Source organism: Vanellus vanellus (assembly GCF_965231255.1).
Source record: "Vanellus vanellus genome assembly, chromosome: 3".
NCBI classification, from domain to species: Eukaryota; Metazoa; Chordata; class Aves; order Charadriiformes; family Charadriidae; genus Vanellus; species Vanellus vanellus.
In genome coordinates this window covers 8,286,522-8,419,539 of record NC_138907.1, presented here as the reverse complement: position 1 = coordinate 8,419,539, position 133,018 = coordinate 8,286,522, and the positions used below count along the sequence as shown (strand labels likewise).

Here is a 133,018-nt window from a genome sequence, read left to right as displayed (position 1 = left end):
AACCTCTCCATCTTGTGAAAGCACTCGTTGATGAATACCTGGTATCATACTGATGCTCTTGGTTCCATGGAAAATCATACAATTTGATATTACATAAAGCAATCACAGGCTGTACTGACTGCCATGTGGTTTTTAAAAAATGCGTTGTGGGGTTTTTTTAACCCAAACATTCCTTGGGCTAATCAAAATATTGAGAAGATAAAAACACTGAGGTACTTCAGCTGTCATTGCTCGGCCTGGCCTCTCCTCCTGCCCCTGTTGCTGTGATCCTGGCGGGCTGGCGGCTGCGTCCCCCGGCAGGCACGCCAGCAGCAGCGAGCACCAAACGAGGCGGTTAAGGAGGCAGGCTTGGGGAGACGGGCAGTGAAGAGGCAGAAGTGTCCTCCAGGTTTGCCAAAATCTGACCCTACCTAGTGGCTGTCAGTGGATCCCCGCTGTTGAAGAAAAGTGGAAACTTGGCATGTGAGTTCTGTATTTCAGAGCTTAATAGTACAAATCGACAGCCAGAGCGAGACTGAAGGCTCGTAATGCGAAACAGTCCAAGTGACAGCCCGGTGAAAAACACACACATGGATCTGCTGTTGAGCTCTGGGTAATGTAAGTTCTCCCTCGCCTTATGAAAAAGACTGAACCAAAAGACATCTTTAATCCAGATGAGATGGGCCCGTACTGGTGTGCGTTTCCTTGTGGGACGTTCAGTTTTATGCATTAAGCTGTTGTGCAAAGACAGTGAGGGACGAGCAATGCTACTATTAGCAGTGAGTGGACAGCAGCGAGAAACTGAAGCCTCTTCCCACTTGAAAAAGTCAGCGTAAAAGCGGCACTTGGGTACGGCGGTGCTGCCTGCGTGGCTGCACTGGAGGCAACCAGAGAGGAGAGTGCGTGCACGTGTGTGCTGTAGATACCAATTGAAATTCACAAACACTGTTAAATCAGCAGATGGCTTCATTGATGAATCCAGATGGCTGAATCGCAACCTTTTTAGAGGAGATGGACTTAAAAGCAAGGGGAAAAGCTCTCTTTTCCCAGCTGGGCGAACACTTGCTCCAGCAGCTACCATCTAGTCCCTGGAACATGAAGTTAGGGCTTGCTTGGGGGAGGAGATCCATCGGTAGCCTGAGGGGGAGGCTTCTCCCAGGATGTGGTTATGGGCACCCAGCAGGGAGGTAAATCCGCAAGGGGGTCGGACAGTGGTGCTGGAGTAACAAAGGTGTGTTCCTTTGATATCTCCTTCCCTGTGAAGGTTCACAGCTCACACCTCACCCCTCCACCCCCTGCTTTTACCTTCCATCTCTCTTCCCTCCAGCGATAAAGGCAGACTCAGCTCCTCCACACTCCCAGGCCCTCGCCAGTGCCAGGGGAAACACGCTGAGCCCAAGCTGTTTGAAACAGGGTTAAATTCACACATTTTAGGCAGCATTTGTGATATGACAAGCACTCCACATGGTCAGGCAGTGTAGCTCAGGTGACGTGTGAGGAGTCAGTAAGTCGTGGTAGTTCATCGTCTGATGTGATGCCTCTCTTGAGCCCCGCAGATCCTATGTTCCTTATTGCACAGCTTCAAAACAGAGTTGCAGATGTCTGTTGCAGCCTCCACCACATGGTAAGGACTGTCTCCTGGGGAGGTGTTTCAGGGATCTGTTGGCTCCAGTCATGGTCCTGTGAGATGAAAGGCCCCATGGTCTCCCTTACACCAGCCTGTCAACAAAAACAAACAACAGTTATCCACAGCCACTGTGCTACCTTCAGTGCTCAAGGCCAAGAAACTGTGTCTGGGGTTGAATTTCCACTGTCCTCACTGGCTTGTCCTGCTGGTGGTGTTCCTGTCTCCTGCCATGGCCATCATAGCTGCCCACCCCACGTGCTGTCCGCCGCACTGCCTAGGGCCAACCCCACTACACCTACACTTGGTGTTATGAGTCCTGAAAAACAAAATATTGCCTAACTGAGACACAGCACTTTACAGAGTCTGGGTGGTCTTGGTGACTTAAATGAATAATACATCGATTGTACCTGGTCAAGTGTGAAAAATCCTCATTTTGGATGAGTGCCACTAGGTGCCATCCTTCAAGGCCAGCGTGAGAATTGCTGGATAGGGAGAGGGGGAGAAAAAAAGTACAGTATGATATAATATAACACAACATAAGTCACTTATATGCTTTCTCTCAGAAGTGAGGAGGATGTAGATGTGGATCCACCACTGGGTTTTATGTCAGAGCATCGCGGCTCACTTGGGTCCTGCACCTTAGTTGTCCCAGTGGCTAAAAGATACTGGTGATTACCTGCTTGTCCACTTGACCCCTTTATTGTCAAGCTTGGTATTGCTCCAGGACTGTGGAGGCATCCTGTCTGTAAGAGCGGTAGCTTTTCAGAGCAGCATAGCTGGTAGAGCCCCATCTGCCCTCCTCAGCTCGCTCCTGCCTGCGCCCACTCCCAGGATGCTGTTGTTTTATCTTTAAGCCTGGGGGTTGCTTTAAAATTATCTGGGATGAAAACCTGGCTCCACTGAAGTCGTTGGCAAAGCTCCCATTGACTTCAGAGGAGCCAGGATTTCACCCTAAGACGCTTTGTAGATTATTGGTGAATGGAAAGCATACGTCTGGCTTCTTGAGGGTTATTATTGTTGGTGGTGACCTCTGCTCTGGCGGGCATTGAGCAAGCCTGGGTTGAGACAGATGGCTAAAGCTTTCCCTGCCTCTTCCCCTCCTTCCTCACAGAGGCTTTGCTTTACGGCTCATCATCTTGGATGCTGCTTATCAAGGAATACCTTTCCTTCGCCTGCCAGTGGAATTTAATGCCTGTTTGCCCACATTCCCCTTCCCCCAACACCAGCAGATCAGCAGATAGGAGACAGAATGGCTGATTAGCTTCTAGCTCCAACCTCTCTCTTAGCTATAAGCTGCAAATGCACACACGAGGGTCTTCTCTTAAAAAAAAAAAAAAAAAAAAAAGAAAAAAAGAAGAACCTTCTCCTGCAGGCAACCTAAGTCTTTCTGTGATGCATGGTTCCTTTATCTCAATAAATTACAACTTGAATAGTAACCACCATCTTTTTAAAAGAGCTGATTAGCTTAGAGTTCTCCATTTTCCTGTTTCTCCTAGACCAGTGCTTTCCTTCCCGTCTACATATTTTGCCACCAGCTGGGCCTAATGCCTGGGTCAAGATTTCTAAATTCTGCAGTGCCTTCTGTGACGGACTGGAAATTCAGTGGCCACTTTATTAAAAGTTGTAGCAAAAGTGGAAATGCATAACAAGCAGTCTGAATTACGGAATATGGAAATGGAGAAAACAGTCCAGGCCAGTTTCCCGCCTGTTATTTATTTTTTTTAAATACCAAATTCTGTTTATTTTACTCTGCCACATTTTCACTTTTCAATATGCTGCAGATTTTTGTACTGATGATGTGCAACTGCACTGTAGCATTTGCCAAGACGCGGCAGTATGGGACTGTGGGAATCAGCACACTGGGCAACATTTTTCAAAAGTGCCCAAAAAGCCTAAATTCCGCTGACTTTCATAAGAGCTTGCCACAAGGCAATTTTTGCCTCTTTAGAGAAATACAGTGAAACTAGCAAACGCCTTTCCTCTGAACAGTTTTATCACTGCAGAAGTGCCTGGGTTGGTTTAGCTGAGACGAGTGCTTCAAATGGAGTAAAGGCTCAGACACCTGATTGAGTTACCTCGGTTCAGTGAGTCGCAGCACATCAGGTGAAGCGAGCGCTTTCCTGGTGGTTTTTCTGGCTGTGGTGCCAGCCATGTGGCAGAGCTGGCCCCCTGGCCCAAAGCAGGGAGGCAGCCCTGCATTTTGGCAGCAGTGAGCCATTAAATTGGCTCATCCATTAAATTGGCTCATCCAAATTTATCATTAGATTTAAATTATTACATATAATAATGAATAATGTGGCAGCTCACCCTGTGCGTACCTACGCAGGCGGTCTGTGAGCGCATGGCAGTGGGTACTGCAGAGAAGGAGCTTTACACATACACATCTGGTGGGAGCTAAGAGCAGAGAAAGGAGGTGGCCCTGACCCAGCTGATGGGTGAAAAAGTTGTAAATCACCGTAAAGGGTTGTGTGACTGAAGGCTTGAATTGGCTGATCTCTTCCAACAAGTCTTGTCCTACCTTCAACAGTGTAGCAGATGAGCACCCTTTCTGATAGTTAAAAAAGAAATAAACAGAGCAATTCACACCTTCCACGCCTATGGTTTTCAAGCATTCATTTCCCCAGGGAAAATATCACATTACTGGTTTGCAATTGGCTTTTTTTCAAGACTACTTTTGTGATGCTGGAAATCAGAAAGTTAAAACAAAACAATCCTAAACCAAAAAAAAGAATCAGAAACCCAGCTGAGTGGCTGAAGGACAGCTCTGCAGCAGGGAAGGGAAAGGAGGATTTCACAGCAAATGCTGTGATGGTGGGTGAGATGAAGTGCTGACTGTCTCCTGAAAAAAAAGGTTTACCTGTCTCCATTGCAGGGAGGCTTTCATTCCCACAGAGAAGGTAAAGAAAATATAGCTCATTTCTTGATGGCTTCAGATGATAAGTGTCACCTGGCTTCACTTAGGTGATTTAACGCAGCTGGAGCACAGCCCGTACAAGGTGACTTAGACTCCTGCTAGTGCATTGCTGCAGGGGCACAGGTAAGGAGTATAGTTATGCCTCCTGGAGAGGGGCTTCAAGAAGTTTATTTTATTGTTCTTACTAAAATAGTTCCTGATAGCTGATGCTCTGTATTTCCTAATAACTTTCTGCAGTGCTTTGTCAAGTCAAAATTATGCCACATCAATGAAACACTTGGGTTTGAAAACTGCATGTTCCAATGCCTGCAATACTGGTGTGTTGAATCTACACTGAGGTTTCTCAGCTCAGTTTTGAGCCGGTGCTTTAGAAGCTAAATAGAATTAGTGATAAATATCCTCTTTTTTCCATAACGGAATCTCCAGCAAAAGTTTCCAGATAAATACTCCACACTATGTACCGAAGCAAGTGGAAAAAGGCCACAGTCCTGTCATTATAGACAGACTTTGTTCAACAAAGATGGCAGAAACATGGAGAGCAAAAGCAGTTTTTTCCCTGACAGTCACCTCTTTCTCTGAGACCCATTGGTACCCCAAATCTAAGCTTGATGTCAAATGCTGTATTCCCTGCAAAGATGTCTGAATGATCTGGAACAGTCTTTTAAAACATACACGTTTGCTGAGATGCAGGAAAAAAGCTCTTATGGGAAGTAAATCTCTCCTCTGTAGGGATTGTGACAAAGTTCTCCATGAAGGCATATCTGTGACATATGCTTATCCTTATATATGCTGTAAGGAAACAGTGGGAATAGGCTCATAGTTATTACTGCAGGTGAAGAAATCATTTAAACTAGCACGTATCACTTCTCAATATTTTTTACTAAGTTGCTGAGGTCTCAGATTCATTTGTGTTGGACTAAGGACAGGCAGTTGGACTAGATGTTCCTCCCACTACCGTTGAAGTGCAGGTTGGTTTATGTGTCCTCTCTTAGTGCAGCTTTTAACATAGTGGTGCCCATGTTTGTGATACCAGAGCACCTACAATGATAACCCTAATAGCGAACAGTGATAGAGTCCTGGAGAATGTCCCAGGCAGACAGGAATAATTTGAAATGTGCCTTTAAAGGAGGATCATACTACGTCAAATAAAGTAATGGGGAAAGAAAACAGAGGATCTGGGGCCTCTCATCTAACGTATTTAACTCTAAGAAAAACATTCTCTGCTACCCAACTTCAAGCACGCTGTCTGGCAAACAAATGTGTACATCGCTGGTGCTCCCAAGCGCACTTTCGATAGCAACCGCTTCACCTGCTGTCCGCGGTGCCATGGCCTCCGTGGATCTGGATGAGATGGGCAGAGCTGGAGAAAGGTGCTCAGAGAGCCTCTGCAGCAAGACCCGCGTCTGGTGTGTGCCAGCGAAGATGGGGGGGGAGAGCACCCACCAATGCCTGGGGAAAAGACATAAATGTCTTTCTTGGTCCTGCCGGAGGCAGAATTTTTGGAGAAATTGCTCTGGTGGGCTGGAGACACAGGGCTGGGCTGGCTACAGTGGGTTTACAGCAATGCTCAGCACCTGGAAGGGAGGGAGGAAGAGAAAGAGAGAGGAAGAAGAGTTTGAACGTGTAACACTGGTACACGTGACCGAGGAAATCACTAAAGATCAAAGTATGTGTTTATTCAAGGCAGCTGAGCTGTCTGTAGGAGATTTTTGCTCCTCCAGTACCCTGAAGAAAACAGCAAAGCGTGAAACAAAACAGCATGGAAAAAGCAATACCTGGAGCTCCACCTTGCTGCCTGGAGAGTTATTTGCTGCTAATCAACTGAGATTTTTCTGCTCTGCTTATTAATAACATCCCAGTGCAGAGAGAATAGTCTTCAGGAGGTGGTGCAACCCTACACAAATCCTCATGGGAGGCTTTAGGAAGACTGGTACAAAAAAGGGGCGAGTGCCACTGAATAACATCACAGACCAGATCAAGCTCAGACTTTACGTTTCCATTGTGCTGGCTATAACCATTGTTCATTTTATGCAGTTATATCACATAACAGTTTCTAAATTTCCAGTGCATTTTCTTATACATAACGTCATTCTCTCAAAACGTGGGCTATTGTTGCTATTGACGTTACTGGTGGTGGTTTTTTTTTTTTTCTGGATAATCCACCAGTCTGATCAAATGGCAGGGCATTCTGGCAAGCCTCTTGCAGTTTTAGTTTCAGAGTCGCCTCTTCACAAGGTTAAAAACTCTAGAGGCTGTTTCTAGCCCTAGATCCACAAAGCAGGTGGTTGATAAGATTATTGGCTCAAGAAAACAGAAAATTTGTGGTTGGGCCCACTATAAAAGGAAATTCTTTTCAATGATTTACAAATAAATGAACTTCAGCGCAGGCAGGATCAGACCCTTCTGTACGAAGAGTCTTTCTACTGTATATGGAGACACTGGAGAGATCTTTTTTAAACGAAACGGAATGAGAAATGGGGGGGGGAGGCAAATATAACCCTTTTTTGACTTCTGGCACTTAACCTCAAGTAGCATTTAAGGGAACCCTGGGGGAGTTTGTCTGTAAAATACTACAATTTACAAGTGGATTTAACTACAAGATGTTGCTTTTCAACCACAGACAGACAGGAAAAGATCCAATTGACACCTGCTTCAGACAACAAATGGGACACAAAAGATGAAACTACTTTCAAAGGGACTATTCGTTTGTCTCTTGTCATGGACTAAACCAGGGGGCCACTATTTCAGGATGGATTCTGCTCCCATTCCAGTCAATGGAAAAAAAAATCTATTTGTGTGAATAATGCAGAACCGGCCCTTGGCGAGGAAATGAGTTGGTTGTTGCTGAAGTTTTACTGACAATTCTGTAGTAAGTGAGGATATAGTACTTCTGAAATGCTCGATTTGCAAGCCAGATGTTTGAAATATGAATATTCACACTTGCAGAACTTTAAACAGACCGATGAAAGTTTACTGCAAAACAATTGGGAATACAAGAATTTTTTTAAGAATGCAAAGTACCACAGTGCTTTTTAAAAATAGGTTTTCATTTATTCGATTCAAGTCTAACTCAATTTAGAAAATTCTTCCTGTCTAAAGCAATTTCTGTGTGTGTGTGTAAGAACAGAGAAAAATTGCTGAAATTATGCTTTTTAGAAATTCAAACCAAACGAAAAAAAAAATTACTACTTCGTTGCCAGCGGTTTCATTAAAGGACATAATGAGATGCTGAAGCAAACACTCCAAATCATCAATACCCTTAAACAACCCCCTTCCACACGAACTGTTACAGTGCTCCCCTAAACATGTGCACGCCTAATAAACTCTTTGCACTTTCTGTTTCGGGCCCCGCAGCCGTGCTCCCCGGGTGCGGGTGAGGCCGTGAGCAGCTCGGCTGCAACCCAGCTCTGCCTGCCCAAAGGAAAAGAAAAAAAAAAAAAAAAAGCCTGACACGAACATTTTGGCAGCTCTTTGTTTCAAAGAGAACAGAACTTTGTCTACTGCTTGCTGTCCTTTGATTTTTCATGGATGTGGTGGTGGATGGGCTTTCCAAATCCTTGTCCCTGCCAAACAGCAAGCCAGATTTTCTCCTCAGATACCTGCCTCTAATTCCCTGGAATTGCACTGAGTTTGGTCCACACATAAGCTTTAGCTTGTGTATTTAATCACTGGGGGGTTGTGATAGTTAGAGCCAGGACTGTTATCCATTCTTCTGCTCTTCTGATAAACCTCACAATCACTTTTTTTTTTCCTTAAAGCCTTCAAACTTCAAGCAACAGAGTATATTAAATTAGTGGGATATTTTTTAAACTTGCATTTCTAACGCTGACATATACAGAGGAAATAATGAAGCCCAAGAGGCTCCAAAACAGAAGACAAACCCCAGTAGCTGCAGGTTTTAACTCCCAGCTCCTTAGCTCTGAGCACTTGCAGCCAGCAGTGCCGGCAAGCCTGCCTTCAAGAGGCCTAAAATCTCCATTTGAGAGTCTTCCCCATGCTGGTGTTTGCCACTGCAGAGTACCCACAGTTTGGAGGCCACTACCGCCAGATGAAGCTGCAGAAACTCGACTGTGTAGACAACCTAGGAGCGGCCAAACCCCACAATATATTGCGTGTAACAGTACCGGTTCCAACGCATACATGCAGAGAAGGTGATGGTGCACAGGGAGTGCTAACGCTAAATTTCTTGCCTTTTGTAACGAGTAACGCCAACAATATAAAAATTTCATTAACAAATAATTTTGTGTTAAATGCTAGTTTTTACCTTGCATTTACTGAAATGCTTTAGCTCTGATTTCTGCCCTTTTAAATCTCGATGGTTCCTTGAGGCTAAAGGACACAGGGTTTTTGTATCACCTTAACTCTTCTAATTTGAAACTGGGATACTTAAATATTGTGCTGCAAGTGCCCCCTCTCTGCAGGTAGAGACGATGCAAACATAAAGTATGTTCCAATCTGCAGGAATAAGCTATAGTAGTATAAAGCACCTTTTGCTGTTAACCTTACCTTCATTTGGGCTTTTGCTAATTCAACAGTTTCAATTAAAAAAAAATCATAGCCCTAACTGAAATAGATAGAAAAATCTATGTGTAAAATGGCTACGGGACATCAAAAGGCTGGAAGGAATGGTTGTTCCTGGCTAATACTACAATTTGAGGTATTAGGTCTTAAATAGATGAATTGGATGTGTGTGGAACTAAAAGCTGCTAATTGTTGGTGCATTAGATGACAAAAATGTTAGCAATGGTTAAGGGTGCTGAGCCTCACCCCTCCCAGGAATCCCAAACATATATGTTTGCCTGATAAACTAATTTAAACCGGACAGCATGTAGCATCTTGGGGGAAAATGAATGTGTAAATGTTTAAATAGTTCTGTTTTTTCTCCTTCTTGTGATCATCAAGGCTGCAATATCTTTTCAAATGAGCTAAGTATGGCAGCTTTAATTCCGTCCCTAGAAAACACATGTCAATCCTCTTGGAAGCAGTCAGACTACAAACAGTTCTGGTTCATGTACTGCAGTGGTTTTATCTATAATGGCATCTACTTATTGTAGACATCAGTACCAAGTAAAATAGTTGATATGATCGTTAAAGAAATAGAGGACTTGCAAGCATAACATGAAAAGAGATATGATACCTCTCCAGTCCACTAGCATTCTTTGACTGTTTCAGCAAAATAACAGACAAAGCTTACTTGGCCTTGCAGCAAGACTCTTACTATTAAATTATTAAATGAACTGAACAATCATGGTTGAAAGGGCAACATTCTACCACTGACTGAAAAGGATTTAAACAGTAAAAATAAAAAAAAAATATATTGCATGCACATAGGTGTGTATATATATTAATATAACATAACATAACACTCTTCAGTTTGGAGCAAAGCTCTGCATTGCCACATCTATTAATGATTTGGGGAAGAAACTGAGCAATGATGTGCTACATTTGGCAGACAACACAAACTGATAAATCTAAACAAAGCTGAAGGAAATAGGAACAAACTCCAAACAAATTCCAAATGGACAATGCAACCATGAAGAAATTCAGAGTAGAAAAATGTAGCAGAAATAATGTTGCAAAAATACTCACATGTATTGCTTGATGCTAAGGGAACCCTGCTAATCTGGGTGCCAGTCTGGACGATCGACTTGCTTGGGGACAAGCGCTCAGAAGAAAAAGCTGTGAAGGATGGGGAGAAAATAAAGCTGAAAATATTCTCTTGCTGTCATTTCAGTTAGTGTTTTCAGTGATAACTCTATATCAAAACTAGAAATCAGTAGATGAAAAATTCCAGAGGACAACCAGGGTCAAGGGAACTTTCCCATGTGAGAAGGCACCCAGAAGGACCAAAAGGACAGGAGGGAGCAGACATACCAGTGGACAGAATAATGTCTAGTTAAAATAGCAACTGGTTTACACAAAGGGAAATGACCTCTTCCATACTATTGGACAGAGAGAATGTGGCATCATTAAATGGCATGACTTCTAAAAGGAAACTGTAGAAATAAGTAGTGGGATTCAGACAAAAAAGTATTGAAATCAGAAGAACAAAGAGTTTCTCTGCAAATGCAAGCCTTTTTATGAGACCAAAATCTCTTCCACAGATAGCATAACATTAGCAAAATCAGTGGTCTTCCATCTCATTTTTAATGGGGACTGCTACCTTTTTTCGGTAGACATATAGATCCTATGAGGTTCCTGAGCCTAATGACAATACATTTGCTTTTCTTAGCTGCCTGTTGCTGCCCCACAGATTCATAAGCTACAGGCTGAAAATCTCTTTTCTAAAGGATTTCAACTCTTGGAGCTCAGGACACAGTCATCTCAAGACCAATTAAAAAAAACAACTAGTGATGGGAATGGAAAGATTGTCCATTGGACTTAATTATCTAGGGCAAGGAGAAAACATCCCTTTCATCCAGGGATTGTGTAATTGTCTAGTATGGGCTACAGTCTTGGCTTTAAAATGAGTGACAAAACTCATATTGAATTAAACGGAAGAAGGATTTGACCCATGAGGGTTCAGACATTTTGAAGCATCTGATCTGCCAATCACTGACAAAAAAAACCTGGGAAAAATAGTTCAGTACTTAGACAATACACTTGCAATGGTCTGGTAAGCCTCTCTCTCAAAAAAAAAAACCCAAACCAAACAAGAAACCTGGGCTGATTCTGCATGTCTCCACACTGTACACGTGCATTTATGAGAGAAGGTAAGTTTGCCTGTTGCCCAAGCGGGAGTCCAGGCCATACAGAGAAAATAAATTTTGTGTGCAATTTAGGGGGTTCCTTAGGCTCAGGAGTGTGTGTATTATTAAATAGAAGCAGAGTATAGGGAATCCAGAAATAGTCAGCACTTAAAAGACTGGTCAAGGCTATCACTACAAATAAAGAAATGAGTTATAGTCTTTGTTAGGCTGGCAAACTGGATTTTAAATTAAGTTTTAGCTGGAATGAGTTTCTAAAGTTATTTTTAGCCTCAACCATGTGAGAAGCACATGGCTCCATAAATACATTCCCCTCAAGAATAAGTTAACGGGGGTGGGGTGTGTGGAAGGAAACAACCTAAATGATTCATTTAAAGTTAATAACCAAGTTAAGAATTTTATGGCTTTGTTTTTGAAACATTTGTCGTTAAAGTGTGATTCTCTTTTGCAATAACATGCATGCATATACCAACAGTGCATGGGACAGTGGACTAATGAGAAAATTCAAATGGGCATCTATTAGCCTATCGCATCCCTGGGTCCCCCCTGTAGCCGAGTGAGAGGAGAATTATTCACAAGAGCATTTTGGTGCAGCTGTGGTAGGCTCTGTCTCCAAAATAACCCAGAAAGGAACCTGTCTTTTCCTCTGCTTATTCAGAGAGGGCTTTGGGAGAGAGAGTCATCCTGTGTGTAACCCTCCAGGAATCATTTTGGAAAACTGCACTAAGCGTGTTTGGCCTTGTGGTGGAAGAGGGACCCGAGAAAGGACTTGTGCGACAGCCCTGTTGTCTGTTTTCCCAGCTACATCAGCAGATCTTACAAAAAGACAATACTTTTCTCTACCCAGAGGAGAGAGGAGGTTTGTAGAGGTAAAGATGACAAAGAGCTTGTGCAATTAAACAGTAGAATTATGTTCTCAGTCTGCAAGCATTTCAGTTTGCTTTAGGTTAGCTTTAGGGGGGAAAAAAAGGTGTGGGGGGAGAGATAAATGGGTCTACAGGGCTTTTATATTCTGGTTCACTCCCTGACCCAAGAGGTCACAGAGTCACTTGGGTGCTGCAGCTCCTTAGGTCTGCAGGTTGATGAGCAAATTCAATCCTGGTAGGAGAGCAGACACACAGAACTTTGCTACTTCTGCAAGACAGGGGCATTTTGGGCATTTTGTTAAGTTGACATAGGCACCAAATTGCTGTTGCGATGGCAAATTTGGCTCCCAGTCTGGAGGGGGCTCTCTGAGGGGTCTCCAGGACCATCCATGGCCAACAGGGCCATGGAGTTACGGCAGCTGGACCTCCATGCTGATAAAGGTCCTGGTGGACTTAGCTGGCCCTTCCAGTTTGGGAGCGTTATTATTTATTTTTATAGTGCTGGATGGGAGGTGTAAAGGTTTTTCCTTTATTTTACACGACTGCTTTGTTACATTGGATTTACTCTAGTAGATGATCCACATAAAGGTTAAAATAAATGCAGTCGCTGTGAAATCCAGAAAAGGGACTTCATTAGCTGAAATGGCAATGAATTGTATTTTTTGGCATGCTGGAGTCTGGGTTTCACCTCCCTGCTGTATATGACCATGTGTGTATCTCTGACTATGGACTTGATTTTCTTAAACTCTACAGAGAAGTTCATCTTTGGTTACTTCTACTGTGGACTACTGGCTTTGCCTCTTTTCAACCTACAGATCAAAGACGCTATGTAAAAACAGTGCAATTATGACTAAAATAAACACTTTAAACTCTGTTACTGTGATTTCATCCAGATTTTTTTTTTTTCTAGGTTTGTATTAACGCTCATGTGACTCAATCAGCATTGGTAGCAATAAAATACACATGATAATCCCCTGCTGATCCATCATTTGTACCCAGAAGACTTAAGCGGTGCAGCTTGTATTTTATTTCCTATTTCTAGCCTCTGTCAAAAGTACATGCCCTTATGAAATGTACATGTGATACTTAGAAATCAAAAGAACAACTAATTAATTACATCCCACCTCCTCATATGGAAAATGGATCTAAACTAGCATCTAAAACACAATGTGTTTGCTTTAAATAGCCAAATGCGGAGGGACCAGAGAGATCTGTGGGGAATTTTTGGCACCATAAGAAGATTCTTTCAGCCCTCGAATCCCCCACCCTTGAATTCTGTGGTGGGTTAGTAGGGAAAGGATATAAAATTGTGGAATTTTTTTTAAAGGCTTTTCTCTTTGTTTTCTATTCTCCTTGGCTGCGCTCTTATATTTTAATACCGTATAATAGTAAGGAACAAGGAGGGTCATTCAAAAATATTTTTTAATCTTTATTAAAACCAGAACTGCCTTTTGCTGCTGCTGGACCACATTTACCTACAAAGTCCTAAAATGGCTGAAAGGACTGCAACCATAGCTTCTACTTAGGGGTTTTGAGGGGTGCCCACACAAGTCTGAAAGACTGCTGGCAGTGGAGAATACCAGTCTCTCGCTAAGTTTTTACATGGTGCTGACCACTTCAGTATCAAGGCATTTCCCAGGGGTCCAAAATTAGATACCAGCATTGCTCTTTTGCTTCTGAACAAAAAAGATGCTTTGCTTAGGCCTTTTGCCACTTAGCCCCTCTTTCATTAAGGCATATTTAACTTTAATTCACCATGATGGGCCAGTAGGATGAATGTGAGGGTTTTGGTGAATGAGGAGGGGATTGCTCATATATTAATAGCTATGAAGTGCCACAACAGCAAGAGACGGAGTGAGTGCTTGGTCTCAGCTGTGATGCGATTTAGTTCTTTTGCTTCCAAGAATACATGTACGTTTGAGCTCTTTATACGGCCATATACATGCTTGCACTTTCGGACCTAATTTTACCGTCTGCACCAGAAAAAGGAACTCTAAAGGCCTGAAGGAGGTTTCTGGAAGGAATAAGAAGGGTATGGGGAATATGAAGTTTTAGAACAGAAGGTTTAATGATTCAGAAGTATTAAGGCTGACCCACCCTATTCCAGTATGGAGGATGAAGTAGCTATATTTGCTTTTTCTTCCTCCTGCATGCTGTACAATCCCAACATCTATTACCATTTGCACAAATCAGCAGTAAAGCCTCAAATCTCTGGAATTAATGGATTTCTTCCACCTGTGGGGATTTCTAGTTCTTGCCCGGTTTGTAAAAGTTAGTGTGTTCCCCCCCAGCTTCCATGCGACGGGCAAGATCTCAAACTTCTATATAAAAGAAGTCAAACTCACTACTCATAGAGACTAATCAGATAATCCAAGTGCCTTGTCTAATCACACAGGCTCATCTACTAGGAACTGAATTGCTGACATGATCTCATATACCATGTGGAATGTAACACGGAATTATTAGGAATACTAGCATCAATTAGCGGTCATACTTAAAAACAAGTAAACAAGTCTTAAATAAACATGAACATTAGAAACAGGTAATTTTAAAAGTAGGAGAAATTAAATTTGTTTACACACAAAAAGCAGAGCAATATAAAAAGAATGGCAATTTGGCTTGTATAATGCATGAAGACATCTGGGCTTCTCCACTATTATCTTTGATCGTGAAAAAAAAATCAATTTCAGAAGACTAGAGAAAAAAATCATTAAAAGAAGCAAAATGCCATGTTAAAAATCACACGAATCATTCTCATTAGAGCATACGCACCCTACCTCACACTCTTCAATATAGTTACAATGGAATATTTTTTTTCCTCATAAACAATGGGGGAAAGACAACTTCAGTAAATCCTATGTACCTACTAAAATAAATGGATCAACAGCATCTCATCCTGAATTCTCTTGGTAAAAGCATCTAGCAGAAATTACAGCAACATCACAGATATGCAGACCAAGTATCTTAGACCAGTCAAAGTATCTATTATTGCTTGTTTTTATCTTTCTCTAAAGAGAAGCTATGTTTGACCTCTAAGGAAGGTCAACAACTTAATTATTGTACTCAAGACAAAGCTACTCTGTGCACAGGAAATGAAAGCTAAATGGAAGCACTTTGAAAAGAAAGACATTTTACTCTCTTAAATAAATGGGACCTGCATAATTCAATATTGTTTTCATCCTGACCAAGTCTTCTGGCTGGATGCTAAGTGATGTTCATCGGCTAAAGACAGGAAGCCCAGGAGCCTTCCTGCCTTTGGAACACAAGAGTTGTAGCAGGGCAAAGCAGCTTGGAAGACAGTAAAAGAAAAAAAGTCTGTATGGGGAGGGCTCTCACAGCCATACTTTGTTAGAAAACCAAATCCATTTGCTTGAGAAAACCAGCACCTTGAGATATTTTGATTAAAAAACCTCAATCGCTTCTTATGCTAGGACACTGGTTAGAAGAGGACAGCTCAGATCTTCTAGAAACCTGCAATTTGAAGAACAAGGACGAGGCAAGAGCAGTTAGGCTCTGTGACATGCCACCTTCTGAGAGAACACCTAACATTACAGTTTGTCCAAAAAGTCCAAAACAGAACAAAGAAAAAAGCTGCTTTGCCAGCTTGTACCTCAGTTTTTACTTTACTGCCATACATAGGAGCTATGAGAGGTTTGATTAATATTTGAGGTCCTTTCAGTAAAAATGCTGTGCCGTTATTTGGGTCTGACCTAACCGGTGCTAATCAGGACAGCAGGAATGACAGGCTGTTGCCTACGGAAAGCAAGGAAGGGTACAGCAGGAACATGAAGCATTATGGTTACATAGGGAATCCAGCTTCACCAAAAAGTGCAGAAAAGGGATGCTATTCACCGGTGTTGGAAAGGCATGAAACTTTAACTAGGGTGGTCTGGCAAAGGGTGTAAATCACCCGCCACAGGCCTTTTCCAGAGAGGAAAAAATGCCACTTCCAGTGAATAACGCAAAGACTGCAGCCCTGCTCTGAGGCAGGGAGTGACCGCTTTACCATCAATCAGATGAATGACCAGATTACACGAGCTTGGAGCGTTCCTAGTCAGATGAACACAGGCAAGCGTGTATGTGTGTGCTACCTCCTTCTAGAGCTTAACAATGCATTTTTCCAATATTTGTACCACAGTTTGTGCCCATAGGTCACAAGTTAGCACCTCCATATAAATGGCTTGATCGTTACCAGTGCAGAGTGTTGCAGCTTCTCCTATAGTTAACAAGAACCGTCAGCAAAGGGCATTGTAATAGCCAGGTTGCTTCTGCTGAGACTTGTTTATGGACCGAAGACCCAACCTCCCACCACCCATCATAGGATTGTAGCCTATTCCCACCCTACAGCACAGCCAGGAACCTCCACTCACTATCACCGCTAATCCACTCCCCACTCCATCCTACTCAGGCTTTGAAATACCTCTCTGGCGTTATAAGGAGGAGAGTGGGAAGTCCAAGACCTTAAGGAAATCCCTTCTAGCTCCCTATCTGTGGTATATCCCTGCCTGTGGGGCTGGCTAATGCTCACTTTTGGCAGCTTACCTGCTCAGTAATGACTCAACAGGATGATGTTTTCCAAGAGCACTGCAGTGATTTACAGCTCGTGTTGCATTTTTCCAAAGTCAGACAGAACTCAGGAGCCTGTATTAAAAATAATGCAAATGGCAGATCAATAAGGTAGGGGACCTGTGGAATAATCAATAGCAGTCATGTAATAAGAAGCTATCTTAATCCCTGCTCATAAGGAAAATTACTTTAGTTTGCACAGATAACCTTAATCCTGGCATTTCTTACCATCTGGCAGATTTTATCATATCTGACAAATTCTTTCTTATGTAAAACGAAGAACAATCTGAACTGCTCAATCTTGATGTGTTTATGAGCTCCACATCATAACGCAGAGTGATCCTTCCAATCCAACTTCACCATTTATCCAACAGATCTTTAGTGATATTCTGAACTCTCCGATTTCCACAGGGCCTTGTTTCTTCACTTATAATTGGCAGAGCTGCCCTAAAACTAGACACCGCATCAGGTAATTGGTGTGATAACTGGAAATGTTCAGAATTGCAGGATATTCACTGGAGATGATAAGGCATTTCAGAGGGAGAAGAATCAACTAAGTTTTGAGTTCAAAATCAGGTACTTTCTGCCTTTTTCCAACTATTGGGCTTATAAGGAAAAATTGTCCCAAGCAGACAGATTTTCAACAAAGTCTGCACAATGGCTGAGAACTAAATGGTCTGGCTAATGAGAATGACCGATTATATAGATTTAACACAAACAGATTTTAGAATGGTTGGGATTGCATTTAATCTGTCCGCATGTATGTATTGACAAAGCCCACAGCCTGTATCTTGGCCAAGGCTTTCACAGTCACTGCTTCCAGGATGTAAACCGTCATCTGTAGTCTTTGTTCTCAAATGTATACCCTTGTATTTTGCTGTTTTAAAACACACGTTCAAAGGAGTCTAGTTTACCAAGTGTTGCCGTTTGCCTCGCAGACTTCACCCATCTTGTTTATTTACCACTATGGCATATCTGCAAATTTTCCAGCTGCTAATTTATTTATTTTTTCTTTCAAACCCTTGATAACAATAATAAGTAGTTGGGGGCCAAGAACAAATCATTGCAGAACCTTGATAAAAATACCCTTCTGATACCCTTCAGTCCTGATATATCAGTTTACTCATTTAATGTGTGCTACATTTTGGGTAGTAACATTTTAAAACTACAATGTACAGTCATTTTTATTATCAAAACTATACTGACTGGTATCATTTATGTCACCATGTCTTTAACTAAGATGTTGACTATTTTGCACATCTGATTTTCTTGCAGTTGTCTCAGAACTGACATCAGGTTAACTGGCCTACATTTACTTGGGGAGGCTGGGAGAAGGGGATCACCTCTTTCATCTTTCTAAATAATGAAACATTTGTACACTTCTAGCTCTCTAGAATTTCCCTAGTGCCTTATGAAGTAAGAGGGTCCACAAGAGATGTTGATATAAAGTACAGACTGCTATAAGCAAGAGAAAAAAAATCTTGGCCTTGGGGCTTGGAAACAACTTTGTAACTCTTGGTTTCAACCAGATCAGTATGGAAACAGATAGTATTTGTTCCTGAGGATTTGATTCTGATGTAGTCAGCTTCCTTAAAACTACATAACTACATTCAGTTTCTGCAATTTACACGCATCTAAAATCTCCAGTGTCAAATTACTGAATTGCGCTGACTCCAGCAGCAGCATGATGTGGCATTACTAAGCACTGCCTGGTTTCCACCTGTTACAGTAAATTTCCTGCGTTTGCGTTAAACTATACTCAAGTTTACAAATATCAGCACAACTGGCCTGAACTGCAGGATTTTATTAGACCTCCTGAAGCAAGCAATTTTACCTGGTTTCGAGTTTCATTAGGAAAGCTTTGCCCCAGCTTCAACCATTTTTAAGGGTAACAGGGTATCACTGCACCTGTTAAAAATGGAGACAACCATTCATCCTTCAGGAGAACGTCACTGCATTGAGACATCACTAGGAGACTGCCTTTGACAGCAGACATGTTTTTCTATTTTTTTCTCAACCTAATTTGAAAGGGTCAGAAAGAGATGATCTTTGGCTTTTCCCTACCACAGTAAATGAATTGTCTCCTCCTTCACACTTCTGTGTTTTAAGGCTGTGAACGCACAAAGCCATTTTAATGGGACAGTAGAGTCGCACTGAAGTCACAGAGTGCTCTCTGAAAGCCTGACAGATAAACAGATGGCAAAGAAAGGGAATTCCTAGACACCAAGGAGCAGTAGTCAGAAGATACAGCTCTGAGGAACAGCCTGAAGTGTGCCCCGAAGTACAAGCAGCTATGCCCGCTTGACATTTTTGCTACGTACACTGAAGAGAAATTCATTTTACTGAAAATCCTGCCGGTCTTTGACACTAAACCCATCTGAAATCAGATCCATAACTCTGGAGGAAAAAGGGTACTTAAACATTGATACTGAATTAGGAGAAATTCAGCAAATTAGACCTCTTTGGTTAATGATCTGCCTTTAAGAGACTCCGCATAGATTCCCAGAAAACATACAGCAGATTCAGCCGTTTTCCCTCATTCTTCTGGGGGGAAAAAGAAAGACAAAGACATAGCTAGAGTTAAGAGATCCCTCATCTTTTTTTGTTAGGATACATCGTATCTGTTTGCTTGGGACATTATTTTCCTTTCATCAAGAAGTATGGTTTTCACAGACACACTGTTTACATGGGCACAGGGTCAATCTCTGCATTTTCTTCCACCCCCTCCTCGCAACAGAAAGAAAAGAAAATTGCATAATAACAGAATAGCTTTCACCACTACTTTTAGGGCTGATCCAATATCAGCAATTCTCTTTCAAGAATAACTCCCACTCTCAACACCACAGAGGTAGAACTGGTCTTTATTTTTCATTAAACATCCAGAGGGCCAGATACCCTGCTGGAGTGCATTAGGGTAGTGGCCACTGAGCTCAGATAGAAAAAACTCATTCTGCACCATGGTTTCTTTCAGTTCTTTTGGACTCTGAAGGTTGGTTTCCCCAGATGAAGCCTCAAATGCACCTGCAGAGACAGATTCCTAAGCTTGAGAGGCAGTACCAGCTCCACATCCTTCATTTTCACACCTGTTTCTTTCAACATTTATTCAGGAGGTCAGTCTTAAACTATTTGATGCCTTTTTGTAAATGAAGAGCACTCCTGTTCGGTGACTATTCCATGGCAATACAAAATTGACCAAAAGGTTTGTTCAACAAGAGTACGTGAGGAGTCCCAGTGGTTTAGAGAAGGATGGAGAGCTCCAGCTGTAGACTTTGCAATTTAAGGTTTACTATAAATATATCTATGCCCTGTAAAGTTCCTTCTATTCCTTATATGGTGTTTCAGGACATGTCCTACATCCAATTAATCTTTTTCATTGATGTTCCTCAAAATTGTAATGGAAAGATTGTGCTGAACAGTGACACAGTAGTTTAACCAGACTCCTCTGGTTCTTGACATTTCAGCAAAGACAACAGAAATTTGGGAGCACTTGCTATGATACACAGCAAGTGCATCCACCAGTGGCCAGGCAGGGATAGCCAGCCTCTCTTTCCAAAATGATAGCAGTGGAGTCCCAACTGTGCTTTCCCTCAGGTGTGTCATTCAGATTAGGAGGAGGGACCACCTGTAATAACTGCCTGGTTCAGCTAATTTTACTGTAATCACATCCCATGTCTTCTCTGACCTAAATGGGTGCAAGCTGTCAGCAAAAATATGCTGGCTGCCTCTTGCAGTATTAATTCTGCAAGCTTTACAGATATTATTTAAAAAAAAAAATGGAAACCTGTTAAGAAGAACATGTCTTTTTGTCTCCATTAATAACAAAGGGTGGAAATCAATGTTATCTTGATGCATTTTGTTGCCTTTTAGAGTTTCCTCCTGAACTATAAAAAGCCACTGAAAATCAATGTGTTTCATTGATACAGCACAGATAATAGAGAACTTTAAAAGCCTTTGCTTCTTGTGTGGAGAAGGTGGATAACTCTGTCCGTACACACATGGGCAAATGCATCAATTTCTGTCCGTAGCTTGTGTCTTCGGCTGCAGCAAACAAGTACTGCAATTTATACCAGACACTGGAGAATATGAATATTTTCTTTACTACTCAGCTCCAGGAAAGGATAATTACTATAAGCAAAACCAGATGAAAATCTGAGAATATTTTATGATCCACTTTCATTAAAAAAAATCTCTATTAGCCTTAGAACAATGGGCCCAAATTCACACTTGGGGTAACATCACTGACATCAGTAGAATACTACAATTAATTTGGCCCATGGGATCTACTTGAAAATATAACATACTGTCACAAGGATGACAGCCAAATTCTGTGGAGAAAATCTTTCTATACCGCCTAATTTGGCTTTAAAAAGACAGAACAGCTATACAAGCAGTAATCCAGTGGGCTGGATCTTCAAGTGCAACTCTGCTTACATCTGTACAATAAAGCTCAGCAATAACTACCTGCGAATCTGGCCAAATGCCTTTTCCAGACTAAATGGGAGATCACAGTATAAATATTATTTGGCACCAGAATGATGCTTACGTGACATTCAGAAAAACAAAGAGAAACATACTGAGAGGTAGAATTCAAGAGCAACCAGGTAGCCAAAGATCTAAATGAAACACTGATACCACTCGCTAATCCTTTCTTATCCTGTCTCCTCTCTCTCCCACCAAGCAGTCTCCTGAACCATATTAAGCTGCAGGGAGAATCAACAAGAAAAGCAGAAGGCTCTTTGGCTGTTTCTGTCGTCATTTATTTATTTTTAAACAGAAAATTCTTGTCTGTTTCAGTGATGACGTTTTAATGAATCCATCAATCACTGCAAACTCCAAACTAGAATCCTACATAAAAGAGACCTATTTGTAATACGTGACCTAAGCCCATACCTAACAAAATTAGTTCTCAGGGAGACAATGCAGGTCTTTCATTGCTGTCTCCATGGAATCGTAGATGATTAAGCCGGACAGGGCCTCGTGGGTCCTCAAATCCAATCCCCTACACCTAGCATCACTTTATCCCTGCGTTGTTCCCTTGAGTGCATTGTCTAATCCTTTGCTGACTGATTGCGACCCACCTTACAACTTCTCTTCCATGAGCAAGTTTTCATCGTGTGTTGCCTAAGCGAGCTCTTGGTCACCCTTACTGGTCTTCAGTTCCCCTGTATCAATTATTTTCAGGGAGTTTGGATCCATGCTGTCTCCTCTTCCCTTGATTATTTTAAGTCTTTCCAACATTGCCTTTTGCTTTCCTTGATTCCTCGCTCATTTGCTCTGTACATCTCAGTGCTGCAGGTTCTATTTCAAGGGCAGCCCAGCCAATGCTGCATCACACCTCTGCCACCATGTTAGGCTTCTCCAGGCACATTCATAGCCAAATCTTTGACTTTTTTTGCCACTGCCATATGCAGTAAATTCCCCAACTTCACTAAATCATGACTCAATTCTTTGCTTCCCTTTTGATGGCTAATAGACCTATTATGATTTGCTTTCGTTATCTTTGCACCATATCTCTCAGGTTAACGTTTCACAGTTCTCACTTTATGCCTCTGCTTTCTTACTGCAGCATTGCTTTTCTTTCTCACTTGTCCTGTACCTACAGCATCTGAGTTTACTTCTTATACCCAGATTGAGATGATTTCTTAACCAGTTGCATCAAGAGCATTCTCCATACCATCTCCTCTTCCCCAGGACTCTCCCCCTGTGACACCACTGAGATGCAAATACCTTAGATGATTTTTAAAATCAAATTTGACTTTGAGAAGATCCTGACTCCACATTCAAAACTGCTATGCTCTCCACTCTTCCCTGCCTGTTATTTTGGCTACTGGTGATTTAAACTTACGTAGACGACTTAAATGCATTCAGTGTGCTGCATCCATGGACAAGTCCATGGACAAATATCCCTACTGGCTTCAAAAGTATCAAAGAAAGCAGTCGCTGCTCCGTCGTGGTCATCAGCATCATTCCTGTTCTGAAAGCTACCACTGCCTAAACTTTGCTTCTATTTATGATCTTCTGTCTACTGTCTGTCTACAGAGATGCTTTTTATCTATGCCTTTGGTTAAGGCAAAGCAAACCAAGGTGATGAAGATTACTACTGCAATGTCTGCAGTCTCATGTGATGACTCAACAAGACTCAGATCAGGAGATCATTTCAAGCAGCAGTTTCTAAAGCAACTGGGCAATCCTGAACTCAATGATTTCTCTCCATTCTTTTCCACTTTCTTTTTTACCACTTGGTAAAGTGTTTTCACTGACTACATCTCCTGTCAGTACTGTCTGGCATGACTATGAAGCGGTTTTAAAACTTAGGTGGCCCCTTGATTTTCAAAGAACAGAAAGAGACCAGAACACTTATATTGTATACAATACAGAAATCAAAGCTTAGATGTTATCACATAGCTGACCTCCTTCTGTGCTCACCATGGATGGCATCACACAGTAAATCTGCAATTATAAAGTGAATGGCAATTTCAAAACTTTTAGAAAAAAAAAATCTTCTTATATTGGGACTAGCACAGAATGAATACTTTGCTGTCAGTGTGCCTTTCTTCTTTTGAGGTCCATTGTCCCTTACTATATTTGCTACCAAGATATTTTTCTTCCCATCTGTTAAAGCCCAGCATGAAAATCAGACAGGGCTCTTGTGCCTGTTTCTCCCTATTTTACACTTGAAAGCTGGCTTTACTCACTGTTGCCAGTTTTAGTCCTGGAAGGCCAAATGGAGACCACCCTCAGAGAAGAATCTGCTTTAGCTGTTTGCCTCTCAGTGATCAAACATGCCCAAATTTCCTTCACATAGCAAGTTCTGAGGAAATATATTGCTTTTTATTACCTTATCATTTTCCCTTGCGACTGGAAGAGTTCTGTGGAAAAACTACTGGAGTATCTGTGTCTTAAAGCATTGTTCTCTTTCCGTTTAAAGTTGTCCTTGACCTGTTTCTACAGTATCACTTGTCCTGAACAGAAGATAATCCTTGTTTCCATCGGCTTGCTTTGTTTTCTTTGCCACTGGTTCACATCTAACATACCTAGTTATGGAAGAACAAGGCATCTCTCTGCTTTTTGGCTCCACATTGCTCCTCCCTTGTTCTAAACAATCAAGGGACCTATCTGCTGTCATGGACATCCATGTCATCCTGGTGTGGTGGGACCTCGTCTTCTTTCTTGCTTCTCTGAAAATCAGTCTGTCTTTTCTTTCCCCCTCGTTTTCCCCTGTGGAGTCTCAATCCTGGCTGTCTCTACTGTCTTGTCATTTTGTCTTTGGGGGGTAGTTTCCCTTCCTTTCTTCTTTGCCTCTGAATTGTTTTCCTTCTCCACTTGAACAAATTTGTTGCTCAGCTTCATCTCTACTGCACTAGCTAATTTCATCCTCTCTCTTGCACTTGAGTAGGGTTCTCCCATGGATATCCCTTCCCACCTTTCTGTTCTCCAGGCCGTCTTCTTCAGAAGGTGTTGTGCTCTAGTATTGCTTCTGCTGTCTCCTCAGGATATTCCTCAATCACATTTTTTAATTACCACCTGAATTTTGAGTTACCTCCACTTGCCTCTTTAGCGCTTGCATTGTTTCCTCCATGACTGTGATCAAATTATGTTTCATACTTATGCATCTTCCGTCACGTGCCACACCACACTGATGTGCAACTGGGAACTTCTGCAACCATCCATCATCTTTGTGAAACCCTTCCTCTTTTATCTATTTCAAATTATTCTTCAAAAGAGCCTAACAGAGTTAGGTATCAAAATTCCACTGACACTTAGAAGGTGCTAAGTGCATACGTGTTAGAGAAACAGGAGACTATCACAAGCTGTTAAGCAATAAAAATCCCTGCAACATGATCTGCTGTGCTTGGACATTTTATTGAAATCCTGGATAGTCATTTGCAAAAAAGCTGACACGCAGGGTTTGGATTTAATCTTCACATTTCCACTCAAACTGTGGCATTGTCTGAACACAACAGCTTTGGGATCCTGGCAAAAGAGTAAAACTGTCCGAGCTGTTCCACTCTGGTTTGAATTATCTGTCTTTTTATTTATTTATTTTTAGCTTTGAAGTCTGTGTACTTTAAAAATCAATGAACATCATATTAACAAGCAGACACTAATTACATTTTAACAAACTGAAAAGGCTTGGCTACAAATCTTTGAAAAGATAAATTCACATTTTAAAAAGCTTCCTAATCCAACTGGCATCATAGTAGTAAGACTCTGACAAAGCCTGCACAGAACGGACACGTTAAAAGAATCTTTTTTCCAGAAATCTTTTTTCTATGATTTATAATTAGTCTTCATCATTGCACTGTCTCGTACGCTAGGTCTGGTAAACAGAGTACTCGTGGCTTTTACAGGATTAATGGAGAAGTTCTGAGATGTAGAAATTAAATGATCACTCAGATAATAACAACACTTAGCTCTTTTGTAGCTCTTCTCATCAGTTCAACTTAGTGTTTTACAAATAAATCAGGATCACTATCACAGTTTTACAGACGGATAAAAATGAGGCAAGGAACGCTAATGTGTCTCATCTGCAATTACTTAGCAGAGCAGAGACAGATCAGAAGTGGGTCTCTTGCATGCAGTTTAGACCTCTGGTCCATAGGTTAGAATGGTTTGCTGAGCAATTTTTAAAATACGGGTATTGGAGTGTGCAGTGGGAGTCAGAGAGTTTGTACCAGGGTGTTCTGCACACTGGGAAATGCCAAAAGCGTACATAGATGGTCCAGGAGCTATGAAAAATATCATGCCTCTTCTGACCACTCTGGCTGAGAGTAGCTGCATCCTTGGTGTCAGGGTTTTTTGAAAAGCAGCTCCCACATGAAAGCAGGATCCCCAGCAATGCGCAAAACAGTCTGTACAGTGCAGAGAGCCAAGTCATCACGAGGTTTGTGTGGTAACAACAAGGGGAGAGTAGGACACACAGAGGAAACTTGTGTCAGAGCAAGCTCCAGAAAACACACGGGGAAGCTATGCTTTTGAAATGTCCCCACTGATTTCATCACTTCTGTGCTATTCCAGAACAGCTGCTGGAGAGGTCACCAGATGAGGAACCCGCTTCAGACAAGAGGCTATCTGCAGCACAGCAAAAGCCAGCCTGTGCCGAGAAACACTTACCCACTGCAGTGCCATAGACCATATAGGGTCATATTGCACCCCAAAAGGCTTAGTTGTCCACTTTATGCTGTGCTCTGAACAGGTGAGATAGACCCGATGCTTGCTGGGCCAGGAGTGGAAACGGAGCTACCGAAGATAAGGGCAACAAACACGATGGTACTTCGTATTTCATGGCATGAGAGATCAGTTCTATGCTCCCGGAACTGGAGGATATATATACCTTGTCCCATTCGCAGGATAGTAGAGTCAGCTCATGTTTATAGCAAATTCTTTGAGACAATTTCAACCAGGGTGACAGAAAAGCAAGTTTCACCCATCGCATCTGGTACCATTACTCCATGTCACACATATCAAAATTTCTTTGTCTGTTACTGCAAGTACTTGACTTACTTGTGAGAATGGATTTTTCTAGACTTCTTACAGTGTCCTACTTTCACGGCTACATCTTCTGGTTGAGATGATTTGCCAGAAAGAAACTCATCTGCTGGAGTGACCTACAGGCCACGTCCTTCTGTACCTGCAAAGAAGAGGGTAGACTGTCATGCCTGTCCTGGAGCCACATCAGTTACACCTGGCAGAGCAGCACAGGCAGTTGTCACCACACCACAGCCACTCCCAGCAGTAGCATCCCAGCACTGATGCCCAATGAGGGCATCACAATCATCAGTGATGCTGTGCACGGTTGCCACTAGAATGATCTCCGAACAATTTTCAGCATCAGCACTGCTCTCTATGGATGGTGGCTCAAGCATTACTGCAAACGTGGTTAACCCTGCAGCACAAGCTGTTGAACTCAGGTATTCTGATAACATTTAACACTTGTTGGCCTTGGCACAGCATCTGGCAGGAGTGACTCTCCAAAAAGCAACTATGAAATGTAAGGTATCAGGGACATCTGCTATGGCACCCTATCTACCCTGCCTTCTTGTCATAAATAAATGAGTAACACATGGGGTGCAGTACCTCTCTTTGCCTACTTCACAGTCAATATTTTGATATTAAAGACCAAGTTTTCCACCTAACTGGTTAAAAAGATTTATCAACTGCTGTAACACTTGCACAAAAAAATTCTTTGCACACAACTGGATCTAGTCTAAGTCTCCAGGTCCACCACATCTCTCCAGATCCAGTGCATCTACATTACCCTTTTCATTTGATTAGCATGCGATATAAATGGATTTATCACTGTCGCTTGTCAGTGACATACTACATACATGGAAAGAAACACACTCACCTCTTAGGTAACTGCTGAGCAACCAGACTGATTCAGACCCCATACTCCTGTCCTGATGGTGCTGAATTATTATTTTGTGTGGTCACTTGGGTGGTGGTTCTGGGACCATCCTGACAGGTCTGAAGCTCTGTCTCAGTAATGGATAGAGTGAGATTCTCATTATCTTGTGACTGGTCTGCAGTGAGCACAAACAACACTGGATGTGCGAGTAAATGAGGGAAACGCCTAGATACTTTTTTTGAAGGCAACTGGAGGCTTGAATGTCCAGCTGCCAATATTGGAATGACATCTGCCATTTCTCAGCTGGTGGTGTGGTTTCTTTAAAATTTGGTCCTGATTTGTGTTTCAATTTGAAGAAGAATTAAACTTCATGCATAAATAGAAAGCAGACCATATATTAACGAATCTCTATTGGATTTCTGAGAAGGCTAGAAAGTACATAAACACCCTTCAGTGGAGATTGCTTTTCTTACATCATTATTTTGTTCCCTGTCTTAGCAGAACAGGGAAATATGTGATGCACCTTCAACCAAAATATTTAGGGGAAACAAAAAGAAAAAAAAAAAGAAAATTGAAATCCTACCTTAAATACATCCACTCCCATACATTGGTCCTCTGTGAAGAGCAGCAGCTGTGAAATAGTCCAGAGACATCAGCGTTCAAACCCCTCTGTAATAAATGCAGGCAGCTCACCTCACACTGACAGGCTGCTCTCATAGTTGCACTAGTTTTATACCAACGGTATTGACTTCAAAGCAAGATTTAACCTGATCTACACTTGCATGAATGATAGATCAAGCCCATTCTTGGTTCAACAGCTTGGGCAGTTCAGATTCGGTTCAGCTTAGAAACTTAGCACCATCAGCAGGAAACTTTTATTTGAAAAGGAAAGATTAAAATCTGTAGGAGCTGATGAGGATACCAGGAAAAGCAGGCAGAGAGAGGCAATGCCTAAAAAGCCAACTGTTATACGTCAAGTCCTCTGCAGCTGCCAGCGTGCTTTTCCCGAGGCTCAGAGGACAGAAACTAGCAGAACAGAGAGGACAATATAAAGAGGCAGGAGAAGTGGGTGGGAGAACCACCTTCACAAGTTAGATAAGATCAGGAAATGAAGGCTAAAAGATGAGGTGGGATAAAGGTACAGGAAAGGGCAAACAATTCAAACAGACAGTTCTCGAGTCTTCCCATAGCATGAGAGTCAATCAAGATTTTATGTAAGACAACAAGATGCTAGAATTGTAGCTTGCCAACAAAAAGTTAGTGTATTCATACTTACATTTCCATTGGATTAAAATACGACAACTTGAGCAATTTTTATTTATTGAAGGCAGTTCTTCTTCACAAGCTTCGAAAACAATTACAGAGAACTGTATCTCCCTAGAACAGGCATGCCCGAAGATGGAGTATATTCTAGGAAATTTGTGACCCTTATGCTAGATGTGCTAATTCCCTAATAAGTACTCCATCGTTTTTTTTAGCTAGCTAAAATAGAGTCTCCAAGTGCTGATCAATGCTAAATCTATTAAAATAGATGTAAATCTGGAAAACCTCCACTGAAATTGCACTGATGGAAAAGCCAGTGCCAGACCATAACTAAGCCTCATGGGGAAAATCTAAAAGTCCGAAGTTCCTGGGAGTTTTAGTGTTGCACCAGTGGAGCAGGGATTTCTCCCTAAATGTTCCCCAAGCCCTGGGATACTCAGCCTGTACTTTCTCTAATGTCTAAGGGATGGAAGAAATCAGAAAAGAGCATATAATAAATCAACTGACAGTCTCTGAAAAATAGCTGTCCTGTCTCCTTAATATGAGAGAGAGTAATGTTCTGAGGGCAGGAGGAATTCGGCTTTAGACAGAAAACATTCCCCTATAGGGGGACAAAAAGTGATCATTCTGTAGCTTAATCAATCTCAGGTCTCTCTTTGAGGCAAATAGTATGTTGCCTGCAACAGCACGTGTAATAATGTTTGCTGAAATATAAACTATGGCCGTATACCCCAAGATGGAAGGTCAGAAGTCAACTGAGGATCTGGCCGCAGATGTTCGGCAATAGAGATCAAAACGCAATATATCAAATGCAGTACTTTTCCTGGAGGAACAGGTTGCAGAAATTTCTCAACCATTCTCCTTCGCGGTAAGTGCACTCACCCTGCATGTAACAAAGCTGTATGTCACAAATTGCCAGGTCACTCAAAGACAAAGTTCACATTTTCTAATGTCGCTGTCCTGTGCTTGAGTATTTTAATATTCATACAGTGAGTTTGCTCTTATCCACGAACATCGCTCCCTTGAACCTCTGCAGTGTTTTTCAAGTCTGTCTACCAAAGTGAAGAATCATATGACACCATTTAGTCCTCCCCCAGCCCTTGATATATGTTTCGTAAAGCCGACATTTGATATTATGGAATGTGTTGTAATCAATTCTTAAAGTTATAGCACCACTGGATTTTTATTAACTTGCACAACAACAACAAAAATCCAACAAAAAATGGGCCCTCATAACGAATCAGCCTTGTTATATCCTGAAAGCTGCTTTAACAAGCAGGGAGTAATATAGGGTAATTGGTACTCCGCAATTTAATTGTTCTGTACTTAAATCTAATATTGCAGCTGTGGGTTAAGTTTACACCACAGCTTTCAAGAGAACATGAAAGTGTGGTACATCTGTGCAACAGAAAGCTAAACATCTCTCATCTGATGTGTTTACAATGACATTTGATAGCGTGGAATGGTTTGGAGTTCATTCTTAAAGCTGCAGAACCACTTTTCAACACTGCAAAAAAGGGAAAAAGCCTCCAGTCTCCTTCAAACAGCTCAGCGCACGTAAGCCTGACAATAATGCTGCCGCAGGCATTGCAGGGAAACTGCCTGCTGTAACAATTTCTTCAAGTATCTTTGAGCCTTTGTCATTCAGGCAGTGGAAAAGGGGACAAGGACATCTTTCCCCTCGGATGACATAATCAATTGTTTGAAAAACAAACCACTCAAAAAAGTCTGCAACTAGACAAGTAAAACAATCCCTGACATGCATAAAACCCACAAGAATATTTCAAGAAATGTGATCAAGCGGACAACTTTAGCACATTTAGAAGTGGCGGAATTTTCAATTTAACAGGTGGCAGAACTGCTTATGGTATCTTGAACTTCACATTCTGTATAACTAACAGCTTCAGCATTATGTACTTATTAGCGAATTTATTAAGCCCGTAAGTAGTTCAAGAAACTTAGGAATGGGCTCATAAATGTCATCTGCAGTTTGTGAACTGCAAGTATCTGACTGTTTTGATCAAGGTTTTTACAGGAAAGTTAAATGGTTATTAAAATTATTTACTACTGCTACATGAAAAGGGAGCAAGCCTGCCGAAGAACTTACGTTGCGATAAGATGTGAAAGGCTGTAGGTCAAATGTGTTAGCAAAAAAGCATTTCTGTTTACGTCTAAGCCTAAATTTTTATACATTACAAAGCTTATAGTGTATTTAAGTGGCTGATAAAGGGTCTGCGGAGGGGAGGAGGCGTTTTCCCTTTCCCATAATCTGCTGTCAGAAATATATGATCTGATCAGGCCACTTTTCTTGTTCTCAGCATTAGCCACCTTCTAACATTTTCTGTCCTTGGAGAAATGCATGATAGGGCAACGTAGTTAAAGAGGTCGCTTTCTGCTCATTCCTCTGTAGCAGTCCACACCAATGTCTTGATTTAGGCTCTTTAACAGACAAAAAGCCAATCTCACTGATGAAGCTCAGCTATATTACCATACTACACTGGAATACATTCAGTTTTTAAACTTTATTATTTCAGTCATAATTAAAACTATCTGAAGCCTCTTCATAAAAAGGGGCCATAACAAAGGCTATACATTAGCAACTCGATCAATGGATGCATTCATTCTGCATCAAAAATACCGTAAGAAGGACAGATCTCCTGGGGAGGCAAATCTGTATCAATATTTCAGTCTCTTGAATACAGAAATTTGATACAATAAAATGCAACACCCGAGCTTCCCCTCCTTTCAATTAACTGAGAAACAAAAATTGTCCTTAGAAGGGAAGAAATGCATTCTTATTTTTAAGTTTTCGGGTTTTCCCCCCTTTCATAGCATCATAATGTTCTCTTCATGTGTGGAAAACTTAATCTTCAAGTTCAAGCCTAGTTTCTTCATACAGTTCGGGATGAGATGACTTGGAATACCGGGAATATTTCAGATGTAGAAAATCACCCAATTCATCCAGAGCATTCAAAACCTGTAAGACCATTATACTGCATCAATTCTCTTGGAAAAGAAATGAAGTTCTAGTAACCTCTACTTTACAGCAGAACAAGAAGATCATAAAGGTATCAATTAAAGAAAGTTTAAAGGGCAAATGGGCAAATTTTGCTTTCATTGTCCTGTAGCGATGCAGTCATAGATGTACAACAGCATCTACGAGAACGGAATTTACTCCTTCAGTAGGTTATGGTTTATTAGTAAGTACATTAATTGAGCACAGATGAAAAAAAAAGACTTTTTTCCTAAAAGCACAGGGAGAGAATAATATAGATAAAAAGTTATCTTTGCTTATGCAAAAGGGATGTGAAGACATCGCTTCAATATTTCCCTATAGATCCCAAAGACTGGAGTCGCCACTGCATTTTCTTAGATGGGACTCAGCCCACCGTGCCTACCAGAGTCATCGTCTGAACAGTTTAAGATATTTTTAGGGCATTCCGTTACCTTCTTGTATTACTATCACAGGAATAATTAATAATGCATTAATATTGTAATGCAATTTGCTGAGCTGTGTCCCCAGCTCTCAGTAGATTCAAAAAGTAGCCAGGGAACTCTATACCATAGAGAAGCAGCTCAGTGTTTTGCAGCATCTGATGCACATTCAAAAGCAGCCAACCTTTTGGCATCAAAGAAGAAAGCATCAATTTTGAGCCTGTTTCTGTTAAGCCACTAACATGAGCTCAAGAACAGGAAGGAGTAATTTAGTAATGGTTTATGCAGAGAGATGGCTTCAAGGTCATTAAGGAAGTTATTCTTGGGAGCCTGCCCTTTCATGGATCTTTCCTCTTTTTAGTTCCAGGCCGAGATTCAAAACAAATTTTGCCAAAGGGAGAAGTTTTCATTGTTACCTGTTGTTACCCTTTTTTTAGGCATATTCACAAAGTGTTTGTCCTAAAAACTTTCCATCTGCAAGTAATTAAACTCAGGGCATTTCCACTGCCTCATACTGTAAGGACATTTAAAGAATGGCACAAGTACTACAGCAATGATCCCACTTTCAGAGGCAAAAATACAGCATGTTCAAGAATGATGGCTGGGGAGTGTTTCAGACCTTCCACTGGTACCAGGAAGCACCAATGTGCAGGTAGCAGGAAGTGAACACGCAATCACGGCCCAAAAACATGATGGGCTTGACATTTGGGGGTGAGGGAAGAGGACGAAAATCAAAGCAGCAACCTCAAGAGATTAATCTTCAGATCAACTTCATCGCCGACTGCTAGTTATGTAAGCCAAAATCTACACAATCAAACCGCCAAAGCTGACAATGACTGACACAAGTATGTAGCTATGCCCTGTTCTATGCAATATTATCTTTATGGTACTGTTAATAACTACTGCACCTTTAAGAGCAGCAGGAATTTTATATTACACACATGCAAGGCAGATTTTTCGATGTTGTTTGAGAGGGGTAGGCAAGTGGCATGGGAGCTGGTCAGCCATGCAGGGCTCCGGCCTCGAGCTCCATGTGAATCTCAGGATGCAAACAGGGAGATGGGGGCTCTCTGCAGGTGCTTGTCCGCATGGAGGACTGGCATCTTTAACTCAAATGCTCTCTGTGTTCACGGATCTTTTGTTTTGACCATCATACTTGTGCAAAGAGAGGAAAAAAAAGCCTGAAATTTACTTTTAAGCCTCTGTGTTTCATGCTTATTCTGAGAATGAAAGAACGTATATCAACCCAGGCCAAAAACACCTTCGGCAAGAAAGGGAGATGGAAAATTTCAAAGAGTTTATTTTAAACACATTTCTCACTGCATTGGAATGGAGCTTTATGATGGAAGTCTCAACATACTCTTAACAGTATTTCTGATATCAGAGAAAGATATAGAACTGAGACAGGCCAGACAGCACCAATTAAACTTCATTAGGTTCAAACAGTTCCAAATACTGTTTGCAATTTCCACCTGTACCCCCAAGGCTGTCCCATATACTTCTGCAATTCAAGAAACATGTGGAAATACGGAATGAAAATAAAGGTATGGAAAACTTGATTTTCAATTATTTCCATATCGTTGCAGGTTTCCTACTCTGATAGTTCTGACCTAGCATTTAACTTTTGTCTTGCTGTGCGCTTCATGTAGGTCTTTATTAGTGATGACAGATTTGGTCGCTATTAGAAATAGAAGAACATAACAAGTTAACTGTCCCATAATTTATATTTAAAAATAAAATATATAAGGCTAAAATGCCTTTAAAGATCAAGTGACAAGGCCAGAAAAACAAATGTAAAAATGAATTATTGAGATTCAAAGTAACAGACACACAGCTTCTCCCAACCTGCTTTGCATCTGAAGTTAATTTCAGCAGGACATCTGCTGTGCTTACCGTGTCTAACATCTCCCGTGTATGTGCAGCTGACACACAAAACCGAGCCCTGGATTCTGTGATAGGAGTAGCTGGAAATCCAACCACAACGACCCCGATATTTTTTTCTAACATGCGTCTTGCAAAAGCCCTAAGGAGAGAAGAAAAAAACCCAAAAGTAAATTATCTCCAATAAACTGACCACAGAGAGAAAACATTCAAGTATAATAAAACAATGGGTAAAATCCTGTCTTCAATTGAAGTAGATGGTAATATTCCCATTGAATTCAATACAAGCCAGAATTTTACCAGTAGGACTGAGATTCTTCGCTGCTTAACAACTCATGAAGCCAAGTGGGTGTCAAATACTAGAAGTGCAATGGCAGAGAGATCACTGTAAAATAGACATGATTCATTTATGTCAAGGAAAGGCTTTGAGTGCAAATCAAAATGTGCGGGCATTCACAGTCCGTAAGCACAGAAGAAGCTGGGCTTCTGGAAGGTATGAGAGCTGGGCTCCTGCACACCAACAGCAATAAAACAATCTATATGATCGTTTATTTGCTCTAGCAATTACTCTGCCAATTTAGGACCCTTTTGTGTGGTATGTACTAGACCTAGAGCATATAGCCACCATAAGCTACTTGCAAACATTCCCTACAGCTCAACCCTTACGTTATGCTACTACTGATTTCTAGTCTGCATGTCCGAGTCAGTGCACAAGTGCTGCTTGATAGGTACTGAATGGTAAAACATGCAAAGAGCATTCCAAGATCAGATGGGGAAAAAGAATATCCATCCAAAACAATTCATACATCAAAGGCAATATTTTTCATCAATAATTTTAATGAATACAAATTTAAAAAAAAATATAGCCAAATTCAAAATGTTATCAAAAGTATTATTCCAGAGCAAGTTAAAAAAAAGATAAGAGAAATTTTAAAAATTCTGAATACTGGAACAGCTCAAAAGTAAGTCAGGGGCCAAATTAAAAATAGAACACAAATAAACAGTGAATTCAACTAACAATGTATGTTTCTCTTCTGAAGTATCTACCACACGTAACTTCATTTTTCACAGTATATACCAAATAACCTATGAACTTGAATAGCGTTTGTTTTGCCAACAGTTTTTTTTTTTTTTTTACAGTACTTACCCTATCTTACCAGGCATATAAAGGAGTAAGGGGACAACAGGAGAATCATCATTGCCATAAATGATGAAACCCATTTCATGCAGTCTTCGTCTGAAGTATCTTGTGTTTTTCCCCAGCTGGCGCACTCTTTGGAGCCCTGAAATGAGTCAGTCAGGAGAACAGTCAGTGCAAAGATCATAACTGGAGTCTACTAACAGGCAAGAAACAGGGCTGTGGGTAACAGTTCAAAAACGTTTGGCTGAAATGTGTATGTTGCTATTTGATTCAGAAGAAAAACATGGAATGAGCTTTAGCAATGCAACTACATTGATTATTACGGCATTGGAGGACAGATGGGTGGTACTCCTGTACTTGTGAGTGCCTTCCCACCAGCAGAAACAGTATGTCTTCTGAGGAATAATTCCTTTTACTGTATTGCACTGAGTAAAGCCTACTGAGTGACACACACCTATAGAGAAGTAGTTGTGTGTCTCTGTGGATATAGGACATGTAAGCAGAGTATGTTCTCTCTCATCGTAATTCATCATAAAGGGAAACAACCAATGTCTACAGATGTTGATACAGATTTCAGCATATGCATATATTTTCTCATTAAAAATATCCCCCAGGGGTCCTCTTCTATGTCAGTTAGTTCTGTGCATACACATTTGGTTTTTTTTTTTATTCTCTGACTGTAATGAAGCTTAAAGTAGAAAATACTGCATTTTGGGTCAGCTCAAACTGATGCTTTTGTTGCAATATTTTAGACAGGAAAAGCATGGGATAAACTTTGATATTACACAAGGTCTGATCTTCTGCAGTTTGTTACCAACATTCAGCATAACTCCAGTTACTCTAATATGCATCTACATAAGTAATTCCTTGCTGAGTTCTGCTCAGTTACTCTGTCCTCTTATCTTGCTATTATTACCTCAGTATCATCATCTGACAACAGACTTTAGTCATCCAAGAATTTCAGACAAGTTTTGTTCTCTGCATTGTCCCTGGCCTCATTCAGTCATGAATCCACTGATATGTCCCCCAGCAAAACTGACAGGGGAGTTGAAAACAATTATTTTTAATGAAGGAAAAAGACAAAAAACAGCAGAGAAAAAACGTGCTTGAAAAGTCATCTCAGCCTTTTCTTTTGCAGTGTCACTAAGGAGGTGGTTTCTGACAAGTGCAGTTGCTTCCCCACCCATGGCATACAAAAGGGAAGAGCCACACTCAACATTACTGTAGGTAGGAGATATTGTATGTCCTTTCCCACTCCACCTGCACTATATTTCATCAGCCAGCTGATATATGCACCTCTCTCCCAATGCTGTAAGGTGCTGACAGGGATAATGCCACCTACCCCGTACCCACATGCTGCTCTTTCCCAGTGCCTCCCCAGTACCAGTCCTAGGTTCACACAGCCACACGACAAATCAAGCCAGGTCCATCATCTGCCTGACCTTGCCAAAAGTGCCAAACCAATGTCAAACAGATCGATCCTCTAAACCTAATCGCTGTGCAGCTGCTTGTGCCTGCCCAGCAGAGGTGGTGGGAACATGTGGTAAGAGTGCCGTTCATCAGCCCATACTTTCAATATCACTTACATTATGTCACCAGACATGAACACCGAAGCCTTCAGTCCAACTCATTTCCTCTTTTTCCCTTTGCTTTTAAGGTGCCTTTGCACAGATGCATTACGTTTTCACTCTCCACTTACTTTTTCATTTTACTTCACTTTTCATTTGCTTCGTTCTTCATTTACTACTTTCTGCCGTCACCCTTCTCTGACTGCATGCCTGTTTCCTAATTTCCCATCTTCCTCCTTGTAACCACAGTGGCCAGTTAGCCATTTGTAGCTGCTACATACCACCTTTGGCGGGTTTGTCGTCAGACCGCATTCTGCCCCACCACCCGCTATGGCTTTTCTTCCTATTCCCTCTTGGCTAAGGTAGGGATCACCACACCTACATAAACCTCTTTTCCCTTAATAGTTTCTGAGCGCATGTAGGTTTGAACAAGATCTACTGTTTCATCTGTTCTGTATCTTCCCGAGTCAAGGTTCTGTCAATGTTCTGGCTGGGAAATTTATAGGGAAACTGGGACTTGCTTCACAGTGATCAGTGTTTTGCTGAACAAATTAAAAGATCTCATAAAACCAGTGCATTTGTAACTTTATGCACAAAACTGCCCACGCAGACAACCTGTTAGTTACAGTTTCAGTCATTCAGTTTAAAGCATTCAGTGGAAGAGCTCTGCTGGGTTAGAAAAGGCCACAAATAGTTTAACCATCTCTCTAATGCTGCTAAAACAAAAACAGCTGTGCCAGAGCAAGGAAAACAAATGAAACACAAAAGCATCCTACTACAAAGCTTTCCAGTCACTAATAAAAACAATAGTCTGTGGTATTTCCAAAAATATTTTTGGTGTAGTAGATCTCAAAGAACCAGGAGGAAATATTGAGGAGGAGGAAGAGAAATGGGGGCAGGGCAGATGGCAAGGAGAGGGAGTTAGAGAAGAACCACAGAATAACGTGTCTGAAGTCCAAAGAGAGAAAGTTTTCCCTTGTTAAAATTCATAAAGATGTTATTAGCACCTCGCGAATGCCCAAATTACAAGGAGGAGGGTGGGGGAGTAACCTGAACTGGGGTCTCAGAACCACTCCTGCTTCTTGCTATCTTAGCAGCCCCTGAGCTAGTTTCCAAACTCTCCGTCTACAGCACTTGAAACTACTAGATTTTCAATTAGGGAAAGTTTTCATAAATGCAGATGTTCGTGGCGAGTGCAGTTTATGACTTGCTGCCTTCTTGCTATTCAGCTGTTTACCACAAAGCTGGAAACAAAGTGTCAGCCATGCGAGATTCCAGGCCCTTCGGTATTTATCAAACCATACGCGCATGGCCCAGAGTTGATCAGTTTGTCTCTACTTACTTTAGGTACCGGAAATTTAGACTCCAAAGCAAGAGGGGGAATCCAGCAAAGGAAACATTAGAGCTGAAAAAGAAGTTTCAGGCAATCCCCCAAAAGTCCAACACCTCCTCCTTTTCTAATCTTCCCTTGTTAAATCTATATCCTCAACCAGTTTGTGATGGGACGGATCCCCTTTCGAGACTCCCTATGGAACTCGCTTCAAGCCAGCCAGTGCTGATGCAAAAGAGCCACTTGAATGCTTTAGCAACATCCCAGAATAGTTATTTCATTTGCAGGGATGCATTAAAGAGCCAAATAAAAGATCAGAGCACTCACATATATCTGGAGGGAAAAAAAGCACATTAGGAGACGATTGCTACACACACTGTATTTGTGGGTGGGTGGCTGGGAGGAACCTATTTCTTTACCAAGTGTCAACACTTTCCTTTCTCATGTTAAGTTTTGTGGTCAAAGACCACATGCACACATCATATACACAGCCATCTTATATGCTGTCCTGATAAGAGCAATAAAAGCCTTACAGTTTGTAACTGTATTTCAACGCTCTTTTCCATTCCTTTATGGGACCCTCCAACGTCAGATAAGGAGGCTGATCTGAGCAAAATGTTTGTTTTGGTCTTATTGGCCCATTTTCCCCCCTACTTTGCAGATTAGATCAGTGTAAGAGTGATGAATTCAGCTTAGAATCAGATCTTAGTCCAAATTCACTGTGGTATGTTTAACCAAAGAGACTGCATTTAAAAACTATTTTCTTTGATTCTTGAGGCTGTCATCTCGCATCCTTTATTATTTATTGAATGAAAATCTGCAGAGTCAGACCCTTGAGCTAAAACAATATAGTTGCTTCTATTTGAGTGTAAGAATTTACCAGTGCGGCAATAATTAGAGGATCAGGTCCTCAGACAGTAAATATATTTATTCAAAAATTCTTAGTTTGCAAATTCTTGAGGATTTACAGCCTATGCACATAGCTTCTAGCACACCATGCAGATATCCAGATAGTTATATTCCATAAAAAATGTGAACCACACCACAGAATATGTTTGGAGAAAACAGCCTGGACAAGGAAAACTGACCCTTAGCTAATTAAAACTAAGCCCACTAACGCTCCAGAATTTTCAGCTAAGGTTAAGCACGACCTTATTAAGAGGTCTACGTTTTTTTATTAGCTGACTTAAGAAGGGACAGAAAAAGAGAAAACTGAACAATAAAGGATTCTTAAATCTCACAAGTTATCTTCATGCTGCTTGGAACATAGAGTGATACACAGCCAGCTTAGTGGGATTTTGTTGAAATACGGGATTAATTACCTGGATGGTACAACAAAAACAGATTTACTTGCAGCTGCAGTCCACCTATTGCTGGCAAATTTAGAGTTTACATTTGTTGCACCACTTTAAAAATATTTGGTGTACAGCAAAATTCTAAGGTGACGGCAATTCTGGGAAAAACACCGATTATATTTTTACATGACATGCATTATTGCATATTGCCAGTTTTAGCTCATTAATTTCTGCAGGCTTTTAGAAGGCTTTATAGCTCAAAATTAATATGGTTTAGTTTAAGGAAAAATACAAAGAGAAGGCAAGAGAGAGAGAAATGATAAAAGATACTGGCTTGCTCGTAATTTCTTTGAAGCAACAAGCTTTTTAAGAGAGCCACTTGGAGTAACAGACTTGTGGTAGATGCTTTGTCACGTGCCAGGCTATGGCTTCAGACCTGCTTTCAGTGAGGAGCTGCTCTGGAGTTTGACAGCAGGAAGGCACCCTGACTACATGTCTGAGGGCCTGATCTCAGGTGGGTGTTACCTGGCGCAGCTCCCACGCGCTTCAATAGAGCTTTGCTATTTATGCCAGCTGAGGACCTTATCCTGGCAGCGAAAGAGGCAGTAAAACTATCAGCACTCTGAAACAAAAGTTTGTTTTCCTCTTCCAGAGATGTCTGCTTTTCACTCCTGCAAGATTTTAATAAGCAGGGAAGCTGGCTGTGTTCAATTCCCGCACAAACATTCTACCTTTGAACTCTTCCTGTACGCTTCTACCCTTGGAAATTCTGACTCAGTATATTGAAAACAGGAATAAGCAACCTGTAGCCTTTCATATCAAGATCTCAGGTGTATTTTAATTGAAGGAGAGCTATTTTTCCTGAACCCGTTCCAGGAAAGATAATCCCACGCCGTACTTTTTTTTGGCATGTGGTGGACTCTTCAAGACACAAATCCACCTGCTTTAATCTTCACCAGCTGTTGTTTCATAGGGTCTTTCTAGATAATTAGTTACACAATCAAACTTTTACATACCGGTGTCAGTGTGTCTCTTCAATCTGCGTTCCTTGGATGGAGAACTCTACTCCCTGCTCTCCTCTACTAACAACTAGATAGTAAAAAGCAAACTTTCATAGGCTGAAAAAAAATTTGGAAAACAATAGCTCTTCCCCACTAAACTGTTGCAGATGGACATATTTTCTTTTTTTCCTCTGGTTCCATTATAAGAGTAACACACATGTACCTCCATATGCATTAAATCACAAATAGAATGCTATAAAACTGGGGTGCCTAAAGGATATACGTTCTTAGATAAAAAATCTTTATAAAAAATAACTTTGCTATGAATTGGGGAGAAGTGAAGACATTTTCTTCTACAATCTAATGCCAACTAGAGACCTAGTAATTTCAACTTAATTCGGCTGCTAAATAAGCCCTTAAGGACTTACTTAGTCAGTCCAATTTTAATTGTGAACTGCTGCAAAACACTTTCCAGAGCAGATTAAGGGAAGAAAAAGCGGCAATTTCAGCTGAAGCAGAAAGGAGAGAAATTGTACAAATTCTGTCATTTTTACTTTATTTCTCGAATGAGTCAGCTATGCCTACCCAGCACCTTATCTATACTCAGACATAGAATGTAAGCGTTCAGTGTCCCCCACAAAAGCAGGGACAGAGCAGCCAGCCTTGGCTGAGCCTTATTTACTCCCAGCACAGGTGATTAATCACAAAGCACGTCAGTCCCCCTGCTGAAAGCCAGCCAGCGCGCAACACGCTCCATCTGTATCACATTAGGTGTTTCTGAAATGCCAGTGATCTAAATGCCGTTAGAAAAGGCACTTCTCTCCTTTGTGCTCCTCAGGCCGATAACAGTGCTGGATTCCTTGGGCAAGCGGCAAGCAGCATCTGGAATGGAGGAGGGATCCTCATGCTCTATCCCGGCAGCAAAGACACCTTTAAAAGGTGACCGTGTCATGGAGCTGCGTGTTGCTGTCCCTGGGGAAAGCGTAGCTTTCTTTGCTGGGGGACAGGCTATGAGTCACATCCAAGTCTGATCAAATCCCTCCTCTGCCTGCTGTTAATACTTCTTTGTGAATACAGGGGACACCTATCCATGGGTAGGGTCTGCTAGAGGACTACAGCACTGGTTTAACTTTGATTATGGAAAAAGTGACTTCATATGAGGTAGAATTTGGTCAATCCTCAGAGCTCTTGGAAATCACTGTGAACACTATTACTCCAAAGCTCCTGCTTGTTCAGATCAACTGACCCTCCATGGATCCATTTGGCTTGCAGTGGACCGCATGGCAGGTGGTTCCACTGGAACAGTGCGTCTCGCTTGTTTTGAGTAAAAGATGGCAGAAGTTAGCTCTGTTTCATCATCCACTGCTGGGAGAACATCTGTGATGTTCAGCTCAGACAAATAATAATCGTGACAGCATATTATCATCATTAGCATCTTCACTGTCACAGCGATCGGGAGTCCTAGTCATGGAGCCAATGCTGTGTGAACAGGGAATAAATTCGCTTAAGCGCTTTAAGTGTAAGCACATACTTATTGGGAATATTAACTTACTTAAAATTAAGCCAGTGTTCAAGCATTCTGCTTGATGAGGACCTGAGAGAAGCAATCATCTCAGAATGAAGCAGCAAAATGAGAATTTGAGAGGGAACAGTAAAAAGCCATACTTTAGTATGACTGATTCTGTAAGCTGTTTCGAGCAGATTCAAGGGTCCGTCGCTAAGTAGCTTGCAGCATTAAAGCTCACAGCTATAGTTTCACAATCAGTTCAGACTGGCAGAGATTTATGTTCCTGCAAAAGGGATCATTCCTCTTTGGCTCCAGCTGCTCAAGTTTTGGCACTGGGATTCATGCAGCCACATGGTAGATTGGCTCAGGGAACCAGTTTGGCTGTAGGCTAACCATTTGTGGGAGGGGCGGTTATTTTTCAGCTAGATCAGTTCTCTGATTCAGTTCATTGCATGGCTACATGAACACTAATGCTGGCTAAGGAAAAGGGGCACGAATAAGGGGATAGGCAGGGGGGAAAGGCAAAAAGGAGGGCAAGACTGCCCTTCCTTGCACCAGTGCTGGTTTATGCCAGGTTGTAGTGGATGTGAAACTAAGGTTTTTGAATTTACAGAAGACCCTGACAGGCAAAGCTAATGTTTTCAAAAGACTGCTGAACACAGATAGCAGTGGAAAATGTTGGAAACTGAGCATTTTAAGAAGCTGGTCCCCCAGTTATACAAAAATCTAAGGCAGACGGAAATGTTTTAAAAAGCAACCCTTTAAAAACAGATCTTTTTAATGCCAAGCCAAAACAGAAAGCAGCATTCTGCAGCTTCTTGCAATCTGAATGAGCTCAAATGCAAGAACTCAAAGTCCGCTAAAACCAAAAATGAAAACTAGTAGTTGCAAAAAGATAAACCAATTAGCACAAATGGCAAAGTAAATTAACATTTTAAAGAAACACTTTCTATCTAAACAACCTCAGGCATTATCTTCTAACATAACAAGGACAGTAGATTCCTGAGGATAGGATTTTAAATTTTTCAGCATCCCATAAAAACATACGAAAAAACCTATTGCTGTTAGTGAATTCTTGTTTGCCAAGCATTAAACAGAAAAATTACGCCTTTGCAAATGCTGCAATTTGCACTATGCTCTATTATTAGTCATCAAGAAAATTGCTACAGATTTTCTAGCAGTCTTAACTCTGCCTAGTCGTTCTAATTTTACCTATAAAATTTAAGTGTAAAAATATGGTTTTGGTATTCTCAGGCAGAAAGGGAAAAAAAAAGGTCCAAGGTCACAGCTGGAGGGGCTGTGTTGCACGCAAATAGGTGTACTTGAAAATTTGTGCAGAGTCCAAACACTCTGTCAACTACAGTCTCATCATGGGGATAAAACCACTAAGGCAGCTGCTGAGTTTCCTGAGGTATCTCCAGTGGTGTAATGAGAAGCCACAAGGAGAACATATAAAGAATATCTATACTGTGAATTATAAAGAGTAAATGCCATGGGAACTTCTGCTTCCCATATCTCCTAATAAATGCCGAGACACACATTTGAGATGAAAAGGCCACAAAGGCTTAAGAGGGATAAAATGATGGTTTTTTTTATAGACTATATGAACTGAACTGTGGAACTTGCTGCCTTATGACATCACTAAAGGAAATACAGCTGCCAGAAGTTCATATGCTTTTGAACAACTCTATTACAGGAACTATGATAGTATCTATGACATTATGTTCTACAAGCCATCAATTTTCAGAGTCCTGTAAAACATAGCATTGAAAAATGACAGGACTTGTACTCTACTAAAGATATGATTTTACATGAAAATAGAAATACTTTTGCAATTTTTGTTGTTATTCTGACTCTTCTGATACAAGTCACTCAAGAATCAAAGTACTTGGTCATAGTGACTCCAGCCTACCCTTCTCCCTCAGGCAGGAAGAACTATGCATATCTGTTTTGAGGGAACTACTATCTTCTAATTCAGCATTTCTTGTGCTTCATTTTCTCAAGTCACAGTAGAAAACATGGCAAAACAAGGAAACTGTAATAGCTGGCTGTGGGCTCCGCAGTATCCTGCCAATCACATTACTATGACATTAATGTCTCACAACTATGACAAATATTGATATGGGGCATACCCATACATTTACAGGTGGTTTCTGTGGGAGATACTGTGTCTTCTCTGTACCTTTTTGCTTATGTCAGTGCAAAGTTTTTAAAATGAGAACTTCCTCATGCAAATTGGAGTCTCCTGCTGCAAAGGAAGGAAAACACACATCTTGCTAGCCACATCCACAGCAGTTTGCTGACAGAGGAGAACAAGGGGTGTCTGAGGTACCAGCACTGGTTTGGAGGGTTGTGTGTTTGCTAGTTTCTTGCAGACACATTTTTCCCTCTTTCTCTCCTTCCCCGCATCAGGCTCTCTTTGTTCACAGGCCCTCCAGCCCATCTTCGCAGCATCTCATTTTGGTCCTAGTCTCCATCCTTATCACCCACTTGTTATCCATTCCCTGTTGTGTCTCCTTTGCTCGTCAGGGTCTCTTCTCTCTTTACTCTTCCTGGCTCACCTCCCTAAGTGCCTGGCAGTGCGGGGTGGACGCGGGTGCTCAGGGTGCCAGTCCTCTGCCCAGGCTCCAGGTGGGGGATGCTCTGTTCAGACCCCCCCATGCTGAGCTGGAAGATGCTCCTCCACTCAGTGGATCTTGAGATTTGTCACTGTTCATTTCAAGTAGAGATTTTTGTAGAGACTTGTAACATCACAAGACTCAGATGGTATTTTGTAGACATGGCAAAAATTATAAGCTTAGCTCTCACAATCCAGATCTTCAACCCAAAGCCTGGAGAAACTGAAGCTATTCAGGGGAAAAAGGATTTTTAAAATTGTTTTTTCCCTCCTTTTTTTCCCCCTAGATTATCAAATCCCCATATATATATCTAGCTTTCTCCTTTTTCAAGAAGGAAGTCCTTCTTCAGGAAGGACTGAACCTTTTTTGTTGATATGAAGAAATTGAAGCCTGAAACAGACACCTGTTGTGGATAATTTCCAGCTAAACAGTTCAGGTTTCATAGAATTATTTTTAAAGTGCTAACTTGTTCCTTCCTTGTAATTAAGCTGTACCCCCTGTGTCCAAACACATTTATTCATATCCTGCAGTCATGCATCCAGTATACTGATCCTGTCCCAGAAACACACACCCTGATTCCTTTTCCAAACAACCATATTCTTACTAATTGAAAATAAAGGAAGAAAATATGGGATGATCAACCATTTGAATACACACCAGGATAAACACAAGCAGTATTCACCGCATTTCTGGTCTCTGGCATTACCCACTATATAATTCCACCTATGCTACTTTCTTCTGGATCAGCCGCTTAACAAATAAGTGGAAAACAACTAGCAAGAAATTGAAGGGAATGGAAAAGCATGATATCTGGCAAAATATAAAAGACAACTGTGTGAAGTGCTAGAAAATATAGAACAAAGCTTTCAGAGCAGCAATTTAAATGACCAACTCAGTCTTCCTTCCCTTAGTTTTCTATTAATCTACTGAGGAGTCAGTCATGAAGTTCAGATCTAAGAACAAGCTGGGTTAACACATTTGTCAACCTATTAATTCCTACTCTTTTCAAGAAGCACCCTCTAGTTAACACGGAACTTTTTAGCAAACTTAAATTTCATTCTTTTCCAACACGTTCCAGTATTTTTTGCAAGGCTCCCTTCACTACAGAAATGCCCTCTGGAGAACAAGCCATCGGTGGAGATCTCCTTATAAAGGATTCTCCAAATCATCCTGTGGGAAGAGAATGCCATTTGAAATAAATTGCAAAATAAACTCCTTTTATTGATTCAACAAGGCTTCCAGAGAACAAAGAGTCAATACCACCCCGTGGCAACTCCAGTTCACTTGAAACTTCTCTGCCAGGTGTCTCTACTACACGGCTCATGCAGGATTCACCATTTTCTAAGAAAGCAGACAGAAAGAACCCAGCCAAGGCCACTGTTCTCCTTAGAAACAAAAATATCTAAGAAGAGACAGTGCTTTCTCCCTTCTGTTCCCCTTTCCTTTCTAAGCCACCACCTTCCTCTCTCTGATGCCAAAGCAGCATTGTAGTGTGGTCCAGCATAACATTTTTTCCTGTGTTTTGGGTTGGGTGTTTTTTTTTTTTTTTTTTTTTTTTTTTGTAGTCCACAAGACAGTCTAATGAAGGGAGGCCCACATGAAAGAAAAACCAATAGACTAAAATAATGAGTCTGGCTTAGAAGGACAAGAAACGTTTTTACACATCATAGCCACTTTGCTAGCCTTTGTGCAACACTCTAAGTCGTGATATATGATTTATTAATTTGTTTTTCTATTCATTTGCATTTCATATTACAAGACATTTTTAAAAACCGACAGAACTGACAGAACACTAACCTATTTCATAAAGGATTTGCAGAAGACTTAATAAGCACTTATTTTGTGCAGAAATACAAACGTTGTGTCATTAAACGACACCGCTTTTGGAAGAGAAAACGCTGCAAACTCTCAGCCCTAAGACAGTCAGACACGCACATCTTAAAAGCCTCCGTCTTGAATCAAGTTCTCCTATTAGCCTGCACTGAACTGCATGCAGAATCACGCTAGCTGAAGATCATTTTTAAGAGGCTTTGAAGGTTTGGAAGTGCTCTGCATGTTTAATATTTTACACACGGCATCTGTGAGAGCCTCGAGCATGTAACTCTTGGGAAGGCTCAGTGTAAGACCGCCCTCTGACGGCAAGCATTTCCTACAGCTAGCGCAGGGAACAGCCCAGGACAGGCTGCACGCATAGTCCCCAAGGTAGAAGAAACATGTCAGAGATGGTCTTTATATTGAACAGGATATAAGCATCAGCACAAGCCACGTTGACCTTTCAAATTTCAAGTTGGAAACAGTTGTTACACTCTGACTTCTCTGCCAAAATGACAAAAGCATCATTTCTCATTGTCTACACATTGCACTGGAGTTTTGCTGCGCTTTGTTATTGCACTCAGCAGAATTTGGCACGAGGACTGGATTCTCTATCCCTCCTGTTGTACACTGGGGTCTTGTAAATTCTGGCCTCATTGAAGGGCTGCGATAAACGTCTTAATAGCCCCGTGTCTATCATGATTTGAAACCCCCTCTAGGGCACTGCAATAGAATAGAGCAGAGCAGTATCTTACCTGCTCTCATATACGCTTTTTCCTTTCCATTCCTACGTTACCCCGGTCATATCTATCAGGGAGGACTAATACAGAATTACCCTGTTAGTCCCACACAGGTAAGAGAAAATAGCACAGCACAGGGCTGCTGGACCAATATAAAAGAGACTGCAATTCAGAGCAGAATCTGTATCTTCAACTGCATGTTACACACCGACACAATTCTCAGGCATTCCTGACAAAAACTATACAAATTCAAAAACCACCCCCTTTTCTCTGCATTGGGATTTAAGTCCTCGAACATTGAATACATATTAGTATCACTTTGAAACAGTAACGGATAGATATGTCACACAGTTGTTTTCTCACTTGCTGCATAAAAAGCATGTTACACAGAGGACTGGATGGTAGCTTCATCTGCAATTTCAGAAGAGGAATATAAATAAACCTAATTTTTCATAAAGACATCCAGTAGTCAATTCTATTGGTACAAAATGTACTTCAAAACTAGCTTCAGGACACAATAATTAATACCTGAGTGAGGCAGGAATTATTATAATCATCTTCTCTTACTATTATTTAACATATGTTACCTGTTTTGAAATTCTGCACCATGCTCAAGTTGCTTGAAGGCTCACACTTACAAAGAAGCTAAAGTGACAGCATCTAGCCCGTAAACGAAGGCAGGTCCTTACGAACCCCTCCTACAAAGTCAGACAATCTACTCAAAAGGCAATTCATATACTTCTATTTGTTGCTACAAAGCAGAGTGGGCTGGCAACTATAGAGCCAGAATTCCAGAATATTTCCATCCCTGCTGCACGTGGATAGGCGTGGAAAAAGAAATAGAGTTGGTAGTACTTAGAAGTATGATGATTTGGATATCGGTTTTACAGTAAGAATTATTTCCTTTGCATTGCAAAAGGTGGCTTACCTTGAGTTGTCCCGTCTAGTCCCATGAGACATTTCATTGCCCTGATGATTTGCTCTGCTACGGGTGGACACATAGATGTGGCGTACACAGCACTGTGAGAATGAGTTCGTAAAAAGTCCACAAGGTCCTTACACAAGCAAAACAAAGCATGAATGAGCTTTGAGCTGGCCAAACAGCAGATCTCCCTCTTAACTACTGCAGGAGTGAGAACATGCAAAAGGAAAAGGATGTTTCACCAGTTACTGATTTGCTTTCTTGGCTGCTACCGTTAATACATGGCCTGAAGAAACATCAGGCAGGTGCAAATACTTTACCATATAAATGGGGCAATTACAGCTGAAACAAAAGTCTGGAATAGAATAATGTTTACTTCTGTGCTAAGACTTATTATAAAGGAGCCAAAATCATTTAAAGACCAATGAACAGCTGCACTTAAAATACTGCTCAGTTCCTCTCTGGGAATGAAGCAAAGCCTGTATGACATCAGTATAGTTCCTCTGCCACAAGACCTAGCCCAGGAAAAGCAACTTTACTGGGATCTATCTTTGGCTATTAGCTTATAAATTTCTTTCAATTGAAATTTTCCATCAGTGTGGCAGGGACAGTCACGTTATAGAGTCTGTATAGTTGCTTTAACATTTCCTTGCATAACTACGAGCACAATCTATGCTCCTAGAAAAATCACTGATGTACCATAGGCATGTCTAAAGCATCACTAACTCTCCTGAATCCAGGAACACTGTAGAATTCAGTGCTTGATTAAGACCATCTCTGTTATGACAACTTATACTTCCTAGTGCAAAATATCAGGGTAAGAGTTACCACACTAAAAGCTGAATTCATGCTAGGGAGAAAGGGATGAGGCCTGCTTGAAAACTGCCTTCAATAAAACACATCACCAGTTAAAAACCCAAAGAGAGTAACACAAATTACTGCCAAAATAGCTATATGAGTCTATACGATAACTCCAATGCTAAGGATAAAGATTTACCTAAGCTTATACAGGTTAAGCATTGCTATATTGCAACTGTAATCCTAAGGGTTTGATCAAATAGCGGAGAAGGCTCCTGTGCTCTAGCTGTTGCAGAATAAACAGTGCCACAGTGCGGTTTTGGCTGCGGAAATGAAGTTAAGTGTCCTAAGTGTGTTGGGTGAGCAGGTGCCACCAAGGCCAGGAAGCCTGAGGCAAAGCTTAGTGATACATGCAGTTGTGAAAAGAGCGACCTACTTTCATTTAAGAAAACTCCCAAGGATTAGATGATGAATTACTTTATACTGCTTTTTGTATGTCTAGGCTTCCTATAATTTCTAGCTACTTTAGCCACATTGTCTTTGATAAGAGTTAAAACTTCAGATACAAATTCAGGAAGCAAAAGAAACAAAGAAAATTGATTCTTGATGTATTATGATAGCCTGTTTTAAGATCTCTAGGGGAAAAACAAAAAAGACAGTAAGAAATATACACTTCATATTTTCTTATAGCCCTTTTATTCTACTCAAGTGTTACCCTTATTAATGTTATCCTGACAACAACCATATGGGCTGTCTGAACAGGCTTCCTACTCATTCGGCAAGCTACTTAAGAAATACATTCAGTAGGGTATGAAAAGAGTAAATAATCAGCAATGACTTGATATCTCTGTCAAGCAACAAAACTGATGACATTTCACAATGGTGCTGGTTATGCTTTCTTCTACACCCCCAGTTAAAGCAAGCTCAGCTCTACTTTTTGTTGACATCTGTTGTTGGCAAAAGGTTTTTTTGTTAATGTACGCAGAGCAATTGAGGACATGGATTTTACTATTGCAAAAGGCCCTCAGTAACCCTCTTTCTCCATCCTCCTAAAAAATGCAACTATGACAATCGACAACTGTTTAGGAATTTTATTATCAGTGGATGAAACTGTGGCTTTAATCTCTCAATATTGCTCCACACACTGTTTACAAATGTGAAACAAAGTAACAAGCAATCTGCATGCAAATTAATGTAGTGAAGTATATTTAGCCAACCACAACATGTCTAAACATTTCCAAGACAAACAACAATCATCAGGGTGGCACAGAAATACCCAACCCAAGCAAATTACATAATATGAACATGAGACGAAAATAAGAAAGTCTGACTGTTTGATGTGCATTTGGGATTCAGACAAAAATGGTACTAACTTTAGAATAGTGCTCCTGCAAAGCAGTCTATACAAAAAGATAACGAAATATATCATACATAATAAGAAGGTACTTCTCCCCCTTGATGTTAAAATGTCTGTGTTTTCCTTTTACCTTTTTGCCAGCTATGTATCCTCCAGCTGCGCCAAAGCTCTTTGTGAACGTTCCCATTAATACGTCAACATCATCAGGACTCATACCGAAGTATTCCACAACTCCTCGGCCCGTTGCGCCCACTGCACCGATGCTGTGAGCTTCGTCCAAGTAGAGGTAGGCTTTGTATTTCTTCTTCAAGGAGACTATCTCTGGCAGGCGCACAATGGACCCTTCCATGCTGCAGATGGAGAGAACCACGGGTGAAATGTACTCTCATGGATGAACAATAAATCCTGTACTCTCCTTCTCTTTAAGAAAGTCCCAGAAAATATAGGCATTAATTGCCTTACTCCATGAAAGATCTTCCGGAACCTCAATTTGTATTTACGGTTCAAAGAATTGCAACCCTTTCCCATCTGCAGGTGAGTATAAACCAGTCAAATAGTTTTAGAATTCAAACAATCAAAACCAGTTAAAAAGTCTTTGAACATTTGCAAATTTTCAACATGCCAAAAAAGAGACGGAAAGGTATAAAGCGAGGGGGAGATACCCACCCAGAGCGGCACGTTACAATAAAACAAATATCGTAATGAATTATAGGGAGCCACTGTAATTCAGTCTGATCCTTGCTTACTTCATTGTCAGCTACTGAGCCAATATTTGGGGGTAACAGCTCTAGAGCAAATTACCCTGGGTCTAACATACACAGGAGGTGGGCCACCTGGAATGCACAGACGGTGTCATTACTTAAAGCAGCCCCAGTCTTCAGAGCGGACAGAATCAGGATTTAGAAAAGGGAGCTCAGATCCTGTCTTGCCAATTGTTTCTCCCCATATGTACTTTTTAGGAAACGTAGTCTGCTACCTAGTACTCAAAAGCAAAAAAAGACTCCATTCTTTTTCTTATTTTCTTACAGCCATGCAGGAAAAGGAAATATTTGGAACTTGCACTAATGGTGTATTGAGATTTGTAGAAATGAGAGATGATAATTCTTTTGTATTGTTGGTAATCACATCTGTAAGTTAGAAGGCACAGAGGAGCTGTACAGCAAATAAAAGCCCATGGAAACAAATAAGAAATGCACTCTAATCCCATAAAGATGAAGTTATCAATAGTATTTCTGTGAAGATTATTATGTCCTGAAAACCATTGTGAGATGACTACAGCTATGCTTGGATGTACTCTGCTACACTCAGTATTCATTTCATAATGAGTTAAACATGTTCTCTTACACTAGCTATAGCGAGCGGGTCCTTAAACGCTAAATACTTCCTATGAAAACCAAAGTGAGTGCACTGTGCGCCAGGAAAACCAGTGCTCCGTGGCTAAGGCCTGCGGCTAAGGTGTATCCGATTGCAAATGCTACAAGAGTTTTAGGTAAGGAGAAACATCGAGTTTGTTCCCAAATACCATGTACAAAAGAGCAGTGCAATCAACACAACTTTTTGGCAATTTTTAGATCCTGGACCTGCGACTTTCACAGGTTGTTTTATTGCCACTCTAGCTGCACTATGCAGCTGGATCTTGGTACCACAAAAGGGGCAGGATGTCCTTTTAGCACTTGGGAAATTTCTGACAATCTTAGGCCTCTTTCATCCTTTGGTCTCCTTAATAAGCTTGGAAACAGCTTGGTCCCTAGTTTTGAAGGAGATCTGCCCATAGGCAAGTCTCCATTAGCTTGAAAGAACAGCATGAGGGAGCACCAAGAGCAACGGTTGCCTGGGCTGTTTCCACTGGGAGGTTCGGAGAGCCTGGCTGTGTACGCCTGGAGGCATATTTTTGGCTCTCAGGTTGACTGCTGGCAAATCTTGCCCTCCTGTCTTGCCCAGCAATAGAAGAGGCAGCTGTGGGGCTGTATATCGGCACCATGGACTCTTGCAACAAAGAAGGGGGGGCTTGTACTGCCAGCTCCTGAAAGCTGGGCTTTCTCACTTTTCCCAAATGGCACTTGGCAGCTGGGGGAGAAGCAACTTGAACCACCACAGCTATTTTCCTAATGAATACAAAGGCAGAGCCCACAGTCCTCACATAGCCCAGAGTCAAAGAATTAGTCAGCTAAAAACTATACCGAGCCACTTGGGAGTGCTTGGGCATGGAGCATCGTACATGGTGGGGATGGCAGCTTTTGGCTGGGTCTGGTCGGCCTGCAGGTTGGCTATATGGTCAGAGAGCGAGCGTGGTGCCAAGGAGCACCTCTGCAGAGGGAAGCAAACAGACATCCCACCCTGCACCTTCCAGCAATGCTTGGGCAGGCCAGAGAAGGACAGTAACAGTTTTTCCACATTTACACGGACATCATTAGGCTTAGTGGCTCATGGAGATTCAGATGGGAGAGACAGCATTTATCTTGAAAAAGACAAGAGTAAAAATGGTAAATTAAAAATACAGAGTTTGATTTGCTGCGTATTTGTGGAATGGAAGCAAAGTTGTTGCTAATTCCAGAATAAAGCTAGTACATGGTTGTTGCAAGATTTAACCATTAAGAGAATTTAATGAAAACTTTTCTTACTAATATGAGATTTATCTTCGAACTCTAAGCTTTTTAGCAAAACAAAGCGCTTGTATTCAGTTTCAGTGTCGATTTACTGCTCTTGAAAGTTGCTAGCTGACATAAATGTTACAATAGCTGACAAAGATCCTAACATGGCTTTGAAATGTCCATGGAGTAGATAAAGCGCTGCCGGTTTTGTGTACGTTTTCTGTGCTGCCATTCAAACAGGCCTCAGCCCTCCTTGATGGCAGAGATGAGAGCTGTTTTGCTGCCTATTCTGTACCTGGTCTCTCTTTTGACCCTGGGAGATGGCTTGTGATCTGAAGACCGCTCTGTTTAGAATTGGTCCAAGGTAAAGCTCGCTTCACATAACCCCTTGGGTAGCCCAAATGGAAAGTTTACTGAATCCTTCAGTAAATATTGACGTTGACTGCGTTTAAACCAGAGAGTCTGAAGTGAACTGTAATCATTCTGTCTCAGTCTGGCTGTGCCACTTTTACAAAGCTATCGATCCATTTCCAGATCTGCCCAAGCCCACCGGGCACATCAAAAGAGTTGGATGCAGACGAACATAAGCTGTCTCTGCCCAGGCCAGACGTTCTCTTTACCTGGTATTACATCTTGTCTGGTAGCAAAAATTATTAGCTTGGTGGCAGGGATGCAAAGCTTCTGGATTGCAGCTGACCCTCATCTCCCTTGTTCGGCGGGTGGGCACAAAAGCTCGCTTCAGTACACTCTCAGTTTGAATCTACTTCCAGATGTGAGGAGATAGTCCAAAATTTTGAGATCACTGAATTTGGAAAGCTTGATTCAATCCCTACTAAACCACTGAGGTTCTTCCCGATGCAGCTGATGAATTGCGGAGCCAGGTGCTTTGAAAAAGGAGGTGTGCACTTGGTGGTGGTCACTTCGCTCAGCACACAGGCTCACTCTTACCAAGATACTGAAAGCTTTTTCCAGTCTATTTTGAACCTTGTCAGGAAAAGTTTTCCTACATCCTACTATGGTACTACAGTTTCTTTTTTTTTTTTTTTTTTGTCAGGAAAATCAATGTACTGCTATTCAACCTATTATCTTCTTCAGAATTGCATCACTCAACATTTCTAACCATGCCCTATAGTACCACTATCCTTTCAACATTTGAAAACTTTATCTGTTCCCCTTTCAGGCTAGTTTGTAATTGGGAAAATCTCTCCTTTCCTGACCTGTTATTCCCAAGACATACGCATTCCATTTTAATGTTTACTTTAGGTATTGTTTTCTTACATAAACTTTGCACATTCACACAACAATATCTGTTTTATAGTTTAGAGCAATCGTTTTAAGGAAACCTTCCAACCCTGTCCTCAAATACAACCCCATACACTGAAATGATAGAAAAGCTAACCTTTAATGCTGGTCCCTGGCCAAAGACATTAAACGTTACCCCATTCTTTTCTGGAAGTCCAGTCACTTAATCCCAGGAAATAAAAAATAACCTGACAAATTTCCTACGGTATTGGCACTGAATCCCAAGGAACTTTTAATGCACATGAAAAGGCACTGGACAATATCTAACTGATCAGAGAGCTATTTTCTGAGCTGGAAGGGAAAATACCCAAATTAAATTAAAAGCAGGGGAAAAAAAAACAAATGAAAAACAATCTGTTTTGATCAGTTTCTGGTGCTCCATAACTCCTGCTCTGGGCCTCGGCCTATCTGACTCCTAGTTAAATATGTGTGCAAGAGAGCAGAAGCCTACCACAAACCATGTAAGAACACAGTAACTGATTAATCCTGAACTGGAAATGGTAGAAGCCAAGAAAAACATTAGCTGGAATTTAAATAATAGAAATATGATTTAGCAAGTCAGTTTAACTTGTGCCCTGGACACTGCCAAAACTTGTTCATGCTTTTTGTACTGAAGATTGATGGCTAGATGGTCTCTCTCAGTTTGGAATGCAAACCGAATATATTTGCTCCTAGGCTAGTCCAAGTTAAGAACCAGCTTTCACTAGTAGTTACATTTACTTCTGATAATTTTTTTTTCTTTTTAAGATAACAGAGACATTAAAAAGCAAACGAACACGTATGTATTGCTATTTATTTAACATGTAGCTTGAGTGCTTCCCAAGTCAAGGGGCCAATTCTGCCTCCAGTTGTAACCAAGCAAAATCTGAAGCTTATGGTTTCAAACACACGTCTGATTTCCAGAAATGCTCGTGTTGGCTAACAATGACCCTTTTCAAATTTTGCCAGCCGGTAAGTCCAGGCTTATGCACAGTGTAAACACTTTAACATACTCCTAATGGAAAAAAAAGGCAAATTTTTTTCCATACCATCAATTTTATCATACTAAGACTATGGTGTCCCATATAACAATATTTTTTTAAAGAAGCAAAGCTTAGTGTTTCTTTTGCATCTCTGGAAAAAGCATTTCTGTAAAAATTTGCCAAGCCAAACTTGCAAGTCAAGATATTTTAACTTGGAGAATGGCTCCGACCGAGTTATTTAAATTCTTATTAGTTGTCCCTGAAGTATAACTTAAGTCCTTTAAGAGGGGGGAAAAAATCAGTATTAACTATTGTAAGAAGAATACATTAACAACACTCTACCTCCTCTTAAACCCTCTAGATGAACGTTAATTTGGCATCTGGCAAATCTTCAAGAAAACTAACATTAGCCAATACAGGGTTGGAAAATTTTAGTCTCTTTCAAAAATCATGGGCCAAAAAAGGAAAGAACACGCACGCAAAAAAAGTAAGAGTATTTCTGATATGTCTTCCTCTCGCTTTTCTTTTTCATATGAAATCTTATTAGCTACTCACTGGAAGAAACTACACGGCCTGTGAGTCTGTTCCCAGCAGTGCTGTAAGGACAGATCAGCTGCGTGCATCTTGGGCTGGCAGTGATGGCAGGGATACAACACGGTGGGGTGTGGTGGTATTATCCCTCAAGTCACAGCAGACTTGCTTTGCAACCAAACCACAATCTTCAGTTTCTGATCTGCTTAGACTATGAAAACAACTAAGCAACCAACCTAGCTACTGCTAGGGCTAGTTTCCAATAAGAGACTATTGGAGAGCTGAGCTTTGTTTTTCTTTTACTTTATGCCTTTCACAAGCACAGACGCTCAGGGCATGAGAGTCTTAACATTATTTAGCCCTTATAGGGCTAACCCTTTCTTGTTCCTTTTTAGTGAGGTTCTCTGAAGTTTAACATGTTTTTATTTTGCATTCCAACAGAGGGTTTTTCCAGCTTTTGAGAATGAAATCTCCTTTGAAAATGAACTGCAAGACTAGAGGAAAAAGAACTCTGTATCAAAGATACATCTGGAAATATAGTTGTTATAGTTGCAAATATCTGACAGTGGGTTTGTCCCACTGCTCAGACTGATCTATGCTTCTGTGTCATCAGTCTACCTTCTTGCTCCCTAGTGGTCAATATCCAGGGTAAAGGATTTAAAAGTGAACAAAGCTCAGCAGCTGGACCATTTTCTGCAGGCCATGTGACTGATGGGAATATTTGTCAGTAAAATGTTGGTGGTCCACTTAAGTTCTGCATGATCAAAGTCCTTAAATCTGAGCTTTCTTTTAGTAGTGCCAAGCTATGTTTATTTGCAGTTTTGCTCTGTTTATTCTGGTTGAAAGGAGATGTTCAGCCTGCTTTGGATCAGCTGATCTGCTGCTGACCTGTTTCAGCTCTGAGTGACAGGTGTTTAGATAAGGACTGATTTGTTCTCTTTGCATATGGAAAGTGTTAGGTAAAAAGAAAGCACTGACAACTATGAAGTTGTGATGACACGAGATCGTAAAAGATTCCTCGTGCAAAAAGCTAATCAGTTCAATTGTGCATTTCTCAATAAAATGGCATAAACGACTGTCCATGCAGACTGGCTGTATTTCAGCAACAAATGATACGATCCCTACACATAAAGTTTGATGTTGCTTTCATAAACCATGTCACGTCCTGTGAATGAGTGGTTCTGGTTCCTTTCTCTCTAGCGCAAGTGTTGCTACTCCCAAAACAATCCTTCTCCTACTCCCCCCACCTCATCATCCCTTGTAGCCTTGCCTAGATCTCTGCCAACCTTCTTACTGTCCAGATCCCTGCTTCTTCAGCCCTTCCCTCCTCTTCACGATCTCTACCTCTTCCTGCTCCAGCTCCTTGCCGGCCACCAGCCGCATGGCTGCCTCCCCAGCAGCCTTCTCCTGATTTGAGTGGTTGCCAGGATGAAGCCCAGGATGGTGAGCCTGGCTGCTGCCTCTGCTTTGCTGTTCAACTCTAGTGATGGTTTGTCTTTCTGGTTGGGTGTAAGACGCACCACACTAGTGAACCAGAGCTATCTGACTAGGATGCTCTATAATTACATGGTAATATTGATGCTGATGTTATCTGATAGATTCTCAAAGGCACTTCTCATTCAAATTCCTCCAGGGACTGGGGCTACATGAAATACCACTATATAATTCTTTGAAAGCCAGTCTTTCAATTGTTTTTCCTGTTAAAGTGTGAGTCCATTAGATCCAGCACTGATTACTAGAAAGGTGCTGATATCACTTGGCCTATGTTTAGCCTGAATTTTTAGAGTCCAACAGGTGGGTAAGAACTGGGCATGCAGAACTTAATTAGTTCTGCGTAGTTGTCTTTTGATCTGCCTGTGCATAACAAACAACTCTAGGAAACTCAGCTGACTCACTTAGCAAAACTCCTCACCTACTATAGCTCCATGAATTTTATCACATCTGGGACAACATACACCAGCTTACGATCTGTCTTGGTCTCACAGTACATCTCACTGTGATTTGCTAAATCAACATTCAGAACAATGCACAGGATCTAACTGGAGCAAGTTACACCAGGGCTCAGACCGATGTAATGGAAATCAACATATTTTTAAGATCACAGAATGCTGTTGTAACCTCCACTCTCATTAAGGTTTCTCTTAGATACCTACAGTCAATGTTAGCTTCACTCAATATATCATTCTGTCCCCAGAAATGATAAAGAGTACTCACATTTCTAAAACACAGACATACCTGTAAATGCCCTCCACGAGGATGATAATTTTTCTCCATGCTCTGCGGCTTCGAGGCTGCCCATATATTATTGCATCCCTCAGCAGCATCTCAAGGCTCTGCATATCTTTATTTAAAAATAAGAAAAAGGAGGAAGAAAAAACATTAACAAAGATTTTTCTAAAGAACTTCTGATTTTCTACTGGGCACTATTTTTTCCTATACAGAAAAAGAGAACATTAAAAAAATGTGTCCTGAAGATAAACTTCCTTTATTAGTAGGCAAGGCCAAATGACTGATTTAGTTTGCCTGAATGTAATCTAGTGACAAGAAGAATTACAAGCTTCCAGTTATGCACCTTATCTGGGAAACTTACAGAAATTCTTGGCCTACATTTTTATGTAAGGGCAAAAGGGAACCACTTTGCCTAAGCACTGAGGCTAATTGCAGCAGTTCTCTGTATGGGTTGCTGATACTCATAAAATCTCAAGGCTTCCAAATAGAGAGTTTTTGGTTTCCAGCATCACCAGGGGCTCATGAATAACATGCATTGCTTCAGCAAAGGTTTGGATCAGGCTGTGTGTAGCACGTCAGGATGGCAGCAAGAGAAACCTTGTCCTCAAGAAGGAAACTGAGTGAAAGATTGCTGATGAGAGAGGGAGAGACAAGTGGATACAAGCACAGAGCACAGATACACCATTTGGTGCTAAAATGCTCTGCACTGGTGGGATTTTGATATAAGGAGGCCTGGAACAATGCTAGAAACTTAGACGCTTTCTCAAGGGCTGAGTGTGAGTAATCTAATATAATTCTTGAAGGAAAGCCACTGAAGTTTTGAAAAACATGGAAGCAGCAAGAAAAAACATCCCAGGAATAAGGGTCAAACCAAGTATGACTCTCAATGCAGAGCTGAAATCAAAACAGCATTCTGGTGTCTCCACACGAATGAACACTCTCCAAAATGAATTATTCTGGTACTTTTCAGGAATCTGGATTGATATTTCAAAATGTTTTTGAAGCACATCTTACAGAAATTTGCAATACCCCAAGGAACACTACGGATCAGCTCAAATCGTGGGTAGAGAAAATCAATGGCATTTTTTCATGATATAACCCCGCTGTTTCAGCAACACATCTTAATGCAGTTATTACAACCTTCTAAAATAGTACAAGGCTAATTTGTAAAATACAATTGTCCCAAGTGAAGAAAATGCACCTTAGGTATATTAATATCGACCTATAGTTTGGTTTCTGCCTGACTGGAACCAGGCCATTGGCACAGTAACTGTCCATCATGAATAACCAATCCTTCCTGATACCATCCTGATACCTCACCTCTTGCTAGTACCATTTACTGATGTCAGTGAAAGATAAATTTCTCAGAAACACCTGTGCCACTCTGCAGCTTACCATGTAATCTCTTGACCTAGCAAGACCTTGCTATAATTTACAAAGCGCAAAACACGCACGATAAGTTGCCCCTTATTTTAATGGTGCAATTACCTGCACAACTCAGTGAACTCCAAGATGGAAATGCTATTATGAGTAACGCAATGCAGACAGCACAGTTTCCACTAGATGGCAATCGAGGAAATAAAAGTTCCTCGGTGCTTTAAGAGGGGAAGTTATAATCCCGCTGACCATTTGCAGCACATGCCTATGTCATAGAAGAGAGCCGCTCACATTCTCTTTTGTTTTAAGTAGATAATATTCAAAAATCCTTTTGAGTTCTGAGCATTAAAGGACTCCCCAGGATCACAGAAAGCTCACGTAGTCGCTCAAATTAAAATTTGGGTGTCCCCATTGCATTATTTCTCGACTGATGTCATCGTCATCTAAACCCTTTTGGGACCTTTGAACCCCCCCTCTGAATCACGCAGGGTCTTTCAATTCAATATTCTGTCTACACATCAGTCCAGATTGGTTCTAGACTTCAGGAAAGTCAGTTTGCCCAGCCCTCTGAGCTAAAAGCATGGCTGGAAGACTCAGTTGTTTTAACACTGAAAGAGGAGAGGATAGAGAGAAGTGAAATGTATACAGCTCTGTTTAATAGAGCTGTTTTAAGAATATATGGATGTGATTAGCTCCTCTGTCCCAACTAGAGCGGAAAATGATAGGGAAGATAGGGAAGAACCTCTCTGAGGGATGAGCTTGCTTGACTTTACACATGACATAGTCCTGCTGGAGTCCTGGCTAAGGACAGGTCCGTTTGCAGATTCAGGGCTATCTCACTTTCATTTTGATGTCTCATTCTGAAAAACACGTATGTGTGACCCTTTCTTAGGTCTGTAACAGTCAACATATAATTCGTTGAGGTGCAAATGAATTTTACTGACCTTTTTATGCTGTGCACATAGTGCCTCATTTGAAAAGGGGAAACTGGGAGGAAGAGAAACTGTTACCTTTAATCTTTCCCCCTAAAGGCTGCTTCTGTTATCCAAAATGAAGATGCAGTGCTCTCTATGTGCTTGTGCTTGGACATTCCAGAAGTGTGATATACTGAACGCCAGGAAAAACAACAGTGCAACCCCAGGTGACTTTCGGGTATCAAATTATTTGCCCATTAAATATAGTTAGACTGTGAAACACTGGGACATTGAGATGATGAGTTGCACAAGTCCATCTTGAATAACCAGTTATGGGGAAAATAACTGTCCTTCCTTGTTCGACCATCACCAGCCCAGACTTTTCAGTGGTAATGGCTAACAACTGTCCACCAGCCCAGGAGGTGGTGTTAAGAATTTCACTAGATTAATTAGTCAAAGCACAACCAAATCTATCCTTGTCTCGGCATATTGTCTAGATATGGAGGATGAAGTTTCCTAAGTGGGGACAGTGGATCTCTTAGGTTTTTCAGAATTTAATCTAGACTTGCATAATCCTTGTTCGGGATCCTTCAGAGTTGCTTCAACAGAAATACTAACAACACAAACTGCCAGTGGGTAGAAGCAAGCCTGGACCTGGGCGGGCAGCTGTGTGTCATGCTGCCTCCAGTGCAGGTGGGACTCCGGGCTCCTGGAGGGGCCCCTGCCCTCTCCCAGGCACACTCAGTACCTCCTTGCAAGGAGACAGAGTGTCTCCACCCCTCATCCTTACATTGCAATGCTGGGGATGTCATCACCGTTCCTCTTCATAGGCTGGAAATCTCCTGCGTGATGTCAGCTGAATCCTTTTTAATTAAAATAAACAGGCTACTACTACCCTTATCACATTATTCTTTCCTTAGCCTTGTGTTTGCCACTCTCATTTTCAGTTTCTCCCATTTTGCTCTCTCATGCAAGCTCAGGCAAACTCTGTGGCTACCTGTCCCTTCTCAGCCTCCCATGCAACCATCTCTCCCCTGCTGCAGAACGTCTGCTGCAGCATTCGCCTCCTCCTCTCTTGCTCTCCCCGCGCTGGTAACTTTCCTGGCCACTGTCCTTTTGTGGGTGACTTGAGTGGCTAGCTCTAATGCTGTCCCTCCTTGAAGATCCCTAAAGCAACAAAGGGAAACCATTGCAAGTTTTGTTGATCTAAATAGGTCCGTAGAAGGTGGTTTTCATTCTAGTGAAAACTAGTCTTTGAAAAGGCCCTGACTACTGGCACAGCTCTGAACAGCAAAAGCATCTTTGGAGTTATTTCCCTGAAATTACAGCTTTGACTGTCTTTGTTTGGAATGGGGTGGTGGGAGCAGTGACGGTAACACTCTGAGACTCCCCTCCCTGCCCCCTCAATAAATATAAATCTCTGTGAAAGCAAAGAACACTCGCTCAGGAAAGCTTCCTATTCACACTTGGCAAGTCAGACACGGCTTTCTCAAATCAGAGAGGACAAATGCAGATACAGCATGCTAGGAGCAGGATATACCAGTCTCCTCTCTGTGGCAGCGTCTGTATGTGTCACAGGGAAATACACGCCAAACTGGATTAGGCTGCTGTCCACCTATCTAGTGCAATAATCTCGTCTCTGATAGTGGCCACAGGCTTCAAGGACGACAAAACTTTAGTGGCTAATGTGCCTTTCATCCTGCTCTGTAACAGCTATAACACTGTCCTCCCTTCTTAAATTCAAGGGCCACTTACACCTTTGGAAAAAAATAAATAAAGGAACCATCTTGTAGTAAGCCACTACAAACTCTTTGTTTTTTGTAACCAAAGAGATTTTTACCTGTTCGTTTATCTCTTTTGTTTCCCCTTATTTTATTTGCTTGCTTGCTTAAAGGCATGCACTTAAAGTTTTCCACTTCTTTTTTCTCTTCTTTCCTTCTTTTTTTTTTGCTAGAGAATATATTTGCACTGAAAGGCGAGGACCTGCTGCTGCCTAAAAATTCCTTCAGTGTTAACTACAACTCCTCCGGGTAGCTGTGTTTTCTCTTTAAGGTGTCCTCATGGCACCCAAATCTGAACTCCAAAGCATTAATTTGACTGAGTAGACTGAGAAATGCCAGAGTTGGATTAACATAAATTCACAACTGTTGTCTAAGTAGAAAACTATATTTTGTATGGAAACCCGTACAGCTCACACCTGCATGACACACTTCTGTCACCACTCACCTGATTTGTAAGAACCCAGAAATCCCCTTACTACTTTCACAACACTCTGAATAGGTGCATAAGGAGGAGCTAGGAATGTACTACTGTGATTCCTATTTCAGATGTGGGATCAAGCACCAGATTAGAGGCCAGACTTTCATCTAACCAAGGTGCTTGGTTCTGCCTTGCAATTGCCTGCCCTTCTCGTAGGATCACTTCTTCTGATTGCATGTTGAAGCACCCTTGCAATGAAGAGAACTGGAAATTTTTCTGTGCGCAGTCACGACATTCCAACAGACTGCTCATGCAATTGCAAACCTAAAAATATGATGGCAATTGAGTTGCTTGATGCTATATGGGAAAAATGTAGTAGAACTAGAAAGAATAAACAACTCCTAAGCCTTGTACAACACCTTCTTATACAGGCTGATATGAACAGAATTCACTTGTATGTAGTTAGTCAGCAACACACTCATCTATCCACTGAATAAACAAAGATAGACTCTCCCTGGATACCAGTGTAAGACCCAAAACTGCTGCACCTGATACCAATATAAGACCCAAAACTGGTGTGACAGAAAACCCTTGATAAAATCACAACCTGATTAATGGTTAGCTATTTGGTTTTGCTTTCCAAGTTTTATTGGAAGGGTCAAGGGATTTTGGCTAATATTTAACCAAGATAAAGGTCAGAAGTTCTGAAAAAGTGCTTTAAAATATATGATATTAATAAAAGATTGTCTTAGGAAAAAAAAATAAAAAGAGCAGGTGATAAGTCAGTCTCTCCCTGGGCCAGGAAATAAAAACACCCAAGAGTGTAGCCCCCATATAGCTGAAGGACCCCCATGCCAGTCACCTGGGGAGGGTGGGAGAGGCTCCCTGGAACCCAGGCCTGGTACGGGTAACATCAGATACCTTCTGGCACAAAACTGGCCAAGGCCAGGCCACTACAGCCGCAGAGGTGGAGAGACGTTTTAGCATCCCACATTCCTCCCACTGTATGCTAGTTTTTGGTCCGTGCCGCTGGGTGCGATTCACAGGTAGAAACGCAGTTCTTTTCTAGCTTCCTAAACAAATCACCGCTTGGGAAATAGTAACTTGAATGGTGCCCACACCACAGCAGGGAGACAAAAAGCAGACGCTTTACGGGCAGGTCAGAATTATTTTAGCTACACTAAATAATTCTACTACACTATTACATAAATTTAGGACTGCTCAGGTTCTAAAATTAAAAAAAAAAAAAAATATATTTTTAAAATCCCTCTACACCAATTCCTCAGAGCAGGGGCTCCAAGAAGCTGAGCTTTGCTGCTAGCATTCACAAGTCTCTGGAACAGAAGTCATCCCTTAAAGGCCAAATACCTTGTGGCATACTGGTGTGACCTTGGCAGGGTGAAGACCAGTAATAGTGCTAATGAGATCCCACAGGAAGGGAATGCCCTGCTCAGGCTGAAATGGAGTATTCTCCTAAATTTCTCTCACAGAGATCATCTGTAGGTGTGTGCCTGTGCATTTCTCTCAGCCCAGGCCTGTAAATTCCTGTCTGTTTACAAGGAAGGGACTGTTCACTGGCAGGTAGGATGCAGGGCACATTCCTATGTCCAAATAAAAATGGACTTATAGGTCCACAGCACATTTTTGTTCTATTATTCACCTTAAGGCTTGAAAACCTTCTCATACACCTGTGCAATATTTTTGTCAAAAAGGAGAAACATCCAGATGCCTTTTATTTTACTTAGGAGAAGCACAGAGGTCTAAATTTCATCTGTTGCAGAAAAACTATTCAGATTTTTGTGTGAAAAGTGAAATACCTAGGACAGCTACCCACTTATTGAAATAGAATTTCATTAACTTTTGTAAGAATAAGAATTATAATATACATAATTAAGGTAATAGGTAGAGTTTACTTCTTGGCTTACTAATGAAATAAGCGTAATTATTTACTTTTGTGCAACGACAGATAGATTCAGTATTATAGATTATATAATCTGAAATAAAATAACACAGTTTTACAGAATTAGCTACAGCACAGCCTTTGAGAGATGAATGCGCTTCAGTAGCAAATTTAAAATGGCAAGTTTTACTCTCTTTTCTGTGAAATATTTTTCTTATAGAAGAAAGTTTCCTATAATTTTTCTTTTTAAAATAGTTTTTCTATAACAGGGGGAAAAAGGGAGGGGAGAGAGACTTACAATGCCAAGCTTGTTAGAAAGGGAGGTTACTAGCACAAGCTATGTATGTTTTTTGTATAATATTCGGGAAGTAGCTGGTTCAGAAAACATACCATTGCTTCACTAAATTGTTACATAATTATTCCTCCTCATTTTGATAACCATTTATAACTGCAACAAACATTCACACCTCACCCGTCTCCCCGTGTCTCTTCTACACGTGTGCAACCAAGGAAGTCCGAGCCAAAGTAAATATGTTCTAGGCAGCCTTATCAAGGGTATTACCCAGCATTTCAAAAGAGGCTGATGTAAGCAACAAGGAGAACAGAAAAAAGTCTGCTTTCTCAAGCTGCATTCTAATAGAAAAAAGGTAACTTCAAAATCTGCTGCCTGATTTTATTTTTGATTGACCTGTACAGAAAGTGTGTCTCAGGCACTAGTGGTGGCACCGCTTGGCAGCTCCTTTATTGTCTTTAGTGTAGGGCGCTACTGGGTCAAACAGTATGTGTGTGTAACTGGGCACAGCTCCAAAGGAGATGAGCCAACTCATGCCAGCACACAACTTGGCCCCAGATATACAAGTAAGAACGAAATGCACATTAAGCCCTAACCCTTTTTGGGATAGGATTCAGATTAACAATTGTTTCTGCACGTTGCTGGAGAATTGTCCCAACTGCTCATCAAAGGGCCCTAGCCAAGCCTTTGACACAGTAACATCCTCCAGTTGATGCCCAGGGCCAAGCTTTTTAAAGGATCATCGATTTGCCTGTATGAAATGACATACATCAATCCCCCGTCCTTGGAAAAAAGAGGCAGGGGGTATTGCCTTTGTTGACTACAGAGGAGGATTTTAACAAGCAAGACAAAACACCTTACTACTTCATGCTGAAATTAATGCTTATTGAAGATCTTCAAGTGATAATTTGAGGAGCAAATTTTTCTACTCCACTGTATTTTCCACAAGGCAAATACAGCATAAGGAACTTTTCTTTTGCATCAAGCAGTATGACATGGATAATGGCTTAATTCCCCTGTTCGTAAGCATGACAATGACAGCGCTAACACACTCTGACAATTTGGGCATTTGGTATATATGTTATATATCAACACATAAGCAAGAAGGATAATCTGGGAGCGTAAGCAACACAGCTCTGATCCAACAAAACAAGCAAGCACCTGCCTAACTGAAAAGAACCCTTCCAACACAAGCTGGCGGTTTTGGTAATGTGTGTCCTTAATTAATTAATTTGCTGTACTGACCTGTATTACACTAGTTCCTGACAGACCCATAGAGAACAAGGCTGTCTACTATTTTGGGTGAAACTGCATCCTACAAAGGCAGTCCTGCTGGATTACGCTTTCCACTGCTATCCTCCCCCAGTACACATCCTATTTTCTCCAGAGCAAAAGTCACATACACACATTTCTGCACATGTGATTTAAAAAGCTGTTGGTGATATGTAACTCATGGGTACGATTAAGGAAACATTCAACAGAAAGAACTTTCTAACCATGCAACTAACATACTGAGAGACTCACAGTGGGCCAAGAGAGCATGAATATGTGAAGCTTCTTCACATGAAGTGCTCTCAAATGCAACTAAGGTTAAGACTCTAGGTCTACAAAACTGTGATGACAAAAGCTGACACTCAAATTCCAAACAGTGTTTGTATAAGTTTCCACACTTTCATTTTGAAAATAATTTAAGGTGATGCCTTAGAAATGGCCTACAAGACTGACTGACTTTGGCAAATCAGATCTCTAATCTAGAAAACAATGAGTTTTTCCAAAGCAACCTGAATGGGCTTCCGCTGATGTTTGCTGTGACCCTTACAGGGCCTGTCTACATTTTCCAGTGCTGGATTAGTGATTTTTGGACAGGTCGCTAATATTTTTAGGTCCACGCATTATTCAAAAGAATATCCGCTTTAATTTGTCATAAGTGTGAGCAGAGGCTGGTTAGGTTAGGTATTGGGTTCTGGGGAGCAGACTGATATGTTGGGGGATGGTTAGAGACCAAATTCCTTAAAGCGAGAATGACAGGTCCAAGTGATGTCTTCATTGCTTCCCTAGCAGTTGACAGTAATACACTCCTCAAACTGGAATGTTCTTTGAAATTCTGCGGGAAGTGACACAAGCCAGCTGGGCTGCATGCAGCATAGGTGGGTGGAGAGGCTGAGAACATTTGGATTTAGGTAGTGAGAGGTCATCCTGCAAAATGTGATGCAAACCTAAATTTGAATAGGATAAGGCATGGAACAAACTAAGAAAAAGCTGAGAAAAGACTGGCCATGCCTAGCATATCCAGATTTGCAGAAGTCAACCAAGTTGGGGTATGCTACAGGGTAATCTATAAATAATTACTTCTATAAAAACATTCGGCTTCAGATGATCTTTAATTCTTGAATGATCTTCAGAAATTGCTTCTTGCCCAAATTATGAATAGATATTAATTATAACAACACTTTATATTGTAATTATAGTGTGCTCTTCCTTCCAATGGACCCTTAGGCCTTTTACAGCATATGCATAATTAATTTTTGCTCACCTCAGGGCTGAACACAACACTTAATAAAGAGAAGGGACTGTATTAGCTATTAACAAAGGTGATCAGACTTCTTTTCTCATTTCTCACCACTTCTCTAGCTTCTTAACCTCTGTTGCAATCACTGCCTGGTGGCAGCAATGGTGATGGAAAGGGGAGTTGCAACGGAGCATGAAGGAAAAGAACAATCTCTTGCCATCAAAGCCAGTCATAATGTGTCTGACCATAACCACAGCAGCATAAACAAAATAAAAGTTTAAAAGCATAAGTATTTCAGAAGATAATTATATGATTGCAAAGCTAATGTGTGATTTCTATACTAAAATTACACTTCAAAGAATATTCGGAATGATGCTTTTGATATAACCATCTGCATCTTTGGTATAGCCCCCTAGGACTTCAGGGTAACTGTTTCAAAGTAATGCCACATTAATATAACACCGGTGGCACTGAACCTGCTAGAAACAGAGGCAGGAAATATGGAGCATGTTCTTGTAAGTATGTTTGTACTATTTTGGTTATAGTGACAATAACAATAAGACCTTTATGACAGCACACAGTCATTCAGCATGTCAAAAAGACAGCAACGATATTAAGACTCTGGATTTTGAAATCAGGGTCCAACCTGATGACCCAAATCATACACAACCGCGTTTAGAATATTATGCTATAATTTTTTCCCCATCAGAAATCACTCATAATACTGAACAGTTAATCCTTCTGCCTGGACAAAACTATTATGTGGGAACTGACAGCAAAGAAAGCATTGAAAGGAAGCATTCTTGCCTTTGAGGTGTGAACAACTCTGTCTCTAAATATTTCCAACTTCAATACTCACTATTATGCTTGAAGATTCTAATAGTAGCACCTGAAAGTCTCGCACCAAGAACGAGAGAAGTGTGGTTCAACTCATCACTTAAAATGAGGCAGCCCTGTGGAGAAGGAGTACAATAAGCATCTGCATGAAATGGCAGGCTGTTGACCTGTGTGCATGTGTGTGTCAGCATACACGTGTGTCTATGATATACCATTGAACCAATTAAGCTGTAAGTATTAAACATGAACTGGATTTTCTGCCACTTTTCTGAAGGTATCAGGACCTACTGCAAAGGCAGGCATAAACTGCGGGATCAGATTCTCAGGCATTCCCAGGTGGTGCAAAAGGGCCAAATATTTCCTGTAACTGGAAAGTAGTGAATAATCCTAGTAGAGATTGACCGCTTTATAGTGAAATCAAGTGACGTTGCTTCCTCTATCACCTGTCTACAGTCTATTTTGTGGTGCAAGGAAAATGCCGTCACCACCCCATATATAAAGACTGCATGACATTCATGTAAGGAGCAGTAATACTGAGGCTGGACTAACATCAGCACTTTGGGCTGCAGAAATGAGATCAGGACAGACTGATGCCTCATAAATCCCACTTCCATTAAGATGTGAGTGGAGCCCAAGCACCAGGCAGAGTCTTTCTCTGGTAAATGCATATACAGCTCACCTGTAGTATATTTTTCATTAACTCAGCTGAAAACTCATTTTCTTTTCTGAAACTAAAATAGAAATGCAGGAGAAATAACTTTGTATATTATATTAACAGGAACTGGGATTCACATCTGAAATTCAAGCTGGAACCCTAATTTAGCTCTGCTTTCTATTACACATCTTGTGCTGTGGTTTCATCACCCAAAGGGCAGTACAACATTGAGCACATACTTATTTTGGAAACACAGATTATGCCTAGGTTGAGAGATACACAAATCTGCCTAAAGCCTGGTATGCAGAACTAACAGTAGAAGTATATGCCTCTTGACAAGAAAATGTAGCTGCTAGGCTTAATTATAGAGGAAAATTTAGGAATAAATCCCCCCAACATAGGGCAATTACATATGTAATATATATAAAATAATACTATATAATATTAATATATACTAAATTGTTATCGTTATATTCTATATAACACATATAGTAATATCTTCATTTGTGCCACTTATATCTAAATACCCCACCTCTGACAGAGGCCTGAGTCTCCACATGAGGCCAGCTAAATGAGGGAAAATTATTCGATAGCTAAGCAAAGGACAAATATGGTATGCTGTTATGTATGTCTGCAATTTCATCCATTTACCTTTAGTAATTGTCTGTGTCTGTTCCCTTTGAAATTGCTGGACAACTTCTCCAGCACCACTGCAGATTGAAGTTCATGTTCTGGGCAGCCGAAGCAATTCTCCCTGCCCAGCCCTTGTATACATGTATTTTAGAAATCTCTTGTAAAAGCTGGATTCATCTTCAATAGTCAGTGAAGAAGTGACTTCACCTCTACGCCAGTGCTTCAGAAGAAATCTTGATCATACACTACACAGTGAGTTAATTCCATCTCCACCAAGAGGGAAATCTGTTTCACGCTTGCACGAAGTCAAGAGGAGCTACCCGGTTTCTTGGCTAACAGCACAGTGTATCTGCTTGTTATGCCAGGAGCTGTGATTGACAGGATGGTGGATTTTCATGCCTTTGTGTTAGGCACCCCAATTTGGAGATGAAGTCCCTTCAACACCAAATAAGAACCCAACTTTTGTCATATGGTCACAACTTTAGACTTGCATTTGCTGCCAGCTTTCTTTGCAGGGCTGGCTGGAGATCTCTTCATCAGGAATGCTAAACACTGTGCTTTCTCTTTTCTGAAAGTGTTGTAAAAAATATCCTGATCATCATCTTTCACCACAGGCAGCGGGGCAATATCTCTGCAAGTAGCCCAAGTACTTCATCCCACAACGCCTGAGTCATGGGATGCAATGTTTGCTTACTTTTTAGGGAGAAGTAACTTTGTTAAAGAGAAGCTAAACAACCATATCACTCATCCTTAAGCAGATGTTAGGTATGTGTGATAGCAACACCCAGAGCTAGAAAAAATGATGAAGGAGCATATTTAAGGTCACAAGGTCATCAGCCTTATGAGTCATGCATTCCTGATAGCAAGCTTTGTTCCTCAATCAAGCCTTTCCACTTAATGTGTTCCCAGAATACTGCAACAGTTGTTAAAACAATTAATAAATGATTGTTCTATGTATTACTTAAGGAAGTACTCACCTTCCCAACAAGGGCTGGAATATTCATCGAGTTAGTTGCAAAGCCCATGCCAAACACCATAGCATCTTCCACACCAAGGAACTTGGCCACAAGTTTCTCTAGTTCTACGTGTTTGTCTAGGGTGCCTGTGGAAACAAGCACAGGGGGTCTTAAATCTCATTAAACTGTAAAAGTTATCAAATCTAAGGATATAAAACATACAGAAGAGCAAGCTAGAAGTGTGTCATTAAGCTATACGACGTTAAGTCCTAATGAAGGTTTTCCATTTGTATCTTGTGCATGTGGGATAATGCAAGAAAAGTAAGGATGTAAACCAGCTATACCTAATGCTAACAAATACAGTTGCTGTTAAGGTAGCAAAGCAGTTGCTTTGAGAAAAACTTTCCTTTTTCCATAACAACAGCTTTTAACATAGTTTATTTTGAAGAGTAATTTTTTGCCTTTTTCTCCCGGGCCACAAGGACAAAAATACCTCCTTTTTATAGGAAATGTGGGACAAACAGGCGTTCATGAGTTCTCTCTGGATGTGAAAGCAAAACCCGATGACAACAGAAATCTTTTTTTTTTTCCTTGGGTGCCTATGTATGTGTACAAATTCCTCAATTATGATTTTATATGGATAGACAAACAAAAGTGCTTCTGCTTTGGAAGGTGAAAGCTACAGCACTCTCCATAACTGATGATAATTCTGCTCTTTCCTCCCTCTCAACAGCCAAACACAAATGATAAGGTAACACTAGAGAGCCGCCTTTATTGGATGTTACTCATTTAATATTAGTGCCTGGAGTCTCCAAATAAATAAGGTGCTCCAACTATCCAACAAAAGCGATGTTTTTCCCACTCAACTCACAATGGAGGATGACAAAATACAAAAGGTAACAAATGAAAGAGTGATGTTAAGAGATTGAGATAAAAAATAACTTTGAACAGTAATGAATTATCTCAACTTGCCAGCTCTCTAGTCTTTGGTTGCCTGGCTGTGCATTGCAGGTACCAAGGCAGAAGGAACTCTTACAGGATGATCTGTGGGGAAGAAAAGAGAGTGGCCTGTGGATTCTGACAGAACATTTGCCCTATGAATAAGGCTGTAAGCAGTGAACAGAAGAAAAAAAAAATGGGGAAGTGAATATCTCACCTCACTTGTGCTGCACAAATCGATGTCATAACAGTATAGGCAAAGTGAATTGCAATTGATGGGAACAAGAAATCTGTGTTCACTGTGATGGACAAAAGGCAGATGAATGAAGGAAAGCAGAAGCTTAGCTAGAGTGTCTTGAAAAGAATGACGAGTCAGGAAGATGATCTTACCTTCATCATGGAGGAAAGCTCATTAAAAATAAAAATGGCAGCGGTACGGTTTCAGCAACAACAGTAACTCAGCTAGTTACAGGGAGGTAGTATTTTTGTTATAATTTCTTGTTAAATATTCAAAGTAAGAATGACATTCACTTTGAAACAGAATGTCAGAAATATCATGCAGGCAGGTAACTCTCCCATAGCAAGGGAGAAAAGAAGCAAGGATCATATGACTTCTGGAAAAACCTGGATTACACAGACAGTAAAGAACAATGGTGCCATGATTTTGCACAGAGTCTGCCTGGGTTCTGCTAGACCTGAGCCAACTCTGACAGAGCCAACTCTGACAGAGCTTCAAGAGTGGCCCTGCAGAACCTCCAGTAGATGTGACCTGATTCTGCATGAAGCTCTTTAACAAGGGCTACGTTTGGCATTTGTAGATCCTGAGATACACAAGGATATGTGCTGGCTCTGTACACAGCCACTGCTTAGTAGCCAAGCTCTATGAAATACAAAACCATACAGTGTTTCAGAGTTGAGCTGCTCAATGAAGATGCGTGTGAGAATCTATGTCTTGTAAGCCCAGTAGGTCTCAGGGTGTATTTCTATGGCTAGTTCTATATTTTTTGCCTTTTGAGCCCAGTTAGTCTTCAATCTGGTTACAGCACCCATTGACCACTGAGGGTTCCAGCATGTTCACCTGCCCTAGTGTTCCCTGCAGATGTTATTTTGTCGCTTGAGGGCTATCAGCACACAAAGAGAAGATGCAGTCTGAAATGGAAGCTTGAAGTCAACCACACTATGGTCACAGCTTGAATTAGAAGGAGGTTTGTGAAAGCATGAGAAACAAGCAGTGTGTGCTTTGCAAGGCAGGCATTTTAAGGCATGAGAAAATAGTCCCCGACTCTTCCAGGGATAAATCTGACACTACTGGGGTGGAGTTAAATTGCTTTTTGGGGTTGCATCATATGTTTTCTGTTTTTACAAACAAGAAAAGCCTGACTCACTACAGGTTATTCTGTTTAAGCATCTAGTAGATGAGCCAGAAAGGAACAGCACATTTTTGACCTATTTTTATTGATTTTGTGATGGTGAAGAATAAGACGTTCTGAAAGTGACTGATTCCTACTCATTATTTACTAATCCTAACAATGAATGCAGTGACACTGTATATTGCTATTGCCTACAAATCCTGGAATAAGTTGGAATCAATAGGGGTTCGGTTTGCAAAACCAAAACCTGAATGACAAGGATTTGCAAAATGAGCCCTAGTTTTGATTCCTTTAATTATAATGACAATATTGTAGGTGGTGGGTGAGGTGTTGAAGAAGCAATACAACACATCAGTACTGACAGTGGGAGGTTCATGACAGTAGTCGATTGAGTAGAGCTGATAAAGCAAATCAGCTTGCATTTTCCCAGGTTTAAAGTAAAAGGGGTATTTATTTAATAAATTATGCAATTATTTAATCATATCAGAAGATTTCTCCAGTATGGGTCAGTCCTTGGACACCATATAAACTGTACCAACTATGTAACTTCTCTCCACTGGAGGAAACAAGGGGTTTCAAAGGCTTTGCTGGAATGAGGCTTGTCTACTAGCGTTCCCGGCTGGTCATAGTAACCGCCCCAACAGGCACAAACAGCACTACCAGAGAGGTGCAAGTTTGACCCAAAGGAACTTCCACTGGCACAAGCTGTTACATCTCAAGCTACATAAGAAAGGCAGTAATTATTCTTCATTAAGTCAACCTTAGCAGTGTCAAGTCAGGTTATCATGGCCCTTGAAATGTTTTGTATTGTGCTGGATTCAGAGCAGCATCACGATCTGGTGAATGAAAAGTGATATACTAGATATATTTTTATGAGTACACCGTACACACAGATACCTTCTATACTTGTCCTCTACACAGACATTAGGACTTTTCTCCGTACTCTACCTGCTCTGATTTTTATGCTGACTACAGCTTGGTTTGACCTGAGAAATGAGGATAAAACCGAAGAATGTGTGTCGTCTTACCAGGAAAGAGTTAAGACGAAAAGGAACACAGAAAGCTACCTGCATCTTTAAGAGACAAAACGGAATACTTTCTTTGAAAAGTTATTCCTCCCTGCTGAACAGTTGTATGCAATAGAGTGCAACAAGCATTACTGTGTTTCAGGCTTATATAGATGGTACGGAAAGCAAAATTAAACATATTATACAAAGTGGACTTTCACAATGTTAACCACCTCCACAGATTTCCACCCTTTTCAAAGCACATCCCCTCCTTTTCAAAATCTGATTACTCGGTTCCCTCCATTAACAAGCCACTGCACTCTGGTGAAGTACATTGTGCTTTGGCAGGCTTTCATGGGCTTACCCATGCTCTGGGGTTGAAAGTCACTGTCAGTCTGCTAGAACAGATAAAGCTTGAAAATGCCCTTCCCATGATCCACACAATTCATTATTTAGCTTTGATGCTTTCAGCTTGGACAAGGTGGTTCATGCCACTGGTTAGTCTGTCCAGTACAGTCGTGCAGGTTCTTATGTGCTAATGACATATACTGGTTAACCTGCCAACAGTGGCAATGGTATCCTTGAAGTGAATTTTTAATTTAGAATTCTGAGACCCAAAGAAGCGAGGAAAATACCTGCTTGCTTCAAGTTAAACAAAAGCTGGAGGATTAAACTGATATAAAAACTGGCATAAAAGCCACTTCCACACGTGAACAGCAACAGGGAATCCTATGGATCACTGATGTGACTCACCAAGGTGAGTAAGAATCACTACTCTACGAAAATGACAGTTTGTCAAAGGTATCCTTAGGAACGTGGGGAACGGAACAAAACACCTAAACTTCCCTGCCACAATTGAAACCTAAGGTCACAAACTCACTCTGGTAAGATATTTGTCAGAGATAAAATAATAATATTACTGAAACACATACACACTTTTACAAAAGCAAGATCAGAAGAATTACTACTAGAAGGACAAAGAAGCAGAAGATGTAGAGAGATTGTTATTTATTTACACCATTCTAGGAGAGTGGATGGTGCAGACGTATCAGCGTCCTACAGAGCCCACTACAAGAGCAAAGCCTAAAATTGTAGAACAATACATAGCGGCAAGAGAGAGGGAGAGAAGCACACTGCAATATCATGGAGTTGCCTCATTTAACACTGCAAGTGCATAAAAGAACCTCAAAAGAAGTGGGTTTTGAGGAAGCATTTGAAAGAAAGGAAATGCTCCAACTTTCCTGATGTTGCTACCAGCTGATAGGTCTTTCATACCACAAAGATGCTGCAGTTGTCAGAGATATATAATGTACCTGTGTAATTTACTGATTCTCAGAAAAGAGTAGATTCATTTTAACAAAACTTCTAGTTTAATTTAGATCTTCCAGTTTTGTTTGCTGATTTTCCTTTACAAAAACCCAAGGTTAAAATTTACAGTTGAAGTCCAGCCTCTTTATGCCAAAGCCTGGATGGCAGTATCTCAAGTGTCTAAATATTTGCATGTACATAGATGTTCTGGTTTGAGGTACAACAGAACCAATTTTGTTCAGTAACTTCGCTTCTTAGCTGGGCCTCTTCTAACTACTGAAATTAACTGCATATTGTGCAGACAAAATTCACTCTCTCAGAGCGATAAGACCAATTGTTTATAGCTGATGCCCAGGCATGGTATGCAGAGAGGCTCTTGCTTATACTTATTGCTATAACCCCCACGGCCAACCAACTTTGTTATTTGCCACGTTGGAGGGTCGGAAGAGGAAAAGCGTAGAGGGGTCCCACCTGCAGGGAGGAGCGGACAGGACAGGTGACCCAAAACTGACCAACAGGGTATTCCATCCCATCTGCCTCATGCTCAGTATAAAAGCTGAGGGATCAAAGGGTCAGGGCTCTTCCTTCAATGGCCGACGTCTGAGGAGGACTCTGTTCGTCTGCCTGTGATCCCGATCCTGAATCCAGATCCGGAATCCAGTTCCTGTCCATCACTGAGTCCAGCCTGGGACTGCCCCAGTGCCAGCCGGTGACGTGATTGTCATCTCGGGAGCTTGATACGGTTTTGTATATATTTCATTATTTCCTTTTATTTTATTATTAATATTTCATTAAAGTAGTTCAGTTCCTTCTAAACTCCTAAGTCTCTTTTTCCTCCTCTGCCTCTCTCTTTGAAGGGAGGTAAAGGGGAGCATCTGTCGGTCCCATCTGGGCTCCCCCAGGTCCCCAGTAGCGGATTTGGCCTAACCAACGACAATAGATAATATTATATATTGGAGATATTTTAGGTTTTAAACAGGTCACACAACTCCTGATGCCTGCCAGTTCACCTGCCAGAAGATGGACTGTCCAGAGCTTAATCATGCTTTGCAAAGCATACATCTGCAATGGTGAAATACCAGGAACAAATTCGACCCTTTGATCACAAGTTCAATCAGTTATTTATGAGAGGGTAGGCACAAAAAGGAAAATTATGTTATTAGGAGACGCCAAAGAAGGAAAATTCCTCTCATGAACTGCTTTCTAACTTGTAACATACCCTATCACAAAATAGCCAAAGTTACGATATATACACACACACTAATTCTCATTTATGTGGCTGTATTTCTCCTTAAGCTCCTACCTGGAAAATGTAAATTATGGGAACTTTAGTTCTTTATCTCTTTCTCCTAAATGAAGAATGGACCATTTATTTCTGTGTTTGTACAGTACTGAGTTTAAAATGAGCCCGGGCCCTAATTAAAGCTTTGAACTGGTATAAAAGAAAGAACAGCTAAATAACTATTTTTACCTTCTTGAAACGCTGCTAGAAATTCATATTAGGCTTTAAAATCTAACAGAAGGAAGTGAAGGGGATGGAACTACTTTTGTAGTTTAAATGTTGGCACAGGTTTTCAGATCTGCTTTTCAGAAATCAGATCACAATCAAATAAAAAAATGCTCAAGCAAACAAAAAGCCCTACAACTGAGTGCAAGCTAGGCGTTAAAAGGTAATCTCCTAACCATGCCCTCCAGAATGAATCACCCTGCAAGTGTTCTGTGCAGGCTCCATCTTGTCTTTTGGTCCAAGGCATAATCACAGGAGAAGGATTTCAAAAGGCAGGAATCCTGTTTGGCTGCTTAAGTAGCTCTAATGATACATTTGCTCCTGTTACTCATGGGGATCATCTCCATAAGGAAAAATGGTGAGTTAGAGATAAATAGAGCACTGGAACTACTAGCTGCTCATGTGACAGCCCCGTCACTGCCCTGGCGCTAAGCCTAGGAGCGTTCAGGGCATGATAACCTGCCTCATCTTAAAAAAGTGTAATACCACTGATTTTCTTATCATCTGCAATCAGCAAGCAGGAAACAGTGTTAAATAATTATTTGCATATTTCTCCCTTAGTAATTTTAAGTTACGTTGCTTAGAAAAGGCTGACTATAAACATAAGAATGACAGGATGGGCTCAGATAAAACGCTTGCGAGCCTGCCTCCAACAGTAGCCAACTCCTACTCTAGCCACTAAAATACATGGATTTGCATGGGGAAAAAAGAAATTCACATTCAAGTTGTCATTCTTTTCACTATATAGAGGGAATGTGCTATTTCAAATTTGGTTAGATTCCAATTTGTTAGCATTTTTATTAAGCTAAAAAATAACACTTTTGAGACAAAGATTAAAATAATTAAAACATAAATAAAATACAGTATAGAGATTTTCTGGATGTAGTTTACATGAAATACCCTAACATTCTGAATACTGCAATTACTTGACTAGTTGGTTTCCAGTTACTTAAATCCTTCAACATTTAAGAATTATTGTCTCAGACTCAATGTCTATTCCTGGAAAACAAAACTTTCTGCTTTTTCAAGTCCCATTTAGTTTCTTGACGTATAATGAACTAGCCAAAGAAATTAAAAAATTGACTTTTTCTGCACCTGCAGGAGAGAGTGCTGCTGACAAAAGCAGTTTTAATTTAAATTACGCTCATGGTCAGTTCTGTCAGATATGGTAGGTGCAGATCTCTCTGTATCCTCCCTTGACCCCTCACACAGTTAATGCAGCATCTTTTCCTCTGACTTCATTGAGTTTAACCTCGCCATTCTCAGATGCGCTTAGAATGCTCTTGCCATCCTAGGTGAACGGTCCTGTTGTTCCTCCCAGCCTGTCCCTCTGACCAAGGGGGTCCTCATTCTACAACTCCAGCTGCTGCAAAATTTTCTGAAGGAACTTACTTATGTTTAAATTTTTGCTGCTTCAGAAACACCGAAACCGGCCAGATTACAGCTTCATTAGTTCCTTATATGCTACCTCTATGGTAAATACTGCCCAACCTTATAAAAATACAAGTATGTGTATGTTCCTGATTCAAGCCAAATTTGTACGATAATTTGCTAGTCCGCAGGTCCAGTATTAATGATTGTACAGCAATGGCTGAAGACATATAAGTAATAATATAAATGACTACTAAACGACTAATTACATAAAATAATGCTAAAAACCAAGTACTGGATGCACCATGCAACACGAAAGGGCCCTTTTGCCCATAATCCTTCATCTGACAGTGATCGCGTCTCGATGCCCGGAGAAGAATGAAAGAACAAACACATACATAGTAGTATCCCAGCTTCTAACTAACCTCAGCATAAGGACATCCTGAATCACATAATAGTTTTGGGAACTATCTAGTAACTATCATCGATCTCTACTCTGCATGTGGCCAGTATCCCCTAGAATGCAAGGGAGTGTAAAGTTTTAGCATCTGCAGCCTTCTTTGCAATGAGTTCCTCGGGTCTGCCAGCCTCCAGGGTGAAAAGCTGCCTCGTGTGTTTAGAAGGAAACCTTCTACCAACTTCATCCAATGCCCTGTAGATCTTGTAGTGTAAGAGACAATGAACAGCCAGCCCTAACCACTCTTCCACGCCATGCCTAATTTTGAAGATTTCTGTAGAGCCTTTAGGCTCTTTTCGAACAAGACAACAAGCATTTCTGACAGCTGAAGACAGCTAGCTCAACAGTTCTTCACCCAGAAGCTGCTTGAGGCCTTTGATGATCCTTGTTGCCCTTCTCTGACACTTTCCAGTTCTGCGAAATGGTTTTGATCAGAATGGCACAGAGTACTCAAGATGACAGCAAACCACAGATTTATGCAGCAGCATACTGAGGTTCCATGGCTGGCTTTCTATTCACTTCCTAGTAATTTCTAGTATTTGATTTGCTTTCTGACCACTGAACAATAAGCTGACGCTTTCACAGAACTGCCACTTATAACCCCAAGATCTTGATTCTAAGGGATAATAGTTAGCTTGGTCTTGAAAAAAGGAAAATATTTTTCTTTCAGATTGAAAGTCCCACAAAAGCCTCAGGAATGTGTCTTAAATGACACTGTTATGCAAAGAAAGTGATTTATTATTATTATAATTTAAAAAGAGCATGGAATTAAAAATGGAGTGAAAAGCGCTAAATCTTTTTATGGAGGACAAATCTAGGAAGACCAGCCACTGTTTTTATCAGTTTCCTATGCTTTTGTGCTTAAACAGGAATGTCTGTGCAAGAGGCATGTGCATTATTATTTTAGAAAAACCATGAACAGAGCTCTACAGTTCTTACTGAAGTTAATATCTGAGCTATGTTTACACACAGTCTTAAGATACTTTTCTGGGAAAGTAGAATAACTGTTTTACATTTAGCAAGGTTTAGCTTCACTAAGTTTCCTTAATAAAACACAGTTTTGTAAAGATACAAACAACCATGTTAAAGTGTCCATTATTAATATGTTCTGAGAGCAAACTACGTGCATAGTAGTTTATACTATGTATATACTACTATATATAGTAGTTTATACTGATACATTCATTCCACAGTCTGCACAGTTATAAGAGGAGGATTTTAGGCTCAAGACCACAAAGGACAGTTTTACTGACATGTATTCTTTCAAACCTTGCTCACATTAATTTTATTTGTTTCTTCTTTGTTTCCCCCTCTCTCTGGAATCTTCTCAAAGTAGTGGGATGATCCTTCTCAAAAAAAAAGAGACCTATCACTGCCTTGAGAGACATGTTGGTAAAACCCTGAACATGCCAGAGACTTAAATGCACACAAGCAGAACAGTACTTCTAATTATAAATATGTTCACAGAATCATAGAATGGTTAGAGCTGTAAGGGACCCTAAAGATCATCTAGTTCCAATCCCCCTGCCATAGCAGGGACAACTCCCACTAGACCAGGTTGTTCAAAGCCCCATCCAACCTGGCCTTGAGCACCTCCAGGGATGAGGAATACACAAGTTCCCGGGGCAACCTGTGCCAGTGTCTCACCACCCTCAGAGTAAAGAATTTCTTTTTAATATCTAATCTAAATCTCCCCTCTTTCAGTTTAAAACCGTTACCCCTCGTCCTATCACTACACTGCCTGATCGAGTCCCTCCCCATCTTTCCTGTAGGCCCCCTTTAAGTACTGGAAAGCTGCTATAAGGCCTCCTCGGAGCCTTCTCTTCTCCAGGCTGAACAACCCCAACTCTCTCAGCCTGTCTTCAGAGGAGAGGTGCTCCAGCCCTCTGATCATCTTTGTGGCCCTCCTCTGGACCCGCTCCAACAGGTCCATGTCCTTCTTATGCTGGGGGCTCCAGAGCTGAGTGCAGTACTCCAGTTTGGGTCTCGTGAGAGTGGATTAGAGGGGCAGAATCACCCCCCTTGACCTGCTGGCCACACTCCTTTTGATGCAGCCCAGGATGCAGTTGGCCACCTGGGCTGCTAGCACACATTGCTGGCTCATGATGAGCTTCTCATCAACCAATACCCCCAAGTCCTTCTCCTCAGGGCTGCTCCAAATCCACTCTCTGCCTAGCCTGCATTTGTGCTTGGGATTGCCCCGGCCCATATGCAGGACCTTGCACTTGGTCTTATTGAACTTTGAGATTTGCTGCTTGGTGTCATCAGCAAACTTGCTCAGGGTGCACTTAATCCCACTGTCCATGTTGCTGACAAAGATGTTAAACAGCATTGGTCCTAGTGCTGACCCCTGAGAACACCACTCGTCACTGGTTGCTACTTGGACATTGAGCCATTGATCCCGACTCTTTGAGTGTGGCCATCCAGCCAATTCCTTGTCTGCCAAGTGATCCACCCACCAAATCCATGTCTTTCCAATTTAGAGAAAAAGATGTCATGTGGGACAGTGTCAAATGCTTTGCACAAGTCCTTTGCACTTCCTTTTTGAGTTTGAGTTTCTCCAGGAGCTCTCTGTTCATCCATGCAGGCCTCCTGGCATTTTTGCCCGACTTCCTCTGTGTTGGGATGCATCACTCCTGAGCTTGGAGGAGGTGATGCTTGAATATTAACCAGCTTTCTTGGGCCCCTCTTCCCTCCAGGGCTTTATCCCCTGGTACTCTGCCAAGCAGATCCCTGAAGAGGCCAAAGTGCTCTCCTGAAGTCCAGGGTAGTGAACTTACTAGGCGCCCTCCTCGCTGCCCTAAGGATCTTGAACTCCACCATCTCACAGTCACTGCAGTCAAGGCTGCCCTTGAGCTTTACATGCACCACCAGCCCTTCCTTGCTGGTAAGAAAAAGGTCTAGCATGGCACCTCTCCTCATTGTTCAAGTTCTCTCTTGGATTAGGAGCCCAGAGGCAATTTATAGCCTTGGTTCCTACAGCTCACTGCTTTTTTACTTCAAACTGCTTTAGCTCAGCCACACAATAAGAATAGAAGTTTCAAAACGTTCTCTGCCCAGGAACAAAACCATTCTGTTCTGTCTTTCTAAGATGAAGATGGCAGATGATAATTAAAAAAGGTAAGACCTTTCATACAGACCCTTCTCTACATCCTTCTTGATAGTATGCATGTATATATAATTTAACTTGGATAGAATTTTTCCAATCTGCTCAAGTTCAGAATAGAACTCAAGCAGCACAAAAGGGTAAAGGAAAAAGAAAAGAGCGTATCCACACTGCTGTTTTTCCTTAGGTTGCTACAGTTCTTCGCAACAGACAGGTTTCAGCAGAAACAGGTTGCGCTGTGGAGCAACCTCTCTCCACTGACTACACAAGTACAGGCTTTGTTAGCTGCATAGTACCAAATGCTATGACTACTCATCTACGCCATCTGAGCCAGGTCTTAACACCATGCTTTCTTATTTTAATAAGTCTTGATGTCCAAGCTTCTCTCTGAAATTCACTCCCTAAAAGACTGATACTGACGAGACTTGTACAGTGTTCTTTATTTGCAGCTCATTCTTGCATTGTGAATAGTCTGAATGAAGTTCATGGGACTATTTGCTGTGAAAGCAATTAGAATGAATCTAAAACTTTACTCAATCCGTCAAGATAACTCTGAATACTGCACAGAAGTTCAGATGCCGAGAAAGTCCTAGAAATCTGTACACATTGGCTCTCAAAACAGACTAGATGAAGTTAACTAATAAGATTTTTAATATTTGAAGACAGAATCAATGTTTTAATAAGTTGGGGTTTTTTTTTGAGAATAAGTCAAAGTTATGCAAGTCTGCCATTTAAAAAATTATGCAAAAGATAAAGAATGAGGAACAGCAGGCATATTCTTTGACCTATTGAAAACAACTTGAAATGTTCTCAGGCAAAATAGAATCCAAGAGAAAAAGACACAGAAAAATGTTCCTTCAATACCTGAGATGACTAGCAATGGTGACCACTTTCAAGCATGCAATTCAGGTTAAACAATATATTGCAGTCACCAGATGGGTCACCTACAAAAGGAAAGTAGGGTCAAATCTGTAAACCCTCTCTGAGTCGTGCCACTGACATATTTATTATTGCAAATCAAACCATGATGACAAGGTAACAAGCAGGTGACAAGGTTTGCATTACTTTTTATCTGGAAATGAGACTTTAAATAAAAACCCAAATGAAATACAATATTTTTTTCCGTAAGATTTCTGGAGTTTAGTTTTCTTTGAGAGATACAAACTGAAAATTTTTTAGGTTGCTGGATTGGGGGGGGGGGGAAAGTCTGTAGAAGACCTCTCCATGCTACCTTTTTTTTCTTTTGATAGCTCCCAAGAAAGATAAAGCCTGAAGAGAAACCTCCCCTTCCATTTCTCTGACTTTTTTTTTTTTTTCTGAGATGCAGGCTAATTGCACCATTAAGAATACAAGGCTTTGTGTAAAAATATGCAATTGAAGATAACACTACACGCAGTCCACAAAACAAAAAATTAGACAAATCATAAAGGACACAGAAACCAAAAAAGTCAGATGGAGCCTTCCTGAATTTATTACTAAGAGGCACACTAGAAATTTCGATCTTGTGCCCATTAACGTCTCATGAAACATTACAATATATTCTTAGAATATGGGATTAAAAAAAAATTATGTAAAAGGTCATTTTACTAATCAGAACACTCTGCATGTGGTAACTGATATAAATCTGTGATGCAATTAAATTTGCCCTAGAACTATTCTTGAAGTCTCAATGTTTATTTTACTTCTTTATAAAATAAGCTTGTTACTTTTATCATTAAAATTCCCAGGCCACTAAGACACATTCGGTTGTGCTTTTCCAATAATCCAATAACTTTTTTCCTTTTAAAAAAATCCTTATGTGATAACGAATAAAATACAGCATCACTTTTAATAGTGAAACAAGCAATTGTTGATGTGACTAAAATTCTCTAAGTATCCGATTCCTTCAAGATATCTGTAAGAAAAAGCATACAGTTACAGAAACTGTGGTGGCCACATAGCTGTTAACTCACCCATTTCCTGTCTGGTACTGCAGATTCCTGTCCCATATTTTTGTAACTCTATGGTCACAGTTTTCAAAGCATTAACATCCGTTTCTGCAAAGCCGAGGTAGTTATAAGAACCCATATTGATTACGTTCTTGATAATCCTTCCTGTAAACCTATAATTAAAGCAAATTTTAAAGAATAGTGCTACTTTCACTCGAATCCCAAACAAAAAGAAAAGAAAAAAAACCCCAAATTTTCCCACCAAATTTTGTTCCCCTGCCAAATCCCTATTTGGGAATTTACAATCCTCATACTTCAACATCCTAAAAGTTTTTCCAGCCTTTCTATTTTCCTGACTAAATACTGCATCCTGCTCAGAATCTTTTCTGGATTCAAAACAGTAGATGGCAATATACTGGAATTAAGTGAAATGGTGCTTTTATGGATGTAAACAAACAAACAAACAAAGCTAGGACTTCATATAGGGAACAACTTAGAGCCACTATTTTTTTCAAGTGAATTGTCAACAGCTTCCAGAAAGTCACGAGCGTTCACAGACATACACAGAGAATTTACATGAGGAAAATGCTGTGAGAAACACTGTGATACATTCTCAATAAGCTGAAATATAGTCAACCTACACATTGTCTATGTGGTGAGTTCCCATATCTATAACACAGCAACAGTTGCGATACACTGAAATCTTCAAGGCGTAAACTGCTTAAAACTCACTGCCAAAGACTCACTGTGTAAGTAAGAAGCAACATTTACGCAATGCAAGAAATCCTGATTTAAATCCTAACCAAGGGATTCAACAAATTTAGTTGTAATATTCTGACTAAAGGTCTGTTATTATAAGTGAAGCGTAAGAAGTCTTGTGCTGACACAGCCAAATAAAACCCATTTGTGATAGAGTTCAGTCACTTCCATATGCATTTCCAAACAACACTCAGAAGAAAGGGGAGAGATTGTCAGCATGGTACTGATTTCAGAAAGAAAATATGCTGAGATGTATTAGTCGAGGATCTAAGTATAAGGGGCTAGATGCAGTCTTCTGTGCTTTGCAGATGTATCAGGACTATCCTTATGAAGTGGACAGCTGCAAATTGTAAGCTGACTCACCTAAATGTCCAGTTGTAATCATCGGTAACGCGTTCCATGAGGTCAAACTGTGGCCCTGGGACACTGCAAATTGGACGATTCCAGTTATCCCGTATTCTCATATAGAGGTTTCTGGTGTAAAAGTTCTCAAAATCTTGATAAAGTGGCACAAAATCCTGGTTTGAAAACATGCACAGGGTTATGTTGCTAGGAAAATGTTTGCTTCTGTACCCAAGTCAGTCCCATTAAAAAGGAAAAACTGAATCATTAGTAAACAGAGAACTATAACAGCCACATGTTCCTATGTCACAAACAACTCCAATCAGCAAATACCTTACTTTAATCTTACTTTAATTCCCTTGAAATACAGTTTTGGCTTTTTTAGGGGGTGGTTGGTTGTTGTGGGGTGTTTTGTGTTGGGGTGGTTTTTTTTGTTTATTTAAATGGTCAACAAGTTTGCCTAATTCTCCAGTCCAATGTTTCTAAAGTTGGAAACAGAAGAACTCATGATTCTTTCACTTTGAGAAAACAAATGCTTCAAATTGAGTATTTTGCTATGTGTGGAGTAGATTGCAAAACTAGGATAAGCAACTCATTATATTTCATGAAATGGTGGATACATTAGATTAAAACTAATCCAGTGTAATTGATCTGGGCATGATTGGCCTAGACTGGACATGCAAACAGCCAGTTAATACAGCCAGTTTGGTTGACAATTAATTTCTATCTACGGATTTTACTTGGAAATTAAATTAAAAGAAAGGTATTGAATCTAAACAAAATTTTATTTGAAACAGCAATATAGCCACATTGGACACTGGATACAATAAACTGGTAAAATAACATGGCATGTAGTTACATATGTGGGAGAATGGAGAATTAAATGAACATGTAATTCATGGTGGATGGCAAAAAGATTCAACTGGCATGTCTGGAACCAAAATAGCTCAATAAATGGCCAAATCATGCAGTGAATTGAGAAGGCTATTCCATGAGAATGCCGACAAAAAGACTGCAACGTGATATTTCATTAAGTAGTGCATGCACCTTTGAAAAGCCAAAACAGGAAACAATTTTGGGAATTTTATTTGTAAGAGGACCAGTAACACTATTTGCATTTTTCCTCCATTATGCCACGTGTTATTGTAAATGATGGCTCAAACCGCACAGCGAAGGAGGAGCAATAAAAAAATCTAAACAAAGTTAGAAGGCAATTGAGCTTGCTGAGCTGTGAGTTTCACTTCGAACTATGTGGGACGAAAAAGTTTCTAAGTCGAGACTCACAAGAATTCAGGCTATGTTCACTTTCTGCTGGGACATTGATTCCCGAGTGCTCTGCAACCCGCAGTTCAGCAAACATAAGACAGCAAATACAAAGACATTAGCACTGCCTATCACTATGAAGGACAAAGTAAGACAGCCAGCTGGGACAAAGAAAAATTGGGATTTAAGAGATTTGGAGAGATTATATATTTAACAATAAGGCTTCTCTGACTTTTCTTTTTCTGTGCAGTTTATTTTGCTCAGAGTGTTCTGACACTCTTAGAACAAGGTGAACATCTCTCTGGGGGAAAATTATTATTTTACATGTACATAGGTACATATTCATACGCGTGTTTAACTATTCTGCAGTGAATGTCATTCCTCTCATCCCTGTGCAATGTTTTTCTCCAAGATGAAAGTTGTCTGCCTGGTTTCTTTGGTAGGTTAGTGTACATAACTTGCAAGCAGGCGAAAACTCAGCTTTGGATACATAATGTCTTTTTCATACATACTTTTTGTTGTTCTCTTTCTGCAGCAACGTTGCGTTTTTCTAGTCCCCAGGCTCTCATAAAGTCTCGCAGGTAGCCAAATATTGTTCCCACTCCAAAACCCAGGAAAGTAAGAACAGCGACATACATTGGTGCCTGTTCAAAGTGCTCAACAAATTTTTTTTTGTAGAGAGTTCCATTTGATATGCCATTTCTCTGAAAATATAGAACAGAAACTTGTAATTAATACATTTCATCTCATCAAAGCATCAGACCTTAGACCTCGAGGCAAACATTTTTGTCTAATATGCAACAAATTAGGCGAGACATTTAGACCTCATGTTGTAACAGCTGATGCAACCTGTACCTTAAAAGAAGGACCTTCAACACTGCAGTTGTTACTGACCACTACAAGTACCTTCTATTTTCTCTCCTCTCCACCAATGTCCTCAATTGCAGGTGTCTTCAACACCACTCCCTTGTCTGTTTTGAAACATGTGAAACTTATGAAAGATTGGCCACATATTATTGTGTAATTGGACAATTATTTCAAAGGTAATTAAATGGAAACCACGATACTCTATGCTTGCAAGACAATGCTACAAAAAGGGAAGGGCAGCATTAAAAATTCACCTACACTGCGCCCAGTCTTACACAGTCTTACAGAGTCTTGTGTAACCCATTGCAGCAACTAACCTCTATAAAACAAACCCTGTCTAAAATAGGGCATCTGTACCATGATGTTATTCAGATCTGACGAAGTATCTGAAACAGCTACGATCCCAGCCTTCTATTTCTGTTCTGATTTCACAAATGCTTTTCATCGTATTTTCAGTGACCTCTTCCATACTTCTAAGGATACTTAAAAAAAAAAGGGGGGGGGGGAGCGGGGAGAAAAGGAGAGACACACAGTCACCCTGCTTGTTGAAATTAGTGACCCTATCGTGAGCAACTTCTAGAAATCTACAACCATGCATGGACAAAATATTTTGTCTTGAAAATATTCTAAATTTTCCATTTTCAAATTAAAGAAGCTAAGTTTGTCAGTTGCAATCTTCTCAAACCAACTTATATTCAATAGGCTTATCAGATTATTCTTTGGAAGAGAGGTAATTCCCTTACTTCTGCAAAATATGACAGCATTTACAGTTACTGTCTAGTAACAGTCAACCTGCCAATTCAAAAATAACAAAATGTAATCCAGAAAAAATAATGCCCTCTGTAAAAAAAAAAAAAAAAAAGACAAAAGACATACATTTTTGAGCATGTTATAAAGCAAGACTACCAACGTGTGAAGAAATATCATAAATACATTGCTGCCTGTGGGATGGATGAACTAAAATGAAGTAGATTATCTATTTAATGTAATGCTGCAAGCTGAAATAGAATAGTCATATTAAGAACACTTGCAAATTCACGGTACTTGTCAGACATAGAATATTATTGATCTTCAACCTGCATTAAAATGCCTTTATCTAAAAAAGATTTTGATTCCAGTTTTAACTTGCTGTCCAGTCCTGGATTCATAAAGATTTCTTGGGAGAGAGAGAGAAAAAAAAAAAGAAAAAAAGGTGTTGGGCACAAGATAGAATATAAAGATATTGAAGGAACCTTCTGTGAGGAAGGCAGAATGCAGGGCTGGCTCTCCCCGTGTGAGGGTAGACCTCTGAAGCAATACTACCCATGCACTCCTACCTCAAACTAATTGCTCTTTTAGGGCAACTTATTTACCATGAAAAATGTTTTATGAGGATGAGTTAAATAAATGGTCAAGTCATATTTCACACGAGCCACAACAGTTGTGTGCACACGGTGGCAAGATAAAGTAAATATTTCATCAAGGATTAAGCTCAGCCATATTACCTTACATTTGCCACGGGCAAAGAGCATACTTATGTTCTTCTATGGCAATTCAATTGACATTGTAGTTTGTCAAGCTGTGATGGTGTGATAATGCACCTGAGCCCAGAGGAGAGAGTTAGCATGATGATTCTGTTGATCAATTTTCTTAAGAAACACTTTGTTGTTATATATCTTATTGGTAAAGGAATATTGAAGCTCATATCAGACTCCTGCATTCCTTCTTCCACAATAAAATTCTTATGCTGTGGTACTCTCATTTCAGCTGCTGCTCTTTTACGCAGTCAGCATGATATACGTATTTAAACTTGTAACCACTGTCACCTACTATCCTTAATACTAACAGCTAGTAGTAAATACCATCAAAAGTAGTAAACTACTAAGAATGTGGAGTCAGACTGTGGCCCATGTTCTCCACTCTATGAATGATGAAAACCAAGAGTCTTCAAATAGCCCAAGGTTAGCACAAGGCTGGGAGAACAAATTCAAAAAAATACAGCGATGTCTTGACTAAAAACTAAAGTGAGCAAAATAGAGCATTTCATCCATGCCTAGAGTCCCACAAAAAAGTAGAGAAAGAGCCTCAGGATTAGAATAACCAAAACAAGTGGATTTGCTGCTTCTGGAGAGTGGTAATGTGGATGCTTTTGTGCAGCACTTCAAATCCAAGCTTTGGGGTGCGTGTCACTGACTGACCATCATGAGGAAGTTCAACAATTTCAGCCAACCTAAATGGTCAGCGGATGAATGGTTAATTGCCATTTTGCATTACATTACTGTTGACTTTTTACATGTTACCATGAAGTTTTACTTGAGAAGAAAGAAGTGGAATTGGAGACCGTGCATTTCAAGCACCTAGACAGTGAACACAGATGTAATTAAGCTCTTGCTGGCACCAAAATCAAATGCAGCAGATCTCCTACAAACGCCTGAAATGATTCAGAGATCACTAGTTACACTAGTTACACACTGGGTGCTCTGCTGAATTGTACACTCACAAGCATATTATTATCGGTAATAACACCTGTAGTAGACAGTACATTTTCTAGCTCCGTACCTCAACTGCAGCAATCCTAAGCAGCAGATGATTTGGCAAAGATTCTAAAAACAAAAATAGAGAATGAATGATACTTTCCTCAGTATATTCTCCCAAATTCCAGTAATTGGTGGCTTTGAGATTTCATGAGGCTGAGATTGTGTTATCACATTTAGTAGTCATCGGGGATAACTATGAATTTGTTTCTCATTTTTGAACCCACAAATACTGTGGAAATGAATTGTGAATTCTGATAATTGATTTAATCTGTAAAAAATTATTTCCTTTTTTATTGTAAAATTGCCTAATAATTTCAATTGACAATTTATTATAACCATTGTTGTCTGTTCAGCATTCCTACTCAACCAATTACACAACTCATAATTTTCTGTACTTAAATGACTTCTGCCTCTCCATTTGTCTTTTCCCAAGCTGAAGAATCTTAATCTATGTAGTTCTTGTCTAGTCTAGTGTCCTTGTCCTTACACAGATTTAAAAAATTTAAAAAGATTTAAAAATTCAAAAAATAAAAAAAATATTTTAATGCTCAACTTTCTCTTCACTCTGCAAAGTTTGATAATAGCTTTTTGAGATAGGAAGGAAGGGAATTGGGATTGCGTACAACACTTGAGGGCACAGTATGGATTTATACATCTGCAAACGAGGCTTTGTCTTGCTTTCTGTTGTTTTTCTAAAGATTGTTAACGTTCTATTTTCTTCTTGCCACAGTTCACAGTTTCAGAAATATCTCTTATGATTACAATATATCCTTCCTCAGCTGCAATAAATACCTAATTTAGAGCACACTGCTATTTGTGCATTCTTAGGATCATTTACCCCTCTGATTCATTCGTTGTTTTTTATTTAGTGACCTCCAATTTTGTCTACTGTTTTAACAGCATTACACACTACCAGCGAGAACTTTCTGGAATGCTTGCTGCCCAGAGCTAGTTTTCCACTACCCTGAAGAATTCACTATAGTCAACAGATATTGTCACGTATTCCTCCTCACCCCTTTTTCCAGACCATCGGTGAAAACGTGAGAGAGTACAGGTCCAACAAGAGATCCCTGGGGGACTCCATTCCCTGCATCTCCCTAGTCACCTTTTCAAAAATCTTATCTTATTTGTAACCCCCCGTTTCTCTGGCAAAAAGGCCAACTTAAGCAGCAATTTTACATTTGGCTTCCTTCAAAAATCTTGAGTAAATACCCTTTGTGATATGCTAATCCACATTTTATTGCCTTGTTTTAAAAATTCTGCTGGCATTCTAAATCAAAATAGTTTCTCAGTAGGCTGCCACAGAGTAAGTGTACTTTCCAGGCATAAATGCAAGGAATCTACTAATGCAATGTAAAGACACCCAACGCAGAAAGGCTACAGATGAAATTCAAAACGAATGGATGTTTTGCCATGGAGGTTGACAAATCTAGGATTTCATTGACTTCCTGGAAACCAAAAGCACAATCAGGATATGCAACTTCAGTGTGCTGAGTCTCTGCTTAGCTTATTAGATGATGCTGTCTTGTTCTCTCTTGATACCAAAGGCCACACTGACAGCTCAGCCTCATAACTCTGTAGCACATAGTTACGGAGAACCCACGTCAACAGATTTGGCAGCAGCCTTAAACCATGGCTGCAAATTAGTTTCCAAGAGGACACTCACAGCAAGGGAAGTCCTGCGCAAGCTTTTGATGCCAAGGAAGGCAACAGGAGGGATGTCAATGCAGTAAAGTCAGCTTTAAGTACAATACCCCTTAGATCCCCATACTCTGTAGTTACCCAAAATATTTTGAAACTCTCCCCTAATTAAGAATTCTTTCCTAAACATCTTCAGTTTTTAAAACGGAGAAATTATCACTAACAATAACAAAAAAAACTAATAGTGCTATTAGAATGGGCATCAGTATAAAATACTGAATATAACAGACACACAATCTTAATCAAAATAGCTCGCTCTAATAATATGTAAACTAACCTCAAAGTCTATTAAGCACACTCCTGGCAACACCTTTATAAGGAATAATTACAAAACACGATATTTGCATTAGCAAAGAAAAATAAAAGATAGCTAAACAATAGCATGAATAATATTTAAATATTTGCTCCTGTTACCCTTAAAGTGAGGGGAAAAATTTTCACTGCATTTAGGGCCTGCACCCTCTGGAATATTGCTAATTGGCATGAGCCAGATTTGAACCAAGGGAGAGCTAAGAACAGTGACACAGTGTCACAGTACTAAACCTGTGTGCTGGCCCTGATTAATTTACTAGCAAAGAGTTAACCACTTATGCTGTAGTAAGTCAGGAGTAAACCTGTGCAAGCAGAGTTGCATCAAGGAAACTGAGACTTGAGAATTCACGCAAGTCTGTTCTGTAAAGACAACATAAGAAATACATAAAGAAATCCAGAAATCCCAATCTGCTTTTTGAAAACTCTCCTTAATTAAATATTTTTTGAGCTATTATGGCCACTTCCAATACAGCAGTAGTAGGTGCAGACAGCTGTATTCTTGAAATAAAACTACTGGGAGAATAATAAAGTCTGGTCTTTAAATATAAGCTCCCCTCTAGGAATAAAACCTGATCCAGAAGCAGATGAAACTTAAATTTTACTCTCCCTCAGTTTAAGAAGAAAGTTTCTTCTGTTTCTGGATCAGATTTTATTCTGTTGTTGCATACAACCTATTAAAAAAGCAATGCAAGCTGACTGATCTACATAAAGCTTCCAAGACAGATATGTATATGAAGAGAGAGGTGTTGAAAACTGATAGATATAATAGACATGTTTGCTCAATATCTGCCAGATTTCAAGACAACATTGAAATCTTAAGCAGATTAGGACAGTGCATTGCTACAGCTAAAAACTGACAGGAGAACAGACTGATAACCACTGACGTAACATCTGATTGATTTCAGATGGTTCGGATCTACGCAGACAGATGTTTCCTCCCTAACATTAGAAGAAAAGCATCTGGGACAAGACCCTAAAGGTAGGTGATTTTAGATGTCCTAGGATGTGTGACAGCCACAGGGGGATGACAAGACCTGTAGAGGCCCGTACCCTTCTGGAGCAGAAGCTGAAGATGGGGTACTACAGGGTCCCATTTTAGCCATGAGAAGGGTATGGTCCAGCTGAATCCCACTCAGAGCTTGCCACTGGATAGTCACAGTTTGAAGTGGCTGGTGTGCAATTCTGTCCCCGACAGATCATTGTCACCAGAAGGCTGGGTCTAAAAGAATAAAACTGTCAGGTTCTATGCAAACCCACCAGGTTGACTGCCATAATCATTACGTTTTCCCAAAACCACCATACCTAGGCATCCCTTAGACACTGGGGGATTTTTAATGATTCTATGCAGTCCCCGGGAAAAGAAAAAAGGAAATTGAAATTATGAAAATCAGAATTTTCCTATAATGAATATACTATTGACACAAATTGAGATTGCTTCACAAATCTCTTCACTTACTGGCAATAATATCTTTTAAGTATGTGGTTTCTTTTCTGTTACAACACATTTCAGATCTTACAGGCTCAAGTTTCTAAAATGTAAACCAAAAATGGCTACATGGGGAATTCATAGCTTACTGAGCTATACAGACAAGACTTAAATTAAAAATAGTTGTGAAACTTATATGTCTAGAAGGTGCTACATGAAGGTCGCAGCCTCTTGCAATGTGACAAAGCCATGAGAAAGTATAATCTTCACATGACACAAACCATAAAAAGCAACCAAGCCAAAAAAACTTTCGTTCTTATTACTGTGTTATCTGCAGAATTTAGGCTGATTACTGATTTCTGCTGAACTTTCAAGAAAAAAAAAAAAATATACCTGGTAGTAAAGTAATCAATAAGGGCTAAGAGTAAAATTTCCAAGACTGTACAGAAGAGGTTTAGGAAATATAAGACACCTTCCGAATAACTTAGGAATCCATGTGCTGTTGAACTTGCCAGAGATTTAGAATTTAACAACTCAGGAACTCTGAAAAGTTTGCTCCCTGTAAACAGTATTAACTGCTGCTTGTTCTGTTCTTCTACTTGAGGTTTGTATGAAGACTGGGTCCTTGCACCATACTTTTCACAAGCACCAGGAACAGGATTTTGATTTGTTAATCAACTGTCATCTAATTAGTGATTGAAAACTTGCAGCCTCTCTGTACAAATTCATGACAGCATGCTACAGGCAAGTACCAACAAAGGTATGAAAAGACAGGATCTTCACCTTCCAGACTTGCATCATTTTTTCAGTGGCACACAAGTGAAACTCTAACATATTCATATTATAATAAATTATTTCAGCACCAAATAAACAAGTCCTGCAATGCTATGACACTAATACAATGAAAATACAGATGTGAATGACAAGCACATTAGAAATATACTGCTAAACAGAAAACTTTGTTATATAATTAGGAGAACAATACCCTTACTATATAATTTTCGGACTAACACTTTGATGCTAAAATGATACTTCTGAGTGCAACATTGGAGGTTGGAAGGATGGAGAAGACTTACTCATAAATAACGTTCAGGAAGAAAAGAAGTTGGCAAAAGTTTAGAGACAGCAATAGCAAGAGGTCCAAACTAGAATAAAGATGAACTTGGAAGATACACATTTCATTGTCTTAGTTTTGCGAGTTTTAATACAGATATTTGTATTCATTCAAGAAGTTTCTTAGCCTGGTAAGTCAGGATGTGAATTTCTAGCCCTGCACACTACAAGCAATGTGTGTTCTGGCATCAATGAATGTTTATTTGTGATTGTGAAGTAGACTGTCTACTGCGTGCAATTTTTGCAAAACCTATACATCAGCACATGTTTTAATCTGGTATGAATTTAGTGCAGCAAGTAGAAGTGCACATTGCAGAATGGTGATACTACAGTGTTTATCAAAAGAAAAGTCACATACATCTCTTTACAGCACAGAAGCTGAGAGTCATGCACACAGACTCACCAAACCACGAAAATGCAATATGATGATGGGCACAAAAATCTGAAAAACCACTGCTTTGAACTGTAGGTTTCAGAAATTGCAATATAAACCATAACAGATACTATCCAATACCAACTAAGGCACTTACATCAAACAGTACAAGGGAGATAAAAAAAGAACGCACAGTAAACTCTTCTCCCAATGGCTTTACGTCTGCACATTGCAAGCAATAGCAAGAAACACTACAAAGAAAAAGGAATATGTGTGCCTGATACAGCTATTATTCCGTTTGCCATCACTCCCAGAAAATTCAAAGAGGACTCCACACAACATAAGTGGGAAGGCATGAGGGCAAAGATGGAGCTTAATATTTCAAATTATTAGAGACGAAACAGTGAAGTTCACTACCCAGACAGATACATACAAACACCAGAAGGTATTTCCTAACCTTACAGCAATTACAGAGTAGAAAGCCAGGAACATTGAATCAGACAAAAGAACTGGATGAAATGCCTAGGTTACAGCAATCCGGACATAGTTCATGGCCTGAAGTTGCAGCAAGTGTTTGCTATGATTTCCAAAGCTTATAGTAAGCTACAAGATTTGCACTGCCTGGCCACATCAGAATACCTCCTGATCATTCAAATCCTATGGCTTTAGCTTTAAGAATAAACAAACAAACAAAAAAGATGATGATCAAGTGGTATCACTTCAAAGGCTGTCAGTTTCTGTACATCACTGGTGAAGATCTACTAATACAGGAAATTTCTTCCAGAAGTGATTTAGCATTTAGAAATCCATTCTGTGCATCTCAAATACATTTTTGATAAGAAACCGATATTTGTTGCAATCAAGACTGTAACTGAATGGAAAGATACTTGACATGATCTAACCAGACTGTTAGTGATTTTGCACATTGTGGATTGGGGGATTGGACTAGATGATCTTTTGAGGTCCCTTCCAATCCCTAGCATACTGTGATACTGTGTGATTCTGAGCTAAAATCTACATGAAGCAATCCACCAACTCAATTTCCCACATAGTGACTTTGCAAAGAACAGCAGAAAATGCTTTAACTAGCATCAAATCGCTCTCCCTGCAAAATTCCCTTGTGAAGAAAACGCTATAGGTGAACAGGCATCTTAGGCACTAACCCCGAGCTTTTTCCATTCCGCAGTACAACAGCTTCAAACAGAGCCAGGATTGGAAAATAAATGGAAACAGTTTAATAATGAGAGTAATGAGTTTAATAATGAGACACATTGAATACTAATTTAATAATGAGTAATGAGTTTAATGAGATATATATCCCCTATGAGAACGGATGTGACTGGACTTTCCTGGATCGTGCCAAATGCATCACAAGCTTCAATTTTAATATGTTAAAACTTCAGAAACAGTCTCAGGCCATCATTGGTTCCTGAGATGACAGCACCAGTTTTGAAGACGACTTCCGGAAGGCATAATACATCAGGTCCTTTGCTAAAGGATCACAAATGTAATTCACAGCATTCACACTTCCTACCTGAAAGTTGCATATCATTAGAATAATCCGCACGTTATTCTAATTATTCTGAGAGTTATGCACGAGTTAGATTGAAACAGTGAGCCCCCCCAAGACATTCCCACTATTGCAAGGAGTAACGTACCATATTTCAGAAAGGTGACAACAGAGAAAATCATTACCAATTTTGTTAATGCAATCAGAATCTTAGCTGGATTTATGCTACCCCTTCCCTACCTTAAAATGGTATTTAAATACAGATCTCTTGGCATACCACGGATGCAAAGAGAGAGGTATGAAATACCTCACAGCACATCACAGTGGGAATAAAGTTGAGAAAATTAATAGCTTGACACCTTCAAACACAAGAGAAGCTGTCTTAAGCAAGACGACAGGAATTCATATAAATAATAGTTAGGCAACTTGGCAGCAGTGTCCATAGCGTAATTAAAGTCAGATGGACGATGCCAAAGCGCACATCAGAACTGGCATACATGATCAAATCAGGGCACCATTTAACAGCATGACAACGGCAGCTATCTTCAGATTATCTTGCGAGAACCTCAGAAAGTTTACCAAGAAACCTGCATTCACCAATTTCTGCTCTAATGTAGAAAGACTATATATTTTAAACATGTGACATCCAATTAATTACTTTAGATTTTTTTTTCCCCACTTAAAACTCTACAGAAAAAAGTAATATTCTTGTCTAGCTATTTTTTGTTTGGAAAATATCAAGAAAAGGTGGCTTCAATCCGTTACGATTAAGTAATGCCCACCTCTATACCTATGAGGAACTCACAGGTGGACTCCTCCAGGATCCCAGAGGTGGTACAACAGTTCTGCAAGAGGCTGTCTCTTCCCACTGATTTAAATTTATGCCTTGTACAATTGGAAAAGATGATCTGGGCCTTGATGATTTCTTAATGTCCATTTAATTGTAATGATATTCATTATCCACTATTAAATTGGTTAATTCAGTCTTAGAGCTAAAACCAAAACAGTTGTATTCTACTTCAATTGCTTGAAGATTAATAAAAAATAATCTAGAAATAAATTGTTACATGATTTTTTTTAGTACATCATACATTAAAATACATTTTATAATTTGTTCCAGTAATTATGTAAGTCATAACACTGAAGATGAGAACGGCTGGCGTTCTCTCATCTGAACCTTCCATAACTATCAGGTTTGCAGAAATCACCCTTAAATAAATGCTCTCCTCAGGTTTTATAGAAGTCTAGATATAGACAAAAAGGAAAGTCCTCACCCCACCGCGAACTAATTTTCATCAGTAGATCCACATCTACCTAGAGGCAAACACCTAGAGGCTGTGGTTCTTGGCTGAAAAGATAAGGATTAGGAAAAAGCAGCACACCAGAAATCCAAAAGACAGAAATCGGGTTCAAGAATACGGAGGGAAGGGGGTAACTGAAGCATGTTTTTTTGGTCCAGCAAAGGCAGGCATCTTTTCAAATTCATAGCAAGAAGCAAAATGTTGGTTGAATTAGCTTTTGGATCTGAACAATTGTAACCTGCTTTCTAAGAAAGCAATGGCTTATGCCCTCATGTTACCCCTCTGTCTGCAAGTACCCCTCTAGTAGCTTTTGAGCTCATAGATCAATTTCAATTAAATCTGATGGAAGAATAGAGGCCTTCAAGGTAAGAGCTTGTCTGAAAGCTTCCGGAAAATCTGACCTTGACAGTGCAAAGAGATCCAAATCCATGTGCTGAAGGAATGATATCAATAATTTGGCTCTTTAGCCATTCTTGGAGTGAATTACACAAGTACAGGTGTGATGACCCACAAGCCAGCATTTAAATAGCTCTGAACAAGGTTCAGCACGTTCTGTCTCTTGCCTATCTGGAAAGTGAGAATGTGGTAGGCAAGCTCAGATGTTTCAGGGTGGTAGAAGATGCTGAATACAAAACAAGGTGATATCAGGCTTCATTAGACCAATTGCTCATGGAAAAAACCAGTTGTGGACATTTTGCAAGCCTTTTTCTTACCTCCAATGTTATTTCTTCCCATATGGCTGTGGGGCAAATTAAAAAACAATACTCAAAACATTGCTGCACCTTGGAAGTAGATTAAGTAGACATTAGGGTATCTTAAAGTTTTAATTTATACTGATCATAAAATGGTAGAAATCAAGGGACTTAGGAAAAGCAGGAAATGGAACAACAGAATAACAGATTTCAGGAGAGCACAACTGTACTCAGAAATAGCAAGCATCTCTATAGGAAGTAATATTAAAGCTATAAGGAGTTAGAAATAAAACACCCATCTCTTAAGAAAATAACGTCGAGGGCACAAGGACAAACCACTGTAGTGCTACTAAGCAGCATGCAGGTCTTGGCTGAAGTACTCCATCTTGCTTTGGGCAATGCTTTTTAGAAAGAAGTAGTGAACCAAATGGAGGGAGCTTAGAAGAGAAGCATAAAATCTGGTCAAGTAAGTTATGAGGAAAGAATGAAAATTTGAATTGTCTAGTCTAAAGAGAAGAGAAAACCCTAATGACTGGCAGCCTAAGAGTCTTCAAACACGTAAAAGGTAATTGCAAGAGAAAGAGAATAATCTATGCTCTGGAAAGCATCAACATGCATAAATCACAGACAAGGTGACCTAAACCATAGAATCGTAGAATGGTTAGAGCTGGAAGGGACCATAAAGGTCATCTAGTTCCAACCCCCCCTGCCACAAGCAGGGACACCTCCCACTAGACCAGGTTGCTCAAAGCCCCATCCAACCTGGCCATGAACACCTACAGTGTCTCACCACCCTCAGAGTAAAGAATTTCTTTTTAATATCTAATCTAAATCTTCTCTTTTTCAGTTTAAAACTATTACCCCTCATCCTATCACTACACTGCCTGCTATCAAGAGTCCCTCCCCATCTTTTCTGTAGGCCTCCTTTAAGTACTGGAAAGCTGCTATAAGGCCACACTGGAGCCTTCTCTTCTCCAGGCTGAACAACCCCAACTCTCTCAGCCTGTCTTCACAGGAGAGGTGCTCCAGCCCTCTGATCATCTTTGTGGCCCTCCTCTGGACCCGCTCCAACAGGTCCATGTCCTTCTTATGCTGGGGCCTCCAGAGCTGGATGCAGTACTCCACGCTGGGTCTCACAAGAGTGGATTAGAGGGGCAGAATCCCCTCCCTTGACCTGCTGGCCATGCTGCTTCTGAATCAGACACTACAAAGAATTTTCTATTGACAAAAACAGTTCAACGTGAAGCTAGAGCAATGGAGGTGTTTAAGATGGGTATAAAACCTCTGTAGGGAACTTTATATATAGTCAAAACTAATATTGTCAAGCAAAAGATATCAAAAAGCAGTGCTGTCAGTCTCTTAACAAAATCCCAAAACAGACTGGCACAGCTTATGGACTCATTGGCTCCAGAATAGCCTTCAAGATATTCTAGCATAAAACCAGCCCTGGATAAAACTGAGTCTGCCTTGTCGTAGAGAAATGGACTAGATGACATCTCAAAATACTTTTAAGCTTTATTAGCTATTTTTCCCATTTACCTTGTGTTCTGAAACCATGACATGAAACATGGAACAGAAAAGACTGAGCACTCCAAAAATAGCTGATACTCATTTTGCACAGACCGAAATGCAGATAGAGATCCTCTAAATCACGGATGCTGGAAGAAGGAAGTAGATATATCGAGTTTGTGTTTAAAACTAAAATAAAATTAACATGACACTGGCTTTTAGCAACTGCCTGTATTTGGAGAACTTAAATCTGTTTAGCACACCTTACAAATCAGTGAACAAAATTCTGGCTAACAAAGACTGTATAAACTTTTTTTTTGTTCTTTTGCGGCGACACAACCCCCCCTATTATCTCTATTTCATTAACACCTTTATGTAGCACCATTCTAGTATACCAGTCCTCTAAGAGATACAATAATGTTTTTCTGAGTTTTTCATTAGGATAACACTTCTGTTCACACATCTGTGCCCATGCTCCTAAATTTGGGGAGTACTGAGATAGACCAAGAGTAGCTGGCAAAGCAAAGACTAGGCAGGATCATCTAGAAGGGATGTACTGAAGTTCTGATCAACCATATGCTCTCCTGAGCTACCTGACACATTTCAAGAGTGACAGAAGATGACTATACAACAATCTTATTTCTCAAATATGACCATTGCCAACAAAGCCCAAAAGGAGGGTGTTGTCTCTCAGAAAGGAATGTAATTTTAAAGCTCATTAAAATGCAAAGATTTTAAAATACTAGTAAAACAAATAGTCTCATATTTCTGCAAAAACAAACAAACAAACAAACAAACAAACCAAAACCCCAACAGTTGTTGTTTAAATTTACACATGATAAGCAAGTCACAGTAAAACTTCATGTCAAAGATAAATAAACCTTTTTCGGAAGACCTCACGTTTCACCTCTAACCTTCCACATCTGCAAAAAAAAGAAATTATTACAAACCTGAACATAAGATTAATGTTGTGTCCATCTATAATGCCTGCTACAAATATATCTGTGCAAAGAGGCAAATAATGAACAATGACAAAAGATGCAGGTGTCTCTTAACTGCAGTGGAGAGAGGTCTCTAATTTGTTCTGACAACTTTAGTTCATCCAGTAACTACTCTGAGAGGGCAAACTACATACTTACATCCTACCATCTAGCAGAGAAAAATATCTTTTACTTCTGAGGAATGTCCACATGTGCAAAGCAATACGATCTCACTGGCATGTCCCATGGTACAAATCAGTTGATAAAAAATTAATAAAGCTCGGTTACAGTGGGGGAAAAACCAAACCCACTACATGAGGTCTCACGCACGTAAACTCCTCACAAAATCTGTCTAAGGGGACACTCCTGTAGGTAAATATTCAGGTGTTTCAGAGATAATGCTTCACAGTGAATTCTGAAACAATACTAGTATACTCTGATAACTTCTTGGTTTACATTCTTTCCCATTCCACAGGGAAGGAAGCTCTGCGCTTCCCTCATTCTCATACAGGAAATTAATCATACTAAACTGAATTAAGAAATTTTATGTGTCCATCCCGACAGCTCCCTTACGGACTAATGGAATAACTTCAGCCTATGTAAAAAAATCAATTGATACAAAATTAAGAATGACAATAGGGACATGCAGAACAATCATCATAATTCAAGAACATCCCCCTTTGTGGGCTAAATTCATACCAGATAGTACGGTTGTTTCTTTTTTTCCTCCCCCTTTTTTCTCAATTTTCATGGATCAAAGCTAATCTGTTAGAGCATTGCAGCGCTGGAAGATAAAAAGTATAGAAACCACTATCTGCAGTTCCTACATCCTAATTTTTTTTCTGCATTCTGCTCAGGACAAAGAAAGTGGAAACTCTTAGAACAAAACTCAGATAGAGCTGCCCAACAGCAGGGACGCATGAGGCAGAATCCAGGGTACCTCAGTGGGGGATACGGCTAAGGTACTGTCAGATCCAAAGAAAGCATAACTCAATACTCAGGAAACGCAGCTATGAGCACCAGCACAATGGGCCTAGAGAAACTTCTGAATAAGATGAATCTTGCTTCCAGAAAAACAGAACTGCCAGCTGCAAAGGCTAAACTATGTAATTAGCTTGAGTTACCTGTTTAAATAATTGCTTGAATTATGGGAGGACCTGCCGTTTCCAACGATGTCTCTTACTCTTCTCTTTAACCAGCAGTCCTTCCACTCCAGGCTGGCAGGAGATCACACATAATGCCCTCCGCTGCCAAGCTACACTCCTAATTTTGCACTAAGTCAGTCCATGTGGCGGGTTATTTCTGCAATGCCAGAAGGCAAGGTCTTGCCTCAGTGACATGCAGGGGCTCCTGGCTCACAGCTTGTACAGGAGCTGTCAGGCTTGCCAACCGCTTCCTGACGCCGAGTTTTACGAAAGCAAGATACCTTGGCAGTACCTTCCCTCTGCAAGAGGTAGGAGCTCTGGAATCAGACTCAGCTCAATCAGAGCAGTGGTCTGGCTTGAGTCTTGCCTACACCCACAAAGAAAGAGACGGCAGTTCATATCCCCATCTAGTTGTAGACTCGAATCCCCAAAGTGTACTGTGAGCTCTACCTTTAAGTAGAAATGAGAGGTTTCTCCTGTTGGATGAAAGGAGGGTTAAGGCAGTTCAGAGCTAAGTGCTTAGGATAGCCATGTCCCTTGGAGCTGTTGTGTGGAAATGATATAGAAATGTACAGCGAAAGGCACTGGCTTCCCCAAGGGACTTTGAAATGTACCAATAAAAACTTAAGCCCATTTCAGAGGAGTCAGAGAAAAGTGTGCAGAGAGATTATATCACTTCATGTCAAGTACTCTAAAACTCTAAATCCTGTGTTCAGGTAGTTTACTTACAGGTTTGCCTTACCAAATGCATTGCTGCTTCATTCTCACAGAATCACTATAAGCCAAAGCACAGGGCTAAAATCCAGTATCCTCTGTTACTTGTTAATGAACAAAACAGATTAGAAGTTTTTCTGGAAAGAAAAAACCCTGAAAGATGGAAGAGTATCCAAACTGGGATTCTACCATACCATTACCCAAAAAGGTAGGCTTGGCTAGATCTATTCATCATATGCCAAAATTGCTTGAGGACATCCAAGTAGTGAGACTCGGTCCTACACCATGCCTAGAGAACTGAAAATGTGACTGTGAGACAGTGCAGTGGTAAATGAAGATATACAGGAAGGTATAGAAAATAAAAATATAATTATGCTTAAGGTTCAGATTATCACTTATGTCTTGATTGGAATGGAATGTCAAGTCTTTAAAGTACCATCACTCAGGTGCATCACACCATGTAGATTACTGGCATTAAAAGAGAATATAACCTCTGAGGGGAGTAAATTCATGCCAAGAATGGAATATATTTGACACTGGCATTCCTGTGCTGCCAGGAGAAAGGATCACAGACCACAGAATTTTGAAAGATTTTTATTTTCTGCGGGAGCCATTCCAACAATCTGTCTGCTTAGTTTGCAAAGCAGAGATAAATTATTTTGAAATTCCATATATGTCCCTGTGTCTCTGTAGTGAACAAGAACTAAGCACTACCAACTTTTTCTTTTGTTACAAACCTCAGTAGAATAAAGTGGAAGGCTTGCCTTCCTGCACATAAAGCTGCAAGTCTATCCTCACTTCCTAAGATCTATCTCAGTCCAACACAGCCCTCAAATCTACTTCTGGTATCTTAAGAGACATACTGCAGGGGAGACCACATTTCCCCAGAAATAATACAGCCCAATTTTGAATTGGGAAAGGAAATCGTAAAATTTAAGTACATTTTTGAAGAACATACGACAAAATGGATTAGAGCATTCTTACTAGCCCAGATGAAGAGAACAAGCATGTGGCAAACAGTTACAAAAAAGGTTATGCTAGAATTCTCCTAATGGGAGTATGGTAAAAAGCTGGTGGTAGCAGCCACGGCAAGCACTACTGCTTTTGTTTTAACTAAACGTTCAGTCAACACTAAAGTATTTAACTTGAGAGCACTACGTGTTAGTCAATACACATGCTGGCTGTGAAATGATTCATGTTTCTGTGGCTATCCGCTTGCCAGCTCTACTTCTTTGCTATTTCCGAAAAAAAGAATGAAAAAAAAACCCCACAACAACTCCCTTCCTTTGAAATTGCAGTAGCTTACAGATCTACATCTTCCCTTCCTTGCGCCATTCCTTCCCCTCGGTTCCTTGCCTTCATCCTGGCTGAGATCACCTGCCACAGACTCAACCCATCCACCTTTCACCTCCTCTTGGCTTTCCCTCTCTAGCCTCCGGCTACGCGGGCACCCCCGGCGAGGCGAGCTCGGCACTCCCCTGACCTAGTTCTCACAGTGCATTTTGCTCCCTCGGGCAGCTCCACCTCACTCCACCCGAGCACTACCTCACTGCTGAACGCAGCTTGCTCCTCGGGACAACCGAGCGAGCCAGATTCTCCAGTTCAACCACTGCTGTATCTCACTCCCCCTTTTCCACTCTGACTAGCCAATTGTCGCTTGTGAGAGTGCTCTTTGTCCCTTCCATTGACTAATACCGATTTTACTGACTCTGACTTTAAAGTGAGGAGTTACAAAAGTTCAACTATGATTCCTTGTCCCTGATGTTGCCACTTGAATAATTAGAAATTGTGCCAGGGAGGTACGTCTTATCCACAAGTATGCTCTTCGCATAACAGGTGTGAAAGTGGGACCTAAACCAAACTGTTTATAATTGTAACCCGCTTGGCTTACGACACACATGGCTTTGTATCTAGCTGATGAGTAATCTGAACATATGAAATGAAGAAATATTAGATAAATTAGATATTATGCAGCTTGAGAATTAATTTTCCTATTCCAAAAGTGCCCAGTATCCATATATAAGGATCTATTTCCGGCAGGTTTGGGGATATCCTTCCCTTCCAATGTCTTGCATGTGTGTGCAATTTTGATTTTTTTTTCCCCCAATTTAATTTTCTTTTCATAACACAGAAAGTTTCAAAGTCCTGGCAATGTTCTTAACTACTCAATTGTTAAAACAATGTTGTTTATGAGCTCTGCTAAATCTTACATGGTGAACAATATGGGCTGAAAAAAACCCCAAAATCACAAACTCCCATTCAGTTTTGCAATGATCTGCCAGAACATGTGAATAGATAAAGCACAGGTATATCTGCTTGTTTTAACCACGGCTAAATGAAGCTAACAAAGAAACAAGACTTCAGCAGTTGTTTCAAATTAAGAAAAAAGTTGTTTGTCCAATAGTACAGAAAGTAATACTGGTTTCCATTTGCCTCTACCACATGTTTCAAGAAACAGTCCCAGAAAATTTATCATCAGACCTGGTAACTCTGTTTATCAACATGATCTCATATACAAAGCTATTTCCTATTCCAAGAACGTATAGTTGGCAAACATGATTGCCTACATATGATTGATGCCCATCTCTCATACCTCTGCTGAAATACTGCACTGCAAACCCTGTGTCAGTCCTGTGGAAAATGGCTGGGTTTTTTTGGCCACACAGCTGAGTGGGCATGTAGCACAGGCAAGAATGCAATACACTGTGCAACAGTGAGTAAATGTAGCCCTGGTTTATGGCTAACATTTCAAGAAAACGTACGGGGTTGGAAAAAAGGAAGACAGGAATAAGCAACAAACAGTGGAGTCTGCAAACAAACTACTGTCAGTCAACAACGGTGGCTACTTACTGAGAAGTGTCGGGGTGTGGAGATATTTTATCAGCTTCCCCAGCAAAACATCACTCAAAATAACAAGAAAACTAAAGAACCCTCAAACCTTTCTTGGCTATCTGGTTAAAAGTTCTTTAACAGGCTTTCCACACTATTCAGGTTATTCTATGGGTAGCCCTGAAAAACAAAATACTCAAAATATGATTGCCTAAATCTCAAGGAAGAAGTAGTCAGAGCTCTCTCAAATGCCAAACCATCAACCTCCAGCCCAAGCTTACAGAAACTACCTGTCACCAAGTGAGAGGTTTTCATCTATTCCATTTCTGTCTTTATGCTGATGTCCTGAAGTACAGCTCTCACTAGAATGCCATTGAGGAGTAGGCGAGGTACTTGATCAACAGGAGGGGAACTGAAATCATGCAGCCTTTGCGAAATGGGTCAACACCATCCAGATGACAATGATGAGTTTGAATTTGCTCACCTGTGGACTATTCTTTTCTAAAGATGAAGAACTGATGTATGACTGAATTAGAATTTAATTACTGCAAAACAGTAACATTTAACTTGAACTCAAGTTTCATCTGTAGATAGGCTGGTAGAGGAGAAATGTCCCATGAGAGATAAGACCAAGATACACTTTTCTGTTCCAACTTACTAGTAGCAATTAGAACAGGAGATAGGTCAACTGCTTTACACAATACTGATAACAAATCACTGGTGTTTGAAAAAGTGGGAAGACTTTGATGAAAATCCCCGTAAATGAAGGTACACCTAATAGATACTGCTCCTAAGTGTAGCAAGTATTTTACAAGAAAAGGACAGAAAATAAAGTCTTTATCTCAGAAAGTTTACAGACTAAATAAATTCCAGAAAAATGCAATGATAAGATATGCACAATGCAGAAATGAGTTAGAGCAGAAGTAAACAGAGCACTGTGAACTCCGGGAATAATAAATCCTGGGTTTCTACATGTGTCTCATGTTGACTAACTTTGGTGTCAAACAAAGCAACACACTGACAGAAACTTCCTTCTTAATTGGGACATAGATCAAATCTCCTTTCTACTGCGGATTCTCCAGAGTCATGGAGGATGAGTTCACACTGCAGCTTCTCTTTCAACAGGAAACGTGCAGGACCTTTCTCCTGTGCCCTGCTGCCTACTTTAAGGAAAGAGTGGATGATATGCCTTTGTCAAATATGACTGAAAATGGCTGACTAGTTCAGAAGTTGTTAAAGAGATAGTATCACCAAATACATCTTGTTTCTATAGGAAATTATGCCAAAATCAACCAAGATGGTAATACGCTACCATGCGGAAAGAACAAACTATGTAGATGGTGGGGTTTTTTTTCCCCTGCTCAGACAACACTCCCCTTCCCCAACCACATACATTTTTGACACCTATTAAGTGTTCAGCAGCGTATAAAAATAAGCATGCCTACCTGATGTTTTAAGAATTTGTATAACTTGTCATTGAATTATTTTTTTTTTCCCTGTAAATGTTAACATCTTTATAACAAAAACACAGGATGACAATGCTTTGTTTCTCATCAGATACATATTGAAACAGTCAAAAAAGCCAAAGTCCCTGATAATACTACTGACAAAATCATATTAAAATATGCTTCACTTCACTTAAATAAACCCATGTAATTCTCAGCCCAGATGTGAGAAAATTTTTCAAAGGTCTCCAGTTATACTGAATCACAGATATAAAAAACTACTAATAGCACCTTATCTCTGCAAATTTTAAAATATTTTCCACCTATTGATGGGTAAAGCTTATTTTTACCCTCTGATTTGCTTGATTTAATTATGCTGTGCTGAAAGCATGAAGGAATTCATGCCAACATTTTCAAAAGCATCAATTAATTGATTCTTTGGGTTGGGGGTGAGATGGAAGCTCACAGAGCTGCATTTTTGATCTGTCATGCTTAGTAACACTGTCTTTACTAGCAGACAGTCTGCTGACTTTCACTCTTGCGTAACCTCCAGAAATGGATCTCTAATGCAAAAGTCACAGTGATTTCTTTACCAAATCAAAGCACTGATGAGAGGATTTCCTTTATATAATAAGACAATAAAGAGAAGAGATTTCTCTTGTCACAAAAGAAATTTAGGAAGAGCCAAGATGCTAATGAAGTGATGAGAAAAGCTTGTTGGAATGGGACAGGTGAACCTGTGTGCTTGGGAAGGTATTGCACATGGAGGGAGATGGAAGGATCTTGTAGACATTATTTTATGTTGAAAACTGCTGCTGTAACAAGTTCTCTGTTAGGTTTTTACGCTGAGCACTAATACCCAAGGACCAGGACTTTGGTGCCAGCTTGCCGAGCTATCCATCCTTAGAACAGACACATGAAAAAAGGACAGCTTTCTTGCAGCCCTCCTTAATCCTGTCTATCTCTGGTTAAAGGCAGTAACGTGTAGATTTTAAGAACAAGCAAGTAGACTTAGCATATATCAACAGTACACTTGTCACAGAATGAAAAACAAAAATCTCAACTTTTTTCTTTAAAAGGTATAGATTTTGCAAATGCTTATTTTTGTTTTGGAATCTGTACTTGTTCCTCCTTGGTTATGAGTAAGAATTAGATTTTAGAAACAAAGGTTCTGAGTTCAACTTGAAGAGACACTTAAGAAATCTATTGCAAGCCAAAAATTACTAATAGACAAGTTCCACCCACATGGGATTGATTCTTCCTAGATTATTTCACAGAATCACAGAACGGTAGGGGTTGGAAGGGACCTCTGCTAAAGCAGGTTCACCTAGAGTAGGTTGCATGGGATGGCATGCAGGCAGGTTTCAGATATCTCCAGAGAAGGACATTGATAAAGTAATTTTGTATTTTATAACCTGGGATGAAACTGGGCTGTACATACACAGAAAATAGAATCTACTTTGTAACACCCCTTATATATTCAGCCACAGAGGCACCAATCCAATACTTAATGGCTTATAAAAATCTCACTATTGGTTCTTTTATAACCTAAAGCAAGTTAAAAGAAACTGAGGATGATGGCCCATAGGTGAAGGATGATTGCGATTAGAAGAAAGGAAAAGGGATGGAGATTGCATCAAAACAGTTTGAACGGAGTTTGTTTCCTTTGTGATCAAAACAAAACAACAAAAACCCAAGAAGATTTCCCCCTTTGGGATTAACACACCTGGTACCTGCTCGAACCTCTCAAACAACTTTACCACCCACATATGCAAACAAAAAAGCTGTTTATATAACAACGATGCAAGGAGAAAATTGCACAGGAGAGCAATGCCTTATATAAAGAAGATACAACATTAAGAGACATGAAGACACATTTTTGTGCCAGAGGCAAAGTAACATGTTCCCTTTGAGCATGCCTGATGTCAAGAGATTGCTGGACGTTCAAAAGTTCAAACTCATGAACTTACATGAATATGATCTTAAAAAGCTGGGAAAACATTGATTTTTCAAATGCTTTCTTGGACCATGAAATGCTTTCAGCAAAAGCTCATTCACTCTGAATTGTTTCATTGTTTAGTGTTGGTATTTGCATAGCACCTGAAACTTTGAGGCTGATCAGCTGGTGGTCCGAGTAGGAGATATATTTGATCAGATCACGAGGCTGGGATTCTTTCAGGGAACAGCTGACAATGAGGTACAACGTAACGAGTATGCGTGGTCTTAAATTTATTTCTCAAGTTATATTCCCCAGCCTCCGAGGTTCCCATCTAAATCACTACAGTCACTGACACAGGGCTGCTAGGACTAGGTGGAAACATCCTTATCCTGCCCCCTCCAGGCAGTGGCTTGGGTGATCGTTACAGATCTCCCCTACAACAGCGTGCACAAATGCCTGATCGCAACTACCTTTACCTTCAGGAAGCGCAACCACAGACGGGGAAATGTCCCTTTCAGAAGACAAATCAAACTTTTGTGGAGACACAAGAAATAGACAGGAAATTGAAATACAGGGACAGACTGAGGCACTCTTGCAGAACAGCCCCAAGAAGCTCAAGAACGTACAAATGGCCACTGTGATTCCATGCGTAGGCTGACAGCTTTGTGACTGTGAGAAGATTAGCCAGGTTGAAGTCTCAGATAGCTATATGTGAGTCACAGAGGAGGATGTATGGCAGCTCTTCAGAGCACATGAATCAGCAGCAGCGACAGGGAAGCAGAAACTCAAATGGAAGTTCCTGGAGGAAGCAGAGTGCAGCATGATGTCAGCTGAAATGGCTACGAGTCTCAGCTCCTCACCACAAATCTGTCTTTCCATATTCCTGTTGCTAAGTGAATAAATCCTCACTTCTTTGTAGGCTGAGGGGGAAAAACAGATTTTTTGGAAGAGGGGGAAATGACAGACCACATGCCAAAACCTGTGCTTGGCCAAATGAACAAAGGAAAGGATACAGATGAATAATTTCCAAAAAGACTGAGACGATCAGAGAACAGACAAGGCTTTGCTGCGTTACATCTACACTGGATGTTCTTAAAGAAGATCAAAATACTTTGGGAGGGAGAAAGTCACCTGGCCAGAACAGGTTAAACATCACTTTGTGCTGAAGACGTGGGTGCACATAGATGGCATGTACCCTGGAAATTTAGCTCTTCACCTCACAGCCGTATACTAAAGGCATCTTGCCGAATGATCTAGTAGCTATCTGGCTGAATTAATAAACCCTGAAGCGCGGAACACTCCAACTCCTCTTCAGTCTGGCACACAATACTGCTGGTTCCTACTGCCTCCTCTTCTCCTTAAATGACGTTTTTCTTCCCAATTCAACATCCCACAATGACAACTCTCTCAGACAACAGTCTCACAAAATTTCTGGCTTGTTCGCTTTCTAAAAGCATTTTCTGTGGAAAAATTAGCTGCCAGGAATGGCAAGAATTCTCTGGCTGAGCCACTGGTCATTGTAATGAAATTTAATTTCCTGTTTTGCTGGTTAATGCCACGGTTCTAGCCACAATAAAAGTTAACTTTCTTTAAAAAGAAATTAAAAAATAATAATCCATGAGAGAGTTCATATAACTGTTGGCAGCAGAAACAGACCTGACAAATTAAGGTCTCTATAGTTGTCTAGTACTCTATAAAACAGGATTTGAATCAGCACTGCACACTTGCAAACAGCAACCTGTACGAGGCAGCATGAGGTTAACCATTTTTTCCGGCAAAAAGTCAGGTCTTATAGAGACTGTGGGAAAGTAACGGAAGATTGGTGAGGAGGATTATAAACACACTCAAGTGACCTGCAGCTGAGGTGTAGAAAAACACACATATCATAGTAATTGTTGTTTAGTCTGGTATATCGGACAAGTAGAATGTCTGTTTCGATAACATAGGTCTGTGAAAGACTTGGAGGCACCCTGTCGAACGTGCTTGAGATTCCTGCCCTGCTCAGTGAAAGATCAAAGCACAGTGGTAAACTACACCTGAAATACAGGCAAAAAAAAGCAGGTTCGGTGATCCTCTAGCATAGATGAAGCTCCATGGTGTCTGAATCCCGCTTGTGTGCCTCTGCCCGGGTGCCGCTTCAGGGATCCCCTGGCTGGTGAAGTAATGAAAATAAATTTACTCTTTGCATTTCATCTGTGGTTTTGTGGTTGTTTCCGTGTCCTGCCTGTGCTGGCTCACCCAGAGACCCGGACAGTCCCTAAGCAGCTATTATCATTCTGCCCATTATATTCATGAACTTGCTTCTGTAATGGAACACGGCCAGCTATGTCCCTTGATGATACAGCAGGTAGAAAACGTGCATTACCTTACTTGTTTCTGAAAGCTAGACTGCCACTTGCAGCTTGCAAAGGTAATTAATTCTCATGCTGAAGGGACATAAGTAGACAGGCAATGGGACTAGACATTTCATGGCTTTCTTTTACTAATTACCTCTACGGTGCAAGAATAAGCTGCTTGCCAGGTAATTACCCACAGAAGCCCCACTGGGGTTCTGCCATCAATTCTGTCCATTTTTAGACCACTGCAGCTGACTCACCACAGAAATGCAGCCTCCTTACACTAAAGGGTTACAGACTCACTTAGCCTGCACTGGCCCTCAACTGGTCTCGGTTTCATTCTTGTGTTCAAAGGCAGGTCAACAGCAAATTCCCAGCAGGGTGCTCGGGATTTTGCCCAGCTGAGTCCTGAAAGCCTCCGTGATGGAGGCTCCAGAGCAATATGTCCCAGTGCTGTTATCTGCATCTTGATCTTTTTTTTTCCCCTCATGTGTGAAACCTCTCCAGCCTCCAGGCAAAGTATGAACCATTAAGCACTACCCTTTGAGCCCAATGATCCAGCCAGTTATTAACCCATATAGTCATCTACCCATCGAGACCGTAATGTCCCAAGTAGGCTATGAGGATGGTATTGCTAAAGTCAAGGCAGATGACATCCATCTGTCTCCCCTCATTCACAAATATAGTCACTTCATCATAGAAGAAAATTGGTCAAACATCATTTATCTTTGGTACATCCATGCTTGCTATTCCCAATCACCAGAAACAAACCTTTGCTAGAAATGATCTATCTTTTGAAGACAGGTGGAACATTTGCCTTTCTTAAGTTATCGGGGATCTTCTTTGATATCCATGACCTTTCAAAGATGATAGTGTGTGACATCACTATGACATCAGCCAGCACACTTGGATGCTTCCCTTCTGGTCCCATGCACTTGTATGGGTTGAGATTTCTCAAGAGATCCATGACTCAATCTTCCTCCATTACTGGTAGTTTGATGACACAGAGGCTTGGAAAACTTTGTTGGTGAAAACTGAGGCAAAGATAGCATGGAGTACCTCAGCTTTACCCGCACCTGCAGTCACTAAGTCACCCACCCCATCCAGCAATGGGTCACATTTTCTGTGTTTATTCATTTACTACTAATGTAGCAGTAAAAGCTCTTCTTGCTTCCCTTGATGTCCCTTGCAAATGTTGACTTTCCTAACACCATCCCTACGTGCCCCTGCAATGTTTCAAAATTCCTCTTTTGTAACCCATTCCTACTTCTGCCTCTTGTACACTGCTTTTATGGGTTATTTGGTTAGCTAGGCCAGTTTCCCGAGACATTTACTTGTTTGCACAAGCACAAGGATGGGCTGTTCTTGTGCTAAGAGGAGGTTGTCATTAGAGACCTGACACACTAGGTCTTTCAAGCCAAAACAAATCAATACATGCTATTTTTGTTAGGACTTAAACTTTCAAAATTTAATTACCTGAATTTAGAGATTTCCAGGTGTTAACAGGGTAGTGACTGCAGCCCTACTGGAAACATATTGTGCTATGTGAAAAATATCCAGCCTTGCACGTAAGTCTCATGCAACACACTTAAAGCATTGTTACAAGAGTTGTTGACTGTTACATGTGCCTACACAATGGTCACATCTCAGTCTGCAGAAAGACGTCTTCAACATTTCCTGCTTCCAATGCATTGAGCTCATCGCATAGCAGGGTAGATGACAGAAACAAGGGTGTGGATCTGAGACCTGTGATTATTAGCCGAGAGTGCCGGTGCAAAGCAACAAATTTCTGAGGCTCGAAACCAAGGGGAAGAGAAGGCAGGAAATGAGGATGAGGAGATCATGTCTGCGGTGCAGCTGAAGCAACAGGTGTAGTAACTGGTAGGGAACTCCGACTGGGAACCAATTCTCAATATCTTCCTGTTGGCACTACAGCTATGAAACCCAGAGGGGTTATGGGGATTGCACTTTCCACGAATACATACTCAATAGAACAGGTCCAAAAGGCCTATGTGCTGCAAGTGAAACATGCTGGGGCCAATAAAGTCCCCTTTCAGTTTGTTTTTACCCAAAGCAACACCAAGAAATGAAGATCTTTCACAAAAAGAAAATGATTCTGTTGGTAGATCTTTATGGTTGCACAGCTGAGGCTGCAAACACCTGGAAAGGCTGTAGTCTGATCAGCCTTAACCCTCCCTCCTTTCTCTTCTCTTTATTAAGAAGCTTTATCGCACGACTCTAATTGCAGGGAGTAGCATGAAGTAAGTGCTATCTATATATGTGAGAGGACAGAGCACAAAGAAATTACAGGGGGAATTTCCAACATAGAAAAAAATGATTATTATGAGAACAGTTGCATGGCATATTCCTTTTGTGACTCTCTTTTAAAATGTTTTCTTTAAGATCTTCATTGGGGAATAAGTGACATCATAGTGCATAAAGGAGCAGAAAAGCAGGGCAGCCAAAAGAATGGAAGGTACTGAGACTGGCTGCTAGAGTATTGAATCAATAGCAGAGTAGAACTGTTAGGAGGAGGTCCAGATGTCACAGGACAGAGGGTAAATATAATCAGCTTCTGAATTTTAGAGCCCTCAGATGCCAGAGGCTATCACATTTTCAGGTTATCAAATAAGATTTGACCTTATCCCAGTCTCGTTTCTGCTGTCAGAAAGGAGCTTGAAAGCCCTGGAAAAGACTGTAGTCTTCTTCACTGCAAGTTTCTTCCAAGCTACTGCCATTCTCAGTGCAGAACAGAAACAAATAAATTTGCAAATAGCTTTATACTGTCTTGGAGGTTCTCTAAGGCATCCAAGGAAATGATTTATCAAAGAAATAAAATTGTTGCATAAGTGGCATCCAAGGAAATGATTTATCAAAGAAATAAAATTGTTGCATAAGTACTGTAGGAAAAAAATGTTCCCACTGGACAAGCATATTTATTGTTTCAAAAATCCAATGTCCCCTACAATTGACACCCGATCAACAGCAATAACAGCAACAGAAACCATCGCCAGGATACCTTCTCTTGGCTACTACAGTTACATAAATAAATAGGTTAGATGTTGAACTGTGCTTTGCACAAAGGCAAGTCCAGTCTACAGGTTCTGGAAGAACACAAAGCATCTGTCTGTGTAATAAGCACTAACGAAGTAGAAAATGTGGCCCGTGACCTACATCCCAAAGCTTAGGTCTTACTGTGGCCCAACCTCCAATGAATGCAAGGATGCAACATGGTTGTGGGGACATGGTTAGTCCTGGTGTCCATTACTACATGGAAGTCTGTGCTGTCAGCTAGAATTGAGTGAGTCAGACTTAAAATAATCACCAAAGCTATTCAAACAAGCAGTCCCACCACAAAGCGGTATATCTCTTCCCTAAAAGCAACAGCGTCTCTTCTGGTAGGATGCTTCACTGCTGCTTTATCACTCAGCTACCTTCCTTCCTGTCCTGGGTATGCCACAGATCGCTTAGAAGCAAAGAGAGCTTCCCTACTCCCCCACATTTGATCATCCTTAATTACCTTCCCCAACCCATTAAACAAAATCCTTTTTTTGGAAACCTGGGGGTTTTGCTGTATCAGAATTGCTTCTCTATTTCTGTCATGCACACACTGACAAAGAAAATGTTCTTACATCATTAAGAGGCAAAACACATTGTTCCTGAGCCAGAGTTTTCAAAAACAGTGTTTCCAAAGCCAGCATTTCCTGAACCCAGTACTTCTTGTGGGTTCCCTAGAAAAAAAAAGGTTTATGGAGCTGATTTCTGCAAAGCCTGATGTTCCAGTCAGTCAACTGTGTGCAACTATTACTACAGATTCCTGGCTTAGAAGCCTTCACTGTGCCATGCCCTCGCTGGCATCCTCTGCACCACCAGCTGTCTCTCTCAAACCAGAAAACGACTCCCTCCTCTCCTCCTTGCAAAGCAACACAGCTGTAACTAACCCCAAGAGTTTCAGAACTGCCACAAGTCTCAAGTGGTAGAACCAGCATCATCAGTCACGTCCCCTGAATATCCTAGCACTGTATTTGCCCTCCTGTGTAAGGTGCTTAATGGTGAATTAATTTACTGAATAGGCGGTAAAGTACACATACGTGTATGTGTGTGTCAGAACGTTAGGGGAAATCGGGGCAAGGTGGAGAAAGAGCAAAAGAAGAGGAAAGGAGGAGGATGACTGGAATCATGACAAACCTGGGTCTGGCTTCCTTGTGCACCCAGCTGCCATATTCCCTGCTCCTCAGATCCCAGCTGTGAAGTGGGAAGCACACCTTAGCAAGGTGTTGCAAATATAAACACACGGGAAGACTGTGTGAAGTCACACACCTACAGCAGTAGGCCATGTAAACAGATCAGGTAGGAAGGAACAGTATCTGTTCCTGTAAAATAGGATAAAACATAAGTACTGAACAGGGTGAGGCAGCTGGGGCGGGGAAACAGACCAGACAGGAATGGGGAGATTCCTACCAGGAATGAGATTCCTGGTTCATACAGGACTCTTGTCTGTTACTGTTTCCTTCTCTCCCAATCTGTGTTTGAAGCCGGAAGACAGGGGAAATGGTATGTCATTCAGAACACAGTGCCAGACCCGGACTTACCAAATCTGCCTTTGACAAGCCTCCTGAACTTTCTAAGGCTTCACTTCCTCACCACTTCCTCAGCTACGGATGGTACTGGTTCAGTGCTTTTTTCACGCCTCACACAGCAGGGTAAAACCTACAGTGCTTGTAAGACTACACTAATCTAGCATGTACATCTACTAACATTTCCTTCATTTATTTGCCTCCCCTTTCAGGCCAGCCTTCTTTTCCTTTTCACCCACCCTCAGTAAAATTCTACGTTATTTCTCTAGCCATATCTTTCCTATTAAGAAGGAAATCCCAATTAATCCCCTCCTGGGAGTCTACTGCTTTCACAACTGCTCATTTGCAGCGGGTTAACAATAACTGAACAGCAAGGCTTAGTCCTTGAAATTTGCCACTCAATCTGAAAACAAAGATTTCAGACTTCATTGTGGCAAATAGCTAATATATAAAACAATGAGGAGATATAAATGATATATAAAAGGATGCTAGAGTAGGTTTCTGGAAGCAAATCCCAAGAAAGGTCTTTTCAATCATTGCACAAGCTTTTTTGCTTTCCTCATCCTACACAAGCCAGTGATTGGGAAACACCCGCACCAAGGGAGACACCTAAAGCCAGACAATCATTAGGCATGACATTGGGCGTGCCTCCATTAGAGTGCTAGGTGCATGACAGCCCCATTTAGACAAAGATAGAAGATAGCAGTTTATTTGTAAAACAGCGGAGCCCTCCACAGTCGTCTAAAGCTTTCAACAGCAATGGTCAAGTGAGCGCTGAGGCTCCAAAGGGGACCTGACCTTCTCCATCCCCCTCTCACCAACACACCGCGCTGTAAAGCCAGCCTTTTTCTAGTCACTACAAGACTTTCTACTAAAGACTACATCAAGATCCAGAATTAGGACACTTCAAGACAGACAGTACATTCTCAGTCACAACAGGTATCACAGACAGACAACATTTAAGATTTGGGCTTTTTTTGGCAAAAGCATACCTTTTGTTTTGTGGTTCATTCTTTAGGATGCTACACGCCAACTGTTCTACAAAACATTCACATAGATGAGAAGCGCTGGTTACAAAGACAACAGCTTGAGAAAATAGTAAGTAAACTGACTTGGATTTTAAGCAGCACAAGGCTGGAGAGCAGGCATCAGTAAAGTGCGGGCATCAGTTGAACCAACCTTGCAGTAATGTAAACATCAAGGAAAGACAGCTTCCCCGCATACCTATTTTTTTGCTATACTTGTACAGCAATAAATCACACTTTAAAAGCCACTGCACACACACTTTAAGTTGATAAAACAGCTTTCCACTAGTGATTGATACATTGCAAAGTCAACTCCACCATCAGTTAAGCTTCAGAAGAAAACTGCAACATTTCAGCGTGCATGTGTTTGTTGTGTTTGATATGAACTAGAGGCTAGTTAGTTCACAGGACCAACAGTATGTTGCACGAGCATTCACAACTCTCACTCCAGTTTAGGATGACAGAAAAAAAGCAGCTTCAGGTCCCAAGATCATAAAATTTAACACACAAGCCTAATCCATACAACCTGTTCAATGGAAACTAAGACGTCCATAAAACTAGCTTAATACGTAATGTTGCAACTACCTATTTGTTTTCAATATTGAGGCAATTAGGGTAAACAAATAAACCTTACCTTCATTCCTTTAGTAATTCCATTTTTCTTATAGAGTCCACTTTTTAAGAGGTTATTCTGTTTCTGATGATGATGATGTAGATGTCCATTGCAGACAGCACTGGGATTAGCCATCTGTTTAAATTAGTCAGATTCTCAGTTCTTAAGGGTGTCTCAGGTCTTTCTATTTTAAAAAAGACAGGAGGACGAGCAGATAAAGTTCTTGGTTAAGGCCTGAAACGTATCCAACTGGTCCGTCAGGATTTTCCGGGATGAGAGGAGGAACTATCTTTTGCAATATCTTAGAAACTTAAAACTGTTTCTTTCATACACCTTCAGTCCCAGCAAGCTAGAACGCAAAATACATAGCAGGAGGTGTGCTCTTAAAATCTCTGAAAAATACTGCTCATTGCTGGCTATTGCATGAACACAGCTTCTGTGAGTCAACAAGACTGCTGCAGCTATCAAGAAGTGGGTGGATTCAGAGGCGGAGACACTTAAAGATATATTACCTCTTAAATATCTCCCAGTGAGGAACATTATGTTTTTTTTCTCCCGATTACACTCAACGTAGAGCTACGTTACTCTATTTAAGTAATAAAATGTTTTGAAAATTTAAACAGAGTAATCTTTAAAATTACACGGTTCATCTTGCTAAGAGTATATTGACTGCAAAAAGTATTTTGCGGAGTAGAACAGAAGAACTTTTTTTTTTTTTTTTTAATCTCTTCTTATATAGGTAGCATAATAGACACAACATTAACCCTGCAAGGAAATAGAAAGCATTCTAGTATTAAAATGAAATTTTATTTAGAGCTAGAAACAATATATTTGGCTCTATCCTACAGATGCATGCACAGGCATTTACTAGAGTTAACTGTTCCTTTAAACTCAGTTTGATCAGTAATGGGACAAAAGGCATGCTATTATAATTAAGGAGAAATGGACTTTCATAAAGTTGATTAACATAGTTTTAAAACAAGTCAGGCTTTAATCACATGTGAAACTACTAAGCAGGACTAACATACATCCTTGCTTTTAAGACAAGAATTTATTGATTGTGGAAATACTCACATATATAGCCTTTGCTGAACCAAATTCTCATGTTTAAAATTTTAGTGGCAAAACATAAAAGTATAAGCATCTCTGGCAGCATTTGATAGACTCCCTTCCTCCCAAAATAATTAAAATTAGTGTGGAAACAGATTAAAGGAAAGCTGTATTATAATATCCATTTTGGAAAACAGTAAGGATGAAAGGCTGAGAGAATAAAAATACTTGGAGTATTTTAATTAGAAAAAATTAGTATGTCATCTTGGCAATGAAATGTAAGTGGTATACAGAAAAAGCAGCCACCATTTTGAGTATGTGGAATGCAGGAGATTAAATGTTGAATGAACCACTGTAAAAACATACTGGAAAACAGATTGCATTGGTTTTGAAAACTTCTCTTAGACATGTATTGAATCGCTGAAATGTATTTTCTCCTTTGAATTGATTTGCAAAGTGGGATATCTTCAATGTGTTGGAAAACTTTTGGTCCATACCCAAGAGAGACCTGAACTGAACTGTGTTTAAAAGAAATACCTGTGCACCTTTCCTTCTGCGTTTCACCTCATTGCATACCACCCATTGGTCTGCAAAGACTTCCATTAAGATCTGTTGAAAACCTCCACAGTACGCTAGAGAGTACCACAACAGAAAAAGCAGTCCATCTCTAACTAGGTTTGATTTTTATATCCTTGGAAAGAAGCCTTTTACTTACATACTCCAATTAATAAGACAGTAATATTTTTGGTCAAGAAAATATCCCCTTAACTGACTAAAATGACATAGAAACAATAAACCACCAAAATGTTTTACTTCACAATTCCACCAGATTCACCATCAGAACTCAGATTTCTTAAGTTCTGTCTTTTTGGTATTTTTCCTAGGAAGAATGCCTCATTTCTGTATGAATCAGTATTTTTTAGGCTTCATTAAAGCATCTGTAAGGATAACTCAATTACAGGTCAATTGTGAATATGTAGCGGTAAGATAAACTGTTGGTCATGACAAGTGGCTAGGAAGGAAAGAAGGAAAAGACTGAGATGAGGACTAGCCAGAAGCAGGCGGAAAGAACAGTCAGTAATACTTCCCTGCATATCTGTCACCTATGGTACCGTGATAAATGGAACAAGATAATGTCGAGCATGCTCTCTGCACCTGGCAACCCCCTCCCACCAAGAAGTATTCTTCATTTGGGAATTATGTCCTCGATTGTCACAGCAAATCAAACATCTGTAAAACAGGCCATCTGCTCAGTCAGTTACTGATCATCTTGACCTTGTGATAAAGGTGAGACAAGAAAACTTACCAGAGTAGCATTCTTTCCCTTAACAGTTTCCAGTGTCTCAGCCAGCACCTCTGCCAGGTTCACTTCTCAGCAGACTCAGCACCTTCCAGGGCACAAAGTGATACAATTAACAATCTGTGTCTGTCTTATTCTTTTTTTTTTTCAATTAGGTTTATGGGGAGTGGAATCTCTGATTAGATAACAGTTCAGAAGATGCAAAAGTCCCAGGCTGTAAAACTCTACACTTGTTCTCCATTTCAAGGCCCATGAAATACCAGTGCCCTTATATGAATGAAACAGTGAATTAAATATGCTATATTAATTTTAGTTTCCATTGTCTCTAGCATTTAAGATCACAAAGTTAAAAAAACAGACTACATTAAATATGGATTTAAATGAGCAATTTTTAAAAACTCAGAGAACAGCTCTCCTTTCATATTTCTTTTACCCATGCTCTAAATTGCCCAAGCTCACAAATCAAATACCAATAGGGGCTGAGTAAAATTCCTGCCCTGATTCCATTCAGAGCAGATGATTTATAGAAGGGATGAGTCTGGCCAAATACACACAAATGATCTGTAAACAGGATGTGGTATTTCTCCTGCAGAAAAAAAATGTTGAATTGTGCCCTTCAGAACTCCATCTTACTCAAAGCCCTCTGTTACTCGGGCTTCTATATCCATATCTATCATGTTACCCATTAGCTGCATCTACACCTATTACTCAAAATATGAGAGTCTATGCTATCTGGACACTGGAAGAAGGACTCAATAATTGTATACTTTGCAACATCAAAAGCACTAACAGCAATACTATCTTTTTACCATTCTGGGAATTAGGAGGAAAAAAACCATACTGACTATACTATACTGACTGTACAAGAACTGTGTGTATTTAACTGCAGGGGACTCCAATCCTACCAAGATTATATATGCGCTTCACTTCAGTGGCTTGGGTACAGGTCAGAAGTAACAAAATTACCCTTGGCAAGAAGACGGTGAATTTCTAAGTTCACTAACAGACACCACACCACATTCTGCGTAGATGTTAGTAATGTTTGTAACACGTGGCTACAACTACTATAAATCTGTAGGAAAACCACCAATGAATTCCCAGGATCTACAGTTTACTCCTTGCTTTATCATTATCATGTTAACGCCATCGGGTCTTTGTTGACTCATGTCTCGAAATCAGGATAAATGTGTTTAAAACCTTTGTAAATGCTCTGAGACAAATTGCTGAGGAGTGTGGTGCAAAAGAGAAGTAAAATATATAGTTAGCTAGCCAAAGTTTAACAACAGAGCAGAGAGAAAAGGGAGGGGTAGGGCTCTGTCTAAGCAGTCTCAGTATTTGAAGGAAATCGCTTTTCTGCTATGCACTACCATTGTTACACAGGATCGGGTAAAATGTTGACAGCTGACCTCTGATGATGCACTCAAGAAATGGCGACAAAAACATTCAATCTTCTATTAGGCTTTTGGCCCAGTCAGAACATTTAGTGTCATTACAGTGACCACGGAGTCCCCATTTATAATAGCACTACTGGATTACCTACCAATAAAAAAAAATACATGTTGCAAGAAAGTGTGAGAGCTGATCCCCAGAAACCTGTAATGTCATAAGCCAGAAGGATTTCCACAGGATTCCTGATCATCCCAGAGAACAGTTAGTTACGGCATAGTTGTGAAATGGTCTTGCAATCTAGTTGCAAAAATTTGATAATTCCAGTTCATGACAGATGCAAATTTACATGCCACATGAAACAATACAGATCCACACAGAGACACCTACTAGCTTTATGCTTATTTTCACTGGACAGACACCAAGGTCAAACAGGAGCTGAAAAAACTGGGAGCCTAACTCTATTCCTTTATTAAAAGTCATGATTCCAATAATATTTAAATCAGCTGCAGAGCATGCCCCATTAGTGGAGGACAGAGTTAAACAGCCTTGCTCTCCTGCACACTTCTCTTGCAATAAAAGTCCACCTTATAAATTCTCTGTACCACTCACAACTTATTCTCTGATTAGGATCTCAGTATATTTGGTAACTGGACACATAGATATCGGAAACAATTCCTGCCTCAGATATTTAAATGACTTATGACATAGCAAGACCAGTGAGGCTGAAATAAATGAACAAACAGGGAGACACAACAACAATAAGGCAACGTAAGCAACAGCAAGCACCACGCATCAGCTGGCCAGTCTCCTCCCTGGGAGTCTTTCCAGATTCATCCAGACTTCACCAGCACCGGCTGTAGGCTAGACTTCCTAAACGTTCACATAGAAGAACCCCTAATCCATGTTCACTGCTTTAAACCTTATCTAGCCAATACATATGTGGGAACGAGCAGGAATATCACCCTATACCTGGGTGTAAAACTGCACACCAATGCTGATGGATCCCCCCAAGTGCCCTTGCACAACTGCCCCTTGGAGGATATGCAAAATGCTTTGAAATTGGTCAGGAAATAATCCCAGAGCACCTCAGAACCAAGAGCCATGGCCTAGGCGGATGCACGCAACTGGCATTGCAACAGAGAGAACGTGGTACAACAGGCAGGGCTCCTCCAGCTCTGGCAGGTCCGTGCATCACCTGCAGAGCCCTGGGGCTGGCCTGGCTGCCTTTTGTCACCTCTGCCGTCTGGGAGTTGGAGGGGAGAGAAGGGCACAAACAGGCTCCCCAGTGGTGAGGTAGAGGGGGCTCTATACTTCGAGTTACATCAGATATTAGTGGCTGGGAAGATCAACTACAAGGGAAAATTTGCACATTTTACGGCTTTGCTGGGTTGTATGAAATTCTAGAAAAGAGGCCGTGAGATCTCCAGAACAGGAAGGTCCTGACAACAAGGTAGTCTTGCAGCACTTAAAAAATAAATTTCCTTGAATTCACTGCGAAATGCTCACACTCTGGCAGGAAAAGCAGAGCCAGAGGTATGGGCACAGGTGCGAGAAGCCACGTCCAGCTGTGAAAGCTGAGCTAGGCCTAGGAACCAAGAGCCAGGGGAGCAGGCGAGAACTTGGAGGGTGCAGTCTGACATGCTTACAGCTGTTGCAATGTAGCCTGTTGTTGGACCCAATTGTTGAACACACAGATTAGACTTTGATTGCTTGTTACAAAAGCCTTTCTGGGTGAAGCAAGAATACCAGGTTAGAAATTTTATCCTGTCAGCATGTACAAATGACTGCTGTGTGCTAGGAAGCAACTTTTTTCCCCCACTTATGTAAACTCCTTTAACTTTTGTTCTACAAGTATGTATTAAGTCTTGATGAGTTTTTCTCAACATTGCACCTGTTTTAAGGGACATGGAAGTTGCCATTCTGCTGGCATAGGTCGCTCCTCCACACCACAGACTGCAACTAAACCTTAGAAGGGATGGAGGCCTCTTTAAGGGCTAGTGGATGGAGAAGTGTTGCTTCACAGCTTGAAACATCACTCCAGGCTTCTGAACTGCACTGGTTTTCCCTAAGAGACATTTTTAGAAAACTCACCCTGGCTTGTGAACTACCAGGGTGCAAGAACTTCTTAGGGATCGTGGATATTCCAAGCACAAATACAGGATGGACAGAAAATGGATTTGGAGCAGCCCTGAGGAGAAGGACTTGGGGTGTTGGTTGATGAGAAGCTCATCATGAGCCAGCAATGTGCACTCGCAAGCCCAGAAGGCCAGCTGCATCCTGGGCTGCACCAAAAGCAGTGTGGCCAGCAGGTCCAGAGAGGTGATTCTGCCCCTCTACTCCACTCTCGTGAGACCCCACCTGGAATACTACATCCAGCTCTGGAGCCCCCAGCATAAGGAGGACATGGACCTGTTGGAGTGAGTCTAGAGGAGGGCGATGAAGACGATCAGAGAGATGAAGCACCTCTGCTCTGAAAACAGGCTGAGAGAGTTGGGGTTGTTCAGCCTGGAGAAGAGAAGGCTCCGAGGAGGCCTTATAGCAGCTTTCCACCTAAAGGGGGCCTACAGAAAAGATGGGGATGGACTCTTGATCAGGGAGTGTAGTGATAGGATGAGGGGTAACAGCTTTAAACTGAGAGAATGTAGATTTAGATTAGATATTAGGAAGAAATTTTTTACCCTGAGGGTGGTGAGACACTGGCACAGGTTGCCCCGGGAACTTGTTTATGCCCCATCCCTGGAGGTGTTCAAGGCCAGGTTGGATGGGGCTTTGAACAACCTGGTCTAGTGGGAGGTGTCCCTGTCTATGGCAGGGGGGTTGGAACTAGATGATCTTCAAGGTACCTTCTAACTCTGACCGTTCAATGATTCTATGATATAGGTACCTAAGGAAAGAAAGCCTATTGTGCAAACTTGCAGTCTTTACACACGGATTCACACATTTGAGGGGCCTACAAGAGATTGAACATTTTGTTTGGTACACTATGAAGCTACAGCACTCCATGCAACTGTCTTGCATTGAAAAAACTTTAATGGATTTCTTCCCCCCCAAATGGGCCTTGAAAATTTGTTGTTATTTCGTATAGCAACAGCCCAGATGGATTTGTAGATTTTTAATCACAGAGATGGGACATTACTAACCTACTTTCAGTCTCATACCTCAAGGAGTGGCACAACAGCATGATTCTCTGTGAAGTCACATTCACCCAGGTGCACGAAAAGAGCACTTCCACAAAGAAAAATGGTAATTCCTCATTTTTTCAAGCAGCTGGCATTTTCTGGCCCCCTCCCCCACCCCACTTCCCTCTTTCTAAAAGAAAAAAGAAAAATAGTCTATAAGCTCCCCAAAATCCATCTCTGGCCTGCCCAGAACAGGTGTCACCTTTGAAACTTGACACACCTCATTAATTCTCTCCAGTTCTTTCTTTGATGGATGGCCCGAGGGAAACTCTTGGGAAACAGCATGAAGCAAGTAAAGACTTGATCTATCACATTTTCCATCTGAATTTCACCTGTACTGCTTTATCATCGCAATCTATTGTTTCTCTCCTTCCTTCCTTTCAACAGATTTTTGTGGATAGGCTCTCAGCAAAGCACAAAGAGCCTTTGGCCTTCATCTATCCTGCTTGCCCACAAAATTGTTAGTGGGCTCAGAAAAAAAAAAAACCCACACCCACCACAAACACACACAGAGTAGGCACTGAAATTTTTGAGAATTCATATTGGACGGCACTAATAAAAAATGTTTGCATGGGTATAAGGAAGGGAAGAGACTTCCAGTTATGATCACAGCCTAGCAGCAAAGCAATGATACGTATTTATTGGGAATCAAAGGTTTACTTTGGTGTGAGTAAAGTCACTGAACTGGTCAGAGCATGAAATCTACAGTACACAGGCACATATATATCAATACACTCATTGAAAAGACGTGGAGAACTAGGTGCCTTGTATGAACACTTGTTAGACCACCCAGGCTGGCAGTTCCATATCCTTTAAAAACTTTCCTTCGGGATTTTAACTCTTATGAAGACAGGGGTGAATTCAGTTCAACAACTTGATTACACTAACTATGTTCATGAAGGGATCAGAAAGCATTTTAAAAACAAATGACCCTTCTTATCTCAGAAACTGTTGGCTTAAGGGACTGAAGAGAAGTGCCAATGAAACAAAGGAACTTTTGACAAAACTGCTGCTGAGAGAGATATGAAGTGCTAGTAATTTAAATGAAGATATGTTTCTACAAATTGAGAGGAGAAAGGAGAAAAAGTTTCCTCACACCGACATGAAAGTATGTGTTTTCAAAGGGAAGCTCAAACATTGCTGACTAGGGCAGATGCTCTATTTATGCTGCTTGCACACTGCTGGTGCAGAACATGTTCTGAATTTGGCTTCCCACCAGCTCTATGTCTTTCGTTTCAAATTTGTTGTAGGCTTTTCAGAGCAAAGCTCTCATCTTACATGTCGAACATAGTGGAGCTCCAATCACACTTCCAAGTGCTTATATAATACTAGAAATAAATTATCTTTTCTTGAAAAGTGAAATAAACTACAGCAGAGAATTTTGCTGTTTGATATCAGTGCAACCAGGACGAATTGAGCGCACTAGTGTAGTTAATTCAAAGCAGACAGCACCGCATGAATTGGCAGACCATCACTGATAACTCAAGTACCCTCAATCTCAGTGGACACATCTGAAAACATGGTATGCATAACATTTCTTATTTTAATGTTGCATTCTATTAAATCCTCCCTGGATACACTTGGTGTTAATGTTCCAGTGCTCCAGGGAGATGTATCGAAACCTTAATGTACATTCCTCTGAGCCAAAACAGTGGCTAAAAGGAGACGCATGAACTAAGTGCAGCTGTTTTACTAATTTGAGTTATGTAGGACCCTATTGTATGTCTGAATGCCAGATCATCTGACTGTTGGATAGCAAGATCGTTGCTTAGATGTCTTCTTTCTGTCATTTTTGCTTTTGCCACTTTAATATGTAGCTGTCAAAAAGAATCCTAGAATCATCTAAGTTGGAAGGGACCTTTAAGATCGAGTCCAACCATTAACCTAACACTGCTAAAACCACCACTAAACTATGTCCCTCAGCACCACATCTACCTGTCTTTTAAATACCTCCAGGGATGGTGACTCAACCACTTCCCTGGGCAGCCTGTTCCAATGTTTGATAACCATTTCTGTGAAGAATTTTTTCCTAATATCCATCCTAAACCTCCCCTGGAGCAACTTGAGGCCATTTCCTCTTGTCCTAGTATGTGTTGCTTGGGAGAAGAGACCGACCCCCACCTAACTACAACCTCCTTTCAGGCAGCTGCAGAGAGTGATAAGGTCTCCCCCTCAGCCTCCTTTTCTCCAGGTTCAACAACCCCAGTTCCCTCAGCCGTTCCTCATAAGACTTGTGCTAGAGACAAATACAATATTCTCGCTACCCACAGATGTCATTCCCTCCTCATTTAGGGCTGAAGTCTCATTCTATTCTTGCACTATAATACATTATTTAAGTCAATATATGTCAGCAGAGTAACAACAGTGTGAATAAGTTATCAGTTGTGGCAGACATCTTCATTTTTTAATGATTTTTTTAATCCTAACTTTTGTCAACAGTGTGTCAGCAACTAGCATATTTTTTGGTGGACTTCTGAAAAACACTTTAGATTATTAAATCCATAGATCATTTATTACAGACTAATAAAAGATGACAGACTGGCATATTGTAACCAGACCTAAGTTTCATGTACCAGCATGCGCACATCACTTTGGATGTTATTCTTGAACCATACAAGGAAAGTACACATTTCAAATCTTCAGTTTATATTCCAGAGCCATTAATGATGAAATCTACTATTCAGGCCAGGGGTTAGATAAAATTAATAAACTATTCTCTGTTTTATTCCTGTTTATAATCAGAAGTACACAACTTAAATATCCTAAGTCTGCATTATCTCAGATGTGTAAATAAAAGAGGCTGTAAGTTCTGAGTAGATAAAAACCAACACTAGGCTTCCAGGTAGCCAAGTTTCTACTAGTTAATCAGATGTGTTATGTTTTGAAGGAAAAGCATCAAGGTTCAGGATAACTCAGTTACCGTGATTAATAGTTTGGGGTGTTGTCTTGGCATGCGATATCTATAGATATTTTTGGAGGTCAATTAATATTGTAGGGCTGTACTTTTCTGGACTATTTAGATCTATTAAAACTTAGGGAAAGATCCTCTGCTGTTTCACTGTCATTAACATTACTTTCATAGTCCCTTTTGTTCTTTTAGTGTCCATAAGCTGAAAATTAAAATATAATATCTTTTATATGGTCTAATAAGTTTGCATGTACCCACTGATTTTGGATATTTCTCTTGAGAAATGAGGCTTGTAAATCCTTCTTTCTTTCCCTTTTGTTTATGTTACCATAAAACTTAAATCCTCAAACCACCTGTACTCTGTATTAAACAGTCTGCCGTTATCATAATCTGATCTACTGGAAATTCAGTCACGGTTGTGCTTTCGTCTGAAAATACCTACTTACTCATTTTTGGTTGTTACGTAGATTACAAAATTATTTTATAATTGTTTTCATGATTTACTAGATACAGCCAATATCAGCTATGGAAATATCATAAACCAAATTTAAAATAATAATGATTTGAGACTGTCTCCTTTCCAAAACTTTTGGATGCTTTTGAGTCACATTTTCAAGTACTAATGCAAAATCTTTTGTTGTCATTGAAAGCTTAGAATCTCGCCGGACAAAGTTAAGTTCTAACAGCCCCAAAACACCATATGTTCAGATGGACATACAGAACTCATGTCTGGTAATAGAAGAAAACGCAGAACAAGCTACTCAGCCTGTAGGGAAAAAGTATCAGGAATGACCTTTGGTTTGAATCCCCAAACTTTCCTATTTGAGGGACTATTCAAACCCTTAGCCCAAGAACTATAAGTTTACCTTTTTCCACTCAGTGTACAAAATAGTCTTCTGGGAGGTAACATCAACACTGTTAGAACAGTCAAGAGTAAAGCAGGTAAACGGTTTATTACTTGTAAAGAGGGTGATTAGAGTTTATCCACATCTCACTTTCCAAGCTGGAAAAAACGGTTAATTTTATTCACTTTTTATTTACCAAGCAAATAATTATAATCATCTTTAGGTTTTGGTTTGTTGTTTTGGGTTTTTTTTTGTTTGTTTGTATGTTTTAGGTACACCATTGTGAATACTCCTATTCTACATAACTATAGGTATGGCCCTGACAAAAACAAAGTGTTTACCAGGACACAGAATAAACTTCATAAAGACTCATACCAATAAATATGTGTCTTTATATACCAAAAACTTGTATTTTGTATGGCTGGGGGGTTGCAACTCAATGATCTTCAAGGTCCCTTCCAACCTAAACCATTCTATGATTCTGTAACAACCTGTACCACAGGCCCTAACAGAAAAAGTCCAACAAGTTTGCCTTTTTGTGGAACAAAAAAAATCTGCTTTTCTTTAGTTACAAATTCTGCATCTCCTTGTTCTTTCATGATGACGACAGGAAAATGGTTGCAAACCATAAGCATACAAATATACTGTCCCCCTGGTTTCTTAAGCAATATTACCAGAATTGTTCTCTGAGTGCATCCAGATGTCAATCAGCTGTGAGTACTCATAACATTAGGAATTTTTTTGGATTTTTGATATATGGTACACACTTCTTGTTAGAAATCTGTACCCAACCCCAGGACGTTTGTGGCACCTGGGACTTTAATCTCCTTGCAAGGATTAAGACTTTATAAATTGCACAGTTGATATGGTTCTGTCCCTATTTTATGATACAAAAATAAAAAATATCTGACTGGAGTGTCATTGTCAGACAAAACCAACAGTAATACGGAAAATTGGACCTCAACAAAAAGAATAACAGTACCGTAACTAAGAGCCTGCTGCAAAAATACAGCACTAAGCACAAGTAAGCTTGGTATATGCTTTTGCTCCAGCTTCTTCCACTTACAAGTATCATGCCGTTACTACATTCTTACCTAGTATTTGACTGTGAAGTCGAATCTGCAATTCTTACCCCTTAAATGAAAAACTTCATGTAGCTAGACCCAGTGAGCTCAACAGAACTACTCACCCACGCCAAAGGCTGAAAGAATTTGATAAGCACCAGGTAGAGGCAAAACCTCTTTCTTGGGACATTTTTCTACTGACCTCTTTCACCAGCGATGTGATCCATAGCCATGTAACCTCTATATCTGTCTAAGGCAGATTTCAGTCTACTTTTCCGAGACGTCCTGCCAGTCAGGGTAATTTGTTTGCTGGGCTCCATAATTTGGAACAAACCAGTGTGGCATTGTCATTGTTTCCAGTTGTTGACATGATGAATGGAGCAGGGGCAGCTTTGTGCCATCTGTTCCTTCTCTGTGTCATCTCCACATCAATGCAGACAAGTCATTCTTAGCTACAAACATCTGGAACATTAAGACAACTGACATTTAACCATGAAGACCAATCTCCTTGATATTACTAATAATACTGAACCAAAAGACATAGCTTTAACCTATATTTAATGATGAAATTTCAGTCTCTGAACAGGAAATAAGGAAGTGATTTCACACAAAGCTTAAAGGTTACTGCTCATTGTTCTTGTAATGTAATTACTCAGTGCTTCCGGAAGCGTGAGATTTATACAGGCCCAGATGAGAATTAGTAAAGCTACCCACTTAAAAAAAAAAAAAAAAAAAAAAAAAAAAAAAAGGAAAGGTAGCATTGCAAAATACTTTTTTAAATCTAACAACAAGTGGCTCCGTTTTGTAATTCTTACTCATTCAATGAAGCACTTCATGCGATTAGACCCAGTGAGGTCAACAGACCTAACGCATCGAAGTAGTAGTTATGCTTCAACACCTTTTTATTAGCATTACTAAACTTGGTGACATGATACAGTAGATTATTTGCCTTCCCCATTGCCAGTGAACAAATTATTTCAAAACGTGACACAGAATTAGATTATTGTGCTAAATGTGACTCCATGCATGTCTATAGTCTCATTTCCTGTTGACATTGCTTATAGTTTTATTATTCATCATTTCAGATCTGTCCATCCTATCTCTTATGGAAATACAGGTTGAAAGAGAAAAAAAAATTCTGTGTTTATTACCAGTTATTATGGTAAAGACCTGGTAGCTAGTTTGCCTTATAAAAGCTAAAAATTTTTCATTCAGTTGCTTCATGATAATTTACTGTGGTTGACATTAGCTATTTTTACCCTACACTGTCAAACAGATGCAAGAAACCAGATTATTGTTCACTCTACCTACTTACTGTAAATTTTCAAAAGGTTTTCCAGATCATTTTTTTTCTATTTTCACTTGTGCAGAATTTCTTTTGACTTTTGAGAGTTTTGCTCCATCTATGGCTTTGCAGACTTAGTTGAAATTCTGTCTTAAGCAGACTTAGCTGCAATTATTTCTCAATTTCATGCCTCACTGAAGTAAACAGAGCTCTGAAGCAGTACCAAGGGTCAGATGGGAGGAAGAAAGAGTAAGTGAGAATTTAAAAGTTCATCCTAGAAATTGGTCCTAAACACAGGCAGGGCAACATTACAAAATTATCCCACGAATTTTTAAAATCCACGAAGTTTTGAGATTTTTTTTTTTTAAGTTGGTTTAAGCCTTATATTTAACCACACTATATAATTTTGTCAACAAAATAAAACGTTGTTGTTCCTTACTTGGAGTTATTTGTATTTAAGATTTAGCGTATAAGTCTGAAACACCCTGCATTCATTACAGAAGTTTTGGAACATGCTCAGGTATTCCAAAAATACTTCCGTGTTTCAGGAGCTAGGACTCCAAGAGTTCAGCTCAAAGCTGCTACATATACCAGAGAATAAAGTCATCTGAAGGTTTCCCAGAGCAGCAAGTTTTATTTCAATACATTAGTTTCAGTCACAAGATATTCATTAACCCACTCATATTCTGCTAGTTTATAACTGGATTCTTTTAAGTGTCACGCCAAGGCACTGGAAAACTAAAGCTTCTTTCCAATGGTTTCCCTTCATTTTTTTATTCCACATAATTAATATTATGCAAGATAAATTTGATCCACCACAGTAAAGAACTGAAATCAAGGTTTGCTTTTTTCCAGCCTCTATAGTTCTCTTTTTGAAACAAGTTCCTATGTCAAACAAAGCAGGGTATTTTATATCCCTGGAGAAAGATAGGCAAATCGCACCTTAGCGTACTTTTAGGCAGGCCTTGTTCCACTCTCCAGCTACGCGCATTCATCCTTTAATCTGACACATGACTATTCCAGCTATATTTAAGCACCCCACTGCTTGCAGGGGATTTCAAAGCAACCTAACTAACCAAGGATAGAGGTCTTGCGCTGCTTTCTCAATGCTGCTAAAATTTCAAGCTATTAAGTGATCAGCGACAACCTGCTTGGAGACTAGTGCACGTCCTTCAGTTCCAGTGCTTTCCCTGTACCTAACAGACATCTAAAACAGTCTTTTACCTTGAGTAGTTCTTTTCCTCACCTGCTATTCACTATGCTGGCAAACAGCAGCTGATGTCATAGATTTACTGCAGCATTAATGCAGTTTCTTTGCATAAGGTTTCCTTCTCTTCCTTTTCTTTGCTGGAGGAAAGCATGCTGAAAACAGAACAGAGGTGACTCAAGACTTCTGACTAGGATAGGAAAAAACTGAATACTCAGCAGAGAATGAGAGAACTGAGGTTGGGGAGAAGCTTAATAGACTCTGTTTTCATTGAAAACAGGTGAATAGAGGTGAGCAGGAGTTGAGAACTGTCAAGAGAAATGCTAGAAATTGAGGTTTACTATTATATTTCTGTGAAAGAAATATGAAGAAAAAGGCGTTACTCCTTCTTTCCTTCCCACAGCAACTGCCATGCTTCAAACTCCAACCTTTCCCTTGTCAGCTCTAGCAGCCAATTTAGCTCCTAAGATTTCTAGTCCTGGTAATGGAGACAGCTGAGCCATGGCCATTTTACTGCCTTAGCTGCCAGCTGCCCTAGATGACTGCCTCTTTTACATTATACTTAACACAGTCATTAAACAGATCTGGCAGAAGCACTTGTTTTTGGAGGCCACTTTCTATAGCCCTACAACCCAACTGACTTACATCAACAGCATTAGTAGAGTATGTACTACTCTTTGTCATGTAAGGATTTCAGAATTCTGATACTGTTTTTAATCCTTTTAAAACAGTGTGAAGATTACATCTTTATCACTAGATGTCCGAGGCCAGGAAACACCACTAATCTTGAATCATTAAATCATTAGATTCAAGATTAGTACAATTTTCCTCAGACAGTTTGGTGCTCTCCTAGTCCGTAGCCTGGTGCTTTATTAGTGACCTGGGTTTGACTAAAGGATCTCTCAAGAAAACTCTCCAATTTAATCAGATTTCCTCAGCAATGGAAAACATAATTCTTTAGCAATATGTTCAGGATTACCAGACACAAACACATACACAAAATCAGTAGTTCCATGTAACAACAACATCTAGAGGAAAAAAAAAAAAAATCCTGTGATAACTTTGCAGTGAGCCATGGCCCTCTCCCTAAGAAGACCCATGTGCCTCTACAGAGCAATGTTGACTCCAGGCACTCTGTCCAGATTCAGATTTACACCCAGGTAGACTCAGACCAGAGTCTATCTAGGCCTAGTTTACGATTGCTTGTATTCTTACTAACTTAATTCACTCTGTCTTACTGAAACTTGCCTAGAAAGTTAGATACTCACCCTGACATCAAGCATGAAAAGTTTTAGACCAAATCCACCTTCCACGTGATGCCTACGGCAATACTAAAATTAACTTCAGGAAGCAGTATAATTAAAAATAAATCCTAGATTTCATATAGTATAGAGCAGCAAGCAAATCGTCCACCTATTTCCTCTTTTCCATATATGCTTATTAGAATTGTAAATAGACTTTAAAAGAACTCAAACCACTGTTCACTCTCATGACCTTTTGATAACACCTTTGAATTAAGTCTTTTTATCTAACTAGTCACTCCCAGAATACCAGACACAGCTTTCCTGGTACACATTCCTGCCTGCCTACAGTTACATAGTAATAGTTACAATATTCCTGACCGTTCTTACAATGTTTCTCAAATCATGATTATTAAACATGGTTATAGTTTGGATTCTAGTGAGTCTTCTTTCCAGGGTTGTCAGGGCCTTCCTAAGGCCTCTCAGCGTACCTCTGTCCCTCAGCATCACCTTCAATAAAATCCTATCCTGTTTTGCTATCTTGTAGTGGTACGAGATAGCTAATTCTTGCGAACACCAGTAAAAAGCAAAGACTTTTGGGTTAATGCCAGCTGATACGGCAACAGAAGTCAGGCTACTGCCTTTTTCAGTCTTCGATCAGATGTGATGATGTTTGATCCTGATGGAGTGTGTATTTTATCAGATACAGGGATGTCCTAAATCATTCACAAGGACCACGAAGGTTTCCTAGCCAGTTCAAAGCTAGTACTCTTAAGATGTATTTACTAGACTCATATTTGAGCTAGATACTGAGAGGATTCTCTTCCCATACTCAGCATTGCCAACTGTCACAGTTTTATTAATAATCTAATGGCATTCAATGTTTTTTCCTGTAGCCCTAGCTCCTGGAGCAATGGGACTTTGTGAGGTTAGCTTTATCCTTTTTTTTTTTTTTAATGACAGCAGAGGAACACTTGAGTTAGTGCTTTTTGTATTTTCATGTGTTCCTCTACAGGCACAAAGGTAACAACATGGTATCTTAATGAAAGCTGAGATTTTCAGATGATAAATGGCTGTAGGAACTAGGCTTCAAGATAAACAACCAGTATAGTGAGATCCATGTTGAAGCTGAAATTCTTGGCAATTCTGGTTATGCAGCATTTTGTAATATTTATTATCCTCTGAGACTGAGTTTGAGTGTTTCTTCCAATAAAACCAAGTTAATAAATTGCATTTTTAATTTTGAACTGACCTTCTACACTTGAATTTTATTTTCATAGCTTAGTTACAGACAAGAACCAGTTCCCATCACTATTTATGCTGTCCTGGGAAAATAATCATATTTCATAGAATTTTTCTATGTTTCAATATTTCTTTTGGGTCAAAAACCCAAAATTGTTTAGAAAGCTTTTTTTTTCCTAAACAAACACTTAAACCCATTCTAGTTACCATTTTTTTTGTTTTTTACTTTTTGAATTTGTCTCTAGAGGGAGAAGATCCCATAACTGTTAGACCATTTTTATAGTGGGAGACAGAAGTTCAAATTCATTCTCTGTCAGATTCCTAACAGAGATTCTCAGCCCTTTTCTGCAGCAGGGACTTAAACCACTAGATTCACTGTCTTTCTTTCACTCTTCCACATTACAGACAAATAAAATTTTTTTCCTGTTCCTCTAAGGAAAATTTTTCAGTGAAATAGATGCAGAGG

The 133,018-nt window shown here is 40.4% G+C and overlaps 1 protein-coding gene across 1 annotated transcript; it reads right to left on the bottom strand.

Moving 5' to 3' along the window:
• Positions 1-30,877: 30,877 nt before the first annotated feature.
• On the bottom strand, positions 30,878-115,977 carry SPTLC3 (serine palmitoyltransferase long chain base subunit 3; the record flags this gene model as incomplete). Its single annotated transcript, XM_082480915.1, has 12 exons — positions 30,878-31,247; positions 33,599-33,728; positions 34,734-34,869; positions 47,527-47,653; positions 49,806-50,025; positions 57,297-57,402; positions 67,341-67,434; positions 69,584-69,708; positions 82,580-82,728; positions 83,678-83,832; positions 85,432-85,623; positions 115,864-115,977. The coding sequence occupies 12 exons, from the start codon at positions 115,975-115,977 to the stop codon at positions 31,134-31,136; spliced, it is 1,662 nt and encodes a 553-aa protein (XP_082337041.1). The 3' UTR covers positions 30,878-31,133.
• Positions 115,978-133,018: the final 17,041 nt, after the last annotated feature.